This window comes from Rhipicephalus microplus, unplaced genomic scaffold (assembly GCF_043290135.1).
Source record: "Rhipicephalus microplus isolate Deutch F79 unplaced genomic scaffold, USDA_Rmic scaffold_58, whole genome shotgun sequence".
Classification (NCBI taxonomy): domain Eukaryota; kingdom Metazoa; phylum Arthropoda; class Arachnida; order Ixodida; family Ixodidae; genus Rhipicephalus; species Rhipicephalus microplus.
This window is the reverse complement of record NW_027464631.1, coordinates 811,011-936,105: the sequence shown is the minus strand read 5'-3', so window position 1 is coordinate 936,105 and position 125,095 is coordinate 811,011. Positions and strand designations below refer to the sequence as shown.

The following is a 125,095-nucleotide window of genomic DNA, read 5'->3' as shown; positions in this document are numbered from 1 at the left end:
CGAAAGATTTCACGGTTACAAATGGATACAACATGATCTGGAAGACCGTTCCAATATGCAATGGCTCGAGGTAGTGATGATAAGTTAAATGCCTGCGTGTGACCATGAATGCGCATAAAACTACGGGCATTGTGAATGCGCTGGGAAGTGCGCGCAGGAGAATAAAGTGGCAAACAGTGAATTTCGTTACTATAAATGTACCTATGAAACAGACATAAAAGAGCAATGTTGCTCTTTTATGGCCTGTGTGGCGTGTTAGTAGCCTGTGTGGCAAGCGGAATAATATGTGTAAGTAAATCATTCCCTTTCTATAATGCTTCGGGTACTTCAACGACGCCCGGCGAAGCTAACATTTCAGAAGTGGGATTGCCATCCAGTTGCCATGGAGAGAAAATGTGCGTTCTGTCAGTTTACGAAGCTGATTATTGTAACCGTAACCCTGAGATGTAACGCACCGACGGAAGAGACAACCCAACTTGCGGTAGAAGAGGTATAGGCTTTGGCAGTGTAGACACCATTACGGCTCGCGACTTGCTTAAAGCTATCCAAGAAAAGGACCGTCTACTATCGACCCTTCTGGAACAACTGATTTTGGCTGGTCCACCACAGCCTCAACCAGCACCAGCGTTCCAGGTAATTACTGACTTTAGCCGCAACATCAGCCCCTTTTACTGCTCAGGAGATGCTTCTTCAGCACACGAGTGGATTGAAAACGTTCGTTCAACGTCGAAACTTCATGTGTGGTCAGCTGCCTACATGCTGAAAACTGCCAAGGCCCGACTGGTTGGAGGTGCCAATGACTGGTGCCATTCAAGGAGCTCCCAAATCGCATCGCGACAAGATTTCGAGGTACGTTTCTGTTAAACCTTTGTCCACCATAGCTCCAGAGTTTACGCGACAGGCCATCATCTACTCTCAACAGGAAGCGCCGCGGCAAAACGCTGGGACGCCAAGTGTCTACAGGAACCAGAAGTCTCGCCAGTTGCGGCCTGCAAAAGACACGTAGACCAACAAGCCCTGTCGAACGCCGAGAACTCCAGAAATTGTAGAACACTGACAATGAAAGAGGGCGGAGATCAGAACCCCAAGACGTCTGCCAGAGCAATAGGAAAGCCAAAGAACAAGGGCGAAGCTGAAGCTGAAGGAAATCCAAAACACAAGGACGAAGCCGAATATCGTGACCAAGAAAAGCAAACTCCCAACACGGTTATGCAAGAGACAGCGTGGCGGAGAGAGTGAAGGAAACGGCGAAAACACCAAAAACGAAGGAACACGAAGAATTGAAGCCCAAGACGTCTGCCGGAGGCAAAAAAAAAAGCCGGAAGACAAGGGCACAGTCGAAGCTGAAAGCAGGGAAGAACAGATGAACTCCCAACGTGGTACTGCGAGAAAAGGCAGCGAGGCGGAGAGAATGAATGAAAAGTCCGGAATGGCGAAAAAAAGGCATCAGGAAAAGGCGGCGAAGAAGGAAATAAAACAAAGAAAATGAAGAAAAAGCCCAGGGACAAAAGGCGACTTGTGAGCAGGAGCGCGCGGTTGCAGAAGACGAAAAACCGAAAGATCAGCCAAGCCAAGACGACAAAACGAAAGACAAGCCACTGGCAGGATCGGGAAAAACTGCCGGAGAGCAGAGGCAGAGAAAGAAGAACGATCAGCCCCGGACCTACTTGAACGAATATACTGAGCCGAAACCAACAGAACCAGACGACACCAAGAACATTGGAGAGCCGGAGCAAATCCAAAGAAAGAACCCCTGCAGACAGGCCAACTAAAGCCGAAGCCCGAGCCTGACCAAGCAACGAAGTCGCAGTTAAGACAAGAGGACACTGGAATCGTGCGCGGTAAGGCTTTCCTCAAAGTCAATCCAGTTAAGGTGGCTGGAAGCTACGACGTTGCCTTGAAATTTTCGCGCAACGAACGGGCGAACTTCTGCGTGCCATTAAGAACTTAACGCACCAGTGTATAGGTGTAGTTGTTTTTCGTGTTGTTTCTGTTTTGTTTTTATCTTATTTCTTTCATGTGTCATCTATTAAGTATTTCATATAGTTCGATGGCCGAACTTTTGTGTTAGGCCAGCCGAAAACATTCTTGGGACAGACTTAACGAGGGCGTTAAGCGTTGCAAAATGGCCGATTGTGAGAAATGCCCGTCCCTTTTTGTAGATAGAGAAGCAAATTGATGACGTTAACAGAGAGACGCACGCTCAGTGTTTGGCCTGTGCGGCGTTTGAATAGCCTGTGTGGCAAGTGGAATATTATGTGTAAGCAAATCATTCCCTTTCTATAACGTTTCGGGTACTTCAATGACGCCCGCCGAGCTAACAGGCTGCTGCTCAACCAATCGAACACCACATAGTTTCAACTGGGTGACCATTTACGATTAACTAGATTACCAGTTGCACACCAGTTCACTTTTACTAGTTAGCCATTTAGACACCAGTTAGCTTCAATTGGATGACCATTGGTACCCCAACCTACATCAACTGCTCAACTTATTAGCCACCAGTTCTGTCTAAATGGGTATAACCAATTGGATATGAACTATGTAGTGTACCAATTGAATATAATTGGTACGTTTCCAACTGGTGGCGAAATTCCGATGGGTTGAAAACCAATTGATGCCAACTGATATTTTTCCAATTGAACTACTTGAACTTTTTTGACTGGGTTGTGATGCTGCCAAAAGGCTGCAGTTGCTTTTCAAGCTATGTTCCTCGTTAAACCACAATAAGTATAGTCGAACTTGTTTTTGTATACTTAAGCCTTTTAAGCGTGTTTTATTCGACATGGGTAACTTCACTATACAGGGATTAACATTGCATGTAACGTTCTACCAGTTTCTTTATCAAGTTATGTTATTTTGTAAAAGTTACACAACGATTTCGTAATTTGAGTAACCATGGGTCGTTGAAATTAGTGTTACCATATGTGCTATTGCACATGCAGTGGCATTAGTCGACATCCATCTTCTACAGTACCTCTCATATATGTCCAGTGGTTTTGCTCTGTTAAATCCTTTAAACAAAGCAATGCAGCGATGTTTGCAAAAATACACACAAACAATAAGGTTTGTGAAAAAAAAACACAGAAAGGGCAAAGGTATCAAATTCACCTCAGCTAGCGCCTCGCAGTCACAAAGTTGATTCGTCACGCAAAGACAGAATAGGTTAAATGGGAAGAATGGGTTGAAGTGCGGCCGGAGGCAAGGAGTAGGGATGCTGAGCAAAATAAAACTTGACACTACCTATTGAAAGAACCCATTTCTGATGTGTGGATCATTTCTCAAATAGACTTGGCGTTCAGTTTGAGAAACATGCCCATACAGGTCTTCATAATGACAGATCTGGATGCCGATTGGCAAATATACTACAATTTGTTCCACAGTACGTTAAATACACAGTCACGGCATGAACTGCTTTAAGGAAAAATTGCTTAATACCAGTCCTGCCTCTGTAGCTTGCTCTAACAATGGGTTATTAATCGCGATAGGCGAGAAAAAAACGCAAATGCGACTTAGTAACGTCCCAAATATTTCATTTCTGGAGAAGCCTTGAGCTGCCAGAGAGACGTCTGCAGGCTGCATTTGTCCTGTCGGTAGCATGTTAGAAACTTTTTCGTTACGCAAAAACAGCATCGCCCTTCAGTAAGTAATGCGAGCTTTGCCACAACAGTAGTGCAGCGCACTCAATCTCTATTGGCATGCTCATCGTTAGGCATGCTTCACAGCAAAGCAAGCACGACGCACAAGCGCGTCACAAGAGATTACGCAATGCCTATGTGCTTCCGCCGATAAGCTTTGATGCGCGCCTGCATCATGGGCGCTGGCATGCCGCGAAGCGCCGCCATGCATTGCCGTGTTCATTCTAAGAGTGGACGACACTGTACATTATTTTATTTTTATAGATATTATTTTTAGACCTACTCTTCTGCTTTCTATGTCCAGTTCAGTATTCATCCCCTGAGTTACTCATCAAGGCAATGTCATCAGCGAATCACAGGTTACAAAGATGTTACCCATTAATTTTTATTCCTAACTCTTCACAATCTAAGGACCTGAAAAGCTCCTGTAAACACGCGGTGCATAGCATTGGAGAGATCGTTTCTCCTTGCCTGGCATCCTTCTTTATTGCGATTCTATCACTCTCTTTATGAAGAACTATAGTGGTTGTGAATTGGCTGTAGATTTCTTTCAGTATGTTTATGTAGGGTTCTTCAATGCCCAGATTTCGTAGTATCTGCATCACTGCTGATGCCTCGACTGAGCCAAATACCTTGTCGTAATCTATGAAGGCTATGTATAGGGGTTGGTTGTATTCCGCACATTTCTCTATCCCCAGATTGATAGTATGAATACGGTCTTGTGATGTATTCTGCATGAAATCCTGCTTATTTTTTTGGTTGAATGAACTCTAATGTCACCTTAATTCTACTAGCTATTTTATTTTTGTGAATATTTTGTAGACAACGGACAGTAAGCTGATTGGCCTGCAATTTTTCAAGTCCTTGACTTGTCCTTTCTTATCAATTAGGATGATATTGGCATTCTAGCCTCATAGTAAATGAAAGTAAAAAAGTTCAAATTGGCAAAATTTACTACCTAGTTAGTGAACAGTGCCGACTTGAATGTTCAGTTCATTTGTAGCAAAAAGCACTAGCCTCTAAGTAAAAGGAAGTAATAAAGTGTAGGATGGCAAAATTTACTACCTACTTAGTGAACAGTGCTGACTTCGGTGGTCAGGTCATTACTAAATTGTTAGTAACCACACTAGCAATCAAAGGCTTCTTCTACTACTCACTGTAGATGGCTGAATAGACAGCTAAATGGACAAAGGCCATCATAATTCCCATTGCAATTTTTACGTAGCCGGCAAAATAAACAGTGTCCAGAAGATGGCATCATGGACAAAAACGATGCAGGCTACTTCGCTGTCTGAATAAGATGGCAGCTCGGCGAACGCTTGGGTAACTTGGATCTCGCCGGAATAGTCATCTGCACACAAGCAGATGCTTCTCCAGATGCTGAATGTAAGTAACATTCAGCTTTTCTTAAATTTGAACACGACAAAAGCTAAAAACGAACAGTTGAGTTTGGTTATTTTAACTTTCTCCTGAACGTGAGATTGCACCTCAACGCGTAGCAGCCATCCAGGCGTGTTTCAGTTCTTGGAAAGCATGTGCTCGATGCTGGCTTCTAAGATGTCAGTGATGACTGTCCACAATGCTGTTCATAATTGGAACAGAGCTTCAGTTACCATGTGAAATAAAGTGAACTTGAATCGGTCAAATAAATGTTTAAGTCTATTTCGTTACATGTGTGTGCGCTTTGCCATATCAAGAGAGGGAGAGAATAAATTGAAAGACATGCAGGGAGGTTAACTAGCATTGTAGAATCTGGTTAACTACCCTGAACTGAGGGGCGGGGAAATGGGGAAAAGAGATGTCGCTTGCCATATCAAGACGATTTTATGACAAAAGTATTGAAAAAAGACAAAGAGACATTTCCCTCTTACATTCAATAATTGCCGCTGACTACTTCATCTAACCACCTTCGTAAGTGCGCATCACAGCAGCATACTCAGAGAACTGATCGCATACTCATATGATCACATCATACTCACATGTGATCATCCTGATACAATAACATATGATATGTTAGTATATGATTATATGAGCATGTGAACTCGTATGAATGGATCACAAAGGGAAACACTCACGCAAACTAACACACAAAATTTAAAGACTTCGTCATTGTGGATTTCTACTCTATCAGTAGCATGAAGCCTATTTATGCCTCCACTTAAGGACTGGACACTGTGTACTCGTTAGCAGCCATACAATTTAGAAGAGTAATTTATGCTTTTACACATCATCGTGTGTCTTTCTATTTAATTATATGCGTGCAATGATGTAGCATGGAACTTCTATTTCACGGTAGTCAATAAAATTAAACATTGCTTAAATTTTGCTCAAATGTCACGATTACGACAATTTATAGTGCGGAATCTACGAAAACCTGGCAACATAAATGGTTTTGTAATTACTTAGCTGAAAATGTTAGAGAGCAACTGTGGGAAACGATGCGCCATGTGCAGCTTTCGTTTGGGTGTGTTCTGAATGCACAAAGCTCCGTTATTGCATTCTCACCGATTTGGGGTAATACGGTGAGGTTTTACTGACCATTTGGCGCTGGATTATCAAAGAAAAATCAGTATTTTCTTTATCTTAAAGCTCCGCCAATGACAGGAACTCAACCTCTCCTAGCACACGATTCCGCGACGGTGCCCAACAATAATGGGCAGACGTGCCCCATGTTGCTAGAGCACTAAGCATTATGAATATCTTTTAGAGGGTTCAGACACAAGCCTTCATCATGACGTCGAATCGATAGTTTCGTCAAACCTCTGACAGATGGCAGCAATTTTGCATAAGGTTTATCGCCCATAAGTTCTTGTGAATACTGGCACATGTGATACGGTTGTATGTGTTTACACCAAAGCACGTGAAAGATTTATACCAAGAGAATTTGTGTTCAGTGACGAACATGCCTCACAATATGGTTGCAATACCCACCTGTTGTGACTCTAATAACCGCCAAGAAACTTCAACTTAGAATTAAATTATCGTAATTACTCGCATAATGAACGCACTCACATATTAAATACACCAAGAACTTCAGACATCAAAATTTGTATTTTTTCCCCAGCGTAATAAATGCACCCCCTACATTCATCCGCTGCAGTCTCGCTAACCAGGTGCCTGCTCATCCGTTGCATCTCTTCCATATTTTATTACTTTGCCGACCCCCCCTCAACTACCTTGGCTCGCTTCCTCCACCCTTCGCCGGTTGCTGCATGCCTATTGCCTTTCTTTCCATATGAGCACAGCACATTCCTCATCTTATCTGAGTGCCACAGCGGGGTTCACAAGCAGTGCCAATGGAGAGACATCACAGCTGATAAGCACACAGTGAGTGAAGGTCCCCCAACTTCCCGTGCCAACTGAAGTTGGTCCCTTCCCCACCCCCCTTTCTTTTTTAGCCTGCTTTCTTTTTTCTTCACTCTAACGGTCCCTTGATTTCCTTCCCCCGTGAGTGTATCGGTTAAGGTGTCCTTACATGAGAGACATTTATCGTTCACTCCACACCCCATTTTCTTACCTTTCTACCTTTTTCTAAAAAATCAGCCCTCCTCCCCCCACCCCTGAAAGCTCAAACATGTGCACGCAATTTTTAAGCGACAACAGCAGGATATGCTGTCGGGAAGGTTCATTCGTCACTATCAGGTGGCAGGTTTCCGGAAAACCAGAAAAAATCGCTTGTCGTCCAGAAAAGATCGTGTTGATTTCCACAACATGGTAGCGCTCCTGATTCTTGCTTCCACGCATACAGGCATTGTTATCCGCACGTACAGACATTTCTCACGTAGCAGCAAGGTAGCAACCGTATTTTGTCGGTAATCTTGTTATTGACAGTTTGTTTTGATGCTTCGGGGGTTGCTTGCCGCAATGTTGGTTACTTGCTACCACGACCTCGTCGTGCTTGCTACAATGTTAACGGCATTGCCACGGTCGTTGTGCTAGGTTGCCGCGAAGTAGGCAAAGTGCGTCGTAGCATAGTAGCGCACACTTTTGGGCACCCCTCGAGATCACAGCAGATACCACTGTTGCGGTTTGACAACTGCGAGAAAAGAGTTGCAAAATGTTTTTATGGCATTCGCGGGCGGCCTGGGGACAGCTTGCAGAAGATAGCGCCATCAACCACTGAAGATGAGTAAAGTACAACTAAAGAAGCTGTTTCTAAACCGTGCATGCGTATGTAAATTGCGAAAGGCTAAACGACCCAACTTTTTTTTGCATTACCGCATTTTTTGCTGCTCCCGAAAATGTTTGTATAAAATTTACTCCGCGTAATAAACGCACCCATCAACATTGCTTCGATTGTTTGAGAAAAAAAGTGTGTTCATTATGCAAGTAAATACGGTAAGTGAAAAAGCTGTTCACATTAAATTATAGCTAGTGCATGACAGGACCTTGTCACTTTATCTGCACACTTTTCATATGCAGCCAAATATGAACACCATAAGTACAACAAGATAGAAAGGTTGTTAGTTATATGAGGATGATTAGAAACATTTAAACATAAGTGCCCTTGAAACCACGACGTGTAAACATAGAAACTCCCAAGTCCTTTGTAAATAGGAACATGTCATTTATAAAAGCGCTTTTACGAGCAACTTTATGTGTTCAATTTTATGCTCACAGCTTTGCATTTCCACATGGGACTAGCGGCTTAAACATTAAAAGGGCTTCTTTTTCTGTCTGTACTACTGTGAGTGCTGGGCTGGGGCGAGGTCGACGGCAGGGGCACGGCAGATAACAAACTTTATTAGTGACTAAGGCATATTCCATTTGCGCCTGACAGCGCTACACACACTCATGAGTTGCGGGCTCGCCGTTGGCACTGGCTATGGCTCACGCTCCAGCTAGCAGACGAGGCCACAGTATGGTGTTCTAGAACAGCAGTCAAAGTGGAGAAGGCGCCGGTGAAGCGCTGCCATCTGTCGGGCGCTGGTTAAGCCTTGGAAGGGCTATCAGGCTTGGAAGCCTTGGAAGCTTTGGAAGCCTTGGAAGGACATTCAGCCTTGGAAGGGCTATCAGCTGACACCAATACGCCATCCTCATCACGATTAGTGCACAAAAGGACAAAAAAACACAAGCAAATGCGCCTCACAAGCGCTTTCTTGAGTTTTCTTTTTGTGCACTGATCGTGATGATAATGTTCCAACTAGTCCAATTTGCTGCTTCACTAATACGCCAATGATCCACTTTTTAACATAAAATTCCTTTAGTACTAAATAATCAACTACCGCTTGAATATGGCAAGATAACACATCTCGAATGTAAATATGCAAGCCTAATACAGATGTAAGTACATTTATTTTTTATAATAAAGCACATTCTTGTCAGCGTTACCACTTGTTAGGGGTTCCCTTGAACAGCACACCACGGTGGACAGCCCTGAGTACGAAGTAATCTGTTATGAATCATCAATGCCCTTACTTCATCTTCAGCTTGAAGCTTTGTGTTGTCCTCCCATGTGAAGCACTTGATGCCACGAAGCCGAGCCAAGTCTTTGTAGCACACAGGATCGTCGCAGTTGTAGCTGCAAAATAGACCTTAGTCAAGATCTGAGCATATTTACGTTACAACTGAAATGGATGTATAATTACCAGACCTACAGAAATATTGTTACGGGAGAATAACTTTACTTTATAAAACGAGGAATAAACTCGGTGGTGGGCAAGATGGCGCCCAGTTGGCTCACAGATCTGACAACATCGTCTTTCTCTTTGTCTTCTTCGTCGTTCTCATCCTACCGTTACATGATTTCCCCGGCGGCTGGAGCACCGACCCGGTGCTAATCAGGAGGCACTGGAGTAATACGGTTTGAGTCGCGTAACATGCACTACGTCAGTGTGAGGGTGAAGGATGGCGGGGTCCGTAGGGGTGATTTCGTATGTGACGTCAGTTACTTGGCGTAAGATACGGTAGGGACCTGAATAGCGTGGGAGTAACTTCTCCGAAAGTCCAACGCGGCGCGAGGGGAACCATAACAGAACGAGATCTCCGGGTGTGAAGTGGACGTCACGATGGCGGGCGTCGTATACGCTCTTCTGATTGTCCTGGGAGTCGAGTAAGCGTCGTCGAGCAACTTGGCGTGCCGCTTGGGCCTTCATTATTGCATCACGAGCGTACTGAGACTTGTCATTTAGTCCGGCCGGCAGGAGAGTGTCGAAAGGTAGCGCAGGGTCACGGCCGAACAACAGAAAAAAAGGAGAGAACCCAGCGGTGTCGTGTCTGGAAGAATTGTACGCGAATGTTACAAACGGTAACGTAGTGTCCCAGTCGCGGTGATCGGCGGAGACATACATGGAGAGCATGTCGGTGAGAGTGCGATTGAGGCGCTCCGTTAGACCATTTGTTTGTGGATGGTAAGCAGTCGAGAGCTTGTGTTTAGTGGCGCAGGAGCGGAGGAGGTCATCAACCACTTTGGAAAGGAAGTAGCTGCCTCGGTCGGTAAGGAGTTGTCGAGGGGCGCCATGATGTAAGATGACGTCCTCCAAAAGGAAATCGGCCACGTCAGTTGCACAGCTGGTTGGAAGGGCCCGTGTGATCGCGTATCGGGTAGCATAATCGGTTGCTACTGCAATCCACCGATTACCCGCAGCTGACGTAGGAAAAGGGCCAAGCAGGTCCACGCCAACACGGTAGAATGGGTCTTGTGGGATGTGCAGTGGCTGAAGACGTCCGGCCGGAGGGGCATTTGGTTTTTTCCGTCGTTGACAAGGGTCGCAGGCTGCAATATAACGGCAGACGTCGCGGTACATGCCAGGCCAGAAGAAGCGCCGGCGAACTCTGTCGTAGGTCCGTGACACGCCGAGGTGACCCGCTGTAGGTGCATCATGAAGCTGGGCGAGAACAGTGTGACGCAATTGAATGGGAACGACGAGTAGTCTTTCGGGGCCGTCAGGACGCATATTGCAACGGTACAATACACCATCATGTATTTCAAACATTCGAAGGGAAGGGTCGGGCCTCACCGATGTGAGCCTTCGGATAATACCGTCCAAGAAAGTATCTCGTCGCTGCTCGATTCCAATGTCATGAAACGCGGATAGAGAGAAAACGTCGATAGGAAGGGTGGTTTTAGAGGAGTCGCCGTCTGGAGGGTCGACAGGATACCGGGACAAGCAGTCCGCATCTTGATGCAGGCGGCCGGTTTTATACAGGACTGAGTAATCAAATTCTTGAAGGCGCAGCGCCCAACGGCCAAGACGGCCTGAAGGGTCTTTAAGGGACGAAAGCCAACACAAGGCGTGGTGATCTGTGATTACTGTGAATGGCCGGCCGTACAAATAGGGACGAAATTTACCGACTGCCCAGACAAGTGCCAAACATTCCCGTTCGGTTATTGAATATTTTCTTTCAGCAGGCGAAAGAAGGCGGCTGGCATAAGCAACAACACGGTCTCGTCCTTGTTGTTTCTGGGCGAGGACTGCACCGATGCCATAGCCACTTGCGTCTGTACGAACTTCTGTTGGAGATGAAATATCAAAGTGGGCGAGGATAGGCGGAGACGTAAGCAGACACACTAGATTTTGAAACGCATCTGCTTGCTCAGGGCCCCAGATGAAGCCAGCGTCTTTTTTGAGAAGTTGAGTGAGAGGGCGTGCTACGTCGGCGAAGTTTTTAACAAAGCGGCGGAAGTAAGAACAGAGGCCAACGAAACTGCGAACGTCTTTGGTACAGGTTGGTACAGGGAAATCTCTTACTGCGCGTATTTTATCTTGATCAGGGCGAACCCCCACGGAATCAACGAGGTGTCCGAGGACAGAAATTTCACGACGGCCGAAGTGGCACTTTGCCGAATTGAGTTGCAGGCCCGCCTTACGAAAGACAGATAAGATTTTCGATAGCCTTTCAAGGTGCGTCGCAAAAGAAGGCGAAAAAACGATAACGTCGTCCAGGTAGCACAGGCAGATGGACCACTTGAAGCCGTGCAACAGAGCGTCCATCATACGTTCGAATGTGGCGGGCGCATTACATAAACCGAATGGCATCACTTTAAACTCGTAAAGGCCGTCGGGAGTGATAAACGCCGTCTTCTCACGGTCCATGTCATCAACGGCAATCTGCCAGTACCCAGAGCGGAGGTCAATGGAGGAAAAATATTTTGCGCCGTGAAGGCAATCCAGGGCATCGTCTATGCGTGGTAAAGGGTAGACGTCCTTCTTCGTTATTTTGTTTAAATGGCGATAATCGACGCAAAATCTCCAGCTGTTGTCCTTCTTCTTTACAAGTACAACAGGGGACGCCCAGGGACTGCATGAAGGCTCGATGATATTCCGAGAAAGCATTTTGTCGACCTCCTGTTGGATGATGCGCCGCTCTGCATGGGAAACACGGTAGGGTCTCCGATGGATGGGACTCGTATCGCCTGTATCAATCCGGTGCTTAACAACGGACGTCTGGCCGAGTGGGCGGTCGCCAAGGTCGAAGATGTCCCAAAAAGATGCAAGCAGGGAACGCAGGTCGTTAGCTTGTTCTTTCGGCAAGTCGGGGGCAATCATCTTGGTTAACACACTTTGGTCTGATGGAGGAGTAGACGAAGTTTTTTCGGCACTCGGGATGCTGTCATAACTTAGAGTGCAAATATGGCACTCTGCCGCCGGCACGATCTCGGCTAGAGATATACCACGAGGGAGGACTTGTGTACATAGTGAAAAATTCACTAAGGGTAGGCAGGATGCATTGGCCGTAATAGTGATGACGGTGTGAGGAAACGCAACGTTGTGCGAAAGCAGGACGTCAACATTGGGGGACACAATATAAACACCGTCTGGGACAGGTGGAACAGGGGAGACGCCTATGTAAGCTACTGTTCGTTGAGGGAGACGCAGGTGTTCTGTAGAACAAAGCCGACTTGGAGGGCAACTTGGAGGATCAACAACATTAGGTAGAGCGAGTTGCACTATACCGGCAGAGCAGTCTATCAAGGCCGAATGTTCAGACAAAAAGTCTTGGCCCAAAATTATGTCATTAGGGCAGTGTTCTAAAACATAAAACAGAACTGATGTGTGGTGTCCGGCGACGCTGACGCGAGCTGAGCACACACCAATTACGGCGACTTTTCCACCATCGGCCGTTCGGACCACAGGAGTTGGGCCAGGAGTAAGGACTTTCTTCAGCCGTGCTCTAAGGTCAGCGTTCATGATAGACACGTGTGCGCCAGTGTCAATGAGGGCTGTAGTAGGTACACCGTCGACGTCAACATTGATAAGGTTCTGATGTGCGGGCAAGGTCAGTAGAGGATTTTGGCATCGGGTCGGTATTGCAGCATCACCTCCAAGAGCTGCTCCCGTCAGTTTTCCGGAGGTGAACGCCGGAACGAGCTTGGGGACGGCGATCGGCGAGATGGGGGCGAGCGGGAGAAACGGCGTTGTGGCGAAGGGGAGCGGCTGGATCGGGGGCGCGAGGAATTCTCAGGCGTTAGCGGCTCTGTTTTCGGTGATGAGCGTGAATTCCAGACAGGTGGGCGATGGGGCGGAGGGTGAGGCCACGGAGCAGAGCTGGACCAAGCACGGCAGTGACGCGAAATGTGGCCTATACGACCGCAATTGAAGCATATCGGCCGGTCGTCTGGGGTGCGCCATACCGCCGGGTCGCGATAATGTGGGCTGGCAGAAAAACGTCGGTTGGGCGGAACAGTCACGGGTGGATTTGGTGTGGCGTAGTCTGGACGATGAATGGAGCAGACGTTTAAGCCGGCGTTGGCCAGTTCTTGCCTCACGACGGTCTGTATGAGAGAGACGGTGGCGTGATAGCTTTCGGAGTTGGGGGAGGCTGACACGAGTGGAGCTGCGGCTTCTATTTCCCGACGGACAATACGGACAACGTCACCGGGACTTTCCGTAGAAGGCAGGCGAGGGTCTTCGCATGTGGATGTTGCAGCCGTGTTTGGAAGCCGGGCAAACTGGTGGAGAACACGGCGGCTCTTCGCTTCTTCAAAGCGCCGGCATTCAGAAATAATGTCGTGGACCGTAGATGAATTCTTGAACACAAGAAGGTGAAAGGCGTCATCTGCTATGCCCTTAATAATATGGCCAACCTTATCGGCTTCGGACATCTGCGAGTCTACCTTGCGGCACAAAGCGAGCACGTCCTGAATGTACGTGAGGTATGATTCGGTGCACGTCTGAACTCGACGTGCGAGCTCGTTTTGGGCGGCGCGTTGACTTCCCACAGGCCTGCCAAATAGCTCCCGGAGCTTTTGCTTGCATAACTCCCAGCTAGTCAGTTCTTCCTCGTGCGTCTCGTACCAGACCTTTGCGGTACCTCTGAGATAAAAAATCACGTTGGCCAGCATGAGCGTTGGATCCCATCGCATACGTACACCCACTCGTTCGTATGACTTCAGCCAGGCTTCTACGTCAATGCCATCAGTGCCAGAAAAGGTACCTGGATCTCTCGGGGGCTCCAAGATGAGGGTTGACGGTCCAGTTGGAGAAAGCACGGACGTAGTTGGAGAAGGCACGGTAGTCGGGGAAGGGTCGGCATTGTTGACTGCAGTCGCCATGGGGGAGACCACTAGGCGCCCGCTACGAAGCTCCGTTTTGCGTGAAGTGAGTACCCAGCACCTCCACCAATGATGTTACGGGAGAATAACTTTACTTTATAAAACGAGGAATAAACTCGGTGGTGGGCAAGATGGCGCCCAGTTGGCTCACAGATCTGACAACATCGTCTTTCTCTTTGTCTTCTTCGTCGTTCTCATCCTACCGTTACAATATCTACAAAAATGACAAGAGCTTCTTAATTTTGCATCTTTTTTATTGCTTTGATTCTAGTTTGTGTGGTAGACACCACCACATGACGAATTGTCTCTCAATTTTCGAAATTGATACTGTCACCGCCATACCAACATGTTTTGCCTGATATGCTAAATGTTTTTTATCTAACCAGCATGTTGGACACTCTTCTCTGCCACTTGAAGCAACTCATACTATCTGGTAGAAGATACCATGTAATGCAAATGCGAAGAAATAATTTAGCGCCTTTCGGAAGCATCTGCCCATCTACAAACACTAAAGACAATTGAATTAGTAAGTTGACACGAATAGCTGCAGAAACCTCGCAGTGTTTTTTTAACAGAGGAAATCACAGTTCAAGGTTCCACATAACCCAGGTGCGATAGAAATGACCTGCTCCTGAGCAATGTGGAATGGTGTTAACAATAGGAATATCTTGGTTTCATCGCCCCAAAACAATGATATTTCCATGCGTATTTCACTTCTGCTCTATTTGATTCGGCTACCACATACAAAAACTGTACGCAAACAGCATCTGCAGTGTTCGAGAAATTTCATTTTGTAAAAAGCGAACATTAGATTTTTCTGGAACGTAAGTGGCCGGTGGTGATAACACTGGAATATTCAACCGCCCATGCATACAAATGCCGACACGCACCACCGTTTGTAACTGATGGCCGACACTGTTTGCCTCTATCAGTGCCAGTGTGTGTCACTGTAATCTGACTTTCAGTTTATTCAACGCGTTCCTTCGACACGCCGACTGCTGCATTTGTCGACGTCACCAGTACGTGGCATCTGGTGGAGGTGCTGCTTCTTTCATGTTCCAAATGCCTCTATCCAGCCAAGAACCCAGCTCAAGTGCCAAAGAAGACACCGACTGCAACTCCGAGCAGCGAGCAAGACGGATGCAGCAAGGTCTACCGCCAGTGTTCATGTCTCTACCTCGAAAGACCCGGCAGATCACGACCCTCACCTTAGCCACAGGGACGACAACAGATCCTGTGCTGCCTGCAGCTATCCTGCTCTGGCCACCCAGGGAACTGCCAACTTTCCATGGTTGATCACTTGAGAATCTGGAAAGCTGGCTCAAACCGTACGACCGCGTGGCCGCTTCCAACGTCTGCAGCAGTGAAGACATGCTGCGAGATGCCTATTTTGCCCTTGAAGACGCAGCCAGGACATGGTTCGAAAGCCAAGAGCGAGCCCTAACAAGATGGCACACTTTTTGCATCAAGTTCCTTGCAAGACTCACCAAAGTTGTCCACAAGGAGAGGGCCAAGGCCATGCTTGAAATCCGCGTACAGCTGCCAGATAGAATCATGGCGCTATTCACAGAGGAAATGAGAAGGCTCATCCACCACGCCGATTCAGGCATGCCCAAAGACAGGAAAGTTCATTTCCTTATGAGTGAAGTGAGAACTCTTTGCGGGACTAAGGCGGAATCCATGAAACAGTGTCGAAGAATTTGTGTCGGAAACGACGATTTTTTTAGGACACGCTAGAAATGCGCATCTGACAGTACAATTGTCACCTAACTCCATACAGCGCAGCTGCATACATGCCCTTGCTCCGACTATTTGGGCGAAACGATCTGAGCAATCGTAAAAGAGAAACTGCACAAGCTGTTGCCCTCACCACAAACTCGATTGGACTCGATCGCAGATACCGTTTGCAGATCGCAGATACAAATACCTTCACTTGCCTCCTGTGAACCGCGACAGCCTCAGCAGCAAGCCATGAGCTATGCTGCTGCAGCCAGACACTACGCTCCCCTCCACGCCAACTTCAAGAGTCCGCATCGTCGCAGTTCCACCGCCACAGACGCTTTACCGTCCATACGCCAGCCAACGATATGTTACGTGCAAACTGACGCGTGGCATGCCCCGACCATCGACGTCCCTGCGACCATTGCAGGGAAGCTGGACACAGCTACCGCCACTGCCAGTACCGCCCGATGGGAATGCGTGGTTTCGCCATCGACGCGCCACGCCCACAGTGGGCTGAAAAATTACGTGACACCGCCGACTACCCAGCAGAAGTGCAGTGGACACCCTGAGGATCTTGCCATTTATAATCGTTCAGCTAACTGGGAGCGCGAGGGAACACACACAAAAAGCAAAGAGGCACACAGCAATTTATTATTACGAAAGGCCCACTGATAGTGAGCCCTCGTGCAATGTGTTTCTTTGCTTCTTGTGTGTGTTCCCCCACACTCCCAGTTCGCTGAACAATTGTGAACAACCAACTAGACCACCTTTCTATCCTGTCTTACTGTTCACCATCACCAATCCGCTACCTGTCGCCTCACTGCTTGACATGCACTGGTTCAACTAGGCACTGATTGCCTAGCCCATATTGAGAGAACAGAAAGCAGCAACTGATGCAGGTGCGATTTCTGTACGACGAACTATTGAACACCCTCCACCACCACTAACAAAGTTGTGACAAAGCCTAAACACGCCGCAAGCCAGACAGAGCTATGAAGTCGAAACTCCACGGCTGGAAGAATACCTGACGATGACGTAAAAGCAGCGAAGCAAAACAACGTAGCCAATGCCATGATCTAAGTGCAGTGCGCGACGATGAACTGGCGACCTCGACGTAACATTAGACGGCCACAACGTCACCGCTCTCGACAACACTGGAGCTGACTATTCGCAGTGCCCACGGGCCATACGCCAGAACACAGCGAGCCCAGTCCTTGCTGCCATATTGAAAAGCGCGTGCCGCCATCTGTTGCAAGCACAGCAAAGCAACTCCTTCAACTGCCACGCGAGCAGACGCTCTGCAAATTAAACGCGAAACTTCACAACCAGAGGCCGGTTGTAATCCTGTTTCACGCTATTCCTTTGCTGAAACTTTATGCCGATTTCGTGTGAAACAATGAGAAGACCTTCCTCAGCAGTCCAGAATGTCTGCAGCACGTGCAATACAGACTGAGGAAGCAACTTCATCAGGTACGTATTATCTGACTGAAAGAAACGGGAACAGCGGAAAGCGTTAACTGCTGCATACCTTGGCTGTGACAAGGCAGAATTTGTGCTGTAAGCCGGCGTCAACGTAGCGCTAGAATCTGGCTCGAACTTATGCACCACATGTGTATCAATTGCCAGTCCTGCCGATCACTCGGAAAACACAGGTGGTGCAAAAGTTCCTGCCAGAAAGAGACTTTAAAATGCTATGGTGACGCCGACCAAAAGCACATGTAGAAAAGTGCCTAGTGACAGTCAAGGCATGTGGCAGTTCGACTGAGTCGAAAGCCATACTTTCCTCGCCATTCACATCTCTTTGCATCGCGATAGTAGGTCGTTATAGTTGTAGTAAGCATGCGTGGTGCGAGCATCCACATGTGAGTCGTAATACGTATATCATATTATTGACATGCAGCCTGCAAAACACCACGGAAGTAGTTTTGTGCCGCATACCACAGACATACTGCATGCAAACCGCCGCTGTAAATTGGAACAGCTGGGGTCGCGCTTGAATAAATGCAGTAAGTACACTTTTTCGTTCACTTCACTGGGCTGGTAGTTTTTCCTGCTGATTGCGATTATATCCTAAGGCGGCGGAGCTCAGCATTTTTCGTTTTTTGAAAATCTGTGCAATCACGAAACACAGGACCGGCATAATTCCTGCGATGCGCTGTGAACTTCACAGGCAGTGCTCAGTAATCTCTTCCTCTTCCGCTGATTTTTGCCGCATACGATGACAGCGCAGTGGTACCCAGATGACATTTCATAAGCGGGCGCAGCGTGAACAGGCGCTTTTTCACATTTTAAACTCCCAGAACCAGTGCATGCCATGCTAGCGAGGCGCGCCTTGGCAGTTCCAAACAAATTATGGCGTCTCTGGGAGTGAGCGTATAGCGCTGAAGACGCCTGGGTGCGAGATAGGCGTGCTCTTGTCTATAGGTGGCGCGCCGTGCAATCCAAGATGGCTGCGGGAGGATGATCAACCCGTAAACTCGCATAGAAAAAGATAAGATGCACGGACGTATGCCCCGTGCCCCTTTCACCGGATGAAGCGGATGAGATTTGCCTCGTGTACTTAGACCATGGTGTCATGCTTTCCTCAAGCTTGAATGAGCACCTCTGGCATCTACAAGCTGTACTTCAAGCTACCAAGATCTCCAGACTCACCCTGAGGTCAGAAAAGCGTGGCTTCATGTGCGAGCAGCTCTTTTTCCTGGCACACATTATTAGCACGTCTGAAGTTTGTTTCAACCTGCAGAAAACAGCCGCCATCACCGACTGCCAGCCATCGCTGACATAGCCGCCCACCGACATGAAGACAGTATGCCAATTTCCCGAACTGTGCGCCTATTACAGGCGTTTCGTCAAAAAATTTATCACCAAGCTGCTAGCACAACTCACGAAGACTAACAGCGAATTCCAGTGGGAAACACCCCAAGACGAAGCATTTCAGGAACTTACATGATGCCTGGTGACACCAATAATACTGCACATTTCGACAAATACACCTAAACAGAGAACTAGACACAGACGCAAGCAGCGTAGGACTTGGGGCCATCCTTGTGCACAAGACTGATGGGCTGGAAAGTGTTATCACGTATGCTAGCCGGTTGCTATCAAAGGCAAGAGCCAAGTATTGCACAACTGAAAAAGAGTGCCTTGCCATCATTTGGTCTACACCCAAGTTTCAACCCTACGCCTACGGGAAGCCTTTCAAAGTTGTCATCACTTTAGGAATTCGACATCACTGCCATTCATAAGTCCTGTAGCGTCGTGCCAGTCTTGGCCAGCTGCCCCGCCAATTTGGTGACCACAGATCAACAGACAAGCGACCGGCGCAGCAGCGGTTCCACTGAGTTTCGTGGCCAGCCCAAGCCTTGCAGCCGCACTTTGACTCACTTCTACCACCATTCCGGACAGCCTGCATCGAGTCATGGTTCCCAGAGATCGAGGCAGCCTTGGAGCTCAACAGCATCTGGCTCCACGTATTCATGTTTGAGGTACTGAAGTATGTTCTCCCACTTGACATCAAACGACGCCTAACCTATTTTTCCTGGAGCCCCCACCCATATGACGAACTTCGAGACGCTGTTCTATGGTTCGGCGGCACTGAATACTGCATCCGTCAAAGGACCAACCACATGGAAGCCGCTTCTTCACCTACGCCGATCAAGCTTTCCTTGCGGTTCCCCTTGGTCGCATCTTGTCCAGCGCTATGCCACAACAACAACCTTCCTACGACAAACAACTCCACTGACGTGTCGCAGCATAAGCCATCCAAATATCGGCCTTTGGTTAAGCGGTCGACACGTATGGACACATCGGTGATCATGACGACTTGAGTGCTACTGACTCTGTGTGCGACAACCAAACCGGCACCACCACTCAAGTGTTCGTTGACACCATGGGCAGCAATCTAACTGAATCAGCTGCCATCTCTCACACCAGCAGCAAATCCACCGCCAGCATGGCAATGACTGCAGGTGATGCTCCAGTTATGCCCGTAATAGAGAGGCCCGAATATGACCCATGGGTCACGCAAGCATATGGCCAGCGTGCCATCCATCTACCAAGATCTCCTGTGCCAGCTGCCATAGGTGGTGACGAAGCAACATACGTGGCGTCACAAGGTCTGGCAGAGTCCAAGTCTCCTGCAGATCCCGACTTGCTGCCAAACATTGCCGGAGACAACGCTGAAGAGCTTGAACCTGATGAGCCCTTCCCACGCGACATTCGATGAAGCAGCGGTTTTGATCAGTGCTACTCGAGTCTGCTGCCTTTTTTTCAGCACGCGACAGAGATGTGCCAACGTTGGTGGCATCCATGCACACCTTGTGCTAGTGCCACCAGCTCATCTTTGTTCAATGCGTCTGCTGCCACCTCTACAGCCCTTTGGAAATCACAGTGTGCGTCGCAAAGCATTTTTTCTGGCAGGGCATTTTGGTGACCATTGGCCTGCATGCTCACGCTTGCACCACATGCAGCAAGCGTCGAGTTCTCACCAAAACTCACGCCTATTCCGATCACACACCAATTTTGGCGCCTGCCCACACGAATCATCACCACACTCTGCACCATCCGCCCTGACCCGTTCTCTGCGTGGTGATCGCTGGTGCCGCTGATGCCAGTTGCCACAAGGGCCTCGCTAGATTGCATCCACTGCCTACAACAACTGCTCGATGCGCACCTCGCCTAATCCGCAGCTCCCAGTGTCACCTGCCAGAACTCTCTGATACCCAACATTTTTCACGGTAACAACTCGTCTTTCCCTCGGACACACCATGGACTTCCGCTCATGTACATAGTGTCCGTCCCTCCTGCTTTTTCTTTTCTATACGTCGGAAATCGCGCAAAGCGCTAAGGAATGAAGCGTAGCGTCAATCGTGGCCAGCTGCCATGTTAAAGAGAGCCGTGTGGCTCATGATGCACCACTCGTGATGCACGAGCCATGAGAAACAGACAACAGCCTAGCTTCTGACCTGGCTGGACGCTGCAGCTGCGACCACTTCCATGCCCATGTCCCTAAATAAAGCTGCGACTACAGCACGGCCCCATTGCCATCGTCTCATCTCTCGTTCCTCAACAGTCTGGATGAAGGCACTCTAACATCTACTACTGACCCGCGCCCTTGTTGACCTACCGCCTCAGGACGATGACGGCAAATGCTTCTTAGGAACCTTAAGCGTTGACGACATTGCAGAATGACGGCCAACCGACGCTGAAATCAAGGTCCTTGTGGGATACCTCGAGAACAAGGCTGCCATTGTTCCAAGGTACTCAAGCGAGAACTGACGTCGTTTTTCTTCCATAATGGCATCCTCGTTAAGCAAACCTTCTGGCCACATCGGGCCAACTACCTATTTGTAGTACCTTTGGCGTTACGTCCACAAGTTCTCAATCCTCTGCATGACGACCCGACAGCTGGACACCTTGGATTTTCCCCTACACTAGCGAAGATACAAAAAAGTACAATTGGCTACGTCTTACTGCCGTTGCCACCCACTATTTCAAAACCTGCCAAGGCTGTCAGCGACGGGAGACACCACCAACTAGGTTAGCTAGACTTTTGCATCCCATTGAGCTACCCATTGAGCAGCAAATCGGCTAGGACCTACCGAGCCATTCCCGTTGTCGAATTCCGGGAATAAATGGATCGTCGTAGCTACTGAATACCTCATCCGCTACGTCAAGACAAAGGCGCTGGCCAAAGGCAGCGCCCGACCTTTCTCCTCCCTCATATTTCTTTTCTCTGATCTGTGTTTTCCAAAGTTGGCGCTACTACGTACCACATTGTGGCAGCAAAGTTCTGCATAAAGCACATTGTCCTGCGTCATGGCACCCCCGAGGTTCACATTACCAACACAGGTACGACTTTTACTGCGGAGCTAACTCAGGGGATCCTGATATACGGCCAGACCAGTCCCCAGAGGACCGCTGCCTACCGGCCACCGACCGATGGCCTCACTGACCATCTAAACAAGATTATCGCCGACATGCTGGCTGAGTACATCGTTGTCAAATACAAGATGAGGGATGTCATTCTTCCGTACGTGACCAAACAATATCGCAGTGCAGAAAATGACGCACATGACACCACTAAAGTTAGCCTACTGAAGGAGTCCAGGACCGACGTTTGATGCCATGCTGCCAAACGCCGCCTATGAAGAAAACCTCGACGTACTTGGCTAACATCACTGTGCTGAAAAAGCTTGTCAACTCATTCGCTTGTGCATTGAGAATCAGCAGATGACAAAGAGCCATCGAAAGGACCTTCGACAATGCTCCTTGAAATACCAACCCGGTGATTGGGTTTGGATGTCGACATCTATCTGCCGACATGGACTTGGTGAAAACCTTCTTCGGCGATACTTCAGTCCATGTAAAGTGCTTTGACGTCTCATCGCTTTTAATTACGAGGTTATCATGGCCGGCATTATGCATTATGAACTCTCAACAGCGCTGAGTGTGTCATGAAGTCATCCATGTCGTGCGCCTCAAGCCATTTTACATGTGTCAGTTGACCTGACGACAGTACTTTATTAGTTATACTTTCTAGTTTGCACTGATAGTTCATTGTACTTTCCTGCTTTAACATTAGGATTTCTTTGCAAGCAATTCCTGTCCGTATTTTGTTTTAAGCTTTTTTCACAGGTGTGCCTTATTTCACTTCTGCTGTGTCTCCTTAAGGCTGTCAGTAATGCTCAGCGCAAACCGTGCTTGCGGTGTTCGAGATGCTTCAGGACTGTAGTTGAGTATTCTGTTCAGATTTCGCGCAAGACGCGAACATTACAGATTCTTATTGGAACTTACAAGGCCACAAGCAATAACTCTGGGATATTCTACGGCACATGCATAAATGCCGATGCGCATCACTCTTTGTGAATTCATTGAGGGCCGATGCTTTGTTCACTACTATCAGTGCCAGTGTGTATCACTGTAATCTGAACTTCAGTTTCCCGGCTACAAGTACAGCCCAATAAATTCTTTGACACGCCAAATGTTGCCTTCGTCAACGTCACGACTATGCGCCTATATGACTATGAGTGACGGCCTTCTGGAGGGCTCCGGAAATTTTGACCATTTGGTGCTTTTTAACGTGTACAGACATCGCAGAGTACACGGGTCTCAACTATTGTGCCGCCATCGAAATGCGACCCCCACGGCCGGTATCGGACCCGCGAGCTTCGGTTAAGCAGCCGAGCACTTTAGCCACTGTTCCACCGGGGCGGACAATGGTGTTCCATACTGACCTTCCATCACTGTCCTTCAGCGCCTATCACATGGTGATGAGGTTTTTGGAAGAAATATACTTTCTTAGTACGCAGAGAACGTTTAAAAAAGAAGACATATAGGAAATCACAGAGTTCAGAATGTGTGCTCTGTGCTATCTGCCTTCTTTACGAAATGTTCCCTGAACACTAAAAAAAAATACATATTTCTTTTTCTTTCGAAATGCAATACTAACCAGCCCAAGACACCACTCCTTTGTGTTGATATGATTTTTTTCGTAAAACACAACTGCAAAGCCAGAAATGTCTGATGCAAGACAAATGGCTGCAGTGCAGACAGTATGCTGACAGGACTTCAAAAACTTGTGAACACTTGACCTTTGCGATCAAGAGTGACAGCGTAAGTCGGCCTTGTGCATATCGCCTTCTGAGCTGGCCTGGCCTTATTTCTCGGTGCATGCCTCAACGGTGTCATAAGGAAACGAACTATAGTGTGTGTAAGATTGGATGTTTCATGTCATTCAAGAGTGCCTACTGCAACTACAGTTGCGCAATTGGTTATAATTATTCGTCACACAAATCAGCAAAAGGCCCACTATGCGTCCATACGGCAGCACGCGAACTTACGCAGCTGAATATACGAACAGTGGAACCTAGAAGTAGTTACAGCGTAGCTACAGAAGCAATAAACAAGGACAGAAAAGAGTGCCGACTTTTAGCTGTTTCTCTTACTGATGCTTTTGCAGCTGATGATAACTGCGTCTGAGTGCTTTGTAATGGGCAGGCCTTTAAAATTACCATTCTCTGCCATTGCCATATTTGACTCTTGGCATGATTTTACGCTCCTTCCATGCTATATTAGGTACTACATGCCTTAAGGAGAATCTTTCCACTACATGACATGGAGTGTTTTTTTTTCCAAAGCAGTTTGAAGCAATACTGTGGCTCGGTTGTAGGACAGCTGCTTGCCACGCGGACAGCCTAGGTTCGATTCTCACTCAGATCAAATATTGTCATTATTTATTTTATTTGCATGCTTGTCGATTTTTTGGTAATGAATAAGGTGGTGATTTTTCTCTCACTACGAAAGACACTGACAAGATGCTGACATAGACCTTGACTGAAGCACTATAGTGCACTGAAATGGGTTGCAACTTGAGAAGTGTGAAACATTTCCTCCTCAAAGGCAGCTGCATGCAAGCCTGCACCAATATACAAGCAGTCCGGTTATGCCACCTTTGGAGAACATTGCAGAGTGTGTGAATACGACCTTTTATTTAGTCCCAGATGCAATTAGTTGGTGCCGCTCTTGTGCTTACGGGCTGCACCCCTCCGGACACACTAAATCTATCAGTGAAAATTCCATTCTTGCGTGACTCTTGTGTGAATAACCTCTAGCAAGTATTCGCACCACACTGCAATTTATTCGCACACATAGATAGAGTAGTAAGTTTGTCTTTGCACTCATATCTCAAAAAGGACAGCCCAATCTGGTTGAAAGAGCACATGAGTCAACCCAGCACCATGCATTCCGATGAGGGCGTCAGTGTTTGCCATTACCTGTAATGTGCATTCGCTGATTAACTCATATTTTCGCTGTGCCCTTGCACAACCATAAGACAATATAGACATTGTTGCGAGAAAAAGCATTAAACATAGCACAGTACAGCCTAAGATACGATCTATTTAGTTATGCAAAATGTGCCATACGGAATCCCTATAAAAGGCACTAAGTGCCCACAGACTAAGGACAAGCATACAAACAAGAGCAAAAGAATAATTAAGAAGGCACTGAAAATAAATTTCGCGGCAAAGATAGCCTGCAGGATCAATATGCATGAATATTCGTATATCATCTGCAAAATATCAACAATGAATATAGCTTGGAAGGTATTTTACATTTAATAAATATTGACCCCACGGTGACCCCCCCCCCCCTACTTCCGTGATGTCACCACAAAACTGAGACTGGTTGGCAATGAGGAGCCTGTAAATTATCATCTGTTGCACGCTGCTGCTAATGATGTACTGTGTTATGACTAACATGTCCTCAGCAACACAAGAGCTGTTAACGGCAAGACTATGGCAGCATCGTGAGTGCTGCCCTGAAATGGCAGAACTTCATGATGACTACCTTGAGCCAATCACTGCTGTCATTACCGATGGGCTCACCTGGCCATGAATGGTGGCGTGAAGCCGAATGAAAAGCATTGCTAAGCAACACTACTCTTTGGCAGTCGCCTGTTTCAGTTTTCATGCCCAATGCTCAAATCAATGAAAACCAATTATGAGCACGAAAAATTCGTACAATTACAATAAGTGATTTGAGTGGCAACAATGTCAACCTTATCTAATGCACGCTTAAAAGTATAACAGCTTAAATTGAAGTCTGAACAAGTCCTAATAAAAATATATACTTGAGACATGTGAAAAGTATTTCCGTTGCACTTGATATAGCACTACCATTTGCATAATGCATCTAGCATTTGATCATGCTAGTCAATATATAGTTGCCAGATGATACCGAGCTATCAAGCAATGAATCATCACAAAAGAAGGTAAAAAAGTGACGCAACTTTCGCGATGCAACCAAAAAGAAGCGTGAATAGAGTGTATTCACAATTTCTTTACATATTTTTATTTTAACAAAATTATCACCCAAATACGAAGAATAGTTGAGAAAGATCTCTTCAATTTTTTTTCACAGCAAAAATGTATATGCACAGCTATGAACGACAGCACATATTTACACTTTAAAGGCATAACGACATAAAACACTGAAGGCGAGGAACCTTGTGTGGATGCACGTGCATCATCTAAGAAATATCAGCCTACAACATTTTTATATTGAACTTTAATGCATATGTCATGGCAACATGTGCAAAGCGCATCTTTTATTTGCTTTAAGAACAGCAGCCGTTACCTTTATCACAAATTTCTGTTGGCTGCCGCGATTTTTAAGAGTACTCTTCGTCAACAGATGTTTCAGCACAAAGAGGGTGCAAGCTTGAATGGGGGTACAAAGGCTTATGTCTTTGCTCGGCAGTGCATATTTGGGGGAAGACGCATGTTTACGTCTGGGAGGGTGCTTTTGTTGAAAGGAGTTGTCAATGTTTGCTCACATATGCACACGGCAGAAGTGCAAAAGCCGAAATAGAATTTGGAGCAATCTTTGGAGGAGCAGAATATTAGTTTCAGAGCAGTAAAATGCAAATTTAGAGCAGGTTATGAAAAATAAAACCTTTATTTTTTATCACAAAAGACAAAATTTCGAGGAAGAAAGGCTTGCATTTAGAATAAAATAGTATGTTCAAGAAATTCAACATCACCTAAGTCATGCAGAGTTAACATGACCATAGCTGTTTCAACAATAAAACTAGTATTTGGATCTACCCCACTTAGCAAACAATGATAATGTCCACATTAGCACTTGCCGTGTCTGTCAAATCCTTTGACAGAATCCGTGAATTAAAATGTCCATCTGCCAAGCTGTCGTGGAACTGAGGAACAGGGATGGCAAAAAAAAAAAAAACTAGCGCAGTTTCCTTTTGTTATTTTAGGGCAGCATAATTGTCATACACCGCTCCAAATGATTGCCAGTAACTTTTTCAGACGTCGGCGATCATAATAGTACTCAAAATTATGCTCTAGTATACACACATGAGTAATTGAACGAAATTTGCTGTTCCGTGGGAAGTGCTAACAGCCCCTTCCAAATCATATTACTCTTTTCTGCAGGACACCAATGTACTGCGGCGAAGGCGGTTTAAGCAGCGTTATGCACAGGTTAGAACAAGGCCAATAAAATTTCGAACACTGCTACATCCCCACCCCCTCCTTTTTTTACTATGGGGGTTAGGTTTAGGGCATATCTCGGCTCGTTTGCAAGGCGCGTTCTACCAGATAGAGTAGCAGCGGCGCACGCCCATTGGTCCGGCGACAACACCGCATATCTATCGCCGAGACAACGCAACTAACACAACTTCAAGAGAGAAAAATGTTTTACGTGTCGTTGCTATGGCGACCAACATGGTAGCCGGCAACCTCAGCATCCTCAGCAAGTCGACTGTTCACACACAGAAAACACGGTATGCACTCCCAGCTCTAGTTACTGACATGCCACAGCTGCTTTTACTGACTAGGAAGTTCATATTTCCGGCGAAGCATTCGTGGTTACAGCAACGCATTTTTGTCTTGAAGTTGTGTTGTCCCACTAATATGTATCCGTTGCAGTAGGCGGACCGATGGGTGCACGGCTTGGTTAATTTATATGGTCAATCGCATCTCGCGAGTGTCCTGACCTAATGGGATTAAGGTTAGCATGGTTAGGTTACCGTGGTTTAAGGTTAGGGTCTGCACTTGAATTGATTGACAACTCAAACTGGAGGTGGGCAACAACGTGGCCTCTATTTCTCGCTGAATTTAGCGCAACTGAAAAAATTTTGAGGCTGGTTGGGCATTTTAGCGCAGCGTGGGGCAATTTCATGGTTTTGGCACAGCTCGGCGCAAAATTGGGAAATAGCGTCAAATTGGCACAGCTGTTGCATCCCTGACACAGTTTTGTGTGCTCATGTAGCCACACATGTTTACACAAAAACCACTCTCAGTAAAGCGTCACTTGGCACTCTCTGAACCGAAACTGGGCATTGGCACGACAAAAGCATCTCTAAATTAATTGTCACGTTCTCGAGCAAAGAACTTTGCCAGTGGTGTTAAGTTGGTCCTTAGCTACTTATTGCAAATAAAAGAGCATGCAAAATTTTTGTTTTTGCACTCCTTTAACACTGTCTCCAAGGTTATCTTCATTTACTTGAATGCACATTTTTCAGTACATGAATAAAGTTACTTGTTGATTAGAGAAAAGTTTGACATCAAAATTTAACCACCCAAAGTAATCGCAAATGTGTTATTGCTGAACGTGATGATCACTCAAATAGCTATTTTTGCTGCAACAATACAAATAATTCAAAAGTACAACTGCCTGAAAAAATCTAAAAGTCACTTGGCAAGAAAAGAAACCCCATCCGCTTATTATCAACAAAACTGACAACTTTGGTATATGGACCGCTAGAATAAAGACGAAAAATGCCGCCCGCATCTCCCCACGGGGAGGGGGAGACACTCAAGTATTCGCGTTGCAGAGTGGTGGGGGTACCGCGTGAATATTGCATAATTGTGTATGGTGTGGGATGCTTATTTGGTATTTCTTCTTCATTATTATTATTTACTGAATGAAGAAAATGTGTTGCCTTTAACGTCAAGCGAAAGCCAATATTAAACACACTCTTGATTGAATTCCTAAAGTGCTATCCAGTGCCTACATAAAGGGAACCAGAGCTAGAGCTTCCACGGCCTCTCTGGCGGTCAAAGCGCGCACTTCTCAGCCGCTGCCGCAGAAGAGAGTGGCAGCTGGCATCGCACTAACGAAACCAAAGGGCGTTTGCAGTACTGCTGCGTATTCAAGTACAACAATATGTAGAAACAGGGAGGACGTATCCGTCTACAATTTTTCTTTTTTAATCATATCAATAAGAGAGCAGGCAGCATTGCATTCAAGCGGTCAGGCGAGCAAAATATGCTCTGTTTTCGCTCTCCTGTCTATAGTAATATTGGGCTGGTTTCTTAACCGAACGACACGTGTCTGCTATATTTATTCAAAAGTGCAGACGGCTGCCAGTAAAAACCAGAGCCAAGCGATCGAATTTAAACGGCATTTTGCTGGAAATAAAATGAGAATGTTATGCAGCATATAGCATATGTAATTTTTTCTCTGTACCGCTGAATGTTGAGTCGTGCACCTCAGGACAAACAAAGTTTCTCATATATTCATCCATCTAACCATTGTCACTAAAAGCTCCATTTGATGCCAGCACGTGAAGTGATTGACACGATGGGCAGGTTGTCTACATTATTTGTAAACAGTTAGGCATATAAAGGACAGCTGCCTTGTCCACAAGATTTCTGTGGGGGCACGTTTGCCTACGCCCCTAAGTTGTTATAAAAGATACTATCGCAGTGAATACCCGATGCTGAGATGCCTCTGTTTAACTTAATTTACGCTGAAGACAGGATTCTAATTACGAACAAGATAGCGGACTACTCTAAGTTTAGCTTTCAAGAGTCAGCCGATGCGGTAAGCTTCTTTTTCAGTGGCTGCCGTGGCTAAGTAACATCAGAATTCATGCCTTGCGAGAGAATTATAAAATGTCTTCGATTTTTATTTGTCCTTTATTTCGCTTAATGCACAGTTTCTGTTTGTCCGCTTGCTTGTGCTTAAAGTAATGGTGTCTGTTCAACATTGATAATTGCTAGGCTTTCATGTGCCAAAAAAGATATCAATTTGAGGCACGCTGTAGTGCGGGTATCAGGATTAATTGTGATTGTTGGGGTTCTCCAATGCACAGATATATCTTGCTTCACGTGTGTTCTTTGTATTTCACCTCCATTGAAGTGCGGCTGCCGTGGTCGGTAACCTATCGCGCGCCCTCAGCATAGTAGCGGGATACAAGTGCTATGCTGCCACGGTGGTTTGCTCGAGCAACGTCTCTGTGCATACATACCACTGACAGGGCGTACATACGATGCTAGAAAAAAAATTGATGCAGCTACCACTTACTCTGTTTCTGTTTGTTTTGTTTTGTTTTACTACAGATGTGGGCAGTGTGGTATCCTCGCTTATCACTGGGAGCATGTCAGCCTGCACTAGCTTTAACACAAAACAGAGCACGCAAACAAAAAATCAGGATGAGGGAGTTGCCATCACCGCACAGTACTGTACTTTCAATGCCATGTGCATGGACGCAGGCCACTTTGCAGGCTTCTTTCCGTTTTTTTAGTGCTTTGTAGGTGAGAGTAGCCTTTGGACAAAGTTGTTTTCCTAAACCACAGTGCAGCATTACTTGTGCAATGCCTTTTCGAGCTGTCCGTTCCAAAATAAAGCACAGCAGCGACACGTGCGCGCGCTCTCACCGGGTTACACCGTGGCAGGTCGTCTGGGTGTGAGTGGCTAAATTGTGTCGCGACTCTCCGCACTGCACAACCTGCACAACGGTTGTGCAGCGCGAGCAGTAGTTTTTTTACTAGCAGACGCTGCCTGCGTCGGCCTTGCGAGGTGAGAGAGGGGGAGCGAGCAGCAGTTCTGCAGGTGTCTTCCTGGGCGGGCACGAGACACGATATGCTATAATTCACAGAGGGGGTGTGTAGGCAGCACCACCGCCGATGCCGAAGCGCGACGTCATGCGACTAATAATTGCTCCACATTTAAAATTCAAGCTATACCACACAAAAGGACTGCCCACACCATGAGATCATGAATGGCACTTATGAGATTAGCAAGTACAGAGCCAGGTAGTATGTACATTATTTTACCTAAGATGTGATAAACACTTTTCACTTGCCCTCATAATAGACGACCATGGAATATCCTTTTCGTGCTGAGCTCAACCTCATGCATCATGAGGACAAGGTAAATTACAGTAGGTTTTATCATCTCACACAACCTATAACGCACTAATATTTTATGTTCAATATTTGTAACAATGTTTCTGAACTTTTCAAGATGGTAGTGGCAAGAAATGTTTAACATTTGGTTAGTTGTCTGGGTTTCTATACCCTCAACCATTCATAATGGGATGTCGGAAATATAAATAAAAGAGATCAGCTTTTTAAATAACCTTGGTGAACTAACCACAATTTGGTGACGAAATTCTGTTGCATGACTGAAGTGAACTCACCGCACGGACAAACCTGGAAGTTTCCTGGCTGCTGCAAGCAGCTGCAACAGCATTGCAAAAAATAATCAGTACCTATGCTATCTGAAAAACGCATGTCACAGCATTCTGCATACCACCTGCGGCACTTTGCTTGCACAAGAAGGCAAGAGCCTGGCTGCAATAGCTTAAAACAAATAAGCCACAAGTTCAATTTATTCAACATTTTCGAAGCTAGTACTTTTCCATTTGTTGCTCGCTGTCATGGGTATCAGTGGTGCTGACTACCACTTCTAGGTTAATTTGAGGATATATGCGTTAGCAAGATGCTTGTTTGGGCTAGTTGGTACCCCATTGTCCACTCTGCCTGCCATTAGGTAGTGCAATCTTCTGGCACAAGAGGCAAAGTTTTACAGATGAGGTTTCCTGAAGGTACGAACCTTTACGTTTCATTTGTGTGTTCTTTGTTTACCATGACGTAAAACTTATGTAAACATATCTTTTTGTAACAAATTTTGGTGTGTCTGTGTACGTTGCAGTCTTTGTACATATGTAAACATAATTTTTCTAACAATTTTAAATGCGAAGCATTTCTTAGCGAACTTCGGTGACTTTGAGCCCTGCCCTGCCCTGCCCTGACCTGCCCTGCCCCGCACGCCCGGCCCACCCGCCTGCCTGCCTGCCAGTCTTTTTGTCTCGTTTTGTGCCAATCTGCCAATCTTTTTGTCTTCAAGTTGCATCGTCCCGCTGATATGTATCCGCAGCAGTCAGCGGACTGATGGTGCACGGCTTTGTTAGTTTATCTGGTAAAACACGAGCTGCGAGTGCCCTGACCTAACAGGATTATATTTTACACCATGGTTTAGCGTTAGGGTTTGCGCACTTGGATTGATTGACATTGCAAACTGCAGATAACCAAGATGGCCACCGTTTCCCCCTGAAATTAGCACAAATTAAAAAAACTTTGAGGCTGGTCGGGCATTTTGGCACAATTTAGGCATATTTCGTGGTTGTGGCATAGTTCAGCGCAAAAATGGAGAATTGGCGCAATTGGCGCAGCTGTTGCACCCCTGGATGTGAGCAAACTTAAATGAACAAAAGATGCTATTGTAAAAATGCAAGCGTTCTTACATGAAGCTTTCATACTCGAAAGTTTTAGGCCATTTTTTCAATAATCATAGAAATCATGCATCACTATTGCGGCCATGTAACAGGTTCTGCTGAAATGAGCATTCGCAACATGATCTCAATCATCTGGAAAGAAAAATTCTGAAAGACTTTCAGGAGACGTGTTATGCAGCATCGCTATGTCAGTAGAACTAAGACACAAGACTTAAATGCTGCTTAAGCAACGAGAACTTTTATGAAAGATTGTAGCATGTTTCCAGAGTTGCATACACTTTTATTCACAGAGTTTGGCTGCTCTACGTAAAAAACTTATTTGCCCGTACAACGGTAAATGGGCACAATTCACCACTGTGCTGCTGCTCATGCAATGTCACATGTCCGCTAGGCAAATTACATAAAACACATCCAACATTACCCCAACTACCAAGCTCACACATAAAAAAATGCACACTTCAGCTAATGATAAAATATTTGCGCTGGTAAAAAAGCGCGTATTTCACATACCTCGTCTTCATTTAAAATTCGACGGTGTCTAGTTGTTCTAGACAGAAGCGTGACACGTACATCATGTTTCTGAAATGAAGAAAACATTAGCAGCCTAATATGTTGATAGATTCGTGACAGTCAAGCCATTACACAGTTTTGAAGGATCCACAGAAAGACTCTTTTTCAAACATTGTGTGACATTCATGTCAGACTGACATTCTCCTGTCAAGTGAAATGCAAGCACAAAAATTGAGGTTACTTCCATTGTAAGTAACACGTTAGCTCCATTATTGAAATTATTCTTACAGCTTAGAAATTTTGAATTCTGATTTCTCATCTTCAAGTAAGTGGAACATCAATGGGCACTTGCACTGGACCTAATTTAACTAGTTACTTTACGTCTGTTCTGGACGATGACTTTATTAGAAATTGTGCATTAATTCATTGATTGATATGAAGGGTTTGATGTCCCAAAACCACCATATAATTATGAGAGAGGCCGTACTGGAGGGCTCCGAAAATTTCGAACACCTGGGGTTTTTTAACGTGCACCCAAATCTGAACACATGGGCCTACAGTATTTTCGCCTCCATTGAATATGCAGCCGCCGAAGTTGGGATACGATACCCCGACCTGCGGGTCAGCAGCAAAGCACCCAATCTGGCAATAAAGCCTCTTTATTATACGCAGTTTATAGATGACATTTTTTTTTATCTGGTCCTATAGAGGAACTGAACTTTTATCCTTTATTGCCGATTTCAACACTGTTCACCAGTCCATTTCGTTTTCTCATGAATTTCGTTTTACCGTTAACTTTCATGACGTCACAGTTTCCATAACTCACAAGCTAATCACTAAACTTTACAGGAGACCTACTGACAGGCACTGCTATCTTCATTTTAAAAGTTGGCATATAAAACACTGAAAAACAAGTATACCTTATAGTCAGGCACTCCGCTTCAAGAGAATTTGCTCGCAACAGTCAGACTTTAATAAAAAGTGTCGACAACTCCACAAAGCTTTAATGCAGTAGGAATACTTACCCCGCATTGTTGAGGATGCAGTTAAAAGAGCCAATGCACTAAATCGAAAGAAGTTAATCCATACTGAAAAGCAACCGTCAGTTCAGGCACAAATTAGTCTTGGACTAGCACATTCAGCATCGATTCCAAATGTTTCTTCATTTCTTAAAAAACATTTCAACATACTAGCGCAGTGCTCTCTTCGTGAAGTAGTCTTTCCTGTGCCACCTCGGATAGTCTTCAGACGGTCTCGTAATCTGCATGACATCCTAACTTCATCTAAAACAAGAGTTTCCATAAAAGCTGGGCGAGTTGGTATGTATACATAAAATAACTTTTTTAAGAGTGCACAAAAAAAAACAGAACAAGGAAGAGCCAGACGAGGGCTAAGGGTTTCCGTTAATGTCGGTTGTTGACCTTGCAAGCAGCTGCGATGCAATATTTGAGCGCATATGACGTCAGAGATCGCTAAAGGCACTCCTACCAATTTCTTCTGTAAGATTAAAAGTAGTTTCATGCTTGACACAACCGCATCTATTTGTTCGAGTGTTCCATCTGTAAATTACAGTATTCTGGACAAAGCGAAACGCCCTTCAGATACTGATTTAACAACCACAAGTGTCATGCTGCCAATATTCTCAACCTTTCAATATCAAAACACGTGCGAATTCCGGGCCACTAATTCAATAAAAGCTACAATCGTCAATCTGGTTTTCGTTCCCACCATGAAAAGAGCTTTGAAAATCATATTTAATCCATAAACTGAAGGGGGGACGAGGGTCTTAAAAGAAGTTCTTTGTTTATTATCCTACTGTCATGAAAATTACCATGCATGCATACCATTGAATGGAGATTTCAAATCTGCAAACATATTTCAAATTTTTTATTTATAAAAAGAAGTAATGACAGGTTTCCACATTTAAATTAAAAAATTTCTTACCGGGCGGTATGGTAACTCGCAATAAAGAAGTTAGCTTTCAAAACTACAAGTTTCCTCTCAAATGTTCTTTCCACATGCTGAAGCAAACTAGATGACAAAATGGCTATTTCTTTGATCAGAAATAATTTTTAATTTTGGAAGGAAAAATTGAGTTTCCAGTAATTAGCTGGTCTTTATCATATAATCATAATTCCCTTAAAGTTGAGTGGAAGTCCTGCGAAAAAGAATGGTACTAAGTTTGTTCAGATAACTTCACAGAAACTTGGTCAAAACTTCCATAAGGCAGATTCACTTCACAAAAGTAACAATGCCAAGAAAATTGCATTTCCAGTTTTAAAAAATTTGTGACTTCATATATAAAACTTTTAACGAAGATAAATGGTATTTTGCCATTATATAAAAATATTTCAAAACATACTTTCAACTATAAGTACTTAAAATAGCAATTTTTCAGTCACCATTCTTTACAATTTTGTGCTGTTTTAAAACACTAGTGCCCCCTTAAAGCTGTTACTTGTGCTATGAAAAAAAGTACTGGCAAACTTTCCCTTCTACCCATTTAGCTGCTCCCAATCTTCCCCGCTATTCATTTACTGCTACTCTTGCAAGCAGATAAATTAGGTCCATGTTTAATTTTATTTTTCTTGTCGAATGATTACAGGTGTCAATATGAGCACTCAAAAAAGCGCGGCTCTTCGAATTCTAGCAGCGGTGACAATACCAGGTGCCAATCGGACACGACCGAGGCTGGCGCAACGTAGAAACAAATATTAAACGACGCCACATGCGTGCTTTCTTTCCCCCTCAAAGGCACCGCTACTACACCGACCCACCTCACCACATCTATCCCTGGGCGATTGCTGGAAAACTCTCAAAGGATAGGGGCAAAATGATGTAGAGTGGCGTCACGTTACGAGAGCGGTCTCGCCCTTTCTACAGCCATAACTGTGTGGCGCGCCGACCAAACACCTAGAAATTTCAAGAACCCAGCAGCTAGAGTATATAATCCAGCCGCGGGGGAAGTCACACCAGGAGAAGAAGAGAGTTTTCCACCTGCAGATAAAAGCTTGTCTCACAAGCAAGAGAAGAATGTGTGTCTACCACCCATTGGCCAAGACGTGTTTTGCAGTCCCAGCATGTGAGTAACCGACGTGTTACTGGTGAAGGGATTTAGTTATTGAAGTGCAATCAGTTGACAACGTGAAAGCTTCCTGGAAAAGAAACCTCGCACGCGGTGGGTTGACAACCAATGCTGGACTTTGAGTGAGTCTTGCCTTGAAGAGAAGCATTCAAGCTTTCTTCCACGAACTTTAGACTGAATATGTTTGACGAACATTTTAGACTATAAGTGTCTTGGTTACTATAATGCATGAGATTGCATTGTAGTGCGTGTTGTTGTTTGAGCCTGTTGTATTGAGTGTATCTGGTGTGGTGTAACCAGTTGTTCTGGGTAACTTATGATTGTTGACGTATTGTATATGATTTTCGCCGAGTGTGCGTGTTTGTGTGTTGTTTGTTCTGCCGTATTTGAGACTATATTTTTGTTTTGATCAATTCTAGGCTCTGTCTCGTTCTTCCGACCACAGCCAGCGTTCGCTGGTGCGCAAAAGGGATCAATTCCAATTGTCCATGCTTCGTGATGCATTTCTGGGGGCCGATATGTGCGCCCTTGGAATCAGACCGGCGATTGCCTCCCTAAATAAAGGGACCAGTGAAAACAGGATGCTGTGCACACGCCGATGTTCATTAATAATCTGCTCACAATAAAACCTATGATTCGTTATTGTTTGTGCCGATGACCCATGTATTGCAACTTCATTCTTTCACTCTTTTTTCTTGTGCAAGTGCGCATACGCGAATTCTCCTTTTCTTGTCCTATTGCACGTATTGTTTCCCTATGTGCTTCTAACAATAGATTGTCAGCCAGTAACAGTGCAACACTATGTCATTAATTGCCTTACATAACGCTATTGTCGCCTGTGTGCATTACTCCGACGAAGGCTGGTCTCGCGGGCAAAACGTCAGCCTTTTTTCCAGAACGATTTTCCCTATGTAACGGACTGCGCGTCCATCTGTATTTCCTCGCTCTCCGCTTTCGGCAACATAGGAAGTGAGCAACGGCGCGACGTGTCCTTACGAGATCTAATCGACCACCGGAATACTGGCTCTACAGACAGTTCGCTTCGAATCTTAGTCGTCATAGATGGCATCTTGTACCGCCGCTATATGCACCTCGTGGGACAGGAACTACTACTCGTAGTGCCCACTCATCTGAGCTCGACCATACTTCAGCAACTACATGATGTACCAACAGCTGGCAACTTTAATGTTGCCAGAACGTACGACCGTGCCTGTCAACGCTTTTCCTGGCCCGGCCTCTACGGTTCCGCACATTATGTTGCTTCTTGCGAGAAGTACCAACGCTGCAAAAGTTGACGCTAGCCAGGCTTCTTAACCGATCGACATACTTGCCGAGCCTTTCTATTGTGTCAGCTTCGACCTGTTGGGCCCTTTCTCTCTTTTTACCAATGGTAACAGGTGGGTCGCCATCGCTACAGATTAATCAACCAATTTGCCACTACGAGACCTCTCCTAAGCAGCTGCACTACAGACGTCGGCGACTTTTTGATTCAAGACGCCATCTTACATTACAGCACTCTTCATCAGCGGGTCACATGTTTACGACAGCACAAGTTTATGACAGCCTATCATCCTCAATTGCCATGTATGTGTCTACTGATCATCGCGACTGGGACATTGCGCTACCCTTCGTCGCTTCAGCTTACAACAGTTCGTGCCACGACAATGATGAATATTCTCCCTTTTACCTTCTGTATGGAAAATACCCGACATTGCAGTTCCACATGCTTGTAACCAACGTTGCCCACCTGTCCACAGCATATGCTCGCCGCGCTATTCGCACAGCCAAGAATGCCCGTCAGACTGCCCATCGATGCCTTTCAGACTCGCAGCTCCATCAGAAACATAGTTGCAACAGCCACTACTGGAACATCCTCTTTAACACGGCTGACCTCATTCTTCTGTGGGCTCCACCACGGCACGGTGGCCCGGCCAAAAAGCTTCTACCCAAGTATTCCGGTCCTTACCGTGTGCTACAGCAGGTAATGTCACATATAAAATAGCCCTTGTAAACCTTTTGATGCCCTCCACATCTTCCTACATCGTCCGCGTCGCTCGCCTGAAGCCATACCTCTCGTACAACACCTGCTAACAAGCGCCGGGTCGCTTGTTTGACAACCATTTGCTGGAGAACGCATGCAAGAGAGGGGAAACGCCCATGTCGTCTGCCACAGCTCTAATTGGCTACCACTGCTGCAAATGTCAATTCCGCGCAATGCCTGATGCCCTCGTCTGTCCTCGGCTCTGTTACCGCCGCGGCCGCGCTCCCGGGGTGAGGAGTGGCTGATTGCGGTGCTGCGTTGTGACACGACTGGTTCGGGGTTGTTTCCGAACTACTGAAGCTGAAAGTAAACAGTGAGGGCTGACTGCGTAAACAGGCGGCATCTGCACACTCGTGGCGTTACGACAAGTAGCAGACGAACAAGATTTACGCGTTGGAGCGAGACGTACAGCCGTGGCCGCGGGGTTCCATAGTGTGGGGAGCTTGTTTTTCGCCACGCGTCTTTAACTAATTCCTAAATTTTAATTCCCCATAGTAGTAGTTTTAATTCCCATTCTAATGGTCGTATGCTGCTGTTCATGTTTTGAGCAGTTTCCAGTGCTTGCTTGTACTTGCGAGTTTTAAACAGATCGGTACAGACTTGTCTAAATTCAACATTTTGTAATGTACTTACCAACCGGCCTGGTTCAGTTCGCTAAGGCAGGTGAACTTTCTTCATTCTGTTTCTGAAAACACTGTTTACACTTGAGCGCAGCTTACATGCTCAAGTCAATATATGGCAAGGTTATTAAAACAGTTATGGAAGAGCTATATTGCAAAAATATCCCATTAGCAGGTCCCAGAGTTCTGAGAAACTGCTGGGAGCTTATTGTGAAAATGCATGTTGCTTGTCTGAAGCCCTCCACATGAAAGCAGGAAGAGTAACTCACAGTGAAGGCTTAATGTGGAAGCGTAGAAATAATGAAGTGAATCGGCTGCAATGAAAAATTAAAGAAACAAAGTCCTGAAACAGGTGGAAGCTGATGAAATTATTCACAGGATTTTTACTTTCTCGGTCCATGAGTACTTGCTTACTTACATTAAAACGCCTGATCCTTACAATAAACACCTGAACCACAGTAAAATTAGAAATTACTAATGCTTACTTTGTGTGCATTGAATTTTCTAGTCTCTCCTGTGATGCCCTAAGGCCTTGGAAGTAATACAAATGAAATATCCAGCATAAACAAACATACTCTTGCAGAAATTTATCAAAAACTAAGGTCTCCCTTAACCATCATTAAGTTTTCTTTTGCACCATCTGCCTGTGATGGATCTTTTTTTCTATTCGTCATTGCAGTAGGCTACTCAGTACCTTCACAGTGATACAGTTGGGAGCCATGCACACGTTGTCAAGTCTGGTTTTTGTTTCGCACTACAACTACCCCATATCTCCCTGATTTTGCTTCAAATGTTGCCAACAGTCACCTGCAAGTTATACACGTGCAGTATTTTGGAGCATCACTGTTACACAAAGTTCCCAAAACTGCTGCAGGCATCACGAACCGACACTGCAATGTCAAGTAACAGGCAGCTGGTCTATTTTTAAACAGGACATACTCAGGGAATCAACAACTGTTTCACGTTCTTACGTCGCTCTCGCTGCAGGTCAAACACCGATCGTAGCATATTATGAGCACTTAATTTGATAGTTTGAACTCGCAATTACTAACGATATACAGTCGAAACCCGTAATAACGAAATCGCCGTAAAAACCGCTAAAATTCATTTTCGCGGGAATTTTGTTGCCGCGAGTATGAGACATAAAAACAGTGATACGACCAGCAGGACGAAAATTTATTGAAAGATGTCAGTCAACTTACTTTGCCGGCCCTTGCCATGCAACAACTTCAAAGCTCTGCTTTCGCACTGGAAAAAGTGGTCCATTGCTACGTCGTCATCATGTAGGCCGAAGGAGCGAAGGGTGTCTTGCGGATCCAAAACAACGCGCCGGTTTTTTCGGATGCGCTAGCGCGTTGTTCCTGCCCGCAGTCTCGCTGTCAGCGAAGCTAGGGCTAAGGCCGACTCCGGTTACACGCCCCGCTCGTAGACCGCGCGCCCGCTCGTAGTAATCTGACTGTGCATCTAGTGCGGCCACTCGTAGTAATCTGACCAAGCCGCCGCTTACAGCTTCGTTGCATGCGACGAAGCACGTCACTACGAGTGCGCTAGCGCGTCATTCCTGCCTACAGTCTCGCTGTTGGCGGAGTGAGGGCTAAAGACGACTGCGATGACACGCCGCGCTCATAGTTACCTGATCGCGCATCCGCTTACTGCTCCTAACTAAAGCGTAATTATATCTTAAGTCATCATCGAGCCGCGAACACGTCAAGAAGTAGCAATTTTCGAGAGCCATGTCCTCGCGACGCACATTCTGCAAAGACAGAACAAGCAGCAGGCGAAAAGGGTCTTGTCATCCTTGGAGACTTCAATGCGTGGCACAAGAGCTAGGGATATGTCAAGGAAACTCAGAAAGGCAGGGATTTGGCCAGAGAAGCTTATCGCAGAAGGCTAAGCCTCATTACAGACCACACTCAACCAACGTGAGTGGGGAATAGTATCAACCGAGATACGTGCCCGGACTTGGCGTTTGTTAAAGGTGTCAGAGAGGCCCGATGGGAAAACGGCGGGGAAACCCTTGGCAGTGACCAATGCATTTTGCGTATCCAGATAGAAACCCTCCCTGTTAAGAAACGACATGGCCTGGCTCGACTTACAGACTGGGAAGAATTTAGAAAAACTAGGGCAGAATTCGGGGATAAAGAAATTGCGGACATTCAGAGTTGGGTCTCGGGAATCAAGGCAGACTGGAAACAATTAACTCGAGAAGTTACCCTATCTACAAACACGCCCGAGGTGGGCAAGCATCTCCTACACCTCTGGGACGCCCGCCGGGGCCCATTAAGAAGATGGAAGCGGCAGAAACACAATCGCAAACTGAGACTTAGGATCGCCGCAGTCACCAGGAAAGCTGAAGAGTATGCGACAGAGCTGTCAAGGCGCAACTGGGACCAAAAATGCAAGCAGCTACAAGGTACACTAGGTTGGAAAAGAACATGGGCCTTGCTGAGGGCCCTTATAGACCCAACCACGACCAAAACTGAAACTTGTAAGGTGACTCAAACAATTGCACACTGGTTCAAAGGCACAGATCGGGAACTGCTAGAACACATAAAGCTGCGCTATACTGGCGATACAACAAATACTGACTGCAACCCGGCATACACTGGTGTAGCAAATCCCGCTCTGGGCGAACCCATTACCACAGAAAAAGTTCGACATGCTTTGCTGTCGGCAACAAAGAACACTACGCCAGGAAAGGATGGCGTCAGCAACGCTATGATATGGAACCTCGATGACAAATCTATCACAAGGTTTACAGAATTTGTCAACAAACATTGGGAAGAGGGTACCGTTCCAAACGACTGGAAACATGTGGAAACAATAATGATTCCAAAGTCTGGAAAGGCTCCAAGCTTGGAAAACGTAAGACCCATTTCGTTGATTTCCTGTTTGGGAAAGGTATACGAGAGAATCGTGCTTCAGAGGCTGGAAACCTACCTGGAAGACAACGAACTCATGCCGCACACCATGTTGGGCTTCCGAAAATGCCTCTCAATGCAGGATGTCCTTCTACAAATCAAGGAAGAGGTGCTTACCGATGTCCCAAAATATGGCGAAAACGTACTACTTGCACTGGATCTCGAGGCTGCTTTCGACAATGTCAGTCATAAGGCTGTGCTAGAGAGGCTTAGCAAATTAGGTTGTGGAAAGTGAATACACAACTACATCAAAGCTTTTCTCAGTAACAGAACCGCCACAATTGGTATAGGAGGCATCCGGACTGATACGTTTCATACGCCCACAGAAGAAACGCCCCAAGGTTTTGTGATATCACCGATGCTGTTCAACATCAGTATGATCGGCTTAGCTCAGAACCTCGAAAACATTGAAGGACTCAGACATGCCATCTACGCAGGCGATGTTTCAATCTGGGTGACAAGAGGATCTCTAGGCCAAAAAAGATCTTCTGCAACACGCAGCTGATACAGTTCATGACTACGTGCGTCAATGTGGCCTCGTCTGCTCTCCGGAGAAATCAGAAATCCTGAGAGTCTACACATAAGGATACCATCTGCAAAACTCCATAGATGTCTATATAATGGGGGAAGAAGATTCCAGAAGTGTCCCGAATTAAGATTCTCGGCACGTGGATACAAAGCAAATGTTGTAGAGACCACACACACCATCAGACAGCTGTCTAACACTACAGCGCAAATCACGAAGATGATCACCAGAATCTCTAACAAAAGACGGGGTATGAAGGAGGAGGACACTTGCAGGCTTGTACAGGCCCTCGTGGTCAGTAGGATTGTATATAGTGTCCCATACCAAACACCACTCCCATAGGAAAAAGAACAATTAGAGGCAATCCTTAGAAAAGCCTACAAGTGCGCCCTTGGTCTACCTGTCAGCACCTCGACAGAGAAATTCCTTAAACTCGGGATAAACAACACAGTGCAAGAACACATAGAGGCGCATTTTATTGCGCAGAAAATGAGATTACTGTTGACTTCTACGGGCAGGTACACGTCGCAGACATTGGGCATGAGGGATGCTTGCGGAGAAATCAATAACACGGCGAACATACCAAAGAACATTCACCAGATCATTGAAGTCAGCCCAATACCTCAAAACATGCATCCAGAAATCCATAAGGCCCGAAGAAAAGCCAGATCAGAAGCACAAGAAAAAATTTAAAGGCGAGAACCGACATTTTGTACATTGTCCCGACCACATACAAAGAGCACTCCGGGACAGTTGTAAGCGTTGTTGATCAACAACTTAGGGAAGTCAACAGCGCTTCGATCAAAAGCAACAACATCCTCGAGGCTGAGGAAGTAGCGATCGCGCTCGCCATCACACACCAGAGCGAAGAGTCTACTACAGAAATAGTAACTGACTCGCAAAAAGCGTGTCGATAGTACAGCAGTGGACGCATATCCAGTGCTGCCATCTGCATACTCAAGGGAAGAAAAATGAACTTCTCAAGCTGCTCCATTACGTGGACACCAGGCCATGAAACTGTGACAAGGAACCAGCATGCCGACGACATTGCCCGAGAATACGCCGACCGGGGGGCGCACAATGATGAGAAACCAGCCACAGTTACTAGACGCTATGGAGCAATTTTAGAACACCAGAGAGCCCTGAGGAGGATATATCCCCTCCCCACAAAGACCTCAACAGACAGCAGTCGGTTGCCTAGAGACAGCTGCAGACTAATACGTGCCCCAATCTCAGTCTTCTGAGTAAAATCTATCCGGGAATATACATCAACGCCGGCTATGCAGAGAACACTCCACACTTTACCACGTGACATGGGCCTGCCAACTCACACAGGTAGTGCCAAGAAACTGTACACCAACATTGGAGCAAAGGGAGGCTGCGCTGTCTTGCTCTAAGCCTGAAGAACAGCTCAAGCTGAACGACAGAGCTTGCAAGATGGCAAAGGCGACAGAGGCCCTGGACTGAGGGCTCCACCTTCACCGGAAAAAAAACTATTTATAATAATGTTTTGCATTCATTAATTCATTCGCGACGCACAAGCAGCAGAAGATGATCTCCCGGAGTGAGCATCGGGCCAATGGCGAGGCGAGCTGAGGCAACATGGCGGCCACAGCCAATCAAGAGCCTCAAAACGACCTTCAAACATTTGCTTTTTGTGCGCTTGTTTTTAAAGGGAGGAGCCAGCTGAGGCGGGAAAGTTAAACACGGAGAAATGCTCTTTCCGATGAGCCCAAGATGCCGGCTCCCGGCCCCGCTATCGCGAAGCACCGTGGTGGAAAATTCATTATAGCGGGATCGCTGTCCAAAAACATTTCGTTGTCGCGAGATACGTAATACATGGGCTTCTATGAACGTTCGCCGGAGATTCGGAAATATTTCGTTGCCGCGGGGATTTCGTACTCGCGGGGTTTCGTTATTGTGGATTTCGGCTGTACACTGATCGTGTTGGCAAGACTGTCGGTAGCCTCGAGATTTCTCAAAGCATGAACAGTGATATACAACCGTCCCTGCAACAGCGTAATAAGCCATCCAGATCAAAACTTGACATGCGTTTAACAGACGTGACGAACATGCTGTGGGATCTATGGGCAAATGCGAGCCCTGATGCAAGCAACGCTGCGGCAAAAAAATGCGTCTTGTGTGCAGTCTGTCTTAGTGATTTGCCCGAGACTGTTTACTTACGGTTTCAGTAGTTCAGAAACAATCCAAAAGCCATCTGATTCATAAAACACGCCACACCACACAGCTGCTCTAAGTACACCCCTGACGCAGTTTGCCCGAGACTGTTCACATAAAGTTTCAGTAGCTCGGAAACAACCGAAAAGCCACCTGATTCACAATTAAAACACACCACACCACACACAGCTGCTCTCAGTACCGGCGCTACCAGCGAGACCGCTGCGGCCTTGGCTGCCGTAGCAGACAACATGGGCGTCTCCCCTCTCTCTCACGTGTTCTCCAGCATAGGGTTGACAAACACACCGCCGGGTCAGCGATCTTGCCGCCGGAGGTCGATGTTGCGGGGTTGCGGCTATCTTTACGTGGGGTTGTGCAAAGATGAGGACAACGACATGTTGGTGTTCGAAAGATACAACAGCTACCACCTTGGCTGCCGGACTATTTTTCTACAAGAAAGTAGTAAATACACCTGCAACGATATTCTCGAACTGTTAAACTTGCAGGCGTAAAATCTATCGACCAGTGTGTCCGTACAGGTTTTTCAGAGTAGAAAGCCAGCATAGGGAATGGTGCTCCGTCACGATTGTGAATTGACGGCCACACAGATATAAAAACGAAACTTCTCTACTCACCAAACCACAGCGAGGCACTCCTGCTCAGCGATCGTGCAGTTCTTCTCAGTAGCGGTGAGCACTCGACCAGCGTATGCAACGAATCTCTCCTGTGAAGTCATTCCGTTGCAGACCAACACCTACACCACAGCCGCTGGTGTCTATGCAGGAGTGTCAGGGCAGTCTCAGTACAAGCTCTGACAGGACGGCTTTCCTTCAACAGGTCAAATACCGATTGACATACTTCGGATTACACAAAGGGTATGCCAGAAGAAACTAGCTGGTGTGGCGGCGCACGTACTGAAGCGAAGTACGGTATCAAATGACGAAGATAGGATGTGAGTCCACAAAAATTTCGCGAATTCCTCGGCCTTCTGGACATGTGAAGCGAAGGACAGCAGCAATAATGTCGGGGTCAGGGCCAATTCCATCTTTGCTCACGACATGGCCGATCACTTTGATGGATTTGCTGGCGAAACGGCATTTCTTGGCGCTGAATGGCAGACCCATGTCGGTGAGGCATGTTAGGACTTCATCGAGGCGTTGCAGGTGTTGAGAAAGTGTTCATGGAAAGATAATAATGTGATCAAGGTACTAGAGGCAGATCTTCCTTCCAAGGCTATAAGCCCGGTGTCAATCATGCTCTCAAAGGTCGCGGGTGCATTGCAGAGCCCGAAAGGCATCACGTTAAATTCTTATAGTCTGGCGGGAGTTGCAGATGACATATTTTCTTTATCGTCATCGTGCATTAAAATTTGTCAATATCCCCAACCTAAATCACGGCTCAACAAGTATTCGGCGCCTTGTAGGGAATCAAGGGCATTGCCGACGCGTTGAATGGGGTACATGTCCTTACGTGTGATTTTGTTAAGTGCCCGGTAATCGACGCAAAAGCGCATGAAACCATGCTTTTTCGTACCAAAACAACAGGCCATGACCTAGGGCTAGCTGATCGACGAATTACCCCTCACTGGAGCATGCCAGCGATGTCTTCATGTATAATTTTTTGCTCAGCAATAGACATGCGGTATGGGCACAACAGATGTTCTTTCTGTCTGAAAGCGATGCACTGCAGTGGTAGTCTGGCTCAACGTCCGGGAGCAGGCGTCAAAAGGACCGTGTAGTGTTGAGAGAGCAATGCAGTTACTGGGCCTGCGTAGCCGTTAAGTCATCGCTGATAAGTGCTGTGAAGGGGCAGGAAGAACGGGGCTCACAAGTAGGAGGATTTTTTAGACAGGCTCAAGTGGCGCTACGCTTACAGCATCAGCATCGACAGTGCAGGGTACTGTGGTGCAGTATTGCAGAATGAGTGCCTTAATTTCATTTCAACTTGATTCCAGGGAATGAGAACTTGGAACAATTCAACTTCTTTCAATTCTTCGGAATGAAAAAAAGAACAGTCCACTCCAACTCCAGGAATGGCCAGATAGTTCAATTCTATTCCTGTAATTCTCCAATGTAGAAAAGGCATCATGATATTATCGGGTTAAGAATGAATGCACCAAAAAGCTAATGTTACAGATGATAAGAAGTGAGAAATTACGCAAGACACGTTACCAAGGTTGATGGCTAATATATAGCTTGGTGACATATTTTGCGCAGAAGCATACCAATTTCCACAAAGGCCGTTCTCTCGTTACTTATAGTATTTACAAGGTGCGCAAGTTTGAACGAATGATGCCATTTTTTTATTTTGTTTATGCTGAAATATGTTAATGTTAAAATGACAACATAACTCATTTTCATGCCCACAAATGTAGTTTTCAAGAAGATAAAGCAGTTTTGCCGCACGTCTGGAGTGGCCGTGAACATGGAGACAACTAAAATTCGGTTAAAGGGGAACAAAGTTCTCTAGATTTACTGGTATTACGAGAAATAGTGCAGCACTCGAGCACCTTCTGCATCTGCATTTAATACAGAACACTGGGACGCACTGGTTCTCAGCATTCACGCTTGTAAATTGCATCTCGCAAGCATGGGTGGGGTGAGAATGATCTGTGTTTGCTTACTTGAGCATAGCTATGCACTGCTTTCCTTGTGCGAAAAATCACAGCATATTCACGGAGTGAATGATGATGAGTGGGGCAAAGCATCCGTCCGCCTGTCCATTCTCCATTCTTCCGTACATCCGTTCGTTCCTGTTTCCGTCTGTCTGTGTGAGTCTGTCGATCTGTTTGCTCGTGCGTCCATCGGCCCATACGTCCGCACGTCCATTCATCCGTCTTTCGGTCTGCTAGTCTGTCTGTCCGTCCGTTCGTGCGTCGATCTAGTGAACACTCCCAGTACCCTCATCTCCGATCCTGCAACCCCTGTGGCGTGTACCTGCTCTAGAGCGGGTATGTGCCTTAGGTGAGTGGCTACTTACATGCATGCATGCATACATACATACATACATACATACATACATACATACATACATACATACATACATACATACATACATACATACATACATACATACATACATACATACATACATACATACATACATACATACATACATACATACTGTGGAGATAGGTTTGCACTAGGCTTACCTACTAAGCGCAACCTTGTAGGGATGCAACGTCCTCCACTGCCGCTGTGTGCGAAGACGCTGCGGCCGGGTTCGTCGATTTCTTCGGCACGGCGCAGAAACCACCCAAGAGGCAGGAAAAGAAGAAAAACGAGTTTATTAAACCAAGATGCAGCACAGTGCGACACTCACGGGCTTGCAGGCCGTATAGGAAACTCCGCAAGACCGAGCAAGTACGCTTGCCTAGGGCGCGACGACTCCCGCATAAGGGCCCAAGTCGAGCGCACGAACGAGAAGCCGCCTGCTGAGCAGCGCTTCAACCCCTCGTGGAGATAACTGATGCACGAACAGCGCAACCTAGAAGTAGTTACTTCGTAATTACGGAAGCAAAAAAAGGACAGAAACAAGGGCAGCGCTCTTTTCTGTCCTTGTTTTTTTTCGCTTCCGTAGTTAGGAAGTAACTACTTCTAGGTTGCGCTGTTTCTGCATTCAGTTATGTCCTACCAACTTGCCCAAGCTTCCACGCTTCATACCCTCGTGGAGGCCTGAAAGCTCAGTGCCACTCAGTGCCGTCCACGAGATCGACGGGGGCCCCGGTTTCTTCGTTCGGCGGCGTGTCAGCAGAAACCTGGGGCCGCGGGAGGGCGGCAGACACCGCAGCAGCGATGGCTGACTTGAATGAAAAGTCCGTGGTGAGCGCCACCACGACCGCCTGAACGGAGTAGGTCGACTGGGCAGGTTGAAGGCCAGGGCCTGGTGGCACTGCCGGAGCGGACAGGATCGCAGAGACACTGCCAGACTTCGCTCGGTGAACCCGCGAACGGAGGTGGGTAGCCTCGTGCACCAGCACGACACCACAAGCGTCGCAGTAGGAGGCCTCAGAAGCAGGCGGCATTGGGGCACCTCCGGAAGCGTCGAGCAGGTCCGAAAGGGTGCGTCCGCAGAAAGGACGCGGGACGCACTCGGGGTCTACCCTCACCCAGACTTTGCGCTGCTTGGACCAGCGTCGAGTCGACAGGAAGGCGACTGGGGCCTCAGTGCCTTGTTGAAATCTCCACGTAGCGACTTCACGACGAGGCGGTGTCTTGTTGGCCGGGGCCGGGGGAGCATTCGACGAAGGTGGCAGAGATGCGGCCGGTGCCAGCGGAACAACCGAGCACGCAGCTGGTCTCCCGGGCTTTTTGTTGGAAGAACGGGTCATCGAGGAGGACATAACGATAGCTGGGGTGTCGGTGAAAAGCCGAAACGCAACTAAAAAGGAGGCCTCGGAGGCGCGACAGGCTGGCCCAATAAAGGGAGCCTACTCCGTCAGATTGAAGGTTCCGTCAGCCAATAGGGCGCACGCTTCCCTTCTCCCGCCGACTACGCAGAAGATACTCAGTGAGAGGGTGGGCCACCGGGGAAAGGGTTTTTCTCTCTCGAGCAGCCGAGAGCGCTGGGAACTAACTGGGTGGTTATTCCGTGCCCAGCGCGTGTAATGATGTTCCCAGGGAGAAAGCTCACCAGGTAGCCGTTACTGTTGCTGCTGGATAGGCTCTCGCACAGCAGCTATAAACCTACGCTCCCTTACATGGAGGGGATAACGTCCCGCTACATGCCGGAGGCGAAAATCAGCCTAAGTGAGTTTTCGCAAGTTGTACCGGTGGCGTGGTTTAGAACCAGCCTTATCCCGGTTTCCCTGCGGTTGGGTGACCGCCTCCCTCTCCCCGCAGTCGTTGCTGCGGGCAACGAAAGGTTTGAGGTCGGAGACGTTAACTGGACCGCCAACTGGTTCCTCTTGGGAGTCAGCCAGCTTGTATACCAGGGGCGACACTTTGGTGCGCACTAGGTATGGGCCCGACCACTTGGCCGAAAAGGAGGCCGAGATGCCTTTGGCGGCGTCACTCAAGACGTGATTGCACCTGAGCACGAGATCGCCGACATCGTAACGGACATCCCGATGCGACCGGTCATATTGAGCCTTCTGACCAGCTTGCGCTTTGGTAGGTTGGAACGCGCCAGGTCGAGGGCCGCGTCCACCCGTGAGCGCAGTTTCGCCCCGTAGCCAGAAGGACTGACCTTCGCGGCACTTGCCCCGCCGCCGCCCCTAGGGACGCAGTCCATGGGGTTAGGCAGCTCTTTACCCAAGTTGAGGAAAGCGGGCGTGTACCCTGTCGAGCGATTGACCGTAGACCGCAAGGAGATGTCGATCTCGTTAAGGCAAGCCTCCCAATTCCTGTGTTGCTGCGCAAAGGCTGTCAGCAAGGGCTTGAGGTTCCGGTTGATCCGCTCGGTCGGGTTGGCCTGTGGGTGATACATGGTTGTTTTATGGTGCTTAATGCCAAAGGCAGCACACGCATCCACAAACACCTTTGCCGTGAAATAGGACGCATTGTCCGTGATCAACTCCGCCGGAAAAACAAAGCGGGTAAAGACCTCAATCAACTTGTCCCAGATTACGCGTGCCGTTAACTTCCGAAAGGGAAACAGTTCGGCCCACTTCGTGAAGTGATCTGTGGCCGACAAGAGAAAAACATGGCCTCTCCGGCTTCTTGGGAAAGGTTCCATAATGTCACAGGCCTCGACCTGCCAAGGTTGTTGCCTGTCGATCGGTTGCATGAGCCCGGGAGGCTTGCCCCCGCGAGGCTTCACGCATTGGCACATGCGGCATGAGCGGGCGTAGTGAAGGGCATCGCGCTTCATGCCAGGCGAGGTAGTGGAGCGATACAACTTTTGAAAAGTCTTAAGGCCACTCGGTTGTACGGCCAACCGCGAGTCGTGGAAATAACCTAAGATGGTTTTCCTTAGACTGCGGGGTATCAGCACTTTGAAAGACTCCTGGGGAGCTTCTTCAGATGAGACGTAGCGCAAAAGAACGCCATCGGCATCAAGCAGGTACGAGTCCAATGTGCCCGCAGCAATACCAGCCTGCGTACTGCGCTCGGCGCCGACAGCAATACCAGCTGTCTGTTCGCGCCCGGCGGCTTGGCCGCCCCGCTCCGCTTGAGAGCTCAGCTCTTTGAGCTCATCAACGATGTGTTGACAAAACGGATTGTCCTGCTGTGCCTTCAGCAGCTCCTCTCTGCTAAAGACGATACCGGTGGACGTGACAGGGTCTACCAGGTATGCGTCCTCACCCGAGGCTGTTGACACGAAAGTCACTTTGTCATCGGGGTTCGCGCCTTTCGACCCTTAGGAGCCAGAGGGCCCGGTGTCTACTTGATGCGACTGCTCTCGAGAGTGGCAGACTCGAGTGCCAGACACCAAAACGGGGGCACGCGACAAAGCGTCAGAAACGACATTCAAACTTCTTTTCCGGTAGCGCAAAACAAAGTTGTACCGCTGCAAGGTCAATGCCCAGGGCGTGAGGCGGTCCGAGGGCTCGCGCAAGCGTTTAAGCCAGGTGAGTGCCATGTGGTCTGTTTCCACCATGAATGGCACGCTGTTGACATAGCAGTCGAACTTCCGGAGAGCAAAAACTATAGCGAGACATTCCTTTTCTGTGACGCTATAGTTGCGCTCGGCGGCGTTAAGTGACCGGCTCGCAAATACCACTGGCTGGAGGACGCCGTCGTGCTGAAGAGACCCAGGTCGCTCGCGTCAGCTTGGACAACGAACTCCCTGTTCAGGTCGGCAGCTTTAACTCGGCTGTAGCCACTACAGCTTCCGAAAGCGCCTTGAAGGCTCGCTCTTGTTCTGGCCCCCAGCTCCATCGTGCCGACGTTTTCAAGAGTGCAGTCGAGGGCGCTTGGAGGGCCACACAGTTTGAGATGAAATGTCGATAGTAGTTCACCATGCCCAAAAAGCGCTTCAGGCCCTGAATGTTTGCCGGCGTCGGGTAGTCCACAATGGCACGTACCTTCTCCTCGCACGGCAGAACACGACCGCTCTGAATGGTAAAGCCTAATAGTGAGATGCGAGTCTCAGCTATTTGAGCTTTCTTCGGGTTAAAAGTCAACCCGGCGGCACGCAACCTCCCAAGGACATCCCCCAAGTGGTGAAGGTGTTCCTCGAACGTTCGTGAGAAGACGATGTCGTCGAGGTACGCCATGGCGTGTTGCCATTTAGCGTCCCCTAGAACGCGGTCTATCAATCTCTGGAACGTAGCTGCAGTTCCAGAACAGCCAAACGGCATGTGGGTAAACTCATACAAATCTCTGTGAGAGGTGAACGCAGTTTTCTGCGCGTCAGTCTGCTCAATCTGAACCTGTAGGTAACCGCGGCTAGCATCCAAGGTGCTTAAGTAGCAAGCACCACCTAGAGCAACCACAATCGAGTCAACGTTACGCATAGGATAAGCATCCTTTCTCGTGACCTCGTTCAGCCGGCAGTAGTCCACGCAGAGCCGGTGAGAGCCGTCTCTTTTGGGGACCATTACCACCCGTGAATCCCAACGACTGTTTGAGCATTGAACAACTCTGGTTTCCATCAACTCATCCAGTGCCTGGTCAATTGCTTTCCTCTTTGCCGCACGCACTAACAGGGCGAGGATTGCATTTCTACGGTTGTGCGTCACCTGTTTCAATCCGGTGCCTCACCAGAGAGGTGCAACCCGGGCGTTCCGTGAACGTATCGCTGAAACGTGTCAACAGCGACGACAGGCGTGCTTTCTCACGTTTCGACAAGCTGTCCGGCAAAGGCGGCAGCGAGCCATTCGAGTTGCTGCTTAGCGGGGAGGTCACCAGCATAGCTGAGACCTCATTCACCGCGCTAGCATTATGCTCGAGGGAAAGCTGTACGCACGGACCGTTTTCTGCCGCGCTGGCCAAAGGACCAGTCTTGGCGTCGGAGGAGGAGACGCGGGCCGCGGTGGCAACGCTTGGTCTCCTTTCCTTCTTCTTCCTCGTGGCATCCGACGACTTACTGGCAGCCGAGACCACGGGAGGTGCAGCGAAAGACTGTAGGGCGCCAAAGGGCCGTCCCTGTAGCCTCCGCTTGCGACGTCAATCGCGATACCTGTAGGTGACAGAGAAAGTCGCGACCGAGAATCATAGGCACGGAAAGACCAGGGAGATGCACAAAGCGCTGTCAGCGTGCAGGATTCTCCCAACGCACAACCAACCGGGCAGCGTTGCACGAGGTGGCGGTACCTGCTGGCGAGGTGGAAGGCAGTGTCGCAAGCTCGAATGCGGACAGAGCAGTCGCGCAAATGAGCCCTAACCTCTTCGCCGAACAGCGAGATAGAAGCCCCACTATCCAACGCCGCAAACTCTCGACCAGCGATCGTAAGGGCGATGAATGGCGCCGGCGTGGCTGGAATGTCATGCCCAGCGCGACACGCCATCGGTGCCAGAGGTTGTGTTACACTCCCGTGCTCTTTTACTACTGCAGCCGCCAGCAAGGGGGAGCTCACCGACGGCTCACCCCGCTTCCCGACGGGCAAGCAAGCCCTTGTGTTGGTAGGGGCGCGTTGCACTCACGCGCGGTGTGACCACGCTCACGGCAACGAAAGCAGACCACGCCTTTTCCTCCAACAGGGGGGGATTTTGGCGATCCTTTAGAGCAACGACGTGTTTCTTGGCTAGCCACACTGGGGGCTCCACGATCAGATATCCCCTCGTGCACTGAAGCACGGGACGGGGTTTCCGTTCTTGTTCACGCTGCCGGGCAACGGTGGCCGCCCGGGCGTACAAGTACGGGTCCAGAGCGCGGTCCGACACATCGAGCGCGTCTCGGTCTCTCGCGGCAGAGGCCACCTCACGGTTCGGGGAACCCCAGTGTGACGAGTCACGATCAGCCCACGCGCAACGAGGCTCGAGAGACGCAGATGGCGGTGGTGGCGGGCGATAGGCTCACGCCGCCAGTATGTCGCCCTGAATACGCTTCGCATCGGATGCCAGCTTGTTTAGGTCACGAGAACGGGCGCTCCGAAGGTAAGCGGCGAAGGTTGGATGAGCCTGGCGTATGGCTCGCTCCACCTTCTCAGAGTCTGATGCCATAAGATCGGCAAGGAGGTAAAGCCCGAACGTACTCGAGAATAGATTCGTCGGGATGCTGTGTACGAAGCTCTAACTCGTGATGCATGTGGCGCTCGTATTCAGGAGGAAGGAATTCGGTACGGCAGAGCGCCCTAAACTCCTCTATTGAGCGAGCTTGGTGGCCGACGAGCCGGTACCACCTCGCCGCTTGGGCTCTCAGCGACACGGGCAAAACGGAGCCTAGCATAACGCTGTCGCTCAGCCGCGTAGCCTGCTGATAGCGGTGCAGCACCTCGAGGTACTCTGTGGCACTGATGCGGTCCGAATAACCGCTGTACTCAGGCAGAGGTACCCTTAAGCTACTCGGAACGCTTGGCTAAGGTGACTCGGGGTCTCCCTTTAAAGCACAAGACTGTGAGCGCACCGCTTCCAACAGAACGTTTAGGAGCTGTGCCGCAATTGCGTGCAGCGGTGACTGCTCCGGCGCGGGAGCGGCCGTAACAGGTGCGTGCGCCTGTTCCCCAACATGCGCGTCCGACTGAAAAGGGCCAGTACACGACATGGAGGAGGGTAGGGTTTGCGCTCTTACTGGTGCTTGAGGCTTCACGCGACTGGCAAACGGGTCGACAGCGGAGCACGGTGGCCCACGTCCCTCGAAAGCATCGCCCACGCGAGTCTCAGGCCAGCGAGTGTCGGTGAACGCGGCGACGTTGTCGGTTAAGCGAGCAGGCTCGCAAACAACTTCGTCAACCCTTCGCCCTTGCGACCACGATGGGTCAGTAAGCGCGTTTTCGCCAACACCTGAGTGGCCCCGGTAGGAAGGACTGGGTGCGGCGATTTGAGCTGTCAACCGTGCTGCTGACGGGGAAAGGCCAGCGAGCGGAGACTGTGGCGGGGACAGGTTCGTAAGCGCGTGAGTTTCTAACAGCTGATACAGCCCGTTACTGGCTTGGCTAGGACTGTGGTCCTCGTTCAAGTGGCTCACATCACTGTAGAGGGCCCCGAAAAAGGGATCTCTCCCGGTGAACGAAAGCCGAGGGTCGCCGAGAGGGCCATGCCGCTGTACTGCACGGCGCTGTACTGCACGCTCACAGCACGGGCCGTACCCCGTGCTGTCGCAGCCGTCCGCCTCGAACGAGATCAAGTCCGTCGCCACAGGATCGAGCAGGAACTAGCGCCTCGAAGGGCTCTGCTCTGAAGCCATGCCAAAACCAAGTTGGCCAGTTATGTGGAGATAGGTTTGCACTAGGCTTACCTACTAAGCGCAACCGTGTAGGGATGCGACGTCCTCCACTGCCACTGCGTGTGAAGGCGCTGCGGCCGAGTTCGTCGATTTCTCCGGCACGGCGCAGAAACCACGCACGAAGCAGGAAAACAAGAACAACGGGTTTATTAACCCAAGATGCAACACAGTGCGACACTCGCGGGCTTGCAGGCCGTACAGGGAACTCCGCAAGACCGAGCAAGTACGCTTGCCTAGGGCGCGACAACTCCAGCACAAGGGCCGAAGTCGAACGCACGAACGAGAAGCCGCCTGCTGAGCAGCGCATCAGCCCCTCGTGAAGGCCTAAGAGCATCTGCCGCGACGAGCGAATCGTCCGGCGCAACAAAGCACGTAGGAGAGGAGGATGTCACGCGCGCCCAAAGGGAAATGGCGCTGCGTCGTGACGTAGACCCGCGCAGCATGCCAGCGTAGCGTGCCCAGACATGCCAGCGCAGGAAGGAGCCCATGATTAACTGGCCCAGACCAAGAGGCGCCCTGGCGGCCATCTTGGCGGATGCCGGTGTTGATGCGCGCCCGGGCTACGCCGTCGGCGCGCGCGCGGCAGCTGGGGAACGAGGCGCTAGGTTGGAGGGCGCTCTCGATTCCCACAATACATACATACATACATACATACATACATACATACATACATACATACATACATACATACATACATACCTACATACATACATACATACATACATACATACATACATACATACATACATACAAGGGATGGACAGACCCCCGCAAGAAGGGTCTTTGCCCCTAAAAGGTATTTATGTGTGTCAGATATGATGCTGCTCATGAGATAAAGATCAGGCTGTGCATAGAGTGCTTATTTATTACAGCGAAAGCTGTTATGAGATCAGAATGCGAGTCACACGCGGCGCTGTAGTTGTCTGCCGCCGCCGGTGTCCGTTATCAGTATCAAACGAAAAAAATGCAGTAAATAAAAAACACGAATGACAAAATATCATTCGAACCCGGGTCCACTGCGTGCCAGCCCAGTATTCTCCCACAAAGCAATGCCAGTGCTTAGAACTCGTTTTAAAACTGGCCTTAAGCATGCTTGATGCCAGAAAAAAAATCTTGTTAATATGAATAATAAAGTGCTTTAGAACATCAAAGAAACAGGCAGGCATCACAGAGTACGAATTGCATAACTAGTGGGCCGTCCAATGCTTCAACCCATCCGAAAACTTGTTCTTGATCACCTATTAACTGTGGCGCATACCCACATAAGGTGTATTTCTTCATCCTCGTTAGCCAATGCATAAAACAAATTGCCCAGAATTCTTAACAACTGTGTAGCAGATACCACTTTTCTCTAAAAAATGACAAATGATAGCATAGTGAGTGCTGGCCTACTACACAAAATTTATGATTTTTATGGCATAGTGGGTACCCAGCAGTAGCATCCCAAAGAGAGTTTAGAAAAGGCTCTGAAAGGCCGCTCTTCTAGCTTTTGCTGTGAGTGTGCTGCGTGTTCTGCACAGGTATAAAAATTTTGTATTTATCACAGTACCCTCAGTACCATAAGCCATTACAGAGGATGGGCTACACACTACTACATATTAGTGGGAATTAACCAGCAGGAATAGTTTATTTCTCTTCAGTATCCACTCTAATATTGCATTCGTTTGTACACTTACTTTTGCCTCGGTTTTATTTTTACACGTGGGCAGATCATTTGCCTTTTTTAACCACACCTTCCCGTGGCTCGGGATAACAAAAGGTGGAGAGAGAATGCGTAAAAAACATGTACTCGGGCTTGCATGACTAAGTTGAGATTTATATTTGAGAAGTAGCACGAGTATGCACCAAGTTAGAGCAACGGAGGGAATAAAAGATGCAAAGAAAACAAACTGCCCCCACCTCGCCGAAGAGAATCGTGCTTGCGTTGAGAGTACACAGTGTAGTATTTTTATGGCGTGAAAAATTAGTGACGAGACGAGGATTTGTACCGTAACCACTTATTTACACATTTATCAGCCAGCGAATGTTCGAGAACCAGGTATGCACTTCACTCCATCTATAAATATGTACGAGCAAGCGAACGGGAGATTGGGATGCAGAGAGGAGAGAAAGCAAACTGCGGTAGAAGGAGCAGCGAAGCACTGCACCTACCCTCTCCTACATTCTCTCCCCACACCCAGGAGCTCCGCTGAGCTCTCGCGATGCGAGCACCCTCACACGCATGAGTGCAGTTTTTTCCACTCACTCTCTGCTACTCCATCTGCATCATTTGCTCCGGTTTCTGGGGGGCGAGGATAGGCATAAGCACCCACAGCTATGGCTACAGGTCAGGAAATGAGAGCAGAGAAATAAGACCTCACGGTGCAGACACCAACAGACGCCTGACATCCCCGACTAAAATATGCATTTGTATTTAGAAGAATAGAGACAACAATTAAATGATCCTATCCTGAAGCAGTGGAAATGCAGGCTGATCAGCTCTCAGCTCGAGACTAAGGAACACCTGATCTCCCGAGCTATACTCTGTTTCACAAACTTTTGGCAGTGTTGTGGAAGGTACGGGCGCTCTCTGCTAATCATGGCAGAGCGCACTACACAAGTGTGTTCCTATGCACATATTGTGTCCGTTAATTCGACTGGTGGCCTCATCTGTGTGGCAGTGGGTGTACTATTCTAATTACGTTTTGATTTTTGTGGCAGATGGCACTTGGTACCTTTTTGATACGTTTTTCTTATTGTCAGATCGGATGACCAGGGTTGCCCTACCACAGTGGTTTAGAGGCTAAGGTGCTCTACTGCTGACTCGCAGGTCCCGGGATCGAATCCCGGCTGTGGCGGCTGCATTTTCATTGGAGGCAAAAATGCTCTATATCTGTGTGCTCATATTGAGGTGCATGTTGAAAAACCCCAGGTGATTGAAATTTCCAGAGCCCTCCACTATGGCGTCTCTCACAATCATATGGCGGTTTTGGGACGTTAAACCCCACAATATCAATAAATAAAGGACCAGCATTGCAATGAAAGTGGCACATTCTCTTCTATTTATTATCCTAACCGGTTCCTGTGAGTTCTTGTCACGTTCCACTTTTTTACTTGTTTATGCAGTTTGCATACGAACATCTAATTCAGGCATTGAATCAACAAACGAAGGATTGATTGGCTCAAACAATCAGAAGCTTTATTTTCACTTCTCAGTGGTCGCTTGCTTCATTCCTAGCCATACCAGAGCATCAATATCTTCAAGCTTAAACGTCCTGTTTTTTGCTGCTACGAAGTCCTCCACATAGCTGCAAACAAGCTTTACGAGAGTCCATCTGGCAGTGGTTGGGAGGTAAATGCACACGAGGTGATCAGCAACCTCAGCAATGCACTCCACACTTTATAAGTGCCACTGCAGATGGGGTTTCGAGGACCAGCCGACAAACCAGGTCAACGGGCTTTGTGCGTAGACAGGACAGTGCCATCAGTCCACACTCGACTATATGCGTATGACCGGCCTTGACCCACGTTTCGTCGGTGGAAAAGAAAAAGATTGGCCTGCTCTGGCGTCACAGCTCCTCTATTTGGCGCAGATATTGGTGGCGACTCTGGACAATCTGCGTCGCTTCTGTTAGAAGGGCGTTCCAAGAGCGTTTCTGGTTTGTGAAGGCAAGCTTTTTTCAGACCATCTGCACTATCATCCTGGACAGAGTCGGTAGCGTCTCATCCTCTTTGAAACACTGCACCACTTTGGCGATAGCAAACATTTAGCTTTTCTCAGAAAAGCCATGCACCACTCTTAGCAACAGGTGGAGGCCAAAATCATACAACTTTTTCATCCGATCACGACATTTCCCACTAGAACGCTTCTTTGCTGGGAGGACTTTGCTGGCGTCCCACGTCTGTGTTTTCCACTGATACAGCATTTGCTCACTCATTCTGGTCAGTTTGCAGTTCTCTTAATGAGTGCATGCACACTTGCACTATCTCCGCACTTGACGCAAAGCCCTTCAAAAACACTGAAAGCTACCTGCATTGCCAGCTTAGAAAAACGAAGCCCATTCGAAGGATGGCTCAATGGTCAGACATCTTGCACAGACACAACCAACTCTGATGACGTCTTGTTTCTGATAGGCAGCGCATCACCCCGACACAACAACCATCGCAAAGATGCCTTAATGCAGGCTTTCGGTTTAATAGTCTCTGTTGATTAAAACACTCTACACACTTTTAAAAAAACACTCCTAACGATGTTTCTAACTTCTGTGGGTATAGCTTGCAAAATAGAACTGGACAGCTAAAATATTTTAGGGACTATTTGCTGTGCCTCTACAGTCCTGATTGGACGAGAGAGCTGTACCTTTGGCTCCCCTGGCAACAGATTGTGAAACGAAGTATAAGGCATCAGCAGCCACTCGCAGTTTACTGAACTTAGAAGAGGCCACTCACAGACCTTCGCCGACCGATTTCCTGGCAAATGCGCCCACGTGTCTAGACAGAGGGACAGTATTGAAAAAAGGTGGGGGTGGTAGTTTGAGGTGAGACGATCTTAACAAGGGTGCTACTATGTCAATGCAACCAAAGTCTGTAGAGTCGTGAAAGTGAGGAATTAACCACTGAGCCACCCTGGACAAGCTGGCAGACTGGTCTGGTAATGTTGCGGCTTCTTGGGCCCCAACCTAGCCTTCGTCAGACTTGGTTTCTCCATTTCTCCCCCTTTCAGAATAATAAAGTCTATTTTTCCTTCTCCTGTTGAGTCATGCACCTCAGGGCTTACCATCAAGTTTTGCGTCCATCCATCTGTAAAGTGCCAAGAGTGAAGCCAGGAAGGGAGGTACATGGCTTACGCTTAGCGATATTAGAGTTCATTGCTATATTATACGCGAGAAACGAGTGGCTAACACTGCAGGCTATTCACGAAATGTATTTGCTAGAGCGGTTACATGCTACATGCTACATGCAGGCTGCTGGAATGCATATCGTCGTCGCGCACCTGCGTGTGCACATGACAAAGAGGACAAAAGTCGCTTGCTTCTCGAGCTCGGAGCCGGACTGGCTGCGCTGCAACCTTTCTTGAAATATATTTTGTGAATGGCCTGCAACAAAAGTGACTCGTTACTCACGTAACGAATTTGGTGGAGGTGCGTGGTATTCACAAAATATAATTGCAAGAGCAGTTGCAGCGCTGGCCAGAGTGGCTCCTAGCTCGAGCACCAAGGCACCTTCCTCCCTCTCGTCGGGCGCACGCCCGCGTCTCGACAGTATGCATTCTGGCAGCCTACACGTAGTAATATATGTATATATATATATATATATATATATATATATATATATATATATATATATATATATATACAGAAGAATAACTTCGGTTGCCGCAAGGTTATAAATATGAAAGTAGGTGCGCTTTCACATAACAACTGTTTATTGTGCCGACGTTTCGACGAGAACCCCGTCTTTTGCGTGCGTATTATACCTTGAAAAAGACGGGGTTCTCGTCAAAACGTCGGCACAATAAACAGTTGTTATGTGAAAGCGCATCTACTTTCATATATATATATATGTATATATATATATATATATATATATATATATATATATATATATATATATTCATGAAGAGCAATAAGAGACAACGCCTGTTCAGTAGGCCGGCTGTTCTTATTCTGCTCTTTGTCTTTTTTCTCTACATGCTAGCTGAGCGTGAGCCCGTGCCCGAGCCCCGCTCAGTCTTCCTTACACTCGGCTCCGCTGCGAGCATGCAATCCGACCGAAATTGACTCTCTGGTGGCGTTGACCATCGCTTCAAAGGTGGCATCATTCAGAGGTCTTGAGCTCTGAACTACCAAAGATAGAAGAAATGCCTCTAGCAGGCGACATTGGCTGCCTCAAGGAGGCTGGTCACACTTAACTGCGAACCATGCCTCAAGCAGTCAGCTTTGGCGTTTGCATGCTGGATGGCCTCCTGATGAAAAGCTTTCTGAATGGTGACACTAGCTGTAGCACTGCGGTCGGTATCAGCGACAGGGTCTTAGCAGGGCCACATGCTGAGTATCCCGAAAAGGCATTGTTAGCGGAATGGTTCCTGGCGGACAGCATTGCCAGTGCCATGGTGGACAATCAAGCTTCCGCCCGGCTGCATCCTCAATGGACACTACTTTGCCATCAAATGCACATAATATATCTTCGATGTCAGCAGCAATGTTACTATCTTTTCAGCATTCATCAATGAGCAATTCTTGAACAAGACGGATGGTCACTGCAAAGATGTGGGGATTGTTGAATATGAAGCTATTGTTGAGGCGGCCTTGTTGTGGATCACATTGTCGTCAGGTAAAATGTAACTTTGCATGTGGACAGCCTTCCCACGCCCGGCCAATGACTGTGGTGACGGTCCAGCTTATTGCGAGGGAGCTGACGCCATCACACTGTCGGCCGATGCGTTCAAGCACTCTCGCACTGGCCTGCTTGGACGCAGGCTCACCAACTGTTGTGACTTGGAGACAGATTTGGTCAGTGTAAGTTCGAAAGTGGGACACAAAGGAGAGTTTGGGTCCTCTGCAGCGAAACCCGCCTTTCGGCCTTTTTCGGTGTTTGTCGTGGGGTGTTCCGGGAAGCTTACTCGAAGGTGTTGACTAGACACAGATGTACAGTCATGGCACTGCCCCTCAGGAACTCTGTATCTGTGAGACAGAACGCTGGTGCATGGTGCAGCTGTAGCGTCGGGATGCGCCCAATCTTTGTCAACGAGGGAGAGAAGTGTGGTAGAGGCCTTAGTGCTACTGTCTATGCTGTGCATCTCACAGCTGGTGTCCGCAATTGACAATGAGTTAGTGAAGGCGTAGTTGCAGTTAGTGAAAAGTGGGCGAAACAGACTGGTCAACTTATAGCGCACTATTCTGACCAAGATCGCTGCCTCACAACCTGGTAGCCATGCCAGGCCTTGGCAGCTCTGCGAAGGCTGTCGATGGCAACTGCCTATTTCCGATATTCCAGCCAGGCATGGAGAGTGCCAAGTGCGTCCACTGTCTCGAGCCACCCAAAGACGTCCTCCTGGATTCTGAAGTACAATGTTAAAATGCGCCCTGCCGCGGTGGTCTAGTGGCTAAGGTACTCGGCTGCTGACCCGCAGGTCGCGGGTTCGAATCCCGGCTGCGGCGGCTGCATTTCCGATGGAGGCGTAAATGTTATAGGCCCGTGTGCTCAGATTTGGGTGCACGTTAAAGAACCCCAGGTGGTCAAAATTTCCGGAGCCCTCCACTACGGAGTCTCTCATAATCATATGGTGGTTTTGGGAAGGTAAACACTACAAATCAATCAAATCAATCAATCAATGTTAAAATGCGTGGAGCCGGCGATGGCAGGACGGCGGTTGAAATTCCCAAGTGTGCCCACGCCAAGCAGCCCAGTTGCTCCGATAGCTCCGTGAGAGAATGCTAGAGCGCACGGCGGGTCTCAGGTGAGCTGGCCTCAAGAATTTGTGCGATGGCAGCAGTTAACAAGATCTTGCTTGCGCACAGTGCTGGTAAGGTGGCTAGATGAAACCTGGAGCTCAACTCTATCAAGTGATTAGTTGTGACCCGGAAAAAGCTCGGCAGGGCTTTCTGGCGAACCGCGTGCAGAGCCAGGGGTGAATGTAAACATTTGACAGATGTCTGTCTGCTTGGGTATGAAAACTGGAAAATAATTTAAACTCCAAGCAAAAGTATGTAAAGAAACACGACATTTCGGCACCGACTTGGTTCCTTCCTCAAAGGCGACTGTGCCTACGTAGCAGCGGTGTCTTCAAAGCACTCGCGGGGCGGTTCATGACCCCTCTCTCAATCTCCCGTTTTGCCGTGGAGCGCAGTCCGTGTGTATACACTGGGGGAAGGGTTCCAAGAGAGCGGTTGATGTTATGGGAAGTTCGCTGTATATGCTATGACTCAAGCAGTAACCTTCTCCTCCCGTTAGTCTCGCTTTCAAGGATGGTCATTGTGTCGAAATTTATCGGGTGTCCAACGTCTTCGCATGCTTGGCGACAGCACTGCGCTTTTTGTAGAGTTTCCGCACGTCGTTGGCGTGTTGTTCGAGTCGTTCCGGTAGGTTTTTTTGTATCGCTTATATACAAAAAAGGGCGCTCAGCACACGGAAATTCGTAAATTACACCGGGGATCCTGTCCATCGTTGGCAGGTCCTTTGGGCGGGGAAGGAGGCGGCCCAGCATACATGAAGTGTGCGATGCGAACCCCCCCCCCCCTTTTTTTTTTGAATACCCGTGCCAACATCTCGCTGGTTCCCTGGACGTATGGGACAGGTATGCGTTTCGGAGGGCTGGCTGATTGGGTTTTTCGTATGCTCTGTTGCTCTGCGTGGCAGCTCGAAGGAAGCTTTTTGGGTATCCAATTTTTCTGAAGTCCGCATTACGCAGGCCTCTACTTTCTTTCGCTCTGTGTCATTAGAGCTTATGTTCTTGGCTCTCCGAAATAACGTGGTCACAACCGAGGCTTTATGGCAGGCGGGCATGAGAAAAGGGCAGGCATAGGAATAGTCTCCCAACCACTTGGCTGGTAATTTGCCTTGAGGCTACCCGGTTTCGCTCTGGTTTTTGAAGCTGAGCTGTCATCATGGCAATGCGAAAACTTCCGATGAATGAGAACAAGGCGGTAATAATTACTGATTCGTTTTCGGTATGCACAACTCTTACAACTTTTCATAACTCTCGTGCTATAATGACGTTACGATCTTTGGTTCCGTCTCATCTGAAGTGCCTGAAGTTAGTATGGGTCCCACATCACTGAGGATTAACATTAAATTAAATGGCCGGCGCTTTAGCCCGCTTAAGGCTAGACCTCTCAATAGTTCAGGTTTCCCCGGTGGTAGAATACTTCACTACAATTAAGTACAGAAGATTAGCTATTCACACAGATAGGATGGAAGCAAGTGTACGAAATAGAATCATCTAAAATATCCATGGATGTTGCAGCGAAGCAATTCTCGACAATCAGAAGTGACGATCCACAGATTTTGATGCCCCATCCCCCTATCAAACTTTTAGCTGTACAGGGCTCCTCTGACGATATCATCCCTCAGCCGATTCTGCGGAGAACTGGAAAATATTACGCATTACTTTTTGCGATGTTCAAGATACTCTCGTATTCCAAGACGACTTCTCATTACTCTTTTTTAAATTAGGCTTAACCTCATCGGAGGAAAATATTTTGAAGCTTCAGTGCCTCAGGCTTGGGATACTGCCACAGGGATGCCTTTGATACCATGTGTAATTTCACTATAACTACTCAACAAGTACCATTTCAATCCGGTATTTAGAATTCTTCGAAATTTCAATGAGGTAGTATCTAAGTTTTCAAAAATTGTTTCCAATAAATTAGTACGACAGTATGAAATACAAGCTCAAAAGCATGATACTTGTAGTTTAAAATAAATATATTACATACTATTGCCATTTTTAAAATTTTTTATTCTCCTATTATACCTAAAATTAAAAGTCTCAACCTCGCATTCATGGCCAATCCACCAAAATGGGTTCGAGCATTGTGTCTCATTTCTCCCTAACAATAGCGCACTTGCGAACTACTGACATGGACATTCCTGCGTTTACTACACTTCGAAGTGGACAACTGCTCTCCGGCTCGCCTTCAACCACGGACCGCGTACAAACAAGCTTCCACGTCCGCTCCGCACTACGACTGCAGTGAGGCCATTACCCGAAGCTTCTCCTTGATCGCTCAAGAAATCAAGACATCAGGGTTTGGCGACGCCTCCCTTGGATCGTTCAACAAGACCTAGATTACATGTTTTCACGTATTTAAAGATGACCCTACCAGCTGGGTAAGCGTGATAACTCGGTTGCCATTAAATACTCGTGGAGTGACACGATCTAGGAGTCCATCGCTGAAGAACGTTTGCGAGGATCTGCCTAAGCATGTCATCATTTTCAAAGCAGCGCATACGCTACATGGGCAACATAGAGCGCGACGCTGATGTCAACGTTTGCGGTCAAGCCGGCAAGGTGCAACTAAGAATGTCGCGACTCACATCTACGACACGCTGGTACTTCCACACCCCTGCAATATACAATGAACCTCCTCTGCAGCCTGCAGTACATCAGCGACGGGATCCATGACTCGACGCACACAGCCGTCTTGTCATCCTACACCCACCCATTCGAAACCTTCCCTTTCGTACGCCAGACAATCGGGTTGCAGGACACGTCTCATCGCCGAGCAGCTACAGTTTGTCCAACGAAGTCGCCTTCACCTGGACGTGGATGCTATGTGTGTGGGAGCATCAGGCATGGGTATAAAAGCTGCACACAAAGCCAACCTCAAGTCATGCAATCTAAAGCACGCCCACTGCTCACCCTCATGGTCCACATTGACAGCATTTGTGCACTGACGGCTGTCGTCGAGCGCAGCATAAATCATTGCTTCATCGCCACACCCCAGAACACCTTCATCCCTGGACTGAGCCACCACTGCGGGGCCTTTGTGGCAACGTACTACCAGGTCGGTGCCCTGAACCTGTGGCTGACATCGAGGCCCGATGCAAGTTCTTGTACTCGGTGCCCATCTTCGACGACCTGCCCAGAGACATGGTCTTAGGGGCCAACTACTATCTCTCCGGCGAAGTGCTGCTCACGGTTGAAAGAAGCAGCATCAACCTCCATTCTGTGGCTTTAAGTGTGCCTCCCACTCAACCTCAAGGTGAGCTGACGACGCTACTTGCACATACGGCTGTACTCAAGTGGCACGCATCGCTCTTCGCTGATACTACTTATCAGCTTTTCGAAACTAGCGTGCTGGCATCATATTACTACCGACAATGACCTGCCGCTGTCCATACTGTTACGTGAATATGCCGAATGAGAGCGGATTGTAATTGACTAGCAGGCGCAGGAAATGCCTGCCGCAAACATTATCAGACAATCTTATAGCCCATGGGCAGCATCTGTTGTCCTGGTCCGAAAAAGGACAGCAATATCTGATTTTGTGTCAACTTCCGAAAGCTGAAAAAGCACAGTATACCAGACTCGTACCCCCTGACACCAATTGACGATGCTATTGGCGCTGTACAAAACGTGAGGGTTTTTCCCTCACTAGACTTGAAAGCAGGGTATTTACAGATCAACGTGGTCGAAGAAGATACGTTTAAGACAGTGTTCTGAACATCATCTAGCCTCTACGTGTTTAACCGAATGCGGTTCGGTCTGCCAACTGCCCCAAGCACATTTCAGCGTGCTATGAACACAGTGTTGGGCACACGGAGAGACTGTGCATACATTGTTTATCTCGACGACATTATAGTCATCGGGAAAACAAAAAAAAACAACATCTACAAAATCTCGATACAAATCTGCAGAGGCTGCGTAACACCGGCTTTTGTCACAACTGCCACCAGTGCCACTTCGGGTTGACTACGATATCTTCCCTGACAAGTTTTCTGGGGCTGATTTTGCAGGCCACAACCACTGTCTTTAAGTGCTACGCACTCTATGCGTTCATTTGACTTGGTGACAGCTCAGTTACATGCTTCACCTTTTTGACTGTATTTTTGACGTGCTTCATCTTTCGCGTTGTGCTTGCGTGTGCAGTTTGGTCTAGCTTCCATATGCAACCATGGCGTATCTTTGCCATCTGCCGATATTATTGCGATGGTACTGACCATGAGAACTGTTTGCATTGGGCACTGCTTTAAGACAACGACCTCGACTGGCGAATGTCGCGCAAGTGAGTTCGGTGCAGCGATGGACATTTCAGGGGAGAGCGGGAGGCCTTCGCGTATTGACGGCACAAACTGAGAACTCTGTCTCACGCGTTTGTGAAGTTGAGCGCATCGTGACCCAACTGGCTGCTATACAGACAACGATGCAGGACCGAAATGATCGTATTTTCACCGAAGCGACCTATAAGCAGGACACTGCTCACCAACACAACGCTGCATGCCAAGCACATATCCATAGGACAATCGTTAACCCGCAAGTCATACTTGTTTGCATCAGCACACTGTGAGTTAAAAAGCAATTGAGCGAAAACCCGCTCGATTTCCCTTGCACTGTTTGCAACCGTTGTAGTTTAAGTGTGATTAGCGCGATGCTCCGGTGAGTGCACTGTCTACTGAAAGTGTATACTGGTCGTGACTTGTTCATTGTTGTGCTGGAGAAGATGTGCCAAGAAGTATGAACAAGGGTGCATAAGTATCTAAGCGTACTGTACTCACTAAACAGCAATAGACACTATATATCGATGTGCAATGAACATTGAGCTGCTTCTGTGAAGACCCGTTTCACTTTGGTGTGTTATACCGATTCCTATATCAAAGGCATCAATCACATTTTTCGATCCGCGTTTGGTCTCTTTCCACCGGTTGCATGAATATCCACAACACTGGTCGGTGGAGGGAATGACGATTCTGCTGATGACGAAAGTCGAGAATTGCAACAGCTTACGGTTTTTGCAGGCTTCACCAAGCTTAGTTCTTTAATAGAACAAATGCCTTATAGGTCTTGTATAAAATGCACACTTTTTTCCTGTTCTTAAGAGCGGCGGCGGACGCCGCGCTCATGTTGCTGCGTCGTTAGCAGGCAGGCATGCAGGCAAGCGAACACACCATTCGCAGTGCCACCGGGTGTCTGTTCGAACGCAAGGGAAGAAAAAAGGCAAAAATTAGTTTCTGGTAAGACGTAAAGCTGCTTTGAGTGTGTAAAATATAATTTCAAGTTATACATCTATGTCTTCAAGCTAATTAAATGCACCTGCAAGGATTTCTCCTTCTACCAGTAGGGTGACCACATTGCTGTTGGGTGACGCTGGCAGTAATTTTTTGCCGACTTTCATTATCAAGTTAAAACTATAACTTCTTTTTTACGGACAAAAGCCTGTTTGTCCCTGCCGATGTGATGAACTATCTTCTCATCAATTCCAAAAATTTTTCTGAGTCGTAGACAGTCCTTTTAAATTGTCTTGAAAAAAACTTTGACTCAATCAATGTGCGCAGCATTGTCTACAGTCAAGCCCACATATAACGGCCCCACTTAAAACGAAATTTCGCTTAAAACGAACAATATCCGCGTTACCGTGAAAATATACATTGGTTCAATGGCACAAAATCGCACTTAGAACGAACGTCTCCGAGCGCCGCTGATCGGTTACAGCGAACTGAATCAGCGGTCTGCCGACTTCCTGGTAAACCAATTTCGACCACCGATCAAGCATCGGCAAGATGCCCATACATTCTTATTGCTAAGCACCGACCCTGCCTCCACGCCCCTCTAGTTACCGCTCTCCCCGACCGCTTTTGTTAAGCATCCCTCCATCCGTTGTCTCCCCAGCTAGTCTGAGCATTCCGCATCACCAGACGAGGCACGTGTTTTTACACTGCCGCCGACCTTTCGAAGACCAGTCGACCATCTACCCCGTTTTTGATCGCTGGTACTGTCGTTCACGTCGGCGGCCTGGAGTGACCAGACCATTTGTCAACATCATCGGCAACCAACTGTGTCCGATAGTCTGCGTCAAGTGCATGCGCGTACGCTACCACACCGACTTTGATCATTTGCAATTCGTTTCGTGTTTAGGACTTGTTCTCGCTCACTTCGCACTCAACTCAGCGTGCATTCCGCGCGCGTGCGGAATCGCGAAAATCGCTGTTAATTTGCGCAGAACGAATCACAAAATATCGAAGTCCGTGAGGCCACGCAAACCCGCAGGTGCAACGAAACGATTTTTTGACCGCCGCCGCCGATTCTTCGAACACCGCCGAGCGCACCAATTCAGGCGGCCATGCACTCTTTTCAAGTTTTTCTATGTGCGAGTTTCGCGGACCTTTCAAGCAAGCTACCCAACCTGCCTCCTTCCCGTGTGTTTTGGTTTTCAAAGTCGCCCTCCCACCGCATCCTCCCCTCTCTTTATCGCAACTTTTTGCCCTTCTTTCACAAGTCTACTCTTTTCTCTTGATCACAACCCCTTAGCCCGTCTCCCCCACTACTCGACGCCCGCCACGCTGGCTCGAATTAGTTTCGTTTTCTGACTGGAAACAAGCCCAGAGCTGTTCCACACGTTCTGGCATGTGTGTCGCGTGTGTGCGTCTTGCTCGCTCTTGGTGTGCGTGTGTGTTTATAATGGCTGACGGAAGGACTAGCACGCTTTTTTTTCCTGCCGCTCAAGAAAACGTCAAAAGTGTGACCGCTTGGTTTGAGCGTAATCCGCGCGTTAGGTGCCGCGTTGCAGAGCACTTGCTCATAGCTGTTGGCCATCTGGCAGCCACTTCGCCGCTTCAGGCAACCCGGTATTCATCTGTGGAGAAAGTGAATATTTCCTGGGCGGTGGTGATGGCTACATGCACCTAAAACTGTTTTCGTGAGACTGACTTCGTTGCCGTCGAGCCCGATGCCAAGCCTGAAGCTTCCGAACAGGACCCCTGCGGTGACGATTTGTGGCAGCGCATCACCGACTCCGACCTAGAAGAGCGAGACATTTGTTGCGATGGTTTAATTACAGCCGAAGATGATGCCGACACTGCGGAACCTTGCACGGATTAGGGCATTGTGAATGAAGTACGTAGCGAGCGCAGGTTGGAGGAATCGGATTGCGAGAACGACGAAACTTTGGAGTCAGTGCCTCATGCAGCTTATGCCACAGGTCTCGACGAACAAGTACCCTGCCGTTTTAAATAAACTCAAGACCGCCCTTATCACTTCTGAAATTCGAAACACGTACATCACGGACTTTTTGGGGCATAAAGAGTTTGTGTTTTCACTCACAACTTTTTTTAAAAGCTGTGTTTAATTTACTACGAACTTCGGGATACAGCGAACGAATGCCGCGTCACGCTCAGGTTCGTTATAAGCGGGCTCGATTGTATGTAGTTTACATTAACACGCTGAGTAGCAAAAACCCGACCTCAAAAGGAACACATAAACAGGATGGGTGCCCTTGCTTCTGTAGACATACTTTACGTCTTATTATGACTATGAAGAAACCTAGCCTTACCAATTTTATTAACAAACACTAGCCTTACCACTAATAGTAAATGAAGGTAACTTACCGGTGAAAGCACTTTAACATTGAGCTTGTGCAAGACATGGCGATTGAAAGCTTTGAAAAGCCCACTTGAACGGCAACCGGGTACCTGAAGGAGAACATGTATACACAACTGAAACACTTCTATCAAAACCATTATTCAAGCTCCTTGCGATGGGTGTTCAAAACAGTTAACTCCATGCAGGTGGCACGTCAATGGTCTCACATAGCCTTAATTCTGTAACTGGAGTATCAAAACACAGCCTCACGCAAAATTAACTTTTAACCACGTTTCATTACTTACTGTGAACCTTGTTATATTTAAAACATTATAGCATGCCTTTTGAATCGAAACTTAAATATTAAGGAGAGATGCGATTTGAAAAAACAAACAAAAAGTTGCTTTAAATTTCATTGCCTAGGGGAATGAAATTTTCGCTTTGTGTATAGGCTTTTATCAGATATTAGCTTCCTTTAATGCTAGACTATCTAGTGAGGCTAGTCTAGCTGTCTGTTGGGGGAATTAGAGGGTGTTCCTGGGGATCTAATAGAGATCAACAAAGTAAGGCGGACACATGAAGCTTATACTGTGCTGAAGAACAAACACATCCTATGCTAGCATGAACTACAGGTTTTACCGCTCACTTTAATTCAAGTGCCAGCTTAAATATACTGTGAACATTGAAATAATCTGAGCATCGAGCTATTTATTCTTTGTGGCAAACATTTATTCCAAGGCCCGAATCAATCAGGCTGCATACCAGTGAGTTTATTCCAAGTGCCACCGTGTTTATTACAATTGCCAATGACTTTAATTCAGGTGCCAATCAGTTCAATCCATGAACAAAAAGCAGAATACGGGGTGTAAAAATGGCAGTGCAATTGAAATGCAGTTCTTGCAGTAAAAAAGACAATCCTTGGAAGGTAGAATAATCATTAATATTGGTATTCGCCGATAGTATTCGTGAATAAAGAATTACTTCCGTGGTTTGCTTGAGCCGTGTTTGAAGTGCTTATACTTTGCTATGTACAAGTTTGTAGAATAAGTGCTTTGCCCAGGTGGAATAACTTTATTGTAAACAAGACGAAAGAAAAAACAGGAACATAATAAAGAATATTTTACAGCGCAATGAAATTCAGTGTTCGTCACTAAAGCTCATAATTGGCTTTGCCACACACTACAACATTTTATAATCGGGACAAGTTATATAATGCGAAGGACAAACTATGTTTATTGGAGTGCCGGAATGCATACCAAGATATCGCTAATCTGGCTGTGAGCAGTGATGGGTAAAAGGCAGCTACATAATCAAGAAATTATGAGGCCATTGCGAGGAAGAGCGATTTGGGGATAATTCATCCTGCAGTACGCATAAACGTAAACTGATCATTCCGATGTGGCCAATGGAAGTTATATTTTACACTATTCTTAGCTCTTATTTTTTATTCAAACAAAATTAGGTGCCATTTGAACATTACTGGTAATCATTGAAACAGTACTGGTTGTTTGTTTGGCTTGGTAGCTTGGTGGCGTACTTAACCAACGCGATGGAATGAACACACAGGAAATGAAATGATACGAACGCGCATTTGTTCTTGGGCCTAACTTTCTTTATTTCTGTATGCATTTTTATTACGCCACATTATGCCTCTCTCATCGCACATTGGAAGCTTGCGAATTTAGTGTAATCCCTAAACTATTTGTTCTGTCCTTTCTCTCTCTCTATCTACACACACAAACGCACACACACCGTTACGTTTGGCCTGGCAATTCACCTGGGCCGACGCCAATGTGCGTAAGCCGGTCTACTAGGAAGGCTTTCGACCCCATCGGCGCTTAGTCTGCAAGACGCTGTCCGGTAGACGTTCCAGGAAGCAGTCGGGTCTCCACGAAAGCTTCGCGAAACAAGCCTTTTGTTGAACGGGCTCGAACAGCAGGGGAACGGCGCCACTGTGGCGGGTCTCATTGTCAACCTCTTGACTCAGCTTTTGTCATCTACGCGAGGCCATATCAACATACCGACAGCCCGGAAGCGTGGGAACGCGTCGAAGAAGCCGTTCATGGGGATCGAGCGTTTGGATGGCCTGAAGCTGAAAGCAGCATGGACTGCTGCTGACGTTCGGGTTAGTGGCCTTCTCCCCGGATGAGCTCAACTTTCCCTCTCCGGACTCCACCTCCTCGCCCTGTGGTGCCTTCAAGTCGTGGGCCGGGTGCATCTTTGTGTGGTGCAGATAGTATGACGCACCAATTACCAGCATGTGGGGTGCAGCGCAATTAATGCGGCTAATGTAGAGCGCATAGCCAGTTCCCAACCCGTCAACTAAGGAAGCTGATCGGTTCTGCGAAGGCGAACGCGGAAGACCCAAGCGCGGGAAAGAAAATAGACTTCTTCGTTCTCACGGTTCACAAGCAGAGCAGTCAAGGTCGCCCCGTTCGGGATTAGAACAGGAAAGCTTACTCAGAAAAGCGTCTGGCATGAGGCAGGTCAGGCGCCACCGTCTGAGTTTAAGCCATTGTTGGCAGGCACGCGTGTCATTGAGAATGACATGGAGACGCGAGCACTTGGCTGACAGAGACATAGTGGCGGCAGGAAAACAACCATAATCTGCCCCACTGTTGTTGGGATGTCGGGGCGCCTCGCTGTCGCATGCACACCTGGTAAGCGCACGGAGCCCAACGGTGTACCCACCGCTCTTAAGGAGGCTTCTAGGAAGCAACAATTAATGAGAGAACTGACGGGGCTCGAGCGTGAGAACAGCCGCTCACGCAAGTCATCCGATGGAGGCAGCACTAGTAATGTTGGGCAGCACGACCTGGCATGGGAGAGAGTGTCACATGCGGAGAACCTATCCCTTTGCGTGTTTTATTTGGTGACGAGGTTTTTACAAATGTAGTGCCTTTTATGAAAGTGTTTCTGTGATTGGTTGTGATGATGCGAGTCCCAACACGTGATTGGTTTTTGTGAAGACTCTTTGTTCGACCAAGGGTTGAAAAGAGGATGTTTGAATTTGAAATGTGGGCGGAGGTTCGGGCTTGGACTCGGGCAGTCGCCTGAGGCTGCAATAAAGCGTCTCTTCACCGGACTACGGCCCTTCCTTCGCGCAGCTACCGTGCACTCGAGTCATCGAGGGGACCCATTCCGAACCTCAAACATCTTTCCTCCTTAGCTAGTGTTTAAGCTAGTAGAGGAGGAGGAAAGTAAATGGTGCGTTCCTGTTAACATTTGACCGTTTCGCCCAGCCGAGTGGTGCAATATCTGCACCCTTTCTGGAGGGTGGACCACAAAGACTTCGTCCCTTGCTTTGTGGCAAGAGTGATAACCACCTTCTTCGTACGGCAGTGACGGCGGGCTATAAAAGCCAAAGCATTTTTGTAAATAATGCCGAAACCTGCACAGAGTCATGTGCGGAATCATGAACTGAATCTCTGTTGCACATAACGCGGGATCTTATGGATCTCTGTACACTTCCTATCTTTCTTCTATAATGCAAATAAACTGCAACAAGCGAGGTTACATAAAAACACAGGTTATTATTCGAGAAGCATTAGCCGCAACAAGCTGGTACAGGCAGGAACCCGGCAAGCACAAGCTACACATGGATGTAAATATCTTCTTTCACACTGGCACAGAGCTGGCGCCACTATGTTCCGGTACAATTACTCCCCGCGCAGAAAAGAGCCAACCTGGCGACCTAGAGAAATGATACGACAAGGGGGTCATAGCACGGTTTGAAGCCTGATATGTGTAGTGTTTCACGCCCATGGCAGCAATGGTCCGAAGGTGGCTCAATGGGCTCAACTTCATAGTTGACAGGAGATGTTTGTCGCACCACACAGTAGGGGCCATGGTATTTCGACGAAAGCTTCGGGGAAAGACCGGGAGGGGTAGACGGGACCCAGAGCCAAACCAACATTCCTGGGTTATAGTGGGCACTAGACGCAGAGGCATCGTGGTCAGTTTTCTGGTGCCATTTGTCTTGTGCAGTAAATGAACGAGAGAGTTGACGACACTCTTCAGCATAAGCAGCTGCTTCAGAAACAGGCGTCGCTTTAGAAACATCAGGCCTGTAAGGGAGAATGGTGTCCATGGAGCATGATGGCTCACGTCCGTACAGGAGAAAGAGAGGAGAAAAGCCAGTGATTGTTTGTGCCGCAAAGTTGTACGCGTACGGGACAAAAGGGAGCACTTGGTCCAAATTAGTGTGGTCCTCAGAGGCAAACATGGCAAGCATATTTCCAAGAGTACGATTAAAGCGTTCTGTCATGCCATTGGTTTGATGATGGTATGCCGAGGTTTTCCTATGGACAGTGCGACATGCCTTCAGCAGCTCGTCGATGGCGTTCGAGAGAAACACACGTCCAAGGTCGCTCAGTAATTCACAAGGTGCACCATGTAGCAAAATGAGAACGTGAAGAAGCAAGGACGCAACGTCTTTCATAGTGGTAGCAGGCAGCGCAGATGTTTCAGCGTAACGTGTCAAATGATCAATGGCGACGATAATCCACCGGTTGCCTCTAAGAGTGTTGAGTAGAGAACCATAAATATCAATTCCGACGCGATCGGTCTTACTGGGCAGGTTAAGGGTTGCAAAGGGCCAGCAGTGCTGTGAGAAGGCGTCTTGCGTCGTTGACACATGGTGCATGACCGAACGTACTGGCGAACGTGCCGATACATGCCGCGCCAGTAGTATTTTAGACAAAGGCGAGAGTAAGTCTTGAATACTCCAGCGTGGCCACACTGGGGGTCATCGTGAAAGGCAGCGCAGATGTCCGAGCGCAAATGACGAGGGATGACAAGGAGCCACCTACGGCCATCCGTAACGTAATTGTGGCGATACAACAAGCTTTCACGGACAGCAAAGTGGCTTGACGAGAGAGGGAGCGTGAAGTAGTTTCTGACGAGCTGTGAGAGAGGACGTCGAGCAAAGAATTGATCCAGGGATCTTTGCGCTGCTCGGATGGCATGCCAGTGATGCTCAACGATGACGAATCGCAGATGGCAGTTGGTAATCAGGCAAGGTCAGGAGGCAGTGGAGAACGGGATAGTGCATCGGCGTCTGAATGGCTGCGTCCTGAGAGATAAATAACACGGATGTCGTATTCCTGAAGGCGTAAAACCCAACGAGCGAGGCGGCCAGTAGGATCTTTCATGGACGCTAGTCAGCATAAGGCATGGTGATCTGTGACAACATGGAACTGGCATCCGTAAAGATAAGTGCAAAATTTTCCTATAGCCCAAATGATAGCCAAGTACTCCTTTTCCGTGACGGAATAGTTAGACTCTGCCTTCGTTAGGGTATGACTGGCGTAGGCGACAACATACTCGTTGCAGCCATTCTTGCGATGAGCAAGAATGGCACCGAGGCCATTCTCGCACTGAGGCCAATGATTTCTCTATCTGGGAACATTTCCTTCCAAAAGGAATGGCAATGCCACAACGTCTAGATTGGAGCAGTAGCTCTCAGCCGTGTACCCTGAAGAGAGGGCTGAGGTCATACTTTGTGATCACCCCCAGACAGTCAGTGAACTTAGGCCACTGGCAGCTACTCGACGTGTGTATCGCGGCATATATCTGCAGCAAATGAACAAGCACAGTTTATTAACAGAAAAATGGCCTTATGATACTGCAACATTTACGTGTGGAAAACAGTAGCGTGATAAGGTACTGACGGAGCCAATGATAGGCTTTTTTTTGTGTGTGGTTGCCTTGGTGACTTTAGGCGCTGGGGCCAAATGCTTGTAGTAGCTACTCATATACTTTATTGTGTCATGGGCATTATGAAAGAGATTCCAAGAGCAAAATGAGGTTCCTATAAAAATAGAGACGGTGACCTTTAGCAGACTAGGCCTGAGATGCCATAGTCACCGACCAATTGGCCTGCGGGCCAATTGGTCGGTGACTAATTTTACGGTCGGTGACCTGAGTCTACTGAGTTTTTCGGGCGTGCTTCCCGAAATCTGAGTAACGCGTGCATGAACTTTAAAATTGAAAGTCGCCTTCACAAGTTACCTCATGAGATGAAATAGATTTACGAAGAATTTTTGATATAAACTTGCTTAATAGACATAATTTTCATCAGGCGCACCCAAGAAAAAGGCAGTTAAAAGGACCCTGCAACACTTTTTGGAGCATGGTCAGAAAATGCTGCCGATCGGTAGTAGAGGTTCCCGAAAACACGCGAGCCAAACATAATAGCACAGCATGCGGCCTAGAATTCACAATAAACTATCAAAGTCAGCTAAAAAGTGCTTCCTTATCTCTCGACATACCACGCAATATGCTCGAAAGTCACATGTAGTAAGCCCATCTATCAGCCATTGGCTGAATTGAACATGGAAAGCTCGCTTGTTACAGAGATCGGCGTGGGAGGTCGCTACTTGTCCACGCGTGCGCGTGTAATCACACTGAAAAAGCCGTGCATTCGAAGAACAAAAAGGAAAAAGTGCTCAAGGTCACGAGGCGCGCATGACGTGTTTTGTGTGCCCCCTCCCACCCCTTCCTGCTTAGCTTCTAGTGCTTTCGTCGGGATGAGAGAATGCGATTGCAGCATGCGACATACCTTTGTAACTCAACTCGCACTAAACGAATTCTTAAAATTTTGCGGCATTGAGTTCGTGAGGCAATAAGCTATTCCAGTGAATTCATTCCATGGTTACTTGAAAAAGTGTTTCAGGGCCCCTTCAAGTGTTTTAGAAAAGATTGTTTAGTGTTCTAGATAACACCGAAAGTTAGAGGTTAGTTCTCAGGGTCTTATAAACTCCAATGAATTACCTTCCCGTTAGATATCTTTCACACCTTTCATTACCTCAATGAAAAAAGATTTTGGCAATATTTAGCTGCTAACTTAGAATCAATAAAGTATAACCACGAACTGCACAGTGATATCACGGATAACTAGCGCTGCTGAAAGTAGCGGCTGAAGTTCGCAAAAACACGACTGCTTCTTGAAAGATTTTAAGCTTTGAAGAAGCAGTCGTGTTTTTGTGAATTTCACTGCTTTACAAACTGCATGTTCATGGGGCGCCAAACTTGTGTTCTCTGATCCCAACGAATCCTGAACGTGCACTCGTCCATGATTACCAAGCGTTTCCAGTGAGATGCAGACCAGTGGGCGCGATATTCAGCAAACTAGAGCCGCTTCGCCTTGTTCTCGGATCGCATGAGCGGCTTCCTGACAGCGGTTCGGCTTCAAAGTCCTGCTACGTAGAGGAGGCGTTTCATGGTTGTAGAAAAAACCTGGTCAAGTCCGTGCTCAGTTTGTACTTCTCCGACTGCACTTTTCAGCTGTTCTGCTACGGCTGCCACAATTTGCAGATATTTGTCCATTGTAGTCAGCCGGCAACGAGGCTGCTGAGAGGCATCTCCAATGCGTCCATCATTCCTGTACACTTGAATGATCCGGTTGACAATTGCAAAAGGACGGTTTTTCATCGCTAATATAGCACGTGGAGAATATTCTCGCAGGCGTAAACCTACAATACATCGTCTTTCTCCTTCCGGCACTTTCGGCATGGCCCTTCAATTAGGAGACAATACTGGAATGAAGTAATATCGAACGTATGCAGTCCTTTTATCATGCGGCGATAAAAAAAAGGAACCTTTGATGGCACTACGAATTAATGGGTCATAACAAATTACTGTAGTGGACTAATGTTGTAAGCCTAAAAAGATATAAAACGATAAGCGCGCCTTTTTTTCTTAGAGACAAAAAGTATGAAGCTTTAATCTGCAACTGCTCACAGCAGTAAAAATTTGTCATCGGTGCTTGTTTGGTGCACTGATTACCCCATACAAGTTCCACTGAAAATTTGATTAGAATGTTTCTTAATTTGTCTGCCTGAGTGGTACGAAGAAACACAGCTACTAGTAAGCTGTGAATAAGGGTAGAATATTGGCGATTTAAATTCTGGAGCACGTGAGAGCAGCGCAATTGGTAACACACCAATGTTATATCAGTTCCATAAGATTAACGAACTACTCACTATCTCTTGTTTACAGGTTAGTAAATAATCAAAATTTTCAAACATTGCAAGCTGTTATATCAGGCCTCACATGATATATTAATCACCAATTTTGCGATGTTAAGCTTTGGGCTGATCAAAAGCATTGATTGATTGATTGATATGTGGGGTTCAACGTCTCAAAACCACCATATGACTATGAGAGACGCCGTAGTGGAGGACTCCGGAAATTTCGACAACCTGGGGTTCTTTAACGTGCACCCAAATCTGAGCACATGGGCCTACAACATTTCCACCTCCATCAGAAATGCAGCCGCCGCAGCCGGGATTCGAACCCGCAACCTGCGGGTTAGCAGTCGAGTGCCTTAGCCACTGGACCTCCGCGGCGAGCCCTGAACAAAAGCAGTCGTGTGAGCTGCAGAATATTATTTCTGTTACACTGAGCAGCTCAGCTCTGGCAGTGCCAGCGCGAAGTTTTGCTCGTGTAAGGGCCACGGTTTATTACTTGCACGATGGCTTGAAAAAAAAGCCACAGTGTCTGCGCTTCTTGAGAACCGCACAAACTGCTCAATTTGCATGCGTACGTAACAAGAGTAATGCTTGCTTCACCGCAAAGCAGCACCAATTTTGTCGAGCGACCGCACTCCAGCAGACGATGCGGCGAAAGCCCCGCCTACAGCTGTCTTTGAGCTTGCGCACCAGTTTCCGAAGCAGCCGGCAGAGGTGCTCCATGGAGCGCCAGCCACACGGCACGGTGTTCAGGGTAGAAGTGGACAGCTCTGTACATCCTTGGGACGACGACAACCCCGGACATAACAGTGGCGATGAGGAAGTGGATTTAGACCTGCGCTACGCACTGCCTTTAATATTAGATACCCGAATTCAACGACTCATCATGGTCATCGCGGTTTGGATGCCTACAGCTTTACTTCGTGGGTAACAACATTACTGATGCAGCAATTAAGAGAGCCAACCTGCTAATGCTGTGCGGGAAGCAGACGTACGACAAAGTCTGTGCCCTGATTCAGTCAGCCATTCCAGCAATCATAGACTACGACGACATTTTAACTGCGCTACAAAGATGCTATGACCCAAGGCCATCAGAGGTCTACAGCTTAGCCCGCTTCCAGCGTCGAGACCAACTGGAAGGCGAAAAAGTAAGCAACTACGTGGTGACTGACGGCAATTTCGGGACGTCGACTTCAGCAACTTCAGCTACTGCGCAGAAGAGAGGATCAAGTGCCAACCTACTAACACCAATACATTCACTTTGAATGTAATGTTGCGTGACCGCTTTTTGTGCGGACTGCGGGACGAAGACCTACAACAACACCTGTTCGCAGAGACGAGTCTCAGCTTCGCCAAGGCATACGACATCACCCAGCGAACGGAGAGCGCCAGTCACCAGCAGAGAGATGTTTGAACGTCGAACCGGTACAAGTGCCAGTCAGGAATCTGGCTATTCCAAAACTAGGCTCTAACAAGAAGAGAAACAGAAACAGGACGCTGTTGGCGGTACAGCAACGTGCACAAGGGTGCAACAGCTTAAATACAATTTGAAACAATTTTTGGCGCAGCAAAATGTTACATCTGGAGCACTAAAATCCAAATTTGGAGCAGGTTAGGGAAACAAATTCACACATCTTTTTATCATGAAATACATTTAAACCTGCTTATAACAAACCTTGATATAACAAATTCCTCGGTATAACTAAGTTTTTCTATTCCCCGCCGTTACTCCATAGAAGCACATGTATTTGTGACCTCTATGCAACAAAGTAACAGTGGTAGACAACCTTGATATAACGAATTTTCCCGACGGACAATCTAGGAATTTCGCTCTGCATTTTGTTACAAGCATGCATCTTCCGCGGCTGCCCCTCTGCCGACAAAGCACGAAGGGGCGCGCGCGCATCAGGCGAGGGCAAGCGCTCGTTATTGCGCGCAGGTGAGCGCGAGGCGGCTACACCCCACGAGCTGGCGTTGCTGCCGTTCTCGCCGCCGCAAGCGCATACGCAATAGTGCCCCCCCCTCCCCCCCCACACACACACTCCAAAAAAATAAAATAGGAAAAAAAAACCTTTGCGCGTTCGCAGTGCCACAATAATGCGCTTCCGGGACAACTTATCGTAGTGTCTTTGCTAAATTCTGAGCCGCCTTCATGTTTTCCTCAACGAGCTCTCTGGTTTTAGATAGTCTTTCTAACAGATCTAAAATGTAGCTGACTACGTGCGGGTCTTCTTCATAACCCTCCCACGAGTCTCTCAACAGCCGAAATGGAGATCTTAATGTCCCCCCCCCCTCCTCCTCATTATTCGCGCGGTAAAGTGCGCGTGTGAGATGAGCGTGCGGCGGCGCATCGTGACAAGCTGGGTGCCGAGCGCGGGCGGCTTTTTTTTCTTCCTTTCTTGAGTTTTTATATTGGATACGTACATATACGGTGAAGCACGGCTGCGGCAGCGACGGCAATAAATCAGTCGGGACTCTCCGCATAAATGCTATGGCAATACAAAAAGAAAAACAAAGACGTCGTCAGGGGCCACACCATGAACGCGCAGTGAAACTATGCACGGGCGCACGGCGTCGAAAACGAAAAGCGAAGGACAAAGACACAGATGCGGAAAACCACGAAAAACTATTCGATAAAGCGCCTTCCATATGCAGCGCAGCCCACGTATATGTGACACATGCCTGTGCACGCGCGCTTATCCTTCGACAGGTGAAATAGCACCTTCGAGTTTTACCGGAACGATTGCGTTTAGTTGCCGGGCGCACAAAGATTACTTGGCTCGCTGGAAAGGCGCCGTTCGCGAAAAGAGTGCGCCTTTCAAAAACAGTGAAGTAACAACTGGGGTACCTGTTAGTTGGCACTCAATCTGTACCCGTGATTACGTTTCGTGCCTCGTTTTAAACAGCGTGTTAAGTGTCGAGCCGTAAACATTGTTAGTTTGCTTCGTCCTGTTAATTGTTCTCGTGCGTCATTCGTGCCAGAGCAGCGCGTTTCACGTTTCAATCTGCTTGCTGTTCTTAGCGTTACATTGAAAGTTGTTGCTATTGCAGTCATTTATTGCTTCGCCCTTGCGGCGAAACTGTGACTTTTCCTACTTTCGGACAACCGTGTCGACCACACCGAGGGGATGTCAGATGACACGTTCATGGAAACTCTCCGAGACCACGGTGACGACGGCTCTTCGCAGGTCGACTGGTCACTTGCTTTCCCGTCTTGCTCAGCGCCGCCAGTTCGCAGGCTGGTAGCTTTTGCGATTAGCTGATTAGTTCTAGCAACACGACAGCGCAATGCAATGAACGCGATAGTAAAAAATTGTAATGGTATAATAAGTAAAGCTGCACCAACTCTTTTGGATCGGATATCACGTAACTCTAACAAAATGCTGGTGTGAGCAAATATGGCCTCTCCAAGGGGAAGTGCTCTTTCCACACGGTCTCTTCCAACACCACCTAAAGTCTAGGTGGTGTTGGTCTCTTCGCGCTGAAACGGCACTGATACTCGCCGAGATAGCAAGCGCACCAGCCATGCAACCACCCTTAAAATCCAAGTTAATTATTGCCACTCAAGCGATCCCCTCCCCCCTCCCCCACCCCCTAACCCCCACATTGTTTCACGCTAGTTCAAGAAGGGTGGTTTACTTTCTGTTTGAGCATTCGACGGCAGTTATCTTATGCATGTTATCTTATGCTCTTTCCAGGTGATAGGAAAGAGCAGACTGGTTTGATCTCTGCTTCAGCAGCGCTCGCGCGCCTTTACTCCCTCGTGAAATTACGATGCGCGGGGGCATCTTATCAATTTGGACTTGTTACGTAACATAGCGGCGATGCAAAAACTCTCCGAGTGTGTCCATGTAATTGATATTGCAATATTAATGCAGTTTTTTTTACTGTAAAATAAGTGTTTTCAGTTAGCTCTCCTTAAGTACCCCTTTTGTTTAATTTGCGCGTTTATTTTCCGAATTTTTGTACCAAACCAGCATATGATGAAATCCTCTTTATAACAAATTTTTTCGAGACTTTATCAGTTTCGTTATATCGAGATTTAACTGTATTAAACTTGGAGCAGTATAAATAAAGCTTAGATATTGAAAAAGAAGTATATACCATTCAGCATCCTTTAAATTATCCAGTGTGAATAGAGCCCTGCTATTTCAATGAACGCAGTATGATGAACTACCCCACTGAGCGAACAGTGATGAAGTTCATATTAGGATTTGCTGCACCTGTCAAATATTTTGACAGACTCTGCGATATTAAATATAGATCTGCCAAACTCGCAACTTTGAAATTTGAGAGATTCGTAAAACTGAGGAGTAAGGGTGGCGAAAATGTCATACACCATTCCACATGATTGCCAGTAGCTCATTTAGATGTCAGTTATTATACTAGTACTCAGAATTTTGCGGCGTACAAACTCATGAGTAACTTAGCAAAATGTGCAGTGTCCTGTCAATAACGCTAACAGCCCTTTCTAAATCTCAACACACACACACACACACACATATATATATATATATATATATATATATATATATATATATATATATATTGTCACGGGGTCGTGACGTGGCCGAAGACAGGAGACTTCGTGTTGGGATTTTAACTGTTTATTTGGGCGAACCTGTGCCCGGTAAACGGAAAATCCAATTACAGCAGCAGTCTCGCACAGATAGCAGTCTCGGACTGATAGCGGCGAACGGAGCGTCGGCCTTCGATCAACAACTGACAAGCGGCGAAGCGCGTCGGCATTTATACTCCCGCCGTCGAATGTTCTAGCGCTACCGCTGGCGGCGGCGTACGTTCCAGAACAATCTGTACCATTCGCACAGTGGGCGTGATCTTATCGAAATGATCTACTACAGTCCGGAACCCTCTCGAAAACTGCAGGCGCGGTTTGCGCTGAGAATCGTGTGGTGTTTTGGGACGATAACAAAAGCTTGGGAAATGGAACGTGGCATTGCCCCCCTCTGAAAAAGGCATCGTCTCGATGCTTTAACTAAAGATGAAGGTACAATAATAATGCAAGAAAGTACAATGAATAAATTACGATACAACAATAATACAAAAAAACTGGTTCAGTTTGTTAACGCGCATGAAACGGCTTGAGGCGCGCGACATGGACGACTTCAGGTCGCGATCGGCGTCGTTGAGAGTTCGTGACGCCGTCGGGGACAACCTCGTAATCAAGTGGGCCGAGCCGTCGAACCACCCTGTACGGTCCGAAGTACCGTCGCAGAAGCTTTTCACTTAGTCCACGTCGGCGTATCGGCGTCCACACCCAAACACGTTCACCGGGCTGGTATTCCACGAAGCGTCGTCGAAGGTTGTAACGGTGGCTGTCGGTCGTCTGTTGATTCTTGATACGGAGACGCGCAAGTTGTCGGGCTTCTTCGGCGCGTTGAAGGTACTCGCTCACATCGAGGTTTTCTTCGTCGGTGACGTTGGGTAACATGGCATCGAGCGTCGTTCTCGGGCTCCTTCCGTAGACCAATTTGTATGGAGATATCTGCGTCGTCTCCTGCACCGCCGTGTTGTATGCGAAGGTCACATACGGAAGAATGGCGTCCCACGTCTTGTGTTCGACATCGAGGTACATTGACAGCATATCGGCGATCGTCTTGTTAAGCCGCTCGGTGAGGCCGTTGGTCTGTGGGTGGTACGCTGTCGTCCGGCGGTGGTTTGTTTGGCTGTATGCCAAGATCGCTTGAGTTAAGTCGGCAGTGAATGCCGTTCCTCTGTCGGCGATAAGGACCTCCGGGGCGCCGTGACGTAGGACGATATTTTCGACGAAGAACTTAGCTACCTCGGATGCTTTGCCTTTTGGCAGGGCTTTTGTCTCGGCGTAGTGGGTGAGGTAGTCGGTAGCTACCACGATCCACTTGTTTCCGAAAGCCGACGTGGGGAACGGCCCCAGTAGGTCCATACCAATCTGCTGGAAAGGTCGGCAAGGTGGATCTATTGGCTGCAGAAGTCCCGCTGGCCTTGTCGGCGGTGTTTTGCGTCGCTGACAGTCCCGGCATGTCCTCACATAACGAGTGACGTCAGTGGTAAGACGCGGCCAGTAGTACCTTTCTTGTATCCTCGCGAGCGTGCGAGAAACACCGAGGTGCCCTGCCGTCGGATCGTCGTGCAGGGCCTGCAGGAGTTCTGGTCGCAGAGCTGAAGGCACCACAAGGAGGTACTTAGCCCGAAGCGGTGAAAAGTTTTTCTTTTGTAGCAGACCGTTTCGTAGAAAAAACGACGCAAGTGCGCGCTTGAACACCTTCGGGACTTCGGCGGTCCTGCCTTCGAGGTATTCTATTAGGGCCTTAAGTTCCGGGTCGGCCCGCTGTCGTTCAGCGAAGTCGTCGGTAGTTATCGTTCCCAAGAAGTAGTCGTCATCCGGGTCGTCGGGTAGCGGTTGGTCGACAGGCGCACGAGAGAGACAGTCGGCGTCGGAGTGTTTTTTGCCGGACTTGTAAATGACAGTAATGTCATATTCTTGAAGTCTCAGGCTCCATCGTGCGAGGCGACCTGAAGGGTCCTTCAAGGTGGCTAGCCAACACAAGGCGTGGTGGTCGCTCACAACTTTGAAGGGCCTGCCGTAGAGGTAGGGGCGAAATTTCGACGTAGCCCAGATGATGGCGAGGCACTCCTTTTCTGTTGTGGAATAATTTGCTTCTGCTTTGGATAGCGATCGGCTGGCGTAACTAATAACCCTTTCAAGTCCGTCAGCCCTCTGCACAAGAACGGCGCCAAGACCTACGCTGCTTGCGTCAGTATGTATTTCTGTCTCGGCGAATTCGTCGAAATGGGCAAGTAACGGAGGCGTCTGGAGGCGATGTTTAAGCTCCTGGAAAGCGTGTTCCTGTGGCGTTTCCCACTTGAACTCCACGTCGGCCTTGGTAAGGTTAGTGAGAGGATCGGCGATGCGGGCGAAGTTTTTCACGAACCGCCTATAATAGGCGCACAGGCCCAGAAATCGGCGCACGGCTTTCTTGTCAGTGGGCGGCGGGAATTCGGCGATGGCGGCTGTTTTCCGTGGATCAGGACGAACTCCAGACTTGCTGATAACGTGCCCCAGAAACAAGAGCTCTTCATACGCAAATCTGCACTTTTCTGGCTTCAGTGTGAGTCCGGAAGTCTTGATGGCTTGAAGTAAAGCTTCAAGGCGCCGAAGATGCTCGTCGAAACTCGAGGAAAACACGACGACGTCGTCCAAGTACACAAGGCAAGTCTGCCATTTCAATCCTGCGAGTACTGTATCCATAACGCGTTGAAAAGTTGCAGGCGCTGAGCAAAGGCCGAAGGGCATCACCTTAAACTCGAAGAGGCCGTCCGGTGTTATAAACGCCGTCTTCTCTCGGTCTCTTTCGTCGACTTCGATTTGCCAATAGCCAGTCTTGAGGTCCATTGACGAAAAGTACTTGGCGTTATGGAGCCGATCAAGTGCGTCGTCTATTCGTGGGAGAGGAACCTGTGCCCGGTAAACGGAAAATCCAATTACAGCAGCAGTCTCGCACAGATAGCAGTCTCGGACTGATAGCGGCGAACGGAGCGTCGGCCTTCGATCAACAACTGACAAGCGGCGAAGCGCGTCGGCATTTATACTCCCGCCGTCGAATGTTCTAGCGCTACCGCTGGCGGCGGCGTACGTTCCAGAACAATCTGTACCATTCGCACAGTGGGCGTGATCTTATCGAAATGATCTACTACAGTCCGGAACCCTCTCGAAAACTGCAGGCGCGGTTTGCGCTGAGAATCGTGTGGTGTTTTGGGACGATAACAAAAGCTTGGGAAATGGAACGTGGCAATATATATATATATATATATATATATATATATATATATATATATATATATATATATAAAAGAAGAAGAAGTACTCTGGCACAGGGGCAGCAGCATCGAGCATGCAGCAGAGCTTTAAGTTTGTGTCGAAGTTTGGGGCGAAGACCATGCCACCATCGAGGTAACGCAAACAGATGTTCCATTTATGGCCACGCAGAATGCTGTCCACCATTCATTCGAACGTTGCAGGTGCATCGCAATGTCGAAAAGGCATGACGACGAATCCATATAAGCTGTCTGACATGACAAAAAGTGGTTTTGAGGCGAGTGGCCTCCTCCATAGCACCTGCCTTTAGCCTGACCACAAGTATAACGAGGAGAAAAACTCAGCCCTCTCTAAACAGTCCAAAGCATCGACAATGCGTGGCAGTGGATAGACATCTATTAGCGTGATCTTGTTCAATCACGGGAAATAAAGACAGAAACGTATGGAATCATCTTTCTGTTTGACCAGGACCATCAGAGACGCCCATGAGCTCTGTGATAACGCTTCTGCGGAGCATGCATACTCTACTTGCTTAGCAATGGTGCGGTATTCTGTAGCGGACACGCAATATTGTCATTGTCGCAGCGGTGAGTGGGACCCAATGTTGATGCGGTGCTTGACTGCTATGGCACGGCCGAGAGATGTTTGTGCAATGTTGAAAAAAAGCGGTAGCACTTTTCTTTCGACGGTTGGTGAGGAGCTGAGAACACTGCAAAGGTGTTAAATCTTCAGCAATGAACGGTCCAGATATGTCCGCTGATGTTGGGTCAGGCACAGAGATGACAGCCACTTCACAGATAGTGGTGGAAGGCGCCTCATCAAGGACGAATATAATTCTGGTGGAGTTGATAGTCTCGACCTGGCCAAGGCATCCGTGATAAAACAGGGATAAAGGTGATGACTGATGATCATATATTGGCATAGTGGTAGAGCCTTCGACAAGGTCGAGAGACGCAAAAGGCAGCGGAAGGCTCTTCGGGGAACTAATATTTGAGATGGTGTGAAGAAGACTGTGTCATCGAATATGGCACTGCATGAAACTGGTACGAATACGAAAGAGCATGGAGGGATTTCGGTGTTGTCATTAACGACTAGTTTAGAGGTAGACTGGATGTCGACGGAGGCTCGGTCATTCAGTGCGCAGAATTGAACCTCAGCCCAAGCACACTCGATTACAGCGTTGTGACGCGACAAAAAGTCTCTTACCAAGACAATGGTATGGGATCACGATGAAAGAATGATGCACTATATTGTATACAGAACGTCCTCAATTGTCACACGGGCTGTACAGACTACGATCGGTTGAAGAGGTTGAGCACTGGCTGTGCAAAACGACAATCTGAAGAAAGGCGTCATGACCTTACGAACTGAGCGGCAATATCCAGCATGGATAACAGTAACAGCTGCACCAATATCTACAAAAGCGATTGCAGTGACATTTTCTATGCAAACTATAATAACATAAACAGGTGACGAATGAGGACTTGGGCAAACCAAAACTTGCGCAGTTCTTGACTCATAAACTGCATCTAGTTTCTTTGTTCGTTAGGCACAGGCTGTCAACGCATAGGACAAGGTGAGCGGCGGTGCGGAGAGGGCGAGCAAAGATGTCCCAACCGAGGGCGGTGGTTATCCTGATAGCGAGCTTGCGTTAGAGTGTAGTAACCGTAACGCGCGTTGGAGTCAAGTAGAAAGAAGGGCTCTCGGCAGTTTTCATCGATGATGTACGTCCGGCGGCGGCAATACCTTGCGACGGGTCCGGGGTATCAACATACCAAACATATCAGGCGACTGTGAAAGCTGCGCATTGGATTGGAGGTGTTAGTGCCACTCCAAGAGACAGTAAGTGGGGGATAGCTCGCAGGATACTGGAATGGAGGTGCAGGCACTTGAGAGTTGGCATGGCTGCAGCTGCAGCGTAAGTGAGTAAAGCAGTTAGAAAATTATGCTCACAGGCAGCTGCAAGCGCCTGCGCGAGCTCTCCTTGAATGACACCATGGAGAAACGATGGTAGAGTTGTGGTAGGATTCAGGGTGAAGGTACCAAATAAAACTGTCGTGCGACTTCATCGCCGAAAAAGGTTTTTATTTCGGCTATTAGCGACGCTTGGTCATGACCGTTAGTCACGCTGGACAGTCATGCCAAATCGTGCGCTGGAGGACGTCTTGTCAGAACTCGCTGCTTCCGCGATTCTTTGTAGCTTTGGCACAAGCTAATGACGTCGTTAACCGTGGTTGGGCTCTTCGCCAAGAGCATTTGAAAAGTGTCGTTGTAAATCCCTTTCAGAATGTGCTTAATTTTTTCAGTTCCCGTCATTGTAGCGACCATGCCTTCGTCTTCTCCACAGAGCAGACGCCATTCGTCATTATCACCAGTGCTCCTCACGAGCTGCCGCTCGCTCGAGGGCTCGAAGCCATCAGTTTTTTTTAGTATTATTATTGTTCCATTAAAGAGTGTTTCTTTTGGACGAGCCGTCTCTCGTTCTTGCACAACAGCCAGGTAGCCAGCTGTAATGATTAAGGGACGTTCGTCACTATGTTTGTTGATGGCGGACGAGAAAGGATTAACATGAACAATTTATTTGATGGCACGGGTGGAACGGCTGATGGTGCATGGATACGCTACCGTGTGCAGCGCCTTTGAGTCGGACGTCGCGGCCAACCCAGCAGTCAGGGTCGCAACTCCGGAGGTCCAGGATCTGGCCACGGCTCACGAGGACCACACCCGGTAGGCCTCGCCCACGAACCTGCTCCCGGCCACTGCACCCAGGCAGGAGCCGTTCAGCAGGCCCCGTCCATGGACCTTGTACAGGCTGACGGATTCGACCTCAAACAGACACACCGGAGCTCGACCTGGCCGACACGTACGGGTCCCACGTCCGGCTCAGGAACGCTGCCAGGAACTCGTCTTCTCGAGCGGCGCACCGCTTCCTCTGCCTTCGTGGCCTCAACCTTCGAGCTCTCTTCTCCGCACGTTCCTTGTTCTGTTGTCGATGTGCGACGCTGGTGACGCCGGCACTTGATGGCATGAGTGCGGCTACGGAGCAGTCAGCCCGCATCGGAGACGCGATGCTCCATGCGGGGAATGGCCAGCCCGTCCAGCGAACAGCTTGCGTCGAGACGCGATGCCCGGCGCAACCGTGACCATTAGCCAGGCCACGTCCATCGCTGTGCCGAACGGCTGACGGTTGACACGCCTCGCCGAGATCTGCGATGCCCTCGGCAAGGAAGAGAACAGCAGGCCAGGCCACGCCCCGAGATGCAGTACTCGTGCCGGCAATGCCGACCCAGCTGGTGGTTGGACGGCAGAAGCGTGGACGACCGCGTTCCCTGGCCGGAACCTGGATCGCCTGCGTCCGACGCTTCAGCCCGCTGTCTTCCGTCTGCCGCTGCTTCGGCTCGTCCCCAGCCACAAAGCCTGCTGCCACGTAATCGTCGCACGTGGCCCAATCGTGGCATGCCACCTCTGTGGGCCACCGCTAGTCATCAGCTGATTGGCGCACAGTTGCCTCGTAATCGCACGTGCCTTGACCCGCACCTTCGTCGTTGTCGTTTTTTCTCGAATCCTCACACTCGTAATCGCACGTGCCTTGTCCCGCACCTTCGTCGTTGTCGTTTTTTCTCGAATCCTCACACCAGCGGACCTCGAGGTCCATAAAATATGTTTCATCCTTCGTAAAGTGCCACTCAGTGAATATTTCACCAATGAAGAGGCCAAGCCGGCAAAGCCGATAAACTCGGCAATGCCGAAATGCAACATGAATGCCAAGATAAACGCCCAAACACCCGCCTCACATCAAAATGCTAAGCCCAGAGCACCAGAGCGACACAGCAAGGACTCGGATCTCAACTCCTATTTTTACGAAGATGAAACATTGAAACGAAAGACATCAGCTTCTTTACGAGAACAGGGAGCTGTTCGTTCGAGAGCCCCTAGCAAGCGAGCAAAGCCTCAGACCAACGCATCCGACAGCCCATACTTCAAAGCCGTGGCACCACTGAGTAAGAAGCCTGTGCTCAAGGCAGCTACCATGAAGCCCCAACAATCGAAGCAACAGGACACCTTTTCCAACTATCCTGAGGACAGTGCGCCGAAATCGCCTCCTGCCAAGAAGCAAGCAACCGCAAAGTAGACACAAAAGGCTTAAAATGCTGCGTCAGCCAAGAAAGCTGCTGTGAAGTGGGACGAGTCTTTAAGCTCAGTCAGTTCCGACGAGCCTGAGCAGACAAAGGTGATGGCACTGATGTCAAGTAGTGCTGCCGCTCTGCCTATTGCTTCACCAAATGCGACACCGGCTAAACTCTAGAAGGATGACAGGGAGTCATCTCTGCAAAGTGAAAATGGTAAGCCTTTCAAGAAGATTGTCAAGCCTCAGGCCACCAAACCCAAGAACACTAAGTTAAAGTTTGTAAACGAACAGACCTTTGTGGTTCGTGAATCTACCTCTCAGCCTGCCAGCCCATCTTCAACAGATGTACATTCAAGCCAATGCAAGCCATTTCATTATGTTCTTAGCTATGCGTACGCGTGGCAAGACATCTTTAGCGCTGAACTTCTCGACCCCTGGACTTGGTCGTCAAGCAGGGGGTGGCACATGAGTTGTCAGCCATACCGCAGTGCCCATCTCGCGTACCCCCCGATAGATGGCAGCACCCGCCGCCACTCCCATTGTGATTCCTCCTCGCCTCGCTAGACAGCGCTCAGTGTCAGACGCCAGTTGAGACAGCTTTAGCCTATACACATTGCACACACAAAAAAGAAGAAACTTGGGCAGACAGTGAAGGGTTTGTTGGTAACATTTGCAAGAAGCACATCAAAATTAATCTTGTGCCAAACGATATAAAAAGAGCGCACAGAATCGCAAAAGGTCAACCGGAAAAACCACGCCCGGTAATTGTTAACTTCTCCCAGTTCAAAATAAAAGAAGCAATCCTATCTAACGGTTTCAAACTGAAAGATACGCCGTACAGTATAGCTCCGGATTATTGTTTCGCTACCCGCACTGCCTAAAGAGAGCTTCTACGCTTTGCATGTGAGCACAGCGACCCTTTCAACCTTCGTTACAAGAAGGTAGTTATTGGGAAAAAATCGTGCCACTATAATGCAACCCGAAAAGTAGTCGAAGGAATTTTTCCGCGTGCTAACAATTTCGCAACCCAGTAAATGCATCGCCAGTTACCTCACCCTCTCGCCATATCCAGAATCACCCCTCTAAACATGCAAATAATGTCACCTTTTCTATTCTCTACACAAACATAAAAAGCATCATGCCGAAACACGACAAAATATGTACCATAATTGAATCATCTGATTGTGACGTCGGGATGCTGACAGAAACATGGCTTTTACCTTCCATCAAAGATTCTGAAGTTCTTTCATACCTAATCAATTTCACATTGCATCGCCAGGACCGTTTATCCGGTCGAGGTGGTGGCGTGCTCATCGCTGTTCAACATACAATCCTTCACTTCATTATTAGCATTACCAGTCCACTGGAAGCTCTTTGGGTAACTTGCGAAAGTTCCCATGGGCTGGTCATACTAGGTGTCTGTTACCGCCACCCCCCCCCCCCCCCTCCGCCAAATCAGAGCCCAACTTTAACATCAGCTTTAACGACACCTTCGACAAACTACACAAAATGTATCCCCGTAGAAAGTTTATAATTTGTGGGGCTTCAATTATCCATCCAGAAAATGATCAAACAATGTTTCCCTTCGCAGCGGTGAATGCGGCGATTTCCTAGCCTGTTTAGAAAACTACCAACTAACACAAGTTATAACCCATGCCACCAGAGAAACATTACGCAGCTCTATTATAATAGACCTTATACTAATGTCGGATCCAAGTAGCCTGCATTCTCTCCATTACCTTAAAGAAATAAGTGATCACAAAATTATTTTTGCCTCTCTCAGTTTTACTTTTCCAGAAAATAAGCTTACACCAAAGCAGATAAAGCTCTACGGTCGTGGCAATTATGAAAATATTAACACCGAACTTGAACAATTTTACAATTCATACCACCAGGGATTGAACAAGCGCACCATAGAAAACAATTGGAAGTTATTAGTCGAAAAACTCAATCAACTAACTGATGCATGTATACAGAGCATAAAAATTAAAAACAAAACATCCGCCCCTTGGTTTAACAACGCGATTAAAAACTGATGAGCCGGAAAAAACACCTGTTCAGACGTGCCAAACAACAAAACCGACCGTCTCTATGAAAAGAATATTTCGACTCTGTGCGATGCCTCTCAATTAACATTCAAAACGCGAAACGCAATTTTTTTCGATCAACACTACCAGACATGCTCAAAAATAACCCTAAGAAATTCTGGCAAACAAAAAACCCATGAAACATCTCGCCGATAACTCTCTTGGTACTAATAACAAATCGCTAAGTGACGTAGATTCGGCCAATGCCCTAAACAATGCCTTTTGTTCTGTTTTCACGCGTGAAGATAGCTTTTTTGCGAACTCCGGAGAGAACCTTGAGCCTATATAAGTGAGCTAATGTCACCTATTGAAATATCTGCAAATAGAATAAATAACGCAATTAGAAAAATGAAACTGTCATCTGCAAGTGGAAAACATCAACGGCAAAATATTAATGAACACACAATTGATAATTAGCACAGAAATTCAGCTGCTCTTCTCTGAATCACTTTCACAGGGACAGGTGACAAGTGATTGGAAACTCGGTGAAATCACTCCACTATACAAAAATGGCAACAAAGCATTCCCATATAACTACCGGCCCATATCGCTTACAAGTTTCCCATCCAAAACTATGGAGCACATTTTATTTACCAACATCGTTAATCACCTCTAACAGCACAACTTCATTCACCCTTCCCTAAATTGTTTTTGAAAAGGCCTGTAGTGTGAAACGCAACTTGCTGCCTTCATCCCTGACTTGCACACAAATCTTGACCGGAACATCCAAACTGATGCTTTATTTCTTGACTTTGAAAAGGCTTTTGATAAAGTTCCTCACCACCGCCTTTTGACCAAACCTTCTTTGCCTAATCTCGACCCATTCCTCTTGCCCTGGATTAATAACTTTCTCACTGACAGAAAACAGTTTGTCGTCATAAATAGAGCTAGGTCTCAAATCTCTCCCGTCCTCTCCGGTGTTCCCCAGGGAACAGTACTTGGCCCCCTGCTTTTCCGAATTTACATCATCAACCTTCCACACTGTATTACTAACAACATAAGATTATTCGTCGACGATTGCATTATTTACGCAAAAATCACTAGTCATGAAGATCAAATAGCTTTACAAGCACACCTAACAGCCGTTCAAAATTGGTGCCACAAGTGACATATGAGTTTAAACATTTCTGAATGTAGATCAGTGTCTTTTCACAGACGTACTAATTAGTTAAAGTACAACTACGCCCTATATAACAGTTTTCTATAACCGACTAGCTCGTATAAATACCTTGAAATACATATCTCAAGTGACCTATCATGGACCCTCCAGATCAATCACGTCATTTCAACAGCGAGTAGATCTGAAGGTTATATCCAAAGAAGCCTGAAGTTTGCTCCCAGCCACTTAAAAATAGTAGCTTTCACCACAATAATACGCCCCAAATTAAAATATGCCGCAGCAATTTGGAACCCACACCAGCATTATTTCATCCAAAACCTAGAAGCCATCTAAAACTGCGCTGCCAGATTCACCTTTCCCAATTACTCATCGTTCACCAGTGTAGCAGACTTAAAGAAGCGTGCCGTATTAATTTCTCTTAGTCAAAGCCAAAAAGCTGCGCGGCTCGTATTATTTCACAAATTCCATCACGCATCCCCATCCAGCATTTGCGTCACGCAACACCCCTATTTCTGTGATAGATGTTGCAACACTATGCGAGTATATTACCCTCGTCCCAGAACTACCGCATTGGCCGAATCTTTCTTCATTCGGACAGCTGAGGAATGGAACGCCCTACAGGATACCATTGTTAGCATTCAGGATGCAGAAGCCTTTCAAAATTCCCTGTTAACCATCACTGAACCATAATAATTTTTTTTCGTGTGACTTGCCATGCTAATTCTTGTGTAATGGTTTCTAGTGTCATCTTCCTAGTATGGCGTGTATGTATATTTTGTGTACTTGGCAATGATTTGCACCCTATAAGTGGTATATTTTGTCACTGTAAAATGTTTTTATCTAGAGTCCACAAACAAATGTACTTGTTACCCCCCCCCCCTTTTTTTTTCTTGTTTTGTTTGTTTCTGCCACTTCAGATATGGCCTGAAATTTCTGTTTTATGTTTTGTTGCACATCCAACTTTGCCTTTACCCATGTCTTGTATGCCCACCCCTCATGTAATCTACCTTCTGTTAGGGACCCTTGAGGAAAATAAAATAAATAAGTAAATAAATTTGTTTTATCTGCTGTAGCTAAATATTTGCTACGAAAAATGACAGGAAAGAGGAAAAACACACAGACCTGTCCAGAGCAGAGAAGACTACAGGTGGTGCCTTATGCGCACCATGTTGGGCATGGCCTGAAAAAAGTTGCCTCCAGGTACAATGAGTCTGTGGTGTTTTCCGCGCCAAGGAAACTGAATGGCTTATGTGCACACATCGGCAAAAAAAAAAGAAGCCACAGTACGAAGTGAAGCAAGGGCAAATTTGTGTGAATTGTGTTGTTGGTGTGGTATATGAAGTTCCACTGACTTTCCGGATGGTGTACATAAGCCAAACAGGTGTTGTGTGAATTTTAGAGCATGGAAACATTTTAAATTATTAGAGAAAGGAACAGGCTCCAAATTAGCCCTTCATTGTAAATAGTGCAAATGTAAGCCAATGCTGAACAAACTCAGGATTTTGGGCAGAAGCCATGAAAAAATGGCACATGAAATACAGTTGAATCTCATTAATTCGAACACGCTTAATTCAAACTTCTGGTCAGTTCGAACTCATGATAAGGTCTCTTCAAAGCTATGTGTATTCCAATGGACAAAAACACCCGGTAATTTGAACGTGCAGACACTTGCGACGGTTATTTTGAACATACCGTGCTCCGAAAATGCTCTCAGCACCCTGCCCAATCCCATGGCGGCACCTGCGACACCTAAGCGCTGCCCGAAAAGGAAATGAAAAGGCAAGAAAAGGCTATGGTGGAATGTTTGCTCACTCTCTAATGCCGATCTGCGACGTGCCCTTGTCACGGTTCTCCCTTTTCCGTCCCTGCCACATAAAGACCCTTCTCCTTCCAACGCCGTTTGCGAAGAGAGAGAGGAAAAAAAAAGGCTGTTGCTGGGTTGAATGAATGTGTGGTTGAAGGAAAGGAAAAAGGCACTATCTTCTGCGGCCTTTGACCTTGCGGAAGCACGGCTCTGCGCCTTGAAGGAAGGAGGGGGGGTCTTTCACGCGCCCATGCCACGCGTCCCCCTTCTTTCCTGTCCCTGCCACATAACCCTTCTCCTTTCAACGACGCGCGCGAAAAGAGTGAAAAAAAAAGCTGCCGTGGAGTGATGGTTTTCTCTCAAATGCCGTCTGCTTCTCTCCGCCTGGACGGAGATGCTCCTCCTTTCTCGTCATGTGCTAGCCATGCTACGGCTGCGCAGCGGAGAGACTACGCAGCCGTTGTTGTCGTCGTCTTTAGAAAGTGTCGGTGCTGGACATTTCCGCGTGCAACTTCTCTTGCCAGGAGAATGCTGAAGCCGAAGTAGAAATGCTTTGCAAGCTGCGTGCGGAATTGATTGACTTGCTGCAAGGCAAACGCATGCAGACGCGCATCACCGAATACTTGAAATAATAATGGATGTCCTGTGATTTGTAAATAAATGTAAGTCTTCTGAAACTTCCCCCCCGTGTGTTAGCTCAATGCACATGCACCACTGCATGGAGAGCCCTCGGTTTATTTAGCTTTCATTAGTTTGAACTTCTTTTAATTTGAACAAATTTTCGGGCCCCTTCGAGTTCAAATTATCGAGATTCGACTGTACTTTAATCTTTTCACATTCCAAAGAATTCTTGGCGAAGCATCTTGTAGTGATAGCTGCATGGCGTTGCACAGGAAGGAAAAAACTTTCCTGGAATCTTTTTTGTAATCTTGAGTGATTAGTAGGACGAAGAAGGCATAGAGTGATTGGGCGTCAGTTTATTGTATTATGCGATTTCTGTTAGAAGCTTGTAGCATCACCACGGGACCACATGGGTACATATACTTGAGCCACGCGTACTTGAATAAACAGTTGGTAGTCGAGCTGCTTTCCTGTCTCCTGCTTCGTTTTCTGTGTTCATCATTTTATTGGCTGGAATCTTTTTTAAAGCAAAGCACCAACCAACTCATCAACGAGTGTTGTTAAAATATCCTTGTCAATCTCGTCCGGTCGAGATGTAATGACACTGCAGAAAAAAAAAGGACGCCAATCAAGAGGGTGTCGAAAATATAACAAAAAAGATGTTTGTACTTCCAGACGGTATCCTTGTTCACTATGCTGGGAGGCCGAAGCATGAAATTTCGTCCAATTCTTGACTTCGTTTATCTACGCCAGGCGTATATGGCCAACCAAAGATTACCCAAGTCTCCCAGTTTATTTCGAACCTCTTTGTTCAAAGGTCACCTGAACTTCAACCTGTTCTGCAAAGGCCAAGGCTTGATTCTGAAGTCATTGTGCATGCTGAGACTGGTGCACATGGCTTTCGGACACCTGGTAGTATCGAAAGCTAAGTGGCAGTTACTTAAAACTTGAGTCATGAACTGCAGAGCAGTTCTGGACTTCCAGAATCAGCTCTCCTTTGCTCACCGTCACCTTAATTACAGCTCTCCTTTGCTCACCATTACCTTAAATACAAGTGCCCGTTTGTTTTCACCAGTATTGAGCTTTACGCAAACTGCAAGGCTCAGCTACAGTTATTTCTCTGTGAACACACGCATCAGAACAAACTGAATCACCTACAGCCTTGTCGTAAAAATAACACGTTATACCAAGCAAGGTTAGTGGTATGAAATTTGTCCTCGTAAGCTCCTAGTCAGCTCAAGATGAGTGTGCTCGAATTTGGACTGAACTTTAGCATGAGTGGCCCACTTGAACCAAAGAAACTGATATGCACCGTAGAGCATGCCATTGATCAGATGGATGACGCCGAACGAGACAAGGCCTGTACTTGTGCGATCAGAATTCTCACCAAGTTCGCGCATAAAAAGCACACTGCCCTATTGCCCGAACCGCCCAACTCAATGAGGAATCTTCCCAAGAATTATGGTATAGTGATACTGCCAGCTGACAAACGGAATATCACTGTTATTATGAACACAACTGACCACATCAGTAAGACGTCAGACATCGTCTGGGATAGCAGCACCTATGCCGTCTTTGAACGTGATCCCACACTCAAGTTGAAATAGGAACTGCAGGATCTTCTGGTAGACTTTTTCTGATACGTGAATCCGGAACACAAGGATTTTCAGTTTTCGCTTCTTTGCCACAACGGCTCTGCGCCGGCACTGTACAGCTTATTCGAAATTCATGTTTGGCACGCCAATACGGCCCATCGTGATTGTCACGCGTTCGCCTCTCTGCAGGCTTTCGAGCCACCTTCACTATGCATGCTCCGCTGCTCAAAAGTGGCCCCACAATCATCCGTGGCTCGCAAGACATCATTGACAACGTGCGTCATCTCACTGTGGACGATAATAAAATCATAATGACATTCGACGTCAATTCCATTTTTACCTGTGTTCCTGTGCCACTTGCTGTAAGTGCCTGTAAAGCTGCCCTGTAGGCAGATGAAAAACTGGGCAAACGCACCATGTTAAGACAACTGGATTTCTGTTTGAACAATACCTACTTTACTTTACGTGATGTGATTTACAGCAGCTGCATGGAGCCTTTCTGGGCGCCTCGATCTCAGTAACGGTGGCAAACCTGGCTATGGAGTCAGTGGAAAGCCAGGCTCTGGCTTCCTTCGACCCTTCTCTGAAAGTATTCTTCCGATATGTTGATGATCGCTTTTGCATCTTAAAAAGCACCCTGGCCGCATTCACCAACCACTTGAATACCATTGAGAAAGCTATAAGAACCCCTTGAAAGAGAAGAGCTCTGGACGTCTACGTTTTTTAAAGTAGTGGTACAGCGGGACCAACAACGTCTGGTATTCAAAATTCCTAGGAAAGACACAAATAGTGGGCGTTATCTTCATTTCGCGTCAGTCAATTCTCTCAGCCACGAACAGTCTGTGGCCTTTTCTTTAATAATATAATAAAGAGGGCCCGAAGAATTCGCAGCAAGCCAGAAGGCTTCGACTGCGACTTAGCATGTATTCGATGCGAACTGGGCGCGTGCAAGTACTCCAGAAGTTTTCTTGTTTCGTCCGAGAAACGTTCAAGGCAGAGCAACTACCATTGAAAAGCGTTGGTCTCGGGTTCGAACATCCAGCACGAATTTTTCAACACCTAACAGGCTTTTCTTTCTGAGAAATCGTACGAATTTCTGTGTGGCTTCGTGCTGCAAAATGGTGGTTGTCTGTCCCTTTCTTGAACCTTCTGCCACATGTAGATTCCCACAGAACTGATTTACGATAGTTATGTCCTTGTGCTTCAAGTTTTCAATGACTTCGCCCTGGCCCTGTCAATTGCTAGTTTTCTGGTTAGCTCAATTGGCAGAGGGACCGCCCCAAAAAAGTGTTGATTCTGGGTGCGAACCCCAAACTAGAACAAACTTTTGCTAAGAGGCTTTTCTTTCTGAGAAATCCGGCTCCATGCGATAAAAGGGCGGTTGTTTCCTTTACCCTTATTAGCATATGCTTTAATGCATAAATGGTGAATAGGAATGAGTGCAGCAACACGATAACATGATCTATGTGGTTCCTTGGAGCTTTTAAAACGTTTATGACACTTGAGGAGTCCTTTTATATAAAGATGTATCTGATAATTTCTATTCTTTGAAGTGTTTAATGGCTGCCAGAATCACACAAGTCTCTTCTATGAAGATGCCTGCATGTTCACAACACTGCTACCTAAAAAGAATGGACCGAGAGTAGTGCGCAACATGCTAGTGTGTCACTATAAAGCATCAGTAAAAACAGTGATCATTGAAAATGTCAATGCCCAGCAGCTCTACCACTGAAAATCTTGAATGCAGCACAGCGTGCACTTAAATCAGAAAAGATTGTTCAACACATTCAGCATGCTCTCATCCCTTATATAATCATTAGTTCTATGAAGTCAAGCGAAATGGTCATAAAAATTGCATAGAAAACACATCTGCATAATTACTTTATAAACAGTAGCTTGTAAAATAAAGATAGCATCAAATAACATTTCTTGTAAATATTTTTGGCTTCTAATCTCTTGAGTAAGCCTAGGCCCCTAATTATAGATGCATGTCCCTCAGACCATACAGCGGTAAACAGATTCATATTTTCCCATGACTTGTTTACAATGTTACATGGCATAGAAACATCAACATGGCCTTATGCCTACTTATAAAATATGTGCTATTTTTCGCTAATGATTGAAAGCTTATCACAGTTGACAAGGTGGCAACTTGGGCCACAGTAGCTGAGGAAAACTCACCGAAAGCAAGTTGTAGTACAGGCCGAAAATCATGCGTGGCAGGAAGGCAAACAGTGCGTCTTGCAGGCACACCTGCACACATTCATATGTAGTGAGAAATTTACGCAAACCGAGACAGGTTTAGCCCACTTCCATGATTACAGCATGAGACGAAAGCAGAAAAAAACGGCACACAACACACCTGGAGCACCGAGTGACAACTGATTTGCTGAACATTTCGTGACAGGCGCTATACCAGGAACATGAGAAAAAGTGGTGAGGAAAGAGACAGACAGGCACCAAACTACCAACTGCTTATTGCCGGTAAAGGCTGAAAAACGGGCAAATTTCCACCCACGTACACTGGAGTGAAATAGTTACCACAAACATCTCGTCACGTGAGCATTCGATTAAACAAGGACAACTCAGATTGATAGAATGAATGAAGACAACTCAGACTGAAGTAATGAGTGGGCACAAGCCCACTCATTACTTTAAGTATAATACTCCTCTAGCAGTTCCCTTACAGTCTGGTTCCTGCTTTTGCCGATAATCCTAGCTTACTCAAAACCTGGCACACACAAGCATGACAACTGATATTTTGACAGCAGCAAGCTTTTTTATACCACTGACGGCCAGAAGAAACATGCAAGAAACATGCTTGGATGTAACATAAGTGCTGGCAATAAACAGATATGCATCATATTTCACCGTGAAGGTATTTGATTTTGTGGGGGAGAGTGGGGGCAGTGATACTGTGGGTGAGCTTATACACATATCCGACAACTTCGATATCCCATGTGCCTCCTTTATATCTCCTGTTACAGCGTCACAATGTTAGGCCACACGGCTACAAGTGGCTGCGTGTGCCACATTGCGCAACAGTGAGCATACGCATGCGTCTGTGAACCTTGTGAACCAATGTACTAAAATAGCAGTGAGACTGGCAAGCATCGTCAACTTACAGGAGGCTCAGGTGATAGCCAAGTTTCAGGATATGTGTGTAACGCCCCCTTAGTAGCATTGTCACAAAAGAAGTCTGACACCTTGACTGTGAAATTTAATGTGTGTCTGTTTTCTGCCAGTGTTAATGTACCAAGCAAGCACATTTCCTAATAATAATAATAATAATAATAATAATAATAATAATAATAATAATAATAATAATAATAATAATAATAATAATAATAATAATATTAATAATTATAATAATAATAACATAGCAAATTTCACTAAGAAGGAATGCCAAGCTCGTGATGCGACAGGGTGCTAGCAAAAAGCGTCTAACAGCATGAAAAGGGCCAGCATGTCACACACAATACTATACAATCAAAACAGCAACGGACAAGAAATAACTGCAAAAAAAGGCCTGTAAATTTGGTGACAATTTTAAATAAGAATCGAAGTCCATTTAGATGACAAGACTGAAAATGGTAAAGGCAGAATCGTACTTACACTCAAACCTAGATCTCATTGCCCTGAATTTCGCTAAATATCGGTTATAACGAAGTAACTGAAGAATAGTCTTGCAATAGAAATCGTGTTAGGAATAGACCTTTACAACAAACTTCTGGTTATAATGAAGTTACTTTAGTTTAAGAGGCCACTCTGTTAATTTGAGTGCATACATTATTACTTCAAGGCTATTTAGTTGCTTAGATTAACATATTAGTCTAAGCATGGAGAGCCTGTGGCTGCAAGTACATCAGCACTCGGTGGCCATTGTTTGTACGAGTGTATAGAAAGTTCCACGTGTGACTGCGTTGTGTAGTGTATGTTCTAGCATGTGGGGAGTGGCAAGCTTTTTAAAAACAGTCCGTCAATCAATCTGCGGTAGGCATGATATAATTTTATTAGAAGTATTTTGAACAAGATTGGCAATGACGTTATTCCAAGATCTTCAAATATAGGCTTTGTAAGGGTGACGTATGGTTCATCGGAGATGATTATTACTTCTTTTAAATGCAAAGCATTTCTCTGGGAACTTTAGACACTAAGCATGTGTGTCTGTCTATATATTTAGCCGTTTTCATCTGGGTACTCTCATTGTTCTTCCCCCTTAACTTGGTGTGGATCCAAATTATGATGTTAGGGTGAGAGGGTTTGACAATTATGAAATATATGGTCAAAACAAAAATAATGATAAAATTATGTCATGTACGATGTCAAACCCCTTCCTCCAGACCCATATGCTTACATCACGAGTCATGTTATGAGGGTATGCACCACAGGTGTTTGGCAGTTTATATCTACTGAGGAATGGCAAGAACAGACCTTGGCAATTTAAATGCAAGGGCGCTAAGAAAAAACTGACATTGGCACCACTGATGCGACGAATAAAAATAATATTTGTTACGGTCACAGCAGCAATGGAACCCATGGCGACCAAGAGTTCTACCACAGTATTCTAATAGAGAGGCAAGCAATAGCAGGTCGTGAAAAAAGACCCTATGCTGGCGTATTGTTTGGGAAACATCAATCGTGGTTGCACTGCTGCCCACCTAATTTTCAAATTTTCAAAACATATACATATGGTCTCCAATCTTACAGGGGTCACGTCGGGCTTGTGTCAATTGAACTTAGGCACCAAACACCGAAGTTAGTCTACATAGCACTATGAAGGGCTACCATCCTCGCAAGCACAAGCGCTGCATTTTAGCTTACCGCTTCAGGTGTCGGTGATACACATGTCGCCCTTGGCATCAATATGCAACTGCAAACATGTAGTCATATAAAACATGTGCGAATGTTCAACATACATATCTGTGCATATAACAATTGTACGTATGCTTATCATCACTACATAATGTACAGTATAGCTCCGAGAATGACCACTGGCGGCATGGCAGTTGGGGCCTAAAAACGTTGGTTGGGGCAAAATGACGCCCCGGCTAGAACTCGCTTGCTCCACTGTTGAGTATCGCCTTCTTCTGCACCCGCTGTGTTCCCGCTCTTACGTGATACAGTCATAGAGAAATATTCTTTCATAAAGAGTAGCCACTTGAGCCTTTCCGCAACCGAGCAAGAAAGGGTCTGAACAGCCGCTAGATAGCGTACCCCTGCTCGTTCCTACTCTTTAGTCAACATTTGTAATAGTCGTCTCAGGAGGACCACAAAAACCTAAGTTTGACATTAAATTTAAAAATAAAAAAGACGTCACACTTTTGTCACAAAGGTGAAGCAATGAATGCAATAGCAACAAATTGGAATATCCCACTGTGAATGACAAGCCAGCGCCCTGCCTATTTTTTTCAGGCCTGGGCAAACGCTTTCTTCAGGCCGTCCAGCACGCTTTCCCTCCACTCCCCGTTGCCACATGGAAGCGCTGCTCGAGTAAACTACGTACACGCCTTCCACCCGGTTTTAGGGTGATGTCAGCCTTTCAAAGCGTACATGCCGACGCCCCCAAGTTTTGATGGTCGCCGTTGTTGCCAACTTCTTTTGTTGCCATTTTGTTTTTCAACTCAACCGGTTCAACGTGGTCAACGTCAGTGCAGTCAATGTTCAGGTGGTTACAGGTTGTCTCCACGCACACGGTGTTAGTTATGTAGCACTGTGACGACATTGGAAACAGTGGTTACACGTGCCCTACCTGTGCGTTTCAACAAGGTTTTATTTGATAGGAACTTGATGCCGCAAATTCTACGTTCTTTGTGGTGCGCGTCAATGTTCGCTAGCACTGCATCAACGGTTGCTCACAGCGAACAAAGCATAACAGGCTGTTGTGTTCCACAATTTTCAAACAACACTCAGAACAGAGTGAGAATGCTTCGCTTCCTGTCGAGCTCAACGCGAAAGAAAAGTTGGCTGACCCAAATCAAGCGAGACTGGTTGGTGGTGACGCCATCGTCACATGTATGCATGGTGAGTACTGTGTTTTGCAATGCTGTCTGTGCCACAGTTACATATGGATGTGATTTGTACACTATACGATTGACGTACTGCAAGCTGCTGTGCATCAATCAAAGTAGATTACCATTAGACGGATAAAAAAAAACAAGGGCTGGAGGGGGGTGGGGGGGGGGCTGTCGCAAGCATGGGTGAACACGAATGTGGACTTTTGCGTGTGCAATCATAACGTGGACTAGTTCCAACTCACCGGACCTACAATGCTATTTTGAAAGAAACTTTTACCTCTGTTCAACTCTAGTTTTCATGTTGGAATATGTTGTACCGTGAGGCCGACTCGCCGCACGGAACACACAGGGCACGACAGTGAAGCACCGGCCGACACGAGGTACGCTGCAGCCGGTAGCCAAACAGGAAATGATTTATTCTGTACAATGCCGCACATATACACACAGGGTAGCACGCCCTGAGGGCGAAAACACTTCACATGAAACTGAATCTGGCAACTAAGAAATCAGAACTGAAACACCACACCATCCCCCCAAGAAAGAACAGGAAATATGGCTCTAAGATCTTTATACAATGATTAACAAAACCTGAGTAACTTTTATAACCTTATACAATTTTAGGACAATGTATTGACACATAGAACTGTATTTAAAACCTCAACATCCCCCCTCCTTTTGTCCTAAAGTAACCAATTGAAAAACAGAGAAGCGGCATGAGAAGGAGAAAAAAACATAACTATGTACACAGTCCACCATAGCTGAACGCACTTACACAGTCAACATACAACAAAAAATCATGGCATAACAGCGTATCCCTTATAACTTTATACAATAAATAAATCTACAGCCAACACACAACGATGCACACGTATGGTAGAGATTCCAACATACGAGTAAGAACGAATTTAGGACACGAAGTCCTTAAACCTGGACGGTTTCTTATGCGAACGCTTCGAACGCCGAAGCTCATTGCGCTCTGAAGTACTCCCTGGCCGAGCAGCAAGTTCGGTATGTGAGGATGAGCCTACTGGCTCGCTTACGCGCTGCTCAGGCACTTCTGAGAGCATTGAAGAGTCTGATGATTCGCTTAAGCCTCCCTCAGCTGTAGCTATGGACGAAGAACCCTGATGCAAAACATGAGAACCTGAAGGTTCGGAAGCATGTTCATCAGTCTTAGGGAGGATACTGGCATGGGAACTAGGCTCGTCAGTCAAGTATTGATACGAAGCCTGCGAAGAGTCCGAGGATTCTGAAGCATGCTCGGTGTACGGTAAAACTTCATGGTGACTGGGCACCACAGCCGAATTTGAAATTGGTGCCTGAATACCCGAGGACTCTGAAGCGTGCTCAGTACACAATAAAATATGGTGGCTCGGCACCACAACCGGATTTGAAACCGGTGCCTGAATACCTGAGGGCTCTGAAGCGTGCTCAGTGCACGGTAAAATATGGTGGCTGGGCACCACAGCTGGATTTGAAACCGGTGCCTGAATACCGTTTCTTCCAGGGACAGATGGTGATGCTGCAGGAATAGGTATAGAAACCAATGGTGGAATCGAGGCAGAGTATTGCGACTGGTTCTGCAAAGGTGTTGAAGAGTGCAAGTGTAAAGATGGTTCCCGTTCGGAACGGACGATTACAAGTTTAGAAGCATTCCGAATCGATCCATCACTGAGCATAAATGCCTGGGATCCCACTCCCGACGTAACGGTAAACGAACCTCAATATTGTGTTTTTTACCTGGAACACGTACTTTGACTCTTGGCCAACCTGAATGACTGGAGGTTTGGCTCCTCGCTTCTAATCCACACAGTTGTTTATGTACTCCCGTTTATGAAAATCTCGCATCCTTAAGATATTGTCCAAAACTGACTGCAAAGTAGAAGGCAACGGCAGATCAATCACATCAACCGCTGTGCGAGGTTGACGCTTATGAAGCAAGATTGCGGCAGACGATTCCGTAGTTGCCTGAGCAGAAAAACGGTAAGCGCCTAAGTACTCTGTAATTGCCTTCTTTAGAGGATGTTGTTATAGTTGGGCTAGTTGAATGTACTCTTTCAGGACCCTGTTGAACGGCACAACCTGCCCATTGGCTTAAAGATAGTACTTGGAAGAACAGATGTGTTGAATACCTCCTTCGCAAAGAAAGGTTTCAAACTGACGAGACCTAAACTGGGGACTGTTGTTTATCACTAAGTATGCTGGAAAGCCTTCACGGCAAAAGACTGAAGTCAAGAAGGTGATGACTGCATCAGACGTATCGTCTCGAACAAAACAAACATCAGGCCATTTGGAGTAATCGTCAAACTGACTGCAAAGAGACAATCTGAAGAAATATTTGAAAGAGGACCATTAATGTCCATGCCTAACTGCCTAACAGTTTGTCAGGAAAAGAAATTGGTTGTAGGGGTGCAAAGACAGGTTTCGCCTATTCGTTGGCAGCCTAACAGATGCAACAGTTCCGAACCGCACTTTTTACTTGTTTGTCAAGGCACAGCCACCAATACCTGTCACGAAGCAGCTGCTTTGTACGAATTATGCCTGGATGATTCTCATGGGCTAACTGAATCAATTGCCCCCTGCAAGACTCTGGAACTGTAACATGTTCCCTGCAGAAAATGAGCCCATCGGCATAAGACAGTTCGCCTTTCACTGCAAAGTAAGGTACAAGTACTGAAGTCAAAGGCTTCTTTCGAGGCCAATCCTCAGCAATGTATTGAATAAGCTGCTGGAAAGTACCATCATTAGCAGTGGCTGCCTGTAACTCGTCCTTATTTAAGCATGCAGCAACTGAAGCAATTGTCTCTTCTTCTGGCGCCTGTGCTGGCGAAAGGTGGGCTGGCAGCCGAGATAACGCGTCTGCTACAACATTATCGGCACCTTTGTAATATTGTACAGAAAAGTTTTAATATAACAGCCGGGCGCACCATCAAAAAACTCGCAAGGGGCGTCACCCCACCGCGCCAGCTGACAGCAAAGTAGTTAAAGCCTAGTGGTCAGTTTGTAATCTAAAATGCCGACCACAAAGATAAACAAGCCATTTTTTCACCGCAAACAAATAAACAAGAGCTTCATGCTCTCCTGCTGAATACCGGCATTCCGCCGGGGACAATGTTTTAGATGCAAAAGCAACAGCTAGCAGCTGATCTCCTCTTTGTTGTTGGAGCACTGCTTTAATGCCGACATTGGTTGCATCGGTGGTAACCACCATTGGAAGATTGTTATCAAAAATATTTATGACCGGGCGGTCAGCAAGAGTTTTTTAACCTGGTTGAAACTGGCATTGGCCTCAGCGGACCAGTTAAAACTTAGACCTTGCCGGAGATGCGGCGCAGAGGCTCAATAACGTCATCATAATGCGGTGGAAACTTTGCATAATATCCAACAAACCCAAGAGGGATTGGATTGCTTTAACATCAGTGGGAGCAGGGACATCAAGTATGACAGCGACCTTAAACTCAACCGGCAATAACCCGTGAGCACTTATGTTATGACCTAAGAATGTAATTTCAGTAGTAGCAAATACACACTTGTCATTAAGCTTCATGCCACAGGAATCTACTTTAGACAAGACACCTTTCAAGTGCACATCATGCTCTTCCCAATTACGGCCCCAAACTGTATTGTCCTTCAAGTAACAGACAACACCTGGACACCCCTTCAGTACATCGCTCATAATTTTTTTGAAAATCCCTGGCGCAGATGCCAGCCCGAAGCACACTATGCGAAATCTGTAAAGCCCTTGATGTGTTACTAAAGCAGTAAGATAACGACTGTCCTCCGCTAACTCAACTTGGTGGTATGCGGACGCAAGATCAAGTTAGAAAAAATTTTAGCACCTGTTAACTGTTGTAAATGTTCCTCGATGTGAGGTAGAGGGAACCAGTACACCACAATGGCCAAGTTCGGCTCACGCAGATCAGCTCACAGAGATCGACACACAGTCGGATGTAATTGTCCTTGTTGCAGACACCGAGCAAGGGAGACACCCAGTCTGAAGCATCTACCCTCTCAATGATGCCAGTTGACTCTTGTCGTTACAGCTAGTCCAAAACTTGTTGCCTTAGCAAGAAGGGAAGACGACCCAGTTTGGCTGCCACTGGCTGCACACGAGGTCGACGTTACGCACGATGAACGTAATTCCGAACGGTGCCCATGTCCGACGAAAACAGGTGGTGATACTTCGGTGGCGCATTCGCCAGAACCGCCGAGGAGTCGACGAGAGAACAAGTGAGGGTCTCACCTCTGATGATTATTTTTAGAGCTCGGATGGCAACTAATCCCAGGAGCGAGTTTCTTTTGTCGGTGACAGAGAAGGGAATCGTGGCACAGTTGCCTTTGTGCGAGACTGTTGCCTTGAAATAGCCATGATTTTTTATAACTTGCTCCGAGTAATTCTGTAGAACGAGGTGCGAAGGTAGTAACTTGATATGTGAAAAGTTCGTCTTATAATCTTGGAGATTGAGCAATGACACAGCTGCCCCATTTGTTACTCTACGGCGAAAACGTAAAGTAAAAAAGTATCCAATTTTCTTAAGTGTACTCCTTTATTTCTTAATTATATGTGCACGTGACCCAAAGAACTACTTTTCGAATTATATATATATATATATATATGTATATATATATATATATATATATATATATATATTTATATATTGTGATGAGGTTTATTATTCATTAACGAAACCGGCAACCGTCCAGCGGAGATGAACCGTCCAGCAGAGACCGGCACAGCAGCGAACCAAAGCACGAGCCGAGAGACTGGCGTTGGCGATGCTGCTCGCTGCAGGCACATCTTCTTCTTCACAATCGCCCCCGCTGAAAAGGAGCCATCCTGGCGACTTAAGAAGTTTCAGGCAGACGCTCATAGTACGGTTTCAGTCAGGAAACAAGAACGATGTCACGTGCATGCCGACGTATGTCGTTTGATCGGGAACCTGGTTCAATTAGAAAATTAACCGGAGAGGTTTTCTCCAAAACGGTGTAAGGCCCCTCGTGCCGGGGGACAAGTTTCGAGGAGAGTCCGGGAGTTTGGTATGGGATGGCAAGCCACACCAGAGACCCTGGGGCATAGTTGGGATGTGGAAGAGAGGTGCTACGGTTTTCTTTCTGGCGTTGTTGCTCTTCCGAAGTGAACGCACGGGCGAGCTGGCGGCACTCTTCGGCTTGTCGAGCAGCATCGGAGATAGGTGGACACTCGGAAGCATCAGGACGGTAGGGAAGTAGGGTATCAACTGTATGGGAAGGCTCGCGTCCGTAAAGAAGAAAGAAAGGTGAGAATCCCGTGATGGTTTGTATTGCGGTGTTATATGCAAATGTGACGTATGGGAGAAGATGGTCCCAATTGCTATGATCAAATGCCACGTACGTTGAAAGCATATCACCCAGCGTGCGGTTGGACCGTTCCGTTAGCCCGTTAGTCTGCGGGTGGTATGCTGTCGTTTTCCGATGAATGATGTGGCATTCCGAAATCAGAGTTTCGACGACCTCGGAGAGGAAAGCCTGGCCTCTGTCACTAAGGAGTTTTCGAAGTGCACCCTGTCGAAGGATAAAGCGTTGTAAAATGAAAGAGGCGACATTCTGAGCTGTAGCACTCGGCAAAGCGGCTGTTTCGGCGTAGCGTGTCAGATGGTCAAGCGCCACTATAATCCACCGATTACCATCTTATGTCAATGAAAGGGGGCCGTAGAGGTCAACGCCGAAGCGATCAAATGGCTTGGCAGGGCATGGAAGTGGCTGCAATGCGCCAGTCACACGTGGCGGTGTTGATTTGCGTCGCTGGCAGTCAGGATAGCACTGCACGTATTTGCGAACAAAATTGTACATGCCGCGCCAGTAATAGCGATGGCGAAAGCGTTCATATGTTTTGAACACCCCGGCGTGACCACGTTGCGGATCCTCGTGAAGAGAGGCACATACTTGTGATCGTAAAGTGCATGGAATGACCAGTAGCCACCGGCGGCCATCGGGAGCGTAGTTGCGTCGATGAAGAAGTTGATCGCAGATGGCGAAATGGAAAACTGTCAAAGGGATCGAGATATTGGAAGGTTGGGCGTGCCAGATAAATATTCGATAAGAGAGGCGATCCATGGGTCAGGATGTTGTTTGGTGGCATTCGAGTCGAGATTTAGCGATGACAAGATCTGGAGGCAAGTGTTTCCGCACGTCGGATCTGGTGGTAAAGGTGAGCGGGACAGGGCATTAGCATCAGAGTGTTTGCGTCCACAGCGGTATACACGACGCGAAAGTCGCACTCCTGGATGTGGATGCCCATCGCGCAAGGCGGTCAGAATGGTCTTTCAACGTGGAGAGCCAGCAAAGTGCGTGGTGGTCAGTTACTAGATCGAACGGGCGGCTGATAAGTACGGCTGGAACTTTCCAAGCGCCCACACCAGAGCCAAACACCCTTTCTGTCACGCTGTAATTAGTTTCGGCATTCGTCAGAGTGCGGCTAGCGTAGGCTACAACGTATTCTGAATAGCCGGGCTTTCGTTTAGCGAGGACAGCGCCTAGCCTGACGCCGCTGGCGTCGGTGTGCACTTCGGTAGGAGCTGTCGGGTCGAAGTGGCGAAGAATAGGTGCGGAGGTGAGCAGACGGCGCAGAGTTGTGAAGGCAGCCTCACATGCACGGGACCAGGAGGAGAGGTTCACGTCACCGCGAAGAAGCTCGGTTAACGGTGACATGATAGATGCAAAATTGCGAACAAAGGGCCAGAAATAGGAGCATAGGCCTACAAAACTGAGAAGTTTTTTCATGGTCGTCGGCTTGGAAAATTCTCCGACTACTCGAAGTTTTGCTGGGTCAGGTACACGCCGTGCTTGGACACGATGTAGCCTAGGATAACGAGCTCGCGTGCAGCAAAGCGGCATTTTTTCAGGTTAAGCTGCAGGCCAGCGTTGGTCAGACAAGTCAAAACGTATCTGAGGCGAAGGAGGTGGGTAGGAAAGTCATGGGAGAATACCACGACATCGTCGAGGTAACAGAGGCACATATTCCATTTGAGGCCACGTAGCGTATTATTCATAAGACGTTCAAACGTGGCAGGCGCGTTACAAAACCCTTAGGGCATGACGTTAAATTCGTATAGTTCGTCTAGTGTAATAAATGACGTTTTTTTGGCGATCAGCTTCAGCCATTGGGACCTGCCAGTAGCCAGACCGCAAATCTAGTGACGAGAAGAATTCCGCTCCGTGAAGGGTGTCAATGGCGTCATCGATGCGCAGCAAAGGATAGACGTCCTTGCGGGTTATCTTATTCAAACGACGATAGTCCACGCAAAATCAGATATATCCGTCTTTCTTACGCACCAGGACGACTGGAGATGCCCAGGGACTGTGAGATAGTAGAATGACGTCTCCACAAAGCATATCTTCGACTTGATCATTAATCACGCGGGGCTTTTCAGCGGAGACACGGTATGGTCTTTGACGCAGTGGCTGGTGTAGGCCGGTGTCAACATGATGTTTGACTTGTGACGTCCGGCCCAGTTAAGGTTGCGACACATCGAAAGAACTCCTGAACTCATGCAGAAGATCCAGCAGGTCGGCATGTTCGGTGGGAGTGAGAGTGTCGGCGATGGCACCGGAAAATGTATCATTAGACGACTCCCCGATTGCGGACAGTGCTTTTGGGTGGTCGCAGTAGTTATCTGGGACATCAACCAAAGACGAAGGGTCAAGATCCTGCACGCAGCCGAGACATTCCCCCGCAAGCAAAGTGACAGGTGTGGAAAGCGGATTGCTTACGAACATGTTGCTTCTTCCGGCGGCAAGCTCAATTGTTGCGAAAGGCAGCGGCAAAGCTCGACGACATTTGAAGATATCGGAAGGCATAAAAAGGACTGTAGCGTCAGCGAAGGCGTTGCATGAAACGGGAACAAGTGCAAAATTTTCAAACTGAATATCGGTATCTTAATGAACTAGCAACTTCGGCGGCTGATGAAGAGTGTCGAATAATGGGACATCACACAAGGGTGAAATCTCAACTTCGGCACGTGCGCAGTCTATGACGGCCTTAGAGTGAGACGTCCCCAGCTACGCCACCGATTACCGAAGAGAGGGAAGACCACTCGTCTTTATTTATTTATTTATTTATTTATTTATTTTACCCTCAGGAATTTACAGCATTGTAAAAGGGAGGGGCAAAAAGCAAAACATACACGTAATAAGTCAGCCAACGCACAAAAACTACAAAACATTCAATAATAAGAAAACGAGCAAAAGCGAAACGGGCAAAAGCGAAATGGGCAAAAAGCAAAACATACACGTAATAAGCTAGGCAACGCAAAAAAGATGCAAAAGATTCAATAATAAGAAAACGAGAAGAAAAAAAAGAGAGAATGCGGTGTGAAATACAAGTTACGAAAACGATGAGGAATTATCGCGTGCGCAACATGAAATTTAATTCGTCAATGAATTCAACATGTGAAGGCCTGACGGAACGCGTCAGGTTCAGTAATACTGGCGGTTGATGCTGACAGAAGATTCCAGTCGCGACATGTGTTAGGAAGGAAAGTTCGGGAAAAGGTGACGGTGTTACTTCGAGTAATATGCACTTTGTGGGGGTGATCTATGCGGGATGATATGAAAGATGCAGGCTGTATTAAGCGCGATTTTAGAACGTGATTGTGATAGTATATTTATTGAAACGCGCAAAGGCGAGCGATTTTTCTACGCATGACAAGCAGAGAGAGATTAAGCCTGACCTTCATGGCAGTTACACTAGATGTTCGATTATAGCTGCAAAGAATGAAACGTGACGACCGGTTTTGTATTGCCTCTGATTTGTTAACGAGTGTTATGTGGCCGGGATCCCATACACATGCGGCGTACTCCAGTAGAGGACGGATGTAAATGATGTACAGCTGTTTCTTTAAAAAAGTCGGCGCAACAGGAAAGTTTCGTTTTAAGTAACCGAGCATGCGATTAGACTTGGATGTGACGTGATTATTGTGGTCCATGATAGCGAGTTAGTAATGTGAACACCAAGATACTTATAAGACCGGACATATTCAAGAGGGGTTGCGTTCAGGCTATAGGAATAGTTATCGATAGATGTGTGGTTACGTGAAACTCTCATTGCTTTACTTTTAGAAATGTTAAGTTCCATTTTCCAAAAGTTACACCAATGTAAAATGTTGTTTAGGTGTGCTTGTAAGGTTTCGCTGTCGTTATGGTCAGTAATTGTACGGTAAATAACACAATCGTCAGCGAAGAGGCAAATAGGGGAGAATATGTTATTAGGCAAGTCAATAATATAAATTAAAAATAGTAGTGGGTCTAAAACAGAACCTTGAGGTATGCCTGAACGTACGGGCACTTCAGAGGAATTAATATTGTTAGTGCAAACAAACTGTGTGTGGTTAGAAAGAAATTCTTTTATCCAGTCAAGTAATAAAGGGTCTATGCGCAAGCAATGTAATTTTAGTAGGAGCAGTTCATGGTTAACCTTGTCAAAAGCTTTGGCGAAATCAAGGAAAATACAATTATTAGTCGCACCTGATTCAAGTGCAGCGTGGAGATCATTAGTAAATAGTATTAGTTGTGTTTCGCAAGAGAAAAATTTGCGGAAACGATGCTGAGAGTTATGAAACAGGTTGTTTGATTCTAAATGTTCAACGAGGTTTGAGTAAATTATGTGCTCCATTAGTTTGCAAGGGACCGATGTGAGAGAAATAGGACGATATTACGGGGGTTATGTCTTTCACCAGACTTATGGAGTGGGATCACCTTAGCGGTTTTTCAGTCTTTAGGTAGACAGTTATCTTGGAGCAATTTAGTAAAGAGGCAGCCTAAGAGTTTGGATTGATTGATATGTGGGGTTTAACGTCCCAAAACCACTATATGATTATGAGAGACGCCGTAGTGGAGGGCTCCAGAAATTTAGACCAGCTGGGGTTCTTTAACGTGCACCCAAATCTGAGTACACGGGCCTACAACACTTCCGCCTCCATCGGAAATGCAGCCGCCGCCGCCGGGATTCTAACCCGCGCCCTGCGGGTCAGCAGCCGAGTACCTAAGCCACTAGACCACCGCGGCGGGGCAGCCTAAGATAATTAAACTGTATTCCTTAGTATTCTTAAGAAATTTAGAGTTAATTGAGTCATCTCCACATGATGATGATCGCTTTAGCTTATCAATAAGTGTCGCAATGCCGGTTGTCTTAAAGGTAATGGGATCCATAGGAAGAACGCCTAGATTCTGCATGCATGGACGATTGGTAATGATGAAGTCGGAGAAAGAAGAAGCGAACGTTTCATTCAGTAATGAAGCACAGTGATCTTTTGGGACTCGATTACCGAGTTCATCAACACTCAACCCCTTTTTATCCGGTTCCCTCTTGGATACGTGTCTCAAACACTTGTCAAATACAGGGATTCATGCTGGGGCCGGGAAGTAAGAGACGTCACGATCTTTTCTTAATCATAGACGCATTTAATTGAATAACAAGTGCAAATGGCGTACACACATATTGTCCGTGAACGACATCTCTGTTACACGAAATGGTAACACATCAGCAAATACTCGCGACACGCAAAACAGGATACAGAAGCGAGTAACGGTGACAATACAACGGTGCCTCAATACGGAGTAAACATACGACGACACAAATGATAAAGTGATAAATTAATAAAACCACGCAATGTCTCAATATGCCGCATCCCTTGCCGCATCCCTTCCCGCAAAGCTCGTTTAAGTAAAGGAGGTGAAGTTCGTCTCACAAAATGTCCATGTAGTCGGAGCCTCGGAGTTGGCTGCTCGAGTCGGGGCCGAAGGTTGGTTCTTGGCGTCGAGGTCTGATCTGTCCAGTTCATCAGCGTCTTCGTCGTCTTCGTCATCGTCGCCTACGTCGTGCCTCTCAGTGATTTCCATCCTAACTTCTCTACCATCTCGAGCTCATTGCATCGTCTCTCTGACCCTTCACATCGTATCTCGGACTCCCTTTTATAGGACCCGACTCCGCCCTACCGGGGCACCAAACCAATCGCCACTATCCACGCGGCATAGTTCTCTGTCAGTCGGTGTGTGTCATCTCCGATGGCCGCTCCCGCGGCCCGCACCAGTAGACAACCCTCTCCCAAACAAAGCCGAGCAAGTAACAATGTACAAACTCAAGCCTCAGGGAGAGTGATGGGCGAGCCGTCTTAAGACTCTTTAATTACGGGCGAACAATGATCCAGATGCTTCTGGTACTTGGTGAGCCGATGTCCAGACCAAGTCTCAACGTTTCCATGTAGCTCGCTGTCTCCCGCGAAATGCTCCGTAGCCGCCGCTTCTTCGTCATTCACCGCCGCGGGCGGCCATCCGCGCAGAACGTAGTAATGAGCCCTGGAGCCCCGGAGGCTGACGGAAAGTCAAACTGAACCCGGCACAAGCGCCGCGGCAACGTCGCATTCCCCGAACCAACAAAAGGTGCTCTGCTGCTCCCCCATGCCACAAATCTGAAGGGTGCGCGCTGATTATCTCCACCGTACACTGTCACACGGTCTGTAGACGACGAGGCGCCGCTCGGTCCTCGTGTTTGCGCCGGGGAGCCCGTGAGAATAATAGAAATAATCCTTCTGGTACCGCACTCCGGAATGCTCATTTGTTACACTGAAGGTTTTCTTTTCCTTTTTTTGCTTGGATTTGAGAAACGAACGAAAACATCTTGAAAGGAGCGGGGTTCAGTCCGTGTTTGCGGGGACGTCACAATCCCTTCATCTTGCAGAATAATTTTCCCAGCGGGGAAATTCAAACATGAGAATTCCGGGCGCATAACGCCTTTGGGTTGCGCAGCGAATTTGAGACATTGTGGCAGTCTTAGGAATACGATATGCGAACACAGCACACTTGTGATTCAGCCCTGGCGGTAGCGCGTCGCTGAGAGGAACCAATCTGTGATTGTCGCTGAATCATCACCCACCACGAAGCAGTTTGATTCCGTATTTCTACTGCGCACAACACACATGAAACCTTCAGAATCACTGCAGAAACTCGTGGATGACGAGTGAACAAAACGCACACTGCTCACAGCTGCTCGTCGGATGGTTTAGCACGCAGCGTTCAGTCATGAGTGCAAAAGGTTCACTACCATGCGAGCACAACACACACTTCGCCTGCACTGTCCACTCTCGGCACAAACAAGCAGAGTATACACACATTTCATTACGCATTCATTCCACACATGCACAAAATTTTAAGATCTTATCGAACATTTCCAACCAAACGAAAAGCGGGATGGCGGGAGAACATAGGTCATACAGGCAGCAACACTGAATTACCCTCGCGCACCATCTCCTGCCTGGCCTCATTTCAAAACACAATCAACAATATAAAACAAGTGTACAAGCCAAAGCAAAACAACATAAAAAACTTAAACTTCGACAGAAAGTCCTTACTAAAGTAACATGCACAATGACCAAGTAGAAATTATAAAACATAAAATGGCATATAACATTGCGGACTCCTATGACCCTAGCCGATCCCCGAGCGCTCAGCGTCTACCCGTATGCAGACCTCTTCCCCGACTCCGAGTACCGGACCCTCATTAGATGGTCCGAACTTCAACCTACTCAACTCAGTCGCGGACTGGGGCATGTGCAAAGCTATCTTATAAAGCCACTGCTGCGCTTGCCCGGGTTTGGTGCGGTGTACATCGAGTGTGCTGCAGTTCCACTTTGGCCCCACAAAACCACCCCGTTTCGATCTAGGCAGTTCTCAATCTCATCTTCTCCCTCTAACGTTCGGTCTACAACCGTGTCGACCAAGACTCCAACAGCTGCATGCTCAGAAAACCCATTCTCATCCAACTCCATATCTGCTACTCCTACTGGATATGCCTCATCGTCTCGTGGGACCTTCGTGGTAGAAACCGCAGCTAAACCGTCTGTATCCGCTCCAGCAACCTCAACAGGTTTTGTTTCACCCAGTGGCACCGGCGTGGGAGCGTTCCCCCCAAACACACACTCGCTCAATGGCGGAACATCCTTCTCGATCACGAAACTTACATTAACCACTTCCGCACACGGTGAACCGCGACTCATTTTTACGGAGCTTGTTTCCTCGCGAATATTTACGACTGCGATTTACCTCTGCGCGTCAACGTCATGAGGAGGAGTTGCGTCTAGGTTTCCCGATTCGGATTTTGTCACCATCTCCTTGTCTTTGTGAATGCGGCTGCCACCCGTCGAATTCCACTTTCGTCGCCGCTACCGATAGCATTCTCGCCAAAAGTGACCAACTCTGCCACAGTTATAGCACCTGCCGGAATAAGGAAGCTGCTTAGGGAATTCCTGCCAATTTTGTTTCACCTTATTGTGTACTGCCAAGCTCTCCACAAGTTTTTCGAGGCGGTCAAGGCGGCAATGCATCTCATGAATATCCATGTCCTCTTCTACACATCGAACGGGTAACGAAGGGCTCCAGGACACTTTCTCATTCTGTTCCTCCTTCGCCGCTATGGCAATGGCCTCGTCAAACATTTTCGAGTCCTGACTGAGAACAAATCTGCGGACCGGATCCCTCAGGCCTAATAAAAATTGGGAGAGCAATTGTCCATCTAGAATTTCGTGGCGCAGTGAAGCTTTCACCGGATCCTTACTATCGGAGCTCGCAAGGGTGGCGGTCCCGAGGATGCGCAAGCGACTTGCCAATGACCGCACTTCCTCATCTGCCTTCTGCCTCGCGTTTAAAAACCTTTCCATTTTGAAGATAAGTCGCTCCATATCGAACCTTTGGAGGGCCAAATATTTGAACTCAGAAAAAGTTGTAGCCGCAGCGACGCCATCATCCCACCACGCAAAATCGTGCGCCGCGCCTACCATCTTGCATCGTGCTATGCAGAGCAGCTCACTATCCCGCCAACTACCCAAGCGACCAACCTGCTCCAAAATTTTAAAGACACCAACATCCGGACCCGTATCACCTCCCGTAAACGACGGAATCATGTCCGCTCACATTAACGCACTCATTTCTAGTGGGTCGTCCCTGTCGGTCATCTTGGTAGCCTGCTCGTTCATTTTGCCGCCTCTCCTTCCCTTGTACGAGGGTGAAATCTCCCACCGTTGCCCCAGCAGTAATCCCACCGCTGCCACCACTTGAGACGTCCCCCGCTACGCCACGGATTACCAAAGAGAGGGAAGACCACTCAACCCCTTTTTATCCGGTTCCCTCTTGGATACGTGTCTCAAACACTTGTCACATACAGGGATTCGTGCTGGGGCCGGGAAGTAAGAGACATCACGATCTTTTCTTAATCATGGACGCATTTAGTTGAATAACAAGTGCAAATGGCGTACACACATGTTGTCCGTGAACGACATCTCTGTTACACGAAATGGTAACACATCAGCAAATACTCGCGACACGCAAAACAGGATACAGAAGCGAGTAACGGTGACAATACAACGGTGCCTCAATACAGAGTAAACATACGACGACACAAATGATAAAGTGATAAATTAATAAAACCGCGCAATGTCTCAATATGCCGCATCTCTTCCCGCAAAGCTCGTTTAAGTAAAGGAGGTGAAGTTCGTCTCACAGAATGTCCATGTAGTCGGAGCCTCGGAGTTGGCTGCTTGAGTCGGGGCCGAAGGTTGGTTCTTGGCATCAAGGTCTGATCTGTCCAGTTCGTCAGCGTCTTCGTCGTCTTCGTCATCGTCGCCTACGTCGTGCCTCTCAGTGATTTCCATCCTAACTTCTCTACCATCTCGAGCTCATTGCATCGTCTCTCTGACCCTTCACATCGTATCTCGGACTCCCTTTTTATAGGACCCGACTCCGCCCTACCGGGGCACCAAACCAATCGCCACTATCCACGCGGCATAGTTCTCTGTCAGTCGGTGTGTGTCATCTCCGACGGCCGCTCCCGCGGCCCGCACCAGTAGACAACCCTCTCCCAAACAAAGCCGAGCAAGTAACAATGTACAAACTCAAGCCTCAGGGAGAGTGATGGGCGAGCCGTCTTAAGAGTCTTTAATTACGGGCGAACAATGATCCAGATGCTTCTGGTACTTGGTGAGCCGATGTCCAGACCAAGTCTCAACGTTTCCATGTAGCTCGCTGTCTCCCGCGAAATGCTCCGTAGCCGCCGCTTCTTCGTCATTCACCGCCGCGGGCGGCCATCCGCGCAGAACGTAGTAATGAGCCCTGGAGCCCCGGAGGCTGACGGAAAGTCAAACTGAACCCGGCACAAGCGCCGCGGCAACGTCGCATTCCCCGAACCAACAAAAGGTGCTCTGCTGCTCCCCCATGCCACAAATCTGAAGGGTGCGCGCCGATTATCTCCACCGTACACTGTCACACGGTCTGTAGACGACAAGGCGCCGCCCGGTCCTCGTGTTTGCGCGGGGGAGCCCGTGAGAATAGTAGAAATAATCCTTCTGGTACTTCACTCCGGAATGCCCATTTGTTACACCGAAGGTTTTCTTTTCCTTTTTTTATGCGTGAGTTTGAGAAACGAACGAAAACATCTTGAAAGGAGCGGGGTTTAGTCCGTGTTTGCGGGGACGTCACAATAGCGGGATAGGAAGTCCCACCTGAGGATGACGTCATGCGAACAGACAGCGAGAACAATAAACTTCCTGATCTAAAGAATGACTTCGATGGACACTCTTGCAGTGCCGGCTGCGAGAGGCGTTACTTGCTGCGTGCTTGCGGTGTGAAGCGACCAGCCCTAAAGCGGCATCTTCACTTTGCGAATAAACGGCAGAGATTAGCGGCAATGACAGAAACGGCGGCACCGGTGTCCACAAGGGCGAAAGTACAATAACCTTCAACAGTTACTGCAACCGCGTTAGCAGGAGAGGAGCGAGGGCTCAGACAGTTCGAAAACGGCGCAGTTCTTGCCTCTTGAACTGCAGTGCTTAGTTTTCCTGGTCGGAAGGTCCGGGCTGGCGACGCATCGGGGAGGGCGATCGCCGACGAGAAGAGGGTGCGCGTTGCGGCTGGAAGTCAAGGTGGTCAGTAGGGGCATAGCGAGGTGACAAGACCGGCCCGTATCGGGCGAAGGGTTGGCTGCCGGGTCGCGACAACCGGGAATAGTTGCCGAACGTCTGAGGTCGACGGCGGCAGTAGGTGGCAACGTGTCCGGAATGAAGCAGGCGTAGCAAGTCGGTCGGTTATCGGGCGTCCTCCAAGGATTGGCGACTGGTGCGGCCGCCCAAGGTGCAGTATAAGCAGCCGGGTGTGCAGGCTGTGAGCGCGTGGTGTAGGGTGATTGCGGGAGCCTACGTACAGCGTCTGCATATGAGAGCGGCATGGCTACGGGCTGCATCTCTTGCGAAAAGGCGACAGGAAGAGCCACAGGCTGCGCTGCATAGGTTAGGGGTGCGGCCACAAGCTGAACGGCTGGCGGATAGGTGACAGGAGCACCTACCGGTTGTGCGACACCCGGGCAGTGACCGCGGGTAGATAGAGGTGGCTCGTAGTGCACAAGGGGAACAGCTTGTGCAACCTCATCCGATATAGCGGTGCGAAGCGGGGCAGGTAGACGGGTGGTGGTCTCGTGAGTAAAGGGCACTAGGGAAAGTTGGCGGGCGACTTCCTCACGAACGAAGGCTCGGACTTGCTGAAGCAATGGTAGATTGTCAGGCATGGAGTCGAAACTGGACAGTGACTCACCACCAGGTTGAGGCTGCCGAGTCAGAGTGCGTTGCTTCTTCAACTCGTCGTAGCTCTGACACAAGCTGGTGGTTTCAGAAACTGTACTTGGATTCCTAGCCAAGAGCATTTGAAAAGCGCCATCGTCAATGTCCTTCACGGTGTGTTTGACCTTGTTCGACTCGGGCATGGTGTCATTCGCGCCTCGACAAAGGTCGACGACATCCTCAATATAGCTGGTAAAATTTTCTCCAGTCTGCTGAGAGCGGACGCGCAAGCGCTGTTCTGCCCGCTGCTTGCGGACAGCCAGCCAACCGAACACTTCGGCACATGACGTCTTGAAGACGCTCCATGTGGGAATGTTGTGTTTGTGGTTGGTAAACCACAATTCTGCGTCGCCAGTGAGATAAAAGATGACGTTGCCCTGCTTGTCGGCTTCATCCCACTTGTTATTGGTGCTCACCAGCTCGCAGTGCTCGAGCCAGTCTTTCACGTCGGTCCCATCCGCACTGCTGAAGACCTTCGAGTCCCGCAGCCTAGGATGGCCGGGAATGTTGAACTGGGGCGATGACACCGATGGGTTGCCGTTGTCAGTCATGACTGGCGGTAGCGTGCTGCTTCGCAGCTCCAGGGTGTAGCGACGGGGATAAACAGCACCCTCCACCAAATGTGATGAGGTTTATTAGTCATTAGCGACAACGGCAAGACAGCGTGATGAACCGTCCAGCACAGAGCAGCACAGCAGCGAATCGAAGCACGAGCCGAGAGAGACTGGCCGTTGGCGATGCTGCTCGCTGCAGGCACATCTTCTTCTTCACAATATATTATGTATATATATATATATATATATATATATATATATATATATATATATATATATATATATATATATATATATATATATATACACTCCGTCATACAGGCAGAGTAACATTTGTAGTTGACGAGAACATGTTTATAAAAAAAATTGTTTAAAGGAGTAGAGCACTGGCTTTCTATAACTGGGTTACTGGAACAATTATGAAATTGTTGCTTGAATTGATGCTTTATCTGGTGTGCTCCCAGGTTCGATAATCGATCATTACGTTCGTTTTTTTACGCCTTCATAATCTCCCATCGACGCACCTTCTACTTTGTCTGATAAAGATGTCATCATAATTCAGAGGGACATACATAACTGCAATTGCGTGAGCGTGCACATTATTATTGTGCTCAATACACTCTTAGTCGAGAGCCTCCGCTGTATGCACATTTGCTATCTGAGTTGTACTTTGCCCTATACAAGTCAATTCAAGCTGAAACAATACCACCCAAGTTTTGGCATGGTATTTGAGGAGGTTTTAATTCACGCAAATTATACCAATTTGGTTTACATGAGCTCTTCTTGTCAAGTTTTTATTAACTTTTTCCACAAAAGATAAGTTGTTATCATCTAAAATAATTGTAAATTAAGCCAATTTATCAGTGTTTCAATTCCCCCAATTCCAATCAGAAAAGGCTGCCAAAATGCTTCCTCGAAGTATGCCAGATTTAAGCTCTTTTTGGACTGACCATTCCATGTGCAAACTAGAGTCTCATTTCACCATTGTAAAAAGGATGACCGTATACGGAGAATGCCTTATTTCTCCATCACCTTGAATTTCACTTTCTAAATAAATCAGATAGTTCACAAAGCTAACTATTTCGGAGGACTCTTAATAATAGGCAGTGTACTCATATTTAACTGCATAAGAGTTCTCATATAACAAAAGCTTGTTAATTCGACCCCCGCTATTTCGAAAAATTGGATAATTCAGGCCTATTCTCTCACCCAGCCAGCTTATTTAAGGTACCGAAACCTGCATTGATTACGTGAAATTTGGCCACAACTCGGTTACTATGTTCCTCTTAGGGCACCAAGCATGATGCACTCGAAATGTACGACGCAAAGGTAGGAAAACGTCATTCGGGCACAGCCGAAATCAGTGCACACTTTCGGAGAGGCGCAGTCACCACCCACAATAGCGTTGTCGGTAAGTAACAAGGTATTGGATCAGAGGACACTTTGGATTGACTCACGGAGATCGGGAGCCATATGCACATAGTGAACGATGTCCCAAATGACGAAAATTGAGGCTTTTGCGGTGTTCTTATGCAAGAAAAATAAAAGGTAGCCTTGTACTAGGGAGCAAAGCCTCAAAAAAGTGCGAACTACAACCTTCCTTGCATCTTTTCTTCTCTAATTCTTTCTTTTTCTCCTTTTTTTGCCGTTTTTCTGTACCTATTTTTATTTATTTCTTCTCCTCTTTATGTATTTCTCTTTCTTGCTCTCATTTTTCTTCCTACTTATAGCCTACCTCTTCTTTTCTGTTTCGCGCTTGCTTCCTTGTTTTCGCTGTTTTGATAATTCTTTGTGCCTGCGTTACTTTGAAAAGAAGACGGTCGAAGGAGATGAGCGAGGCAAGGGTGAGTAAGGCGTGCGAGACAAACATAAAGTACAACTCCATTTGGGAATACGAAAAATTCCAGGAACCATATTTTACCTTTTCATTTAAGGCCATGCGACGGCACTTCAAATAAGCTAAACTTCTGATTTCTTAAATTATACATCACATTTCAAGTTAGATTTTGTAGCCACACGTACCAACTTAAAGTGATCTTAACAAACAAATAAAAGAAACACAGCTTCAAGAAGTTCCACTAAAAAATTCAAACTAAATATGCACAGCGGATATTCGAACCCGGGCCTTTAGTGGCCTGTCTACCTCTCCACTATTTCAATTGAGCCGTGCGTAACTCTTAAAACTATTACACAATGCAGACTACCAGTCATGGCGCCTCAAGCGGCTTGGCCGTGTTTGGACTTGACTTTCTGTACAATAGTGCTGCGGCCGTTCCAAGCATTATTCTCCTGTTCAAGTACCCTCTAGCTTTGCTAAAAAATAGCCGTGTTCCAAGCTTTGCACTGAGGAGAATACGGCTGTTCATTCTTATCTGCTTACACGGCATTGCAATCTAGGATGAAGGATAATGTAGTGCAAGAAACTGAACAAGCGTATCCCGTTTACAGAGCAGGTGATTCTCTCGTCGCGAGATCCACGGTCTCACTACTTGCCACACATTTGGACTTCTCGGAAGCGCGCCATCCAAATCATCTTTGGTTGCTCGTGTCTTTTTGCATTCATCTAGCCCGGCATATCTATTTTAGTATGTTTCGGTTATCTTTTCAATAAATTCTGAGTTGATAGTTTGCGCCAATTTCACGTTAGTTCCTCATTTGTTGTTGTTTTGCACACCACCTCACTTAGATGATATTTCCCTGATTGCAAATAATGTTTGCGTTCCGTAAAATCACCTGCATGATATGCGACATCGCAAATCTGTGAAAACTCATTGCGTTAAAATTATGTGTGCACAATAACCAGTGCATTGCTGAGGTGATATTTCTCGGCATTGACGGACAGTATCTCCTTTGGAGCATAATTTAAAAAAGATGACCGTTGGTCAGTTTGACGGCAGCTTCTATAACAGTAGGCAACATGAATTCATGTGCGTTTAATTAATATTTTCAGTAATATAACGATGCTGAGCCATTTATACGCTTCTACTGTTCTCTGGGAAATATTTGCAGATGGGGAGAAATAAACTTTATTAGAAAAGTTGGGAGCATTTGCAGGCGGGCACTCTTCTTAGTCCAAAAAAGTGTGTACTCTAGCCACCTCCCTGCTAAGGTCGATTGATCAAGTTGCGGGGCAAGCCTCTAAGCTGGGCTTCCCTCTGTGCTCGAGTCAAATGCCTTACGTATCGTACTGTTGCAAACGACTGCGAGTGCAACAGTTATACATATTGTCACGAGGTCGTGACGTGCCGAAGACAGGAAACTTCGTGTTGTGATTTACCTGTTTATTTGGGCGAACCTGTGCCCGGTAAAGGGAAAGTCTAATTACAGCACCAGTCTTGCACAGATAGCAGTCTCGGACTGATAGCGGCGAACGCAGCGTCGGCCTTCGATCAACAACTGACAGGCGGCAAAGCGCGTCGGCATTTATACTCTTGCCGTTGAATGTTCTAGCGTTATCGCTGGCGGTGGCGTAGGTTCCAGAACAATCTGTACCGTTCGCACAGTGGGCGTGATCTTATCGAAATGATCTACTACAGTCCGGAACCTTCTAGAAAACTGCAGGCGCGGTTTGCGCTGAGAATCGTGTGGTGTTGTGGGATGATAACAAAAACTTGGGAAATGGAACGTGGCATTGCCCCCCTCTCAAAAAAAGGCATCGTCCCGATGCTTTAACTAAAGATGAAAGTACAATAATAATGCAAGAAAGTACAATGAATAAATTACGATACAACAATAATACAAAAAAACTGGTTCAGTTTGTTAACGCGCATGAAACGGCTTGAGGCGCGCGACATGGACGACTTCAGGTCGCGATCGGCGTCGTTGAGAGTTCGTGACGCCGTCGGGGACAACCTCGTAATCAAGTGGGCCGAGCCGTCGAACCACCCTGTACGGTCCGAAGTACCGTCGCAGAAGCTTTTCACTTAGTCCACGTCGGCGTATCGGCGTCCACACCCAAACACGTTCACCGGGCTGGTATTCCACGAAGCGTCGTCGAAGGTTGTAACGGTGGTTGTCGGTCGTCTGTTGATTCTTGATACGGAGACGCGCAAGTTGTCGGGCTTCTTCGGCGCGTTGAAGGTACTCGCTCACATCGAGGTTTTCTTCGTCGGTGACGTTGGGTAACATGGCATCGAGCGTCGTTGCCGGGCTCCTTCCGTAGACCAATTTGTATGGAGATATCTGCGTCGTCTCCTGCACCGCCGTGTTGTATGCGAAGGTCACATACGAAAGAATGGCGTCCCACGTTTTGTGTTTGACATCGACGTACATTGACAGCATGTCGGCGATCGTCTTGTTAAGGCGCTCGGTGAGGCCGTTGGTCTGTGGGTGGTACGCTGTCGTCCGGCGGTGGTTTGTTTGGCTGTATGCCAAGATCGCTTGAGTTAAGTCGGCAGTGAATGCCGTTCCTCTGTCGGTGATAAGGACCTCCGGGGCGCCGTGACGTAGGACGATATTTTCGACGAAGAACTTAGCTACCTCGGACGCACTGCCTTTTGGCAAGGCTTTTGTCTCGGCGTAGCGGGTGAGGTAGTCGGTAGCTACCACGATCCACTTGTTTCCGAAAACCGACGTCGGGAACGGCCCCAGTAGGTCCATACCAATCTGCTGGAAATGTCGGCAAGGTGGATCAATTGGCTGCAGAAGTCCCGCTGGCCTTGTCGGCGGTGTCTTGCGTCGCTGACAGTCCCGGCATATTCTCACATAACAAGTGACGTCGGTGGTAAGACGTGGCCAGTAGTACCTTTCTTGTATCCTCGCGAGCGTGCGAGAAACACCGAGGTGCCCTGCCGTCGGATCGTCATGCAGGGCCTGCAGGAGTTCTGGTCGCAGAGCTGAAGGCACCACAAGGAGGTACTTAGCTCGAAGAAAAGTTTTTCTTTTGTAGAAGACCGTTTCGTAGAGAGAACGACGCAAGTGCGCGCTTGAATACCTTCGGGACTTCGGCGGTCCTGCCTTCGAGGTATTCTATTAGGGTCTTAAGTTCCGGGTCGGCCCTCTGTCGTTCAGCGAAGTCGTCGGTAGTTATCGTTCCTAAGAAGTAGTCGTCATCCGGGTCGTCGGGTAGCGGTTGGTCGACAGGCGCACGAGAGAGACAGTCGGCGTCGGAGTGTTTTTTGCCGGACTTGTAAATGACAGTAATGTCATATTCTTGAAGTCTCAGGCTCCATCGTGCGAGGCGACCTGAAGGGTCCTTCAAGGTGGCTAGCCAACACAATGCATGGTGGTCGCTCACAACTTTGAAGGGTCTGCCGTAGAGGTAGGGACGAAATTTCGACGTAGCCCAGATGATGGCGAGGCACTCCTTTTCTGTTGTGGAATAATTTGCTTCTGCTTTGGATAGCGATCGGCTGGCGTAACTAATAACCCTTTCAAGTCCGTCAGTCCTCTGCACAAGAACGGCGCCAAGAGCTACGCTGCTTGCGTCAGTATGTATTTCTGTCTCGGCTAATTCGTCGAAATGGGCAAGTAACGGAGGCGTCTGGAGGCGATGTTTAAGCTCCTGGAAAGCGTGTTCCTGCGGCGTTTCCCACTTAAACTCCACGTCGGCCTTGGTAAGGTTAGTGAGAGGATGGGCGATGCGGGCGAAGTTTTTCACGAACCGCCTATAATAGGCGCACAGGCCCAGAAATCGGCGCACGGCTTTCTTGTCAGTGGGCGGCGGGAAGTAGGCGATGGCGGCTGTTTTCCGTGGAT

General features: G+C 47.4%; 3 long non-coding RNA genes across 4 annotated transcripts; 1 reads left to right on the top strand and 2 right to left on the bottom strand.

Moving 5' to 3' along the window:
- Positions 1-30,802: 30,802 nt before the first annotated feature.
- On the bottom strand, positions 30,803-94,020 carry LOC142788380 (uncharacterized). 2 transcript variants are annotated; one of them, XR_012889339.1, is made up of 4 exons: positions 93,986-94,020; positions 69,075-69,158; positions 32,411-32,479; positions 30,803-30,843 (listed from the first exon to the last, which is right to left on the bottom strand). It is a non-coding gene; the product is annotated as an uncharacterized LOC142788380 (long non-coding RNA). The 2 variants fall into 2 exon arrangements; XR_012889340.1 differs by lacking the exon at positions 93,986-94,020 and adding an exon at positions 93,866-93,932.
- Positions 34,601-36,137, top strand: LOC142788383 (uncharacterized). Its single transcript, XR_012889342.1, has 2 exons — positions 34,601-35,492; positions 35,915-36,137. It is a non-coding gene; the product is annotated as an uncharacterized LOC142788383 (long non-coding RNA).
- Positions 94,021-94,939: 919 nt separating the features above from the next.
- LOC142788381 (uncharacterized) lies at positions 94,940-98,446 on the bottom strand. The gene is made up of 2 exons (XR_012889341.1): positions 98,375-98,446; positions 94,940-95,202 (listed from the first exon to the last, which is right to left on the bottom strand). It is a non-coding gene; the product is annotated as an uncharacterized LOC142788381 (long non-coding RNA).
- Between the last annotated feature and the right edge of the window lie 26,649 nt (positions 98,447-125,095).